At 32.2% G+C, this 140,109-nt stretch overlaps 4 protein-coding genes across 5 annotated transcripts in view; 1 reads left to right on the top strand and 3 right to left on the bottom strand.

The window, feature by feature from the left end:
- Positions 1 to 11,486, bottom strand: part of LOC129220110 (high mobility group protein DSP1-like) — an 11,504-nt gene extending 18 nt beyond the window's left edge. The window contains 6 exon segments of the mRNA XM_054854450.1: positions 1 to 1,021; positions 1,023 to 1,051; positions 3,325 to 3,499; positions 4,758 to 4,924; positions 8,669 to 8,831; positions 11,364 to 11,486. The exon segment at positions 1 to 1,021 is cut by the window's left edge and continues 18 nt beyond it. Of these exon segments, the coding sequence (XP_054710425.1) occupies positions 877 to 1,021; positions 1,023 to 1,051; positions 3,325 to 3,499; positions 4,758 to 4,924; positions 8,669 to 8,815 (663 nt within the window). The 5' untranslated portion in view covers positions 8,816 to 8,831; positions 11,364 to 11,486 and the 3' untranslated portion in view covers positions 1 to 876.
- A 16,203-nt stretch (positions 11,487 to 27,689) lies between these two features.
- On the bottom strand, positions 27,690 to 68,033 carry LOC129220991 (gamma-tubulin complex component 4-like). The gene is made up of 17 exons (XM_054855427.1): positions 67,932 to 68,033; positions 65,638 to 65,713; positions 61,107 to 61,300; positions 58,682 to 58,827; positions 54,715 to 54,771; positions 53,831 to 53,910; positions 52,409 to 52,577; positions 48,716 to 48,836; positions 42,314 to 42,438; positions 40,679 to 40,835; positions 38,351 to 38,449; positions 37,707 to 37,833; positions 35,105 to 35,282; positions 34,870 to 35,004; positions 29,396 to 29,512; positions 28,082 to 28,221; positions 27,690 to 28,000 (listed from the first exon to the last, which is right to left on the bottom strand). The coding sequence occupies exons 2-17, from the start codon at positions 65,709 to 65,711 to the stop codon at positions 27,970 to 27,972; spliced, it is 1,950 nt and encodes a 649-aa protein (XP_054711402.1). The 5' UTR covers positions 65,712 to 65,713; positions 67,932 to 68,033; the 3' UTR covers positions 27,690 to 27,969.
- A 404-nt stretch (positions 68,034 to 68,437) lies between these two features.
- LOC129220990 (snRNA-activating protein complex subunit 3-like) lies at positions 68,438 to 105,008 on the top strand. Its single transcript, XM_054855426.1, has 9 exons — positions 68,438 to 68,611; positions 73,581 to 73,664; positions 81,333 to 81,429; positions 83,492 to 83,635; positions 84,975 to 85,109; positions 86,416 to 86,498; positions 100,064 to 100,225; positions 100,940 to 101,047; positions 104,816 to 105,008. The coding sequence occupies exons 1-9, from the start codon at positions 68,448 to 68,450 to the stop codon at positions 104,967 to 104,969; spliced, it is 1,131 nt and encodes a 376-aa protein (XP_054711401.1). The 5' UTR covers positions 68,438 to 68,447; the 3' UTR covers positions 104,970 to 105,008.
- A 4,777-nt stretch (positions 105,009 to 109,785) lies between these two features.
- Positions 109,786 to 129,984, bottom strand: LOC129219674 (heterogeneous nuclear ribonucleoprotein K-like). Of its 2 annotated transcripts, none has more exons than XM_054853950.1 (14): positions 129,853 to 129,984; positions 128,733 to 128,820; positions 128,519 to 128,637; positions 126,362 to 126,418; positions 122,867 to 122,910; positions 120,318 to 120,390; positions 119,373 to 119,486; positions 117,647 to 117,775; positions 117,439 to 117,563; positions 116,129 to 116,311; positions 114,399 to 114,618; positions 114,230 to 114,313; positions 111,460 to 111,629; positions 109,786 to 110,085 (listed from the first exon to the last, which is right to left on the bottom strand). In XM_054853950.1, the coding sequence occupies exons 2-14, from the start codon at positions 128,743 to 128,745 to the stop codon at positions 110,034 to 110,036; spliced, it is 1,383 nt and encodes a 460-aa protein (XP_054709925.1). In that variant the 5' UTR covers positions 128,746 to 128,820; positions 129,853 to 129,984; the 3' UTR covers positions 109,786 to 110,033. The 2 variants fall into 2 exon arrangements, with proteins under 2 accessions (XP_054709925.1, XP_054709926.1); XM_054853951.1 differs by having other exon boundaries at positions 129,849 to 129,975.
- Positions 129,985 to 140,109: the final 10,125 nt, after the last annotated feature.

Here is a 140,109-nt window from a genome sequence, read left to right as displayed (position 1 = left end):
TGTACTCTTTATTAAATAATAATTAAAACTTTACATTTACTGAAAATGATGCAGGGACTGCAGTTAAGATTCCCAAACAAGTTACATGTCTTAAAAATTGGTATAGATCATGTTATAAAAATCAAATAAGAAAAAATCTTCAATTTTATTTGGTACATCGTTTTCTTGCACATTGAATACACAACTACTGGCAACATTGTGCATAATCAAAAGTTCGAGATTTAATTCTTTTAAAAATAGGATAAGTGAAAATGGGCATAGAAATTACAAAGTGGATGCATCAAAAAAATTTCCTGTCTGCAACAAGTTTGAAAATTTTAACCCTTCCCTGCCGAAAAATACCAGTACAAGTTGATGTTAATCACAGAGGTAGCTTCCTTGTCTTTCTCAAACCAGTAAAAAAATTAGTGGTGTTTCAAACATTATATACTAAAAATCTAACATTTAATGATGCCATAAAGAGTGGAAAATTATTTACAGATGCAGCCACTTTGCAAATTGCTAAGTGGATGGATTACACGTGATGTAACCTGGTAATTTAACCTTTTACATAGCATGAGATTTTAGATAAGTACACCAATGTGAAATGAAAATGCAATAATGAGATGATAACGGGCCTTAGTTAAGAACAACAAATTTTGCACTTTTCACAATAATAAAAAAGGGGACAATGGACAGGTTGCCAGAATGAATAAAACCGGATATAAAATGGATTAAGAATAAAAACATTTTCATCCCACTGTTTTTTGCCATTCTGAACTAAGGCTGATCTGATGCACAAAAACACCTAATCCATAAACCCCTACATGAAATGCTATTAACAAGTTTACTAAGAGTGCAGAATCACATTCTGCCCTACAAATGAGGTACCGCTCTTTACACATCATCCTCTTCCTCTTCTTCTTCCTCCTCCTCTTCTTCTGGTTCAGCTTCTTCTTGTTCTTCCTCCTCCTCTTCTTCACCAGATTCTTCATCAGAGTCATTCTTTTTCTTGCCCTTAGCTGCAGTTTTTGACCTTTTTGACACCACCACTTTTGTACACTTTAACTTCCTGAAAAACAATTTGAGAGTTAATCCTGAACAACAATGATGTTAACAAAACTTTTATCCATCTAAGTCTTAAACGAGCTGATGTGTGCATCACACGACTTCCTTTTACTCCAGTTTAATGTCATTTTCCCATTATCGGCATTTTTAATGTGATTCAATCCGCATTTTACTGTAATATGAACTAAAAAGTTAAAAATAATCTTTGGATGATAGTAGTTGATCAATCACTTAATTTTAATGTAATACAAAAAAAGCGTGGGGTGCTGTCTATTTACATTTTTGCTCGGACCAGGGGTGATTGTGAGTTCATCAAAAAATACCTGAAAGTTTCAAAGCGAGAATGGGGGGGGGGGGGGGGAATCTTTGGCCCCTATTACTTCAGTGCACCTATGCCATAGTATTGAATAGTTCAATAGCCACAGTCCAAATAGTGTGTACCTTTGGTTAAAATTTTAATGGGTTACAAAGTTACTTTTGAGCTGGTGTTATACAAAATTATCTTGACATTTGTCCATCTTAAGGCTCTTGCAGGTATATTTGATGAGTATTATATAATTTTTAAAAAATTGCAGAGGTAGGGAGATAAAAGCTTAACAGAAAAAAAAAACATTATTCCGGTATTTTCGTACATAAAAATACCGGAAATTCGGTAAAATACCGGAACACAATCACCCCTGGCTCGGACAACAAATGGAAGAAATTCAGACAACTGATAAGAAGCCCCCCCCCCCCACTTTTTTGTATTACATTAAAATTAAGTGATTGGTCAACTACTATCATCCAAAGATTATTTTTCACTTTTTAGTTCTTTTTGCTACGAAAGCGTATTTTCGTAGTTTTTTAAACTATTATTTGCGAGGTAATAAGTCACAATGTATGTTTGCGGAAATCATATTTATATTACTTTGAAAATTTGAGATGCATTTGAATAAAAGTTATAAAAGTTTTGTTCAACAATGGCCTGATCAGCAATGAATTTCCAATTGAAGGCTCACCTAAATTTTGGCATGAAATTAGTTAAAAACAATTATATTTCATGTTCTAATTACCTTGGAACATCGGAACAAATTTTGTCTGATGCAGAAAAATTAAAGGTTTTTGTAGATATTTTTAAATAATTTTTGTGAGCATTTTTTTGATGTATTTGGTTTAATTTTCCTTCTTCACATCGTTGGAATTATGCCAAAAAATTGATTAAGATCGGAGGAAACTAACAATTAAAAGAGTTAATTTAATTTGATTATAGAATATTGCATTGTTATCGGGTCTGAGGTCGCATGCCAAATTTCAAAAGAATCCAATCGCAGGAAGTGGACAAAATTTGAGATGCAAGATTCCGTTACAAGATACATACAGGTGAAGCAAATAAAAGCGTAAAAAAAAATCACTGGTGAAGGGAGGCTCACATTGTATGATACTGCAACAAGCGCTTGCAAAACTATTAATTGGATGTTTCAGTTGCCAAATCGATTAACTTGATATTTCAAAAAATCCTCATTTCTGCCTTAATAGTGTAATATCAATGCATAGAATATGAATTAAATGTTTGGTTCAGTACAACTCTGATCCTGCGATGGCAGAAAATTGTAACACGAGGGTCCATTCACTCATATGGATAACACTATCTTCTTCATCACCTTTCTCAACTTTTTGTTTTTTGGAGTTAATCGATATGGCAAGTGAAGCATCCAATTATGTACACGGAAAATTTTACTTTTAATACTAAAATAGAGCCAAATGTTTTAATATTGGGAGAAATAAAAACTGGAAAGCGAGAAACTAGACAGAAAAGTTGGAATGTAATGCGCAAATCGGGAGTTGGTAACTAAGTTTTGCTTTCAAAAAATTTAACAGGCTTGCCTGTGCTTTCCATCAATGAAATTTACAAAAACATTAAATAAAATTTTCACATTGCATATGTAGGTTTTCTGTTAATTGGAACTGCTCGAGGCTCGGAAGTCGGGAATCTCGGTTAATAGAAAGACTGTTGAACACTTGCCATGATCTTAAAATTTTTAAAAGTTGAAAATGAACTGAGCCTGTGACAACTCTGATGCAGGTGCTGCAGCCGAGAAAAATATCAGAGGAAACTTACATTGGGTTTGGTTTAGGAGGACTAGCAAAAAAAAAGGGGGGGGGGCAGGGGGAGGCTGAAACCCATCAACAAATCGAAATGTACAGATAAATCTTAAACTTTAATATTTTTATGCAAAAACTTCACTGCTTACAAAACTACACAAAATTCTAAATTTATTTCTAAAAACAAAAATATACCTTCATGTATCTGGCTTTGTCCTTGGCAGCAAGCGCTTCATACTTTGATCGAGTTTCAGGCGACACTTCATTCCACCTGCGGCCCAATTCTTTAGCTACATCACCAACAGGTGCATCAGGCATAGTTTCCTTCACTTTTGGACGTTCATCATTTGAGAACCAGAAAAATGCAGACCTTGAAAAATAAGGATTGCAATAAGATTTTTGTTAGAGGATAACCCTTTGAAGACACTAAATGTTTGCAAAAAAAGTTCAAAATGGTAATTATAATATTAAATAACAATGCAAAATTAGCGAAAAGCAACCTTTTTCAACTGATTAGGATTTTTTAATATACTTGCTGTTTCAATGGTTACAATTTTTGTTTGGAAAAGTTTGGCAATAAATATTTAAAACTTGATATTTTAAATTGCCAAGTGAAACAAAAAACCAATTTCATTAAGCAACCTAAAATTTGCTACCAAATATCGAAGAATTTTATTTGACCATTTTTATTTAGTTCCAGAACTCCCACAAGTGTGAGAAATATAGCGTAAAACGTGCAATTTAAAATTATCACGGTTCCGGCACCAAAAAATCAGCAGTAATTTCCCAATAAAATTTAACTAAGCCCTGGTAGATGCTGTCACACAGCATGATTGAGAAGAACATTTCAATTAAAGCCTTAAAAGGACCTTATCTTTAAAAGCATTTAATTGACTACTACGCCAGAAAAACTTTCTTCACAGACTGTATTTTTTTTTTTTTTTTGAAAAACCACAAACCCATGCCCACCGACAAAGTTAGGACCCCCCACCCCTCCCAGTTCATTTTCAAGTGTTGAACACTCACCAGCAAAGAACACAACAAACTCTTCTGGAAATTCTTAAGACTTTTTTTGCTGCTTCTTTTGTACGCCAAGCAGGGTTCGTGATAGGCTTTGTAGATATCAATTACTTTACACTTATAAACATAATACATTTCATAATAGATGAATGAATCTACTCAACTTACTTTTAAAATTAAAATAAGTTCTCTAACTATTCAATAATATTTTAAGATTTATAAATACAATATAATGCTTAGATAAGATGTGATTTTGTTTTATGCTTTGCTTAAAGATAAGGGTTTCATTATCATGTACGTTTTTAGTGTAAAATAATATGTTGTACAATTACTTTTCTGAACCATATTAGTCATGGTATATAAGAAAAACTCCAAATTTTTATTTGTTTTTATTTGATTATTAAAATCAACTGAATCTAAGTACTGATTTTGTTAAAAAATCACTTAATTTAAATCATGATTTTAATCACGATTTAAATCAACAAACCCTGATGCCAAGCAATGAATACTTTGATTTAGACTTCTGGTTTTGTTAACTTTGCAACAAATATCTTAGCAGTGAAAGGAATAACATCTTATGAAGTTTTTAACAAAGGAAACAAACTTACAATGCTCTTTTGGGTGCATTAGGATCCTTAGTACGCTTCCTCTTTCCTCGCTTGCCACTCTTTCCTGCACCTTCAGCTGGTGTGTAATTAGCCATTTCAGATTGGTACCTCTTCTTATCCTTTTCTGCCATTTGATGGAACCTTGTCTTTTCCTTGTCAGACATGGTCTACCAAGAACGTTATCATTAATAAAGAATACAGACCTGGTTACACATTAAAGTTTTTCATTTATTAATTAAAGGTTCCCATTCTTCCAGCATGTCAGTATATTTGCACTTTATTTCCCTAATTTTAAACTTAGGCTTTTATCAGAACATAAGGAACAACTATGTATCATAATACAAAGTATCAAGCTTTAAAACAAAAACCCTAATATATTAATATATATAACCTCTTTATAACCCTAATTTAACAATTATCAAGCGTGGGCATAAAATTTTCGTTAAATCAGGGAGCATAGACATTCAATGCATTCATTCTTACTTCAAAATATCAACTAAAGAGTGCATTAGCTATCTTATGAAGATAGATTATTTCCTCTCGGAAAATATAAAACTCTATTTCTTTTGGATTCCAATAATTCATGAAAAAAGTTTCAGTTGCAAAAAGATTTTTCAAAATAAAAGAAGCTTCAAACATGCAGCAATATTGATGTAAAACTACTGGTGAAAAGTGAAACTTTTAAACTTGATTTTTATTTTTTCAAAATTTCGTAAATAAATATTTTATAAATCTAAACTTTTTTTCTTTTAAAGGTAGCAGTTTTTAAAAAAATCTGTAACTAACAATAATTTAGTAAATATTAAAATTTTTTGCAATAAATAAAATAAATAATCAGAAAAAAAAAAAATTAATTGAAGTATTTAATTACCAGACATATTACTGTCAAAGTTTTAGGATAGGCTACAAATATTAAAAAAGTTTCGGAATTTGGAGTTTGTTACGTTTGAAAATTCAATGAGTTCTGTATTTTACATATTTTCTGTTTTAAACATCTTTAACCAGTTCTTTAGATCAATTTTATTTTTTGAAATCTTCATTAAATTAAGACACTGCTGAAAGTTAAAGATAATTTTTATGAGTCTCTTGAATTAAATGGATACAAATGATTTAATAGTTTTGAGTCTAACATCAGCGCAAAATTAGAAGGCTAAAAGTCCTCAACTACACAATTAGACACATAAGAAAAAAATAATGCTAAACACATGAATATAAATTTCCAAATGGTACAATCACATAGTAAAGAAAAACGAGCAAGTGCTATAGAAGCGGATGCAATCTGATTTTGGAATGCGTGAAAAATCGGGACTGGCACGCAAAAGTGTTAAGGGCTAAGATGCTTAAGTTTTGCATATTCTGTACAATTCGATACATATACTGTCTGACCATCATGAGAAAAGCCACCGCCGAAATGTCTGCCTGTCTATTGCTATAGTAACGAGGCGCGCGTCATTTTACCAAGGGCAATGTAATGTTGAAAAAACCCGTACGTCTGCACAAAGGCGATCGGACAAATGGCGAAAAGGTGCCAAAAAGCCTTCCTGCTACCCTTGCATAAAATTAACGAAGTTGGGCTGGCAGTAGATGGGCTTAGACTTGACGGCAGGAGTTTTTCTCCTGAAAGCCAGACAGTACATGTTCTTGAACCGAAAATCCATGTCCAGTCGAAATCCACAACATCCCGTACCTATGAGGGCAATTAAAGGCACATAGGAACCCAGTAGCAGAAACTGCGAGACATGAGACCTAGATTTTTCAGAGGCCTGCAGACAATTTTTCCTAAGAACAAAACGAAAGAAAGAAAAAAATAATAATAAAAAAAAAGAAATTCAACTTTGCAAAGATCGTTTTTTGGCCGGACTTCATTCTGATGGCTCGCCCGCCGCAGGCATGCAATGGATGCTTCAGCTAGAAACAGCCACCATATTTGGTCATTCAAAAGATCGAAGATGCCTAAGTTTTCAAAAACAAAGCAGAATTGGATGTTTTATTTAACTGCAAACTAATAAAAATAGCTTTTTGGCGTAGTCGTCATGTTTGGTCATTCCCAAGACAGGGTGGCGACAGGAACTGTGAAAAAAAGTTCCCCGACTTTTCCCTGATTTCGTTCAAATTTCCCCGATTTAAGTTACCAATGATAATGTTTGTATAAAATGCAGTATTTTACACGTTTTAAGTTGTGTAAAGTTGTTTAAAATAACTAAAGATATTTTAAAAAGATGCTACTTTTTAATAAAATGGTTAAAAAAAACATATCAAGTTAATTTTTGGGAAAAAAAACCTCTACAAAGCAGTATATTAAATTTTTCTACATGGAAAGATTATAGAAAATTAAAATAAAAAAAACTTTACTTCCAGAAACCACTAAGCATGAGAATTAAAAAAAAAAACTATTCAAATTACTCTTAAAAATATATGTGTATTTATGATAGAACAAAAAAGTAATTGAAATTATTTTGAACTAAGTTTTCAAACAGTATAATAATTGTTGCACGAATAACAAGTAATAGTGAAAGAACTGAAGTAATGTAGATGTTCTTATATAACTAATTGACATATTTATGCAAAACAGATGAAACCATTTGACATCCATTCATAGGGAGCTTTTCTCTAATTAAGAACATAGGTTTTAATGAATGAATACAGCATTTTAACAATAAAAAAATAAAGATATTTACTTAAGTACACAAGTCAACTTGATTTTAAATGATTTCAGTATGTAACGAAAAAAAAATCTTGCTTTTGTAACGAACAACTTTAAAATGCAAGAAAAAAAATTATTTCATTTCAAAATATATGAAAGAAGAATGCAACTTGGTTATAAAATTAAAGAATCCCATAAGTCTGAAGAAAAAAAAACCTTTATAATCTGCGGTGACAACAAATAGTATAACGGCAAAAAACAAAGATTTTTTATTGAAAGTTCAATTTTAGCAATTAAATTAAAAATGGGAAGAAGTTATAACTTTTAAGCTTTTAAAGTATTAATTCAAAAACCAAAGATTTCTTCTTGAAATCGTGATTACAGTACACTAATTACTTCGAGACAATGGAATAAAGGCAAAGGAACTAAGGTATTAATGAAAGCTTCCTCTTTGCCTGTATGGTTGTTTATATTACGTAGCACTGAAAGCGTATAAGGAAATTTCAAGCTAGGTAAAATAAACAACCTAACAGACACAATCTTAGGAAGTTCATCCTGTGGTTAATAAGTAAGATTCAATACTTTGACGTTTAGTAAAAAAGATGCACAAATATGCAGCAATGTATAATCGCACCTCATTTATTTTACTTTTTTTTTCAACAGACAATTGGCGGAAAATGCGTAGGGAATTAGTTGACTTAATTTTGTAAAGCAAAAAAAATTTTTTTTTCTTCATAAAATCAATTTTCCCTGATTTTTTCAAAATTCCCTGATATTTCCCTGATTTGTCGCCACCCTGCAAGATGTTGGTTTGCCTTGAAAAATGCAAAATTTTATCTTTAGAATATCATCTTATCTTCACTGCTTTAGAGGCCAATGTGCTAAAAACCGACTACTTCATAGAAATTGTAGTTTTTTTTTTAAAGGATTTTGAATTTGTTACTACTTTCATGTAACAAGTTCAAAAATCTTTTTATAATCATGAATTTTTCGCATGGATGCCATGTCATTTACAAGATGGAAAGAGATGAGACTTTTTTACCTTAGTTTCCAAAAACAGAAATGGATGTTTACCTCAATATAAACTATTGAAGATAATTTCTGAGTCGACCTTTACAAGGGACTCGTGTATTTTATGAAAACTTAAAAATAAAACTACTAATAATGCTGCAGATTATTTTCAATTGCCCAAAATAGTGTTGTAGACTGGCTAGAAAGTTTCTGCTACTGGGCGTACGTAGGAACTCTGAAAAAGTAAATAGCATACCTTCCATCTTTCAGCACACCGGCGTGAAAATTCTGCAAATACAACAGCTTCTGAGGGATGCTTCTTTTTATGTTCTTCACGGCATGTTTGAAGAAAGAACGCATATGCAGACATACGCCCACGAGGCTTATTATCACCTTTACCCATTGCTTAATCAGGTATACTAAGAGAAAGGGGGAAGAAGAATACCATTATATTTGTTTCAATATTCTAAAACTTGCATTTAATTCTTCAAATGACTTTAGAAAAACATGTCATTCATTTCAATGGATTTGGTTGTGGCTTTGGGGAAAAAAGGGACATTTTTTTAAATATGAAACATACACAGAACAGGATATTTTTCTGCTGTTTCTAGGTTTAGAAACAATACATAATATTTGGTTTCATATTATCTCGAAACAATCAAAAGTACATCACCAGAAATCAAATTTACGCGCGTTGTGTACTGGAAGCATAGAAATAAAAGAAAGGTCAATGTAGAGGGCTTTTTTTTTTACAATTTCAAGTCTATATGAGACACCAAAATCTGATCCCTTAACTCCTCCTAAAAGTCGAGTTTACAATTTTATTTCAAATAAAAAATTAAACAATATTTTCATCAAATTTTACAATAAACTGATTGTTTACATATTAAATTTTAGGGAGTCTTACTATTTATATACATGCTCTTCCTAAGAACAGAATCGAGATGTCCCAAGGTGCAACCTTATAGGGGGGGGGGGGGTTATACAACCGAATAGTAAACAAATTTATATTTTAATAACCTTGAAAATAAAATTTAATATCTAATAAAATTTATAAAAAATTTTAAATTAGGGTACTAGAAGTTTGCTGTGCTGTACTATTATATTACAACTAATACTTTTTATCGCCCATTCTGCACTTTTTGAATCTATTTAATTGGAAACCTACTTTTGTTACGGATGTAATATACTGCTTTTTGTTACTCCAGACAAAAAATGTTATTTGTAACACCATTTTATTAAAAACTAAAGAAGTAGAATGTTTTAAACTATGGTATACAATTACTGTGATGAATTGCTAAAAGGATCATAAAGGGTTTTTATTTGTTTTTTAAGAATTAATGACAACTTTAGCTAAATTTGTTACGGACACAACATTAAATATTTTTTTTAATTTAAATTGCGTAATTTTATTTTGCAAAAAAAATTAGAATACTGTAGATTCATGTTATTAGTTTAAACTGTACTGCAATTAATTCTGTTCCATTTGATTTTGATTTTAGAAATAAGCATGTTAAAATACGGTATTTTCCCCCCCTGCTTGTTATGAAAATTTGAACATACCTCTAACTACGAAAAAGAAATAATTTTAAACTTTTATTTAACCATAACTTTTAATATTATGAAAATACACAACTTAATCTTTACAATGATATATAATATTGCAACATAACTGCAATATGAAATTTTGATCAACTGGTATCACTTTAACATGGAATTGCACTGAACTTCAGTAAAAATTCTTTTAAAGAAAGATGCTTGGAACAATTATGCAGAACATAATAAAATAGGATACACAGAGGGAAAAAAACTATTGTGCTTACATTTAGAATTTAAGTAAAACATAACAAGTTGGAGTTAATATAAAAGAAAATTAAACAAAACAAAAAATAACTTTGATTTGAAAATTGAATTCAGTTTTAAGTAAATTCCAAATTAAAAACAGTAAAAAAAAAATTTCGAAGAAAAAAAAAACTGAAATTTAATCAACAATGTAATTTATAAAAATTCAAAAATTTATTTTTTTGTCTTATTTTGACACTTTAGGAAACTTTGAAAAAAAAAAAAAAAAAATAAAACTAAATAAAATTAAAATTAATTAGTTGAAATGAATTCGGAAATTAGCGACGAAATTCATCGCAATGTCCTTAAAAAAAGCAATTTTACAATTATTTCTATTCAAAAATAAGTTTTAAAAACAGAATAATAAATCCTAATACCTTATTATCAATACCAAAAAGCGCGCCAAAATAAACTATCACTTATTCTATTCCATAGCATAGGTACACAATATAAAGCTTTTCCAAATTAAGAGACCATGTTTCCATAAATGAAAACCCCGTTGAATTTAGCTTTCGAGAACAGAAAATGGCTTCCTTTCTCTTAACAACGATGACGAATTAGATATCAAATTTATTAAAGTCAATTCGAAAAACATCCTTTAACATTACATCCCTAGGTCCGACCACTGCCATAGAGTTAACATTGCTATTGAGGTATAACGTTAGCGAATACCCAACACGGCTTTTACTATGGTATATAAGCAATGCTGTATTGAAATCCATTGCGTGGAACCATTTCGAAAATTTTTTTTATCAACACGTACCTGACAAAATTGATCCAAGAAATGATTCTAAAACTTTTACACTAAACTATGATCTATCGTTTTCTATAATAAAACAAAATTTTCATCAAGCAGAGACGCCGAAAAGAATTTTTCAGATTCAAGTAGAAATACGTTCTTTCCAATGCAATCACTATGGCGTCTGAAGCCTTCTTTGTGCCTATGGAGAAGCTACCACCATTCAGTCCACAACATAGGTAAGAAATATCAACGAAAACACATGAAAAAACCGAATCAAAGCAATAGAAAACTTTAAAAACACCATAACTGCAATATATTCTAATTTTTTCAGCCTAAATTAACAGTTTTTACAGTATATTATACTTACATTACGATTTTTATCACTTCTATAAGTCCCAGAATACGGTCCAACTACACTGTACTAAACTGCTTGCTTACTTCCACTCCGATCTTTCGCCGCCGCCGTTAACATAGAGCGCTCCAAGTGTAGATTCAAGGGAAGGAAATAGCTGCCATTGGTCCATTTCGGACGTGCCGCACAAATCCAACCAATGACAGCTCTGCTTACCTTTAACTGACACAATCACTCCGCTCTTCTATCCTATCGTGAAATAACACTGGTCCCATGTTTAGCCGCGGGAAAAAAGCAAAACGAATGAAATAGAAAATGTCAAGTAAAAACTAAATAATAAGTCATCTTTTAAAATGTGCATTAATTTTGTCCGCATTATACCAATGGAAATTTCGTTTAATATTTTGCTTTTTGAAAGAACAGAGAAATTGTATAAGAAAACAAACAACATATTTTGAAGTGGTGACAAATGGGGCATTTAAATGGAGGTTTATCGAAACTAATTTCGAAAATAAAATATGCAGACACAACGTTTCCAAGGGGAGGGTCTTAACATTCTCCCTCTTAAACTTCGGACAATATTATCAACCCATCATTATTGTATGTAATCATAATTTAATGATTGTATACAAGATGAATAGATGTAGAATGTGCAAACATATTATTAAATGGTGTTTAAATACCTCATGAATGAAATGTTTAAGTGTTTGCAATAACCTATTTAATTTATCAAATATTTATTTGAGCAAATGTTTGAAACAAAACTTCCTTCTGTTGCTTTTGATTTATGCACTGTATTCGTGGTTGATTTGATTTTGTGTTTTTTAGCGTCACCCGAACAGTTTCAGAAATTTTCATACCCAAAACCCTATATTTTTCTACGTGACCCTTCCCTAAAATGATAGTTTTAGCTTTTTTTTTTTTGAATTTGTATTAGCTTCACTCATAAAACTTCTTAAGTTTTTTTACGTGTGTTTATAGTTTTTTTCATAATGTTTTAACGCAAACTGAAAAAGGAAGGAATATATGCCTAACTAAAGACTTTTGATACATCAACGGAGTTAGTTGGTTTGCGTAAAGCTAGATTTACTATCATGCACTTGTGAAGTTGAATTTAGCTGGGAACCAAATAGAAGAAAAATGTAAATAACCAAATTTGGCAAACTTTCTGTCTAATGAGCAGAGGCAAACAGATTACATTTTAGGGGGGGGGGGGGGGTCAACCGAAAAACGAACCTATGGTTTTGTCAACATAATATTTCCAAAACGCTTGGGTGTCAAAAAAGGCACAAAATTGGTCCAAAAATACGGCAACTTTTTGAGCATAAGCATCACAAATTAATTTCATACGCAATGGAAAGAAGTAGTATTTAAAATACTTACTTTCAAAAATAATTAATGAACTATATGTACATATACATTTTCGTCATAAAATGTTTGAACGCAGTGCTTCTCACCCAGAGGGTCATGGCTCGAACTGTGCCATCAAAGTTTGGAGGGGGGGGGGGGATGTTTTGAGGGGTATTTTTCTCATTTAGGTGGGTCTTATTTAAGGGGGAGGGGCATCCCTGATGAATGGATACTACTGTCAACAGTTTGGAGGGGAGGTGGGTCATGACTCTCCCCCTGTATCCGCCCCTGCTAATGAGCACCTTGAAAATTTGAATGGATAGTGCAGCAGACTGCCAAAGAAAAGTCTGCTGCTGTGGGCAAGATTAAGAATTCAGAAATAGTCTGCATGATAATCCAACTTTAGATTAATAATAAAATTTAAATCGTCTCCGAGAAACAACTAAGCAATACGAAGTTGCTGATCTTAAAAACTACAAGTACATGCTACCTGTAGATTTATATTCCAGAAAATATGCACAAATATTTGTTCTCTGAAATTCAAGTTTTTTTTCTCTCTCCGACAAAGAACAGCAGATTTTCTCAAGAATCTGAGATGCACGTCACAGTGTCGCGCTGTTTCTGCTACCAGGATCGAGTAGTGTCTCTTCCCTCCCACTCCTCATCTACTTTTGCTATCAAAAGATGGTTTTCAAGTGCATTTTTTCACTCACATGTATGATCAAGAAAATATCAATTCTTTAAGTACCCAAAAAAAGAAAATAAAAGCTGTGCTTTACCTGATTAAAAAAAAAAGACAGAGAGAAGCTGGCCATCAATTAGGGGGGCAATTGCTCCCCCCCCCGGTCTTTGGGAAATTAATTATTTACATGTAAATGGTAGTAGTTTTTGTTGTTCTTTGGTATGATTCTCATTGGGCGGCTGTGCACCGAAAAAGTGGGGGGTCAAAATAGTAGGGGATTAGGGGACATGGCCCTTGAAACTGTTAATTTATTTTTTTGTTGTTTTGTAAAGTTAAGCTACATTAATGGCTTTTAAATTACTGATTCAATTATGCCCAAAAAATATGGCCTCAAAAGTTGGGACGGATGGCCATCTTAGACTTTCCCCTTCCAATTCAGTTTCATTTTTATCAGAGCTGTGGAGTGGAACTGATTTTGGGGGAAAGGAGTCGTTATAAAACATGCTGACTCTGACTCTGGGCAGCTTTTTCTCTATAAGTTGCACCAATTCTCCTTGTATTTTTTTAAACACTGACTACCAATTGGTTCAATTACATGTATAAAGGGCTACTACTAATGAGAAAATAACCCATTGGCAACCAGCTGGCTTGATTGTTTATTGAACTTTCTGTAATCATCCCCTAGTTTGCTTGTTTTTTAATTTTTTTTAACTAATAGCAAGTGTCAGCAAACGGTTTTGTTGCCTAACATTTTCAAGTAATCCCTTTCAAATAAAAATGGTAATATATTGTTTTCTTCAATCTTGGTTATATTATAAAACAGTAAAAGGAATGTATCAATTTAGCAAGCCAAGGCCCATAGCTCAGGTGGAAACTTCTGAGCAGGTTCGGCAAATTCAAGTAAGTTTTGGCGTGAAAGTATGAATCCAAAAGATCTGAAAAAGTACATCTAATTCCTTTTTAAATCTAAAGACTTTCTATAAGCGTGGTTCTCAGTAAAAAGTATGGAGCAAAATAATTAAGGGAATGGGGGATAACTTGAAATGGTGAAATATTTACTCTACTTTTTAGTCCCACTTATGTGGTAATATTTTAACTATGTAGTAACATATGTAGCCTATTCCAGTCAAGAAACAATTATCTCTGAAAATCAAAAAAATATAATAATAAGAAGCAATTTTCAAAAATTGATGCTCATTTTGTAATATTTTGTTGTAAAGCAAAATTATATTGTTATTATTGAATGATGAAGTTCTCTTTATCAACATTTTACATAATAATTGAGACCTACTAAGGATTTATTTATTTATAAGGTTTGTTCAAATGAAACCAGGTCAGTGCGTCAAACTTCACATTAGATGTTAGACGATGCCACATAATTGCATGTATGGAGACATCATGTATTGGTAGAAAGACTGACGCATGCACAATGTTTCATGTTGCACAGTGACTGTGGTTTAACACTGAAGAGAAGGTGGTCACACAAGTTATCGTCCACTATGATACAGGTCCTTTTTTGACCACAAGGGCCCACTCATGGGAGGGGGGGGGGCACTGCTTGTTGAGTTCATGAAACGGGGAACCACCATCAATGCCCAGCATTATCAAGCCACTTTACAGAGCCTTAGATGAGTCATTAAGTCGAAACGGCCTGTCATGTTGTCCAAAGGCGTCCACATACGGCCAATGCCGTGAAGACTACATTGCAGTAGTTTCGGTGGGAAACGCTAGAGATGGAACATCCACCATCCACCCTTTCATTGTGCAACCTTTCACTGTGTGACTTCCATGTTTTTGGACATATAAAACAAGTTATTCGCAGAAGTGTGCGACTGGGTTCACACACAGTCCTAGATCCGATAGCAACCTACTAGCTTCTTCAAAGATGGAATTGACCACCTAATGTTGCAATGGAAAAAATCTGCCAACAGTTTTGGCAACTATTTTTGAGTTAATAAAATCGTAACGGTTACTTTAGGCTAGTGACCCTGTTTCATTTGAACGCCCCTTATAATATTAAGCTTATTTGTATTTTAAATGCTTTGTGGGGCAAAGTTCATTTCATTAACCTATTCAATCCTTTATCAAATCACTTACGTAGTCATTTATTAATTATTTCATTTTGTTTCCTTCCTTTAATAATTCCCTTATTTATTCATTCATTCACTTATTTCCTTATTCATTCCCTATTTCACCGATTTATTTTTCTCATTAATTCTCTTATTTATTTATTGGTTTATTGTTTCATTTCCTTTTCATTATTCTTTTATTTACTCACTAGCTGCGTCACCCGTCTTTGCACGGTCTACATCTATACATATAATAAAATAAGATGTTTGTGTGTGTGTGTGTGGCGCGCATCCCGGGAAAAAAAGTTATTTAATGTTTTATGTGATTTTTAGCACTTTTTAGTACTTTTAACCTCACAGACCCCGAACCAATCGCGCCAGACAAATATTTTTGGTACTATAGTGTCGGAAATTTAATTTTAAATATGATGAACAAAAAAATTTTGAAGATAGAGCAATTTTTGTATTTTTTTATGAATTTTTGAAAAAACCTTTAATTTGCATGTTTTTCTGGGTTTTATTTTTTTCTAATATCATCCTGCGAGAAGTATCAAAGCCTCATTTCTGAAATTTAAGTTGGTAATAGTAAAAACATTTCGCCCTCTTCAGAAGAAAAAGTTCTTAAAAATACGCAATAGTTTTTTTTTACAATTTTTTTAATGCTGAACACATTATGTCCTTTCACGCATCAGTCGAAAAAAGCGTTCTTCAATCTTTTATGCCTGTGACGTCACTACTTGGGTTTCGATTCGATATTTACGATGGACTCTTAATCGCAAGCAATGTTAATTTTTTTTTTTTTTACTATATAGCTTACTTCTACATTTTCTGACGTGATGACCACGTGTTTTTTTTGGCAGCGCTTGCTTTTTTTCTTTCCTTTTTTTTTTTGTTTTATTTAGGGATTGCATTTATTTCTTTTTCCATCCCCCCCCCCCCAAGCTGGACCTTTCGCTGTATCTATATTACGTTACATTTCATAGTTGTGCGCATTAATTCAATAAAAACAGCGAGATTTTTTTATCTTTGTCAAACGCTACTTTTTGCACACTACGGGGAATTTGAGCTTTTTTTTTTTTTTGCTCTACTTAAATAAAAAAAGCGGTTTTTTGAGTGTTCTTTGTTTTTATTAGGAAATGGGTGAGGAGGTCAAAATAAATAGAGATGGATAAGAAAATGTAGAGATAGATTGTAAAGGTAGATAGCCGCCGAAGGCGGCAATCTTGGCGTAAAAATGTGAATGGCACAAAAAAAAAGATAGAGATGGATTGATTAATACTGCTGCCAAATTTATTTAAACAACCGCCGAAGGCGGCAAACTTGAAGTAAAAAGGTAAATGACAAGTTAGCCAAACAGCCGCCGTAGGTGGCTGCTTGCACATTGGATGTCAATGCCCCCCTCCCTCCCCCACATGTGGAAGTGCTTTTTGTTATTTTTCGACAAAATTTGCATGAAGAGTACGTCGTTTGTGTCTCCCCTCCCCCTCCTTTAAAAATATTCCAAACGACGAAACTGGAGACAGATCTAGAAAATATTTTATTCAAATTATTAATGATATAGATTGATTGATACCGCCACGAAATTTATTTAAGCAGCCGCCGAAGGCAGCAACATTGGCGTAAAAAAACGAATGATAATACTGATTTATAGAGAAAAACATTGATTAATGTCTGCGCTAAATTGTTTAAGCAGCCGCCGAAGGCGGCACCCCTGGCGTAAAAAGGCGAATGGCGTAAAAAGGCGGACCAGCTGGTCGCCGCAGGCGGCTAGTTGAAAATAAAAGTTATGTCAGGTGATGAGTGTTCAACAATCAGGTTTGAACAAAAAATAAAATCTGTTAAATTTCCCCAACAGATTGCGGAAAAATAACCAAAGAGGAAAAATTTTTAATTTTCCAATTAGAGGAAAAGCCTCAAAACAAAAGCCAGAAGTTTATGTGTTCATATCCAAGGAAAAAAATGGCAACAGATTTTTCTTCTCAATGATTCTCTTCATGCTACAAATTTGAATAAAAGCATTGTTCAACAATGGATTTCTAATTGAAGGCTTACTACATTTTTGCATGAAATTCGTTACAGTTATAATTCACGTTCTAATTACCTTGGAACAAATTTTATCTGATGCAGAAAAATCAAGGATTTCTATGGATATTTTATTCTAATTTTTTCGCCCTTATATTATGGAAAAACACCATTTTCAGGTGTTAAAATTAAAATTTGAACGGTTTGGTACTTCTTTGGCATTCAAAAACCTCCCTACGTTTCTTCTCGGGTGCCTGAGTACCTCCCTCCCAAATTTGGTTGAGATTCAACATAAATTGTGGATTTGTATAGGAAACACACACACACACACATATATATCCTTTGTTTTATTTGTATAGATTTATTATTATTTGATCAAAAACATCTTTTGTGATCAAACAGAAAATATTTCATCAGAAAAATATTTTATTTTTCACTTTGTCCCATGAAAAAAAGGTGAAAACTTTCCACCCTTTTTTCAAGGTTCCAATTTACTGCTGAAAATAAAAATAATGTCTCAATGGAAGTTTCATCATAAAATATATTCTTCTCTATGTACCATAACTTTCAGAGCAAGTTTCCAACTTGTTTATTTTGAAAAAAGTAAGCTATCTTAACTATTTCACTTTGTGCCACATTCCCCTACATGATTTCTTGGTTACAACACTCAATAATTGCAGTTACTCTTAAAATCTGCATATTAAGGTTAAGTCTAAAGCAGCCAATAAAATTAGAATTTAAAAACTGAGTGAAGAAGAAATATAGGTATATTAAAAGATATTCGTACAAGGATGTATACCGCCGTATTTGGTGTAAAATTTGCTTTATACGTACACAGGGGTCGAAGTAGTCCTATATATCCTATATTTCCCATATTTTCAAAAAAAGCATTAAATCGTCCTATATTTTTCAAAAATGTCTTATATTTCCTATGTTCCCGTTTTATCTATATATATAAAAATGGAGTTTGGTAAATTTGTTCCCTAAGATCTCAGAAACTACTCGGCAGATTTGGCTGAAACTTTCACCGTTTGTTCAGTTTGGTAATGGGAAGGTTTATAGACCAGTTCGAAAAAAATCCGATTGATAGTTCCCTTTTTATTCCAACTTTAGTCCCAATTTTCGCATAAATGCGCCAATATGACGGTGAAAAAAATACATGCACATATTAAAATTATGTGTCCATCGAAAGCGCTTATTTTTCTGCTGAAGATGGCATCTGTTAGAAAGTTCTAAGTTGTATGAAAAACGAGTTATGGGCTTTTTTTGTTCCATGTTCGAAGGCTTTCCTCAACCCAATTCATTATTTAATGTATCATCTCAACTCCCAGTTCATAGTTAGAATTGTTGAATGTTTTTGTGTTTCCTCTGACTGTTTGAGGCTTTTCTCAAGTCAAATCTTAAAGTAACGTGTTTTCCCCAAGATTAGCGAATCATAACTAGATTTGGTTGATTATTTTCCATTTAAACGGAACTTAAATGTAATTAACGGTTTTTTTTATTATTATTTATGCGGATTGGACACTTACTCACTATCCAATCAATCAGCAGAAATATCGCCAAAATTTTTGCAGAAAGATTCAGTAGCTGATGCATTTGGTAGTTTTTTCAACTGTCGCTGTTTTTGAGGCCAAATGCTACGTAATAATACATGAAATACACCGCCAGCTCAGTCATTTCCAGCCGAAGACTGCAGTTTTGTGCTTATTAGCACTCAACAATTATTTTACTGAATATACGTAATAATGTTTCTCAGCTTACACCATATAAACAAAATATCGCCAATCAAAGGATCTTTTTAAAAAACTTTTTTTTACTGTGTAAAATAATCCAGCAACTAAATAAGGCAAATCCATAAAGAGCAAAAAAACTTCCATAAATTTGTATTTTTGCGCAATTTCAAACAATCGCCAAATTTTATTACTTATTTTGGAAACATTTCGGATGAAACCGTTTAGCGCCATTTTATTTTGACCAAAAGTATCTCAGCATCTGGCGACAATATTTCTATAATAAAAATTAGTAAGAGCGGGGAGTATTATCGAAGGTGTCCCAAAATGATTCTCGCAAATTTGGTAACATTTTAAACCGCACTAAATGCCCACAATAATTGAAATTTCCCAAAAAAACTAAAGCAAGTTTAAGGGGAACACGGGCGGCTACATTTTTTAAAACAGTTCGTACATCAATAGCCATACAGAGAAGGTTTTCGATGCAAAAAAAAAAAAAAGTACTAACAGATAAATCTTTTTAAACATGTAAAGTTTAATTTCATATTTCGGAAATTCTTCAAATTTCTATACGCTTAAATGTCGTGCTTTCGTTTCTAAATGAATACTATTTTGTTCTTTATACTTATTGCTATTTTAGTTTTATGAGTAAGGAAGAAGCTCGATTTTTAATCACGTCAAAAAGGTTTGTTTTGAATTCTTTCGCTTAAAACAGAAAACAAGGGCAAGTAACGATTGTTTCTCATAATTATTACTGACCCGGGCAACGCCGGGTATTTTTGCTAGTACCATATATATCTTTTAAAAAGAACTGTGAATAAACTTTCTGACATCGGATTTTTCGCTGAAAGTACGTGCTCAAACGAATTTCAAATTAAAAAACTCAAATGACTAAATTCTGCAGCATCTTCTCTCATTAGCTACAGCAATGTGACGTCTCTCTATAGTGGGTGGAGTTTCGAGAACTAGTGCTGGTTTTAGTATAGTATGGTATAGTTGGTTTTAGAATTTTGCATTTGGGGGGGGGGGGGCAACAGCCGTTTGTTTTGTTTTCCATTATGGTTTTCGTTTTCGTTGGTATATTTTTTGTGTTCGGTACATTTTCTGATCGGAATGTTCTAATTTTCTTTTTGCAATCTTTTCTTTTTGTGGAATTTTGGGATCGTGGAATGGTTAGTTCCTTATGATGTTAAAACATAGTTTGTTGTAATAAGTGGAATTATAATGGCGAAATCGCATCGCTTAAAACCATTTCGTGTGGAGTTGTTGAACCAGGAGGACATTAATTCTTCATAATATAAAATCTAAGAGCAGTGGAATTAGTACTTGGGTCATGAGGGAGGAAGAAAAAATAAAAATTATCTTTGTTCAAATTTTGGTTAGTTATTTAGTCTGTAAAGTACACTTTTTTCAAAAATTATTCTTTCAACTACAGGAAAGTCATTATAGATGTAAGGTATTTTGTTTGAAGTTTTTTTTAAACAAAATCATTGATAAGAATAACTGAATAATATATGATAGGTATTATTTCTTTTTTCATAGCAAAAATATTCATATAATGTGTCCTATATTTGTCCTATATTTTTTGTGGAAAATGTCCTATATGTGACAAGTCCGTCACTTCTACCCCTGCGTACCCAAACTCTCCCCGCAATATAGCAGCCTACTTCCGTTGAAATTTTATAGATGAAATGTAATTTAAGATTTTTTGGGGAAATTTTCAGAATTAAAGTATTTGGGGGAATGGCACCAGTAACTGTCTGTCCAGTAACAGACAGTCGTAAGTTTGGATTTAAGTTAGAGATGTACCGAGTAGCACATTGGCCGAGTACCAAGTACTCAGCCTTTCACTACTCGGCCGAGTACCGAGTTTGAATTATGTTTTAAGAAGAATCGCCGACACACACGTGATGAATTTCGAACTTATTAGAATAGTAGTATAGACCTCCATGTCCATATAATAGTTTTTAAAACAAAATTCCAGCTGAAATTTAATTATGCATTATGTAAAAGATTTTGTTTGCGTCAAAAATTTTATAAAAAGGTAATTTTCAAAATTAAAAATAAACAAATAAATAATAAGTATGATTAATCAAGTTGGAATTAAAACAAATTATATCAATCTGTTTTAGTTCTAGTCGGGGGTGTGCACAGAAATTTTGGGGCCCGTCACAAATGACTTTTCCGGGGCCCCATCCATATTGTTTACCTCTATATTTCATGCCTAGTTAAAAAAATATTGGGCTGCTTACAGGCTTAGGCCAACATTTGTCCCTTCTCAAAACCCCCCCAGTTCACGCCCCTGGTTCTAGTCCACCAAACATAATAGTATAAAAATTTCATATTTTTTACACTGCTCCACTTTTAATAAATAAGTTTTATTAACTTTGCAGACATTGAAAAGATTTACTCCATTGAAGCATAACAAACTTCATTTTTCTCAAAATTTAAATTTGAATTGTAAATGATTGCCGTATATTATATGTTTGCACTCCTTTATTAATTCTAAAATCTGCCTTAACAATATTCCATTTTTTTCAACTACTCCGTATTGGCCGAGTATCTGGTCAAAATTTGGCCGAGTACCGAGTACTCGGCAAATTGGCCGAGTACCGAGTAGTTATCGAGTACTCGGTACGTCTCTAATTTAAATAAAGTGAATTTTAGGCGGGTAAAACTGTGACCATTAAAAAACCTTTAAGTCACTTGATTTGCACTTTCTTTTAAGGCCTGACAAAAGATAATTCAAGACTGCTTAAAAACGAGATTACTTGTATATAATTTTTTTTTTTTGGGGGGGGGGGGGGAATTTCTGTCAACACAAGTCTGTTTGAATTTTGTTATAAGTGTAGAGTAATTTTGAAAATATTTAAAAAGTGTTTTAAGAGAAATTTTCAGTGATCCATATTTAAAAAAAAAAATCAACCTTGGGTTCAAATTTGGAATTTCTTGCAAAAGGTACAGTTTTGCATTATTGTAACACTATACTTTTGGCAGAATTTTAATTGAAAAGTAGGTTGAAAAAAATAGCATCTTCTCATTACAAAGGAACCTTTCAAAGCTATGTCACGATTTAAAATATATCTTGTCTATATTTCGCCCTAAGTACAAACATAAAATTTTCTAGGCACGCTAGCATTTGGATCTTTACATAAGTAATGTTAAAATTTTTGAGGAATGGGGATTTGATGGTACTTGGAAGTCAAATACTTCATTTTGGAAAAATGTATTTGCAGTGATAAATAGTGGTTAGCTTTCTAAATACAAAAACTTAGGATAGTGAAAATCATTTTGACCCTTTCACAGGGTGTAGCATTCTATTGAAAAAGGTTTTTCTCCTACCTCTTTCAACTGATGCTAGATACTGAAGTAAGAAAGATCCTCTTAAAGCATTGACGCTAAGGATTTTTAAGGTAAACTAAGATGCAGCAATTGGGAAAGCAATAGGTGCATGCAGAGAATGACTTGCAAAAATTATTAGCAAATGGGGGGGGGGGGGGCGGTTCCCCTGGCAAAAAAAAAATCAGATTTTTGTACCTTGAAAAAGCTAGTTTAAATATTTTCTGGTGAATGATTTTTTTTAACCAGCAACATTTAACATGGTGTTTTCAAGGTATATAACCTGAAAATTGACCTTTTGAAAATTGAAATTTGTAGCTACCTCTTTCTTGAAGCAAGCTCTTCAATTAGCAACATGATCTCAGACGTAAAGTTCCATCACACAGAAACAGGGGCACGGATATTCTCTCTCAGAAAATTATTAAAAGTGTAGCTTGAAAAACACATAGACAGTCTTTGGTGATGTTGGTGGAGGGGAGGTTCAGATGCCCTCTTCCCGGTAAATTTTTTGAATTTAAAGTCTTAAACGTGGTTGAAGAATATATTTAGTAACATTAGAAGAAATATAGGAATTACAGGAACTCATCTCAGAAATTTTTCAAAATTTAAGTTTCAAAAATGTGATTTAATACCATGTTTGATAATGTTACGAAAAAGTGGGCTCTCTCCTAAGAAAATTTTTGGAAGTGATGTTCTTGAAAACGCAACTGTATTCTATCTGTGTTGATATGGGGGAAGAAATGGGATTCCGAACTCTCCTTAGGAATTTTCGAAACAAAAAGTTTCAAAATACAATTCCAGACAATCATTGGTGATGTTAGGGAGAGGGGAGGTTTAAGGGCCTTCCTATGGAAATATTTCAAATAGTTAGTCTTAAAAATAGCATTTTGAGGCCATCTTTGGCAAAGATGGGGTTCAGAGACTTCTCCCCAGTAATTTTTTGAAACTGAATTTCCAAAACCGCAATTTTAGACGATCTTCAAACATGTTAAGTAAAAGGGGGTTATAAGGTTTTAGCCTGGAAAATTTTAAATCTTACTTCTAAAAACTCAGTTGGCTATCTTTGTTAACGATAGGCGAAAGAGGGGATAGCTTTAAGCTTTATGATCGTTTACTAGGTTATAAAACAAGTCCATATTTTTCTGCAATTAGTCTTCCCTTCTTATAATAAGCCCCCAGCCCGAGCACCATTTCTTTGAACTACTATGGTTTTAGTCATACAGGTGTTAATATTTCCTGTGAAAGTTGACATTCTCCAATTTTGTTCTTTCACGGTAACATATACGGGTCAGTTGCGATAAAAGAAAATAAAATTTCAATTTTAGATCCTTCCTTTTTTTAAAATGAACCGAAAGATAAAACTTTGGGCATTGTGTTTAAGACTAGTCCAGGGTTTGAAAAGATCATGATATTTTCAAAAATATCCGATATTTTGATATGCACTGCTCAAAACAATTGGGAGCAATTACATAAAAGCGAGGAAATCGTTGTGAAGTAGCCTTGCAAAGGCATAAAATGAAGTATACACATGTATTAAGATGTAATAAAGCAAAAACGAAGCAGAAAACATTTGACTAGGAACTTTACTCCTCCAGAACAGTGAAACGAACATGAAATTATGTCTTTCCAACATCCTCAGCTAGTTCTTTGTGATTGCCCGGATTCCAGTCCTCCGATAAAACGTCAAGCCATGGAATCCGTTAAACTTATGTGTCATGGCATTTTAATTAAAAAAATATATAAATGATCGGTTGAATGTTATTGCTCAGACAGAAAAAAGGGCTTCTGTTATATCGCAATTTCTGAACTTGTATCCTTTTTCTGCTTTTCAATGACAGAAACGTTGATTTGCTTCCAAAGTTTATGTTTTATTCTCATGTTTTCTGAAAACATAGAGGCTTTATTGGAAATTAGTTTCCAGAAAAATATTTTTCTCAATTTTGTTAAAACCATGAGCTCCTCTATTTTTTTTGAGCAGTGTACATCGGATATTTTGATACATATCCCATATTTTCAATTAGCACAAACTAAAGTCTTTGAAATAGTAAATGCATCCTCAAATCATTCTTTATTTTTTTATATTCTTTTTTCAATGCGTAGACTTAAAATTAAGGTTTCTTTCATTGTTTATCTAATAATTCATTTGAGATTTTTATCAATTTTAATGAAGTTAATTTGGCATTAGCTGTTTTACTCATTTTTCTTCTGTTAGCTACTTGACACAGTTATATTATTCAGAAATAAAAAATATGCATTAGTAGGTGCACACTCATAAGACATTTTTTTCTGACCAACATTTCATGTTTAACTTGGAACTTTTAATGTGAATTAAAAAATTCCTAATAATTTCATGAATACAATATAAGAAAGGAATATTATATTACTTTGTTTGTATTAATGGTGTATTAATCATAAAAATGTAGTACATAACTTTTTGGTTGTTTTTAATAATAAGTGAACTATGATTAATATAATTTTATATTGGAAAAATAAATATTCAAAACATCATGATACTTTGAAAATAAATATTGTGCAAATTTTACTTCATGATTGTTTGTTAACAAATGAAATTATGTTTCCTTTTACCCTGTGTGTTTACCTCAGAGGCTATGAGGCTACTGGGAACACCCCACACAAATGTAGTTAACTTCAACTACAACTACTTTTTTAAAAAAGTAGCGACTACAAACTACTTTTGAAATGCAGTCGCTAGTTTAAAAAAAATAAATAAATAAAAAGCATACACACACACTGTTCGAGGATCAAACGGAAAAATTTGAAAAGTGGTTTAGATTAATAAATTAGCTCATTTGAACATGTAATGAGTTACATGAGTTACATCTATTTTTTTTCTATCTTTTGTTTTTGAGCCAATGTGTTATTCTAAACCATTTTGTACAATTTTTACGAATATTGTCTGCAAGAATGGATTAAAAAGGTGAAAGAATTCAATCTTCAAATTTTTAATCCTTTCTTGCCAGCAGATATTAAATTCAAGAAGTATAACTCAGCTACTTGAAAAGGTGAATAGAAGAATACTTGAATTATTGATTTCAATTTTACATAGATGAAATCATACATAAAACTGATTAGATGATAAAAACATATTTTAAACAGAAGAGAAAAACTAATTTTCATCATAGGAATCCATTTTATAGGGAACTAATTAATTTTGAGCTTCAAGCTAGGAATCCAAACCTGGACACCATCTCTTTTCTTATGCCGCTGATAAAATGAAATAAAAATTTTCTCTCCATTCTACTAAATAATCTCAAAAATTTGCAAATATTTAATAATAGACTTTTATTATGTTAATATATCAACACTCAATCCCTAAAAAAGCAAAAATAAAAGAAATGAGAAAACTATCGCATTACTAAATATTAATAAAAAAGCAATCTGAAATATAAAACTTAACTAAGAATGCTTTACTACATTCAATGAGCAATTTTAATTTATATGGGGATGACATTAATATTGAAAGCATTTTGCTTCAAGGGCAAAGTTTGCATGAAGGGGGAAAATGTCTGTTTTCAGACTTTTCTATAACACTGTAATATTTATTGTAAACCGGCCAGAGCAGTTCAATATCATTTTCTTTTTTACATTTACAGTAGCTTCCATATTTGGTGAATATTGGAACAATAATCCCATGGAAATATTAAAAGTTCATCCATGGGACATTCTCGGCTGCCAGAAAATCCAAACGTGCCACGAAATTGGCAGTTATTGCTTATTCTTTTCTTTCGAAGCCACGCTCTATTTTTTGCGAATTTTGGCAAAACATGAAAAGTACAATGCCAAATAAACTGATGGCGTTGAACAGATAGAACGTATGCTCTCAAAAGGATATGTCTGAGGTTAGCTCGTATTTTAATGAGTTCTTTCTGTTTGCATCGGCTGATGTAGTAATCACGTAAGGTTTAAGCCAGTCAGGTTTGTTCGAACCTTGTTTCTTATTTTATTTTTTAACTTAATTTAAAATCCCAGACATTGCTACAAACTACTTTTTTTTTGTATTGAACGACTCACTACTCTACATTTTTAAAAAGTATTGCTCTACACTACTAACTACTAAAAAATGTAGCTACTACAGTAGCGTCGCTACTTTCAGCGCACTACTTCCAACCACTGCACCAGCCATAATCAATCTGTGAATGCTAAGTCACATACAATACATTGAATCTTTTAAATGTAATCTGTGATCCTTTCAAAAGAAAAATCACACTAAAAATTCAATTATGTCCTGAATTAATGTAAACTAAAAACAAAAACAAAATTGCTCAGTAATTACTTCTAACTTTAATTGAAAAATTGATTAAAAATGAGCGTTTTCTTGGACTGAATGATTAAAATTCAATAAAAGTTATTTGTTGCTTTTTTTGATTAAAATCATAAAACATAAATAATTTGGTTTTTAAAACTAGGCTTTTTAGAAAGATTTTCTAAAATATTACTGACTTTATGGGGAATAGCCTTCAAAAAGTTTCGAAATCACTGCTCTAGCTAGTATTTTGTTTTGTCTCGAAGCTTTTTCTTTCATACCAACATCTGTTTTTAGCAATGAGCTGTCATGATCACGCTCTGGTAGTAATAATAAGCGCATTTGATATAATTATTGAATAATACACATTATGTCATGTACTAGCTTCCAATAGAGTTGACAGCATGACATGGAAGCGTTTTTGAGTACCTTAGCTGCATACTAGTTGAATTTTTAATGAAATTTGAATTGATGCACAAAAATATGGTTTTCAGAAATGGGTTTTTCTTAATTCCCTTTATACATAATAAAGTTCATAAAACGTACAACTGCTGAATTTTTGACTTCGTAAAAGTAATAATGAAACTATTCTGAGCTGACATTAGCCAGTGCTATGAGCGACCACCCTCATTAATGTCAAATTTTTCAAGACTATGACCTTTTTACTGACCAGAATTCAAGTACAATAATTCTTCAACGTTATGCATTGGGCAAACTGAAAAATGAAGCCCGCAAAACAAATTTGCATAAGCCAGTACCTTATTTTTCATTCAAAAACATATTAATGCAGATACTGAAACCATTTTTTTTTCTTCAAAAATACATATATCTTGATAAAATGTTTATTTAAAATTTAAAAAATATTAAACACAAAAATGCATACACAAAAATATTACATAGAAATGGATGTAATATCAGAAATCGTGTGTGAATAATTCTTGAAAATGCAATCAGACTTATGCCTAGTTAAAGTATCAACCTATAAACAAATATATACAGCAACAGTAACACTTTTAAAATCGTTCTTTGCCAAGTTCATTTCTATATGGAGTTTATAAAACTATATACATATTTTTGTTCTAAGTAATAGAGACTATTTGGAATAGTCATAGTTGTGTATAAAATCAGCAGACAATTTTGTTGAATTCCTATAATCACTGCTATTCTAGCACAAATGACTTCTTGCTTTTTGAATCCTGAAACGAGAATCACTTAATGAATAAAGTAAACTGCACAAAAAATTAATATGTAGAATACACTTCAAAAATATTTCTTACCCTAGAAACTGATTACAAGAGCTTAAGAAGTATCCATTGTAATCTATCCTCAGCAACAACTGCGCCAAATGCGGGCTGACTTGTCGACTTCGAACCCCAGACAATGTTCTGAGTAATAGGTCTGTCTTGCGTTGGAAACTCTATGTAACAAATACGTTAATAATAAACAAAAACACAAGCAAAAAAACACAAAATATTTAATGAGTCAACAAAATTAAAAAAAAACATTCATAAAATCTGTGATGATCCATTATTTGAAGCAAAATTATCCTGTAATTGCAATTCAACTCAGCACTGATAAAGAAATGTGTGATGATTTAAATCTAGATTATTCTAACTTAAAAAAGCTAATTGAAAACGTGCAAAAAACACAAAGATCCTCTATAAAAAATCAAATAGAAGACCCTAAACAAAAATTACTGATCTTTTTTTAGGTGATCAAAGATAGATCTGGAACATTTGCATAAATTTTTGCTTCATTGGAATTAATTGCTTTTTACATGCTGTAAAATTATTGACAGACTGGGTACAAAATACTTGTAGGAGAATGCTTAATACAAAATTTTATAACGGTCAGTTGCATAGTTAAAGAATGAAAACGTAACAAACAAACTCACTTTCGCATTTATAATATTTTTTAGGTAATATTTTTGAAGGATAATGAAATTAAAATAAGAACATGATGCCATTTAGGACATCAATATCTAGATCAGCGGTCGGCAATCTACATTGACTGAAGATCGATTTTCTAAGTTTAGTAAATACAAAGATAGACTGGTTTGGAGGAGGAGGAGGTGATGTAAACAATGCACGGTTAAGTTGACTGTTCTGACTTCAAGTTGTAGGTAAACTCTAATCAAAACAGACTTTGATGCTTATTAAACAGTTGCTTTAAATTTCTAAAATAAGTTATGTGAACACTATTAACACACATAAAAATATTTTTAGATAACTATATTGCTTGCTTTAAATTGATAAATTATGACTAAAAATTTCAGAGTATAAAAAATTTGGAACTTTTTCAAATACCCATCAAACTTGATGTTAAACACACAGATGCAGAGCATTTTAGATGCTTCAACTCATACTCCGAGGCCCTGCCTAAACTTAATTTTATTCCATAAAATAATGTTTTTGAATGGTGCTCTGAAGGAAAGCTAAACCCAAAATATTGTTGTGATCGACTGAAAATGGGTTCGACCGGTAAATCCCAATCGACGGGTGGCTGATCACTGATCTAGATTATCAAAAGATTATATTTTTTAAGTTGCATGTGATGTTAATAAAAGTTTTTATTCTTTTAAGTCATCTTACCTGTTTTAGATTTTCAAATTGGGAAATATCCCTTTGAGTTATTGTTGTATCTAACCTATTCATAAGACTACAGAACGAAGAACATAGGTCAAATATCTCGATAAAGAAATTATAAACCTAAAAAAAAACATATCAAATATTTTATTAATATAAAAATTATTGTAATAAAAAGTGTAAAACAGATTGGTTCAGAAATGAAATGAAGCACCCAAGAACAAAAGGGTGTAAGTGCTAAAAAAAAGAAAAGAAAAATGTTGATATCTGGTACACATGGTAGGAGAAACTCTTGTGTTTTGTGGCACAGATGATATTAGTAGCAGGGTTCCTAATTTTTTTTTTTTTTTTGAAAAAATAAAAAAAATTGGAATTTTTTGATTTAAATCAGGTTTTTTTAATGTTTAAAAATTTGTAGATATAAATTACTTTACATGTATAAACATAATATGTTTCATACAATAGACGAAGCAAGCCACTGAGCTTACTTTTAAAATTAAGATAAGTTCTCTAACTGTTCAATAAATTCTTAATGTTTATAAATACGTTATAATGCTTAGATAAGATGTGATTTTCTTTTATGCTTTACTTAAAGATAAGGTTTGGATCATGATGTACATTTTAGTATAAAATAATGTGTTGAACAACTACTTTTCTTAACCATATTAGTCATGATGTATACGAAAAACTGCAAATATTTATTTTGTTCCAAACTGTAATTTTGGGGTAAAAGCAATATTGCGAGAGTGAAAATCTGTTACACCCGCAGAAAGAGGGATCTATAAGTTTTGCCTGTTGAAGTTAAGATAGTATAATGCAGTGTAGTTAAATGTAGAGCAATACATTCTAAAAATGCAAATTTATTTTATAAAAATAAAATCAAATAATTTTGTTAAAAAATCACTTGATTCAAATCACTTGATTAAAATTTATGTTTTTTTAAAAAAAACCACTTGATTTAATTCATGATTTTAATCGTGATTTAAATCAAGCTGATTTAAATCACGATTAAAATCATGAGAAAGAAAAAACATGGTGTAAGTTACTTTTTTTAAAAATAAATTACGCCCATCGTCTTTTCTTGCAGTCCAATCAGGCATCTGCAGTCCAGTAAAGAACAATGAGTTACTAAAACAAACATTGCAATACAATTTAAAGCATCATTCTCTTGTAATTTTTACATTTTATGCAAAAGAAGACTCCCTGTTTTTTAGCTTTTTTAAACAAAGTAAAACCTTAAAAATATCGGGAAACTTATACAATATTATCACTACACATAGTTTTATACAATTTTGATTCAACTAATTAACTACAAATATTTAAAAACTTTCTTAACAAAAAAAAAAAAAAGGTGCTTTTGAACAAGAATAAACCATGTCTTTCCAACCTATATTTCTCATTTCATCCACTTGTGTTTCCAAAATAAAGTATATTATATAAAAGTAAATCATAAAGCATGAATATGAAATGAACACTTGAAGAAAACATTAATAAAAATAAATTGGGCTGGAGGAGACATTTTTATTTCATTACACAGTTGTAGTAGCAAACACGCATGATTATTTCAAAAAAATAAATAAATAAATGAATGAATAAATAAAATAGTAACAATTTCAAAGAGAAATCAATAAATTTTGATAGATCTAATACCTGATGATTAACTGACCTAAAACATCATTGTAACACACATATTTCGGTCGATTGTGATCCAAAGTCAATGAAGATTAATGACACCTGACTTGCATTATCAAGTTACATATCACTTGGGTTCAATTTTATTTTTATTGTTATTTTTCTTCCCTTCAACAACACTATACTCAGCCTGTGCATCTTCAGCATAATTTTTGAATTTTGCAAAATTTCAATATGCTGGTTTTGTAGTTTTCTACTTTTTTCCCATACTTTTTAGATTCATCCCATGAGTTGCTACAAATTAAGGTGGTTTAATAAAAACTGAATGCATCTGAAAAGAGTTACAACCTATTTGTTTTGAGACAAGGACAACTGAAATAAATTGAGCAACGAGGTACTTAAATTAAGACAGAATTTAGAACTAGCATACTAGAGAACAAAAGCCAAATTTCAGATGCATGTTGCAGGTGTGCGACTGCGGTAGAGCAAGACAATTTCCATTTTGGAGCAGAATTTTTTGGTTTTGGATGCTCTGGAGTAGTAATTAATGATTTCCAGCATTGAAAAAAGATATTTGGGAGTGGGATTTGTTAATTTTATTGCAAACATTTCAAAATTTAAGATAAGAAAAAAGAAAAGAGTTCCAAAAATACCTTAAAAATGAGAGGTTTATGCATTTTCTTTTGCATGATTAAAAAAAAAATTAATGTTTCATATTTCTTTTTATTTGTGCAATTCCTAATCTACCTAGTTGTATTCCTAATATTAAATACAACTAGAGATAACTGGAAACTAGATTAACATGATGTAGTTATGGTTACATAGTTGACAAAAAATATCAACCAAATGTATATAAAAACCAAAAGCTTACAACCAAGAGCGCGGGATTGCGCGAAACGCGCACAAAATCGGTAAATCCTGCTCAATCCAAAGGTCCATGCGGGATTCCCCCCCTTCTAAATTCCTAAACTTGATAACGAACCCCATACCGGAAAAGATTAAAAAAAATTTTCAAAATCCATTTTTATTTTGGAAAGATGGAAAAAATTTAATAAAGCGTCCGTCAATTCAAAGCAAATTCAAGTTACATCGACGAATTCCGATTCGCTGGCATCAACGAATTCCGATCCGCCGACATCAACCGATTCCGATCCGCCGACATCAACCGATTTCGATCCTCCGACATCAACGATTCCGATCCTCCGACATCAGCCGATTCCGATCTGCCGACATCAACTGATTCCGATCCTCCGGTCAAATGCAATCCGAAAGCTGCTGGAAACGACACGACAAGTCCGTTTGAAAGGTATAGGCAATTTTTCACTTTAACTTTTTGATCGTCAGAAAAAAGTCTTTGCGCAGTAGAAATATTATTCTATAGTATGTTCCAATCTAAGTTGGCACTGAAGGGAAAGGTACGAGATGTGCTACTCCGCGATGAGAAGTAGTTCTAGTAAATTTGGAGGTTTAAACAGGTGTAAATTCATAAATGATGTGAAAAAAATAGAGACTGTATGTGGTTGAGGCATATAGTTGAAGTTGTTGTGTGTTAAATATGCTTAATTTGTAAGAATTTGATTACGAAAGGAAAATCAAAGCGCCGTAACTCGATTTCTGTCTTGGCGAAGACTTGAGTTTTCAAGGTTAACCTTGGCGGACTTCCTGTGGACTGGCAAACCCCCCAGAACTCGTTTCTCCCCACTTCGCATCGCCCAAGGAAAAACATCTGATTGTCATTATGACTCTTGAATGAACTCTCCACATTGTGGTCAAAGCGTTTTCGCTATTTCCGCCTGGTCTGTTTTCTCATTTATGCTTTTCATCGTTATTTCCAAGCAATTGAATACATTTTTAAAAACTGTTTTCGTGAGTAAGAAATAAAAAATGAAATGAAAATATTAGTTTTCAATTATTTACATGCTGAAATTACAAATACACCAGGATTTTTTTTTTTCTTTGAATTTGAGATTTATTTACTTGGTAGTTTTAAATAGCTTTCGCTTCTTACATAATGAGCCCAAACTTCAAGAAAATTATTGTGAAAAAATGGAAGAAAGCCGAATTTTGTTTGAATGTAATGAATACTTGTTGTGTACAAATCCTTGCTACGGCAAAAGTCTTTTTTTTTCTTGGATCGTTTGAAAAGTTTATGGAGGAAAAAAAATAAAATGCTCTCACGTACGTACAGATACACTATTACAAATTTACACCGATGAACTGCTGCATGAAGAAGTTTTACTTTTCATTTTAAATTTGAAACATACACATCTCTCTCGAAATACGAAATTAATTCGCCCCACCCCCTCGAGGTTTAGAACCCCTCCTTAAATTAATTTTTTTATAGGAAGTAAATTTACTCACTCCCAAAGTATACTTATAAAGTAGGATGCATTAACTACGCTAAGGTAAGTAAAATAATTTTTAATATATTGAGTTTCGGGGTTAGTCATATACTTTCACAGTCGCGCAAAATTGAGTGCCATAACTTTTCTATTTGCACAAACCTCGATGCATTTTCGTTTATTATTTTTAACTTTTTTCATAAATAAGTTAAGCTTAAAATCGATCTTTTTTTTTTTTGAAAAATTCCAAATTAATATCTTTTCTAAGCTCCGGAATGCAGTAATAGCTAATTGTTTCCATGAAGTTTCTAAGTTTTTTATTTGAATAGAATTTTTTTAAAAGGGCGACTTTTTTTATTTTTTTAAAATCAAAACTGGAGATTTAATCTTTGATCTTTACCGTTTTTACTAGAGTGTATAAAAGGAAAACACTTAGACAGAGTTGAAGTATATTATTTTAGACAATAAAACAACGTTGAATAAAACAACAAATTTGCCGAGAATTGCAGACACGTGTTTCGGGGTTTCAAGGAACACCCAGTTTTAATGCAGAAAAGTGAGCACAATCTTTTTTTTTTTTTCGATGAAAAAGGGGCTCCTTGAAACCTCAAAACAGGTGTTTGTAGTTCTCTTTTTAACGATTTAACGCTGTTACATTTTCTTTTACTTTTCTGCACAAAGGTACTTCTTTGATTCATATACATATGTATAAAAAGACAGAATGGCACCTTTTCCCAATTCCGAAGTAATGGTTGGCATGAATTATTTGTTAATTACTTTGTGACCGATAACTCTCCGCCGCTGTAAAATGAAATCCCATTCACAACCTTGCATTTGTGATAAAAATATGAAATTTTTTGTTGTTTCGTTCTTGGTAGTTTAAATTATTTTTTTTCCCTCGCCAAATTCGGCAAGTCGCGCCGCTGACTGGCACGCGCCCTACGCAGAGTAACCTCGTTTCCTTGACAACGGCTGCAATTCGGCTCGCCTAGCTTTCCCTTCAGTGCCAACTTAATGTGAAACGAAGTATAAACAATGGGTACCGAACCCCATTCGGATAATTAGTTCCAGAAAATGGTCTATTTAAAAAAATAATTGAGTGTATGTGTATGTTACTTAGTTGTAAAATATTTTATTAAAATTTAAATAATAAAATAAAATTCCAAAATTACTGAATAATTATTTGAAAATGGGGTTGATATTACAGTAAAAAAAATTATAATTTAAAAATGAATAAAAAGAAAAATGAAATAAAAAGGAATTATAAAAAAATTCTAAACAAATTTTTAGAACAAAAATTCTAAACAAATTCTCCCCCAAATTCAAAATATCCCCCCTGGAATCTGAAGTAAAGGAAATTCCCCCCTAGAAATTGAACCCTATTTCAAACCCTGAGGTTAAATACATTAAATAATATACATTTTTACACTAAGTATATGCACAATGCTAATTCTGCAACATCAAAAATAAGTTTTCTACAAAATATTAGGTATTTAAACTTCATACTGTATGTAATTCTAGAAAACACTGAGAAGTCAATGAACACAAGAAACGGTCATGATACTGTTGAATTTCTTCAAAATCTTTCACACTTTCCATTTTCTCCATTAAGTTACTAAAACAAGACTCCAAAACGTCTACCTGAATGGAATGAAAGAACACACAAATTGGAAATCTACAAGTACTTAAAAAAAAAAAAAAACAAGAATAGTTACAGAATTTATTATAAAAAGGAACCTACTAAAATGTAATACTGAAAATTATCAATGAGAAATGACATGTGAGATCGTAACTGCCACAGGAGCATAAATGAAGGTTCATGTCTTGCTGTTTTCATTCTCATTTGTAGAGCCCAACACTGATGCAACTCCATTTGCACTTTTCGAACAGATAACAGAAATCGAAAAATTACATTGTACCTGTAAAACAGAGACAATTAATGGATATAAAATGCACACACAACACATAGAAGCTTTTTCTAAGCATTCCTAATGAGTTTTAAAACTGATTTTTAAGAAATGGAAGCTTTTACATTTTATCACAAAATTAAAATTACAAGTTGCAGGTTTCACATTTGATAGGGGGGGGGGCATGCAAATTTGATAAATACAATGGAGGGGAGACAGTAAACAAAATAAAATACAACGTTCTTCCTTCTTTACAAAAATATTTTCTACCTGGTGTGTTCAAAATCCAAATAAAGAACAATTATGTAGACATCATAAACTTCAAAAGTGGTAAAAAGTCAAACATGCAATAATTTTCACCCTTTATGACCCGACGGGACTCAAAAAATGCCATAAAAAATGCATACATTTTCAATAATTAGGACAACATTATCATGTCTTAATAATCTCATCTTAAATTTATTTCCCACCTCTCCCCCGCCTTAAAAAAAAATAATGAAGCATTACTAACATATAATGATCTATAATAAATAAGTTTAAATTTTTTTTCTCAAAATATAAAGGAATTTGGGTCATAAAAAGGGTTGAACAAATTTTTAAAAACTCTAACGGTTCTCAGGGAAATTTCCTGGAAATATTTTTCTCAAATTTTAACAGCAGCCTGTAATTAGGGGTCACAAGTCACAATCATTTACAGTATTAAAACGCATTTCTATGCATACAATTCTAAATTACAAATGAAGCGCCTGGAAAACAAAGGGGGTATAAGTGGCAAAATTAAAAAAAAAGAAAAAGAATACAGCTAGTACTAATGGTGGGAGAAATTTTCATCGGTTTTAAGGCAAGAGATGGTAATAGCCAGGGGTGCCCACCTAGGAGGGGTCATGGTGCAGACTGTGCCAGAAAGGGGGGGGGGGGGCTTTGGGATAATTAGGGGGTGCACCCTTCCTCTTAAGGGTCGTGGGCAACCATGTAATAGCAGCTCTGGTTCTACAGCACAATTTAGAAAAGGTTTTGATGGTGGCCTATTTAGTTTGAATTTTACCGGGTTTTACTCTAAACTTAAAAAAAGTTCACTTACATTACTTTGCCTCTCACTGGCACAAAATAGTGTTGTGACAATTATTGACAAATTAAGATATGCAAGATCGCAATATATATGCAAGATAGCTGAACGCTGGGCATCAACTATTGGATTCAAAATGCTCAATAATTAGAGTTTGAAGATAATAGTATTATAATATTATTATACAACATTGTGGAATTAAAAAAAAAAAAAAACTTTATAGTTCTGTAACAAATAATTTAAAATTTGCTTTAAAAAACGTTATAATTTGAATCCTAACTTAAGTTCTAAACACATTCTATCAGACACAGGAAAAATTACTTTTTATTTTGGTTCCAAATTTTTAACTATGTTTTTACTGCAAAAATTGCAAAAAACTTTTTAGAGGTTTTTAATTAATATCTTTGTTAGTTAATGTCATAAAAAGATGCAACCTAGCTAAAAAAACACTCTCAATCAACTCTCCTTTTGAATATTTTTTTTTCAAAATCGGTCCATCCATTTAGGTGCTAAAGTGCCACAGACAGATGCACAGACACGTCAAACTTATAACTCAAAACCTTTGTGTGTTGGTGGTAAAAAACACTTATACAACTTATACACAACTTATACAAGGAAAGGCTTAATAGATGACAAGATACAAAAACTAAAGCCTGTGTTAGATGATAATGGGCAGCCTATGCCGGATGCCCGTTATCCACAAGCTCCTTTTTGCATGATAGAACAGGTTTCTTGTAACCCTGAAATGAGTTCTTGCAATTCTTATTGCTATTTGTGCAATTTTAATGTGGTTAATTGATTATCATTTATTGCAAAAAGGGAAACAATTCATTTGTATAATAGCTCTGTGTTTAAATAAATGTACCTGTGCTTGACCTCAATTTATAAAATTATATATTATTTTCATACAATAAGATTCCCAGTCGTTGGCCTTTTGAACACTTTCCCTTGATCGGAGCAACTGTGAATTTTATCCCCAACGCTATCTTTTCACATTGTATCTCCCTAATAATCCCCCGAAACATTTTTTCTAAACAACCATTACCACATCATTTCTTTATACTTTGTTTCATTGAATAACTAAACAGCCTTACAATCATCTGAGAACAGGTTGTTACAATCACCACCTACATCATTTTCATGTTTAGCCAGCTAAAAGTCTCTCCTTCATTACATAGCAAAGATATTAGTGCATACAGAATCAGTACCCTAGTTTTTGCATTTATCAGTATTTCATATTTCCTATAAACAAATATAATTTCTGAAACTGCATCTATTTGGCTACCAGTTTGGTGAAAATTTTCCAACTTCCTGGACACAAATCAAAAAACAAAACATGAGCAACTGACAAAAATTTCAAGAATGCTTACCTATCTATTGTAGATGACGTAATTAAAACATGAAGTGGATGTGGAACATCATATAATAATCCAATTGATGACCATCCAGTTTCTAATTTTGTTTTTGATAAACTTTCTTTGTCGACTTCACCACCTTCTAAAATCATGAGTTATAGTCAAGAGGTGCCAACAAAATCACTCTTTTTGCATAAAAATTTCACTCTTTTGTCACTCTCAATAGATTTAGTGCCCAATTTAGTTAGTTCTCAATAAGGATTTTATGAAACAAGATAAAGTTTCTTTAGAAATCTTACTCAGTATTCTTAGTAGCTATTCAAAATGCATTTAAGTTATATTTTGTAAAACTACATACACATTTTTCACTAAAACAAAATTTAAAAAAAAATGTTTGCATTTTATTTCTGATGTTTTCTTTTCTTTTCTTTTAGAGCTAAGCCAAAAATTTATTTTGGCAAAATGCTTGAAAAACAAATTAATTGAAAGTACAGAGAACCTGTCTCCATAACAAATGATGATACTTGAATATAACTTAGTTTTGTTCTAAAATATGTTATAATTTCCCTCAATTGCTTTTAGGAACATGCAGATAAATTTAGCAATTAAATGCTTCAAAACAAAAGATGAAAATTAAGGAGATAATAACACTTGCATACTTTTTACTTTAGCTTGCAAAATAACACGAAATTTATCCGTTGTTGGGTCATCCTCAGGAAACATTTGATGTGTAATCATTTGAAAAATTTTATTCACATCTGGAAAAAAATAATAAAATTAATATAAAACTATCTTAATAAATAAAGAAATAAATAAAAAACATATAAACATAGCCCTAAAACAAGACAATAACTAGACTCGTTTCCTTCCCTCAGCTAAATAGCTGTTGGCTAATTGTCGAATTCGGAGTGGGGAGGGGGCTCTTTATTGTTCAATAACTCCTTTACATGCTTTGCAATACATGGAGCCATGTGGAGCAGGTGAACTTCTCGTGTTTGTGAAGTTGGATTTAACGTTTTAACGTGTTTTATTATTGAGCTATACACAGTTTCTAAGGAAATTTGAATCACATTTATTGAAGGATAAAAAAGTAATTTTTCAAAAATGTTGCCACACATAGTGATTTTTAGAATTTCTCAAAACTATTTCTGAAATCATTTTTGTCTGTCGGGCCTATACAGCCAGAACTTTTGTTCAAGTTTAACATGAAATGAAAGTTAGACAATTACTTAACAAAACAAATTGATTTCAGAATAAATATCCTTTATGTTTATTTAAAGGTTTCTCTTCAGCTAATTTATTTTAATAATATTCCATCACAATGGAATAAATCGACCCCCATCCTCTCTCACATACACCATTTTTTGTATCATTGGATAATTTGATTAACATAACTTTTGTGCTGTGCAACTTTGGTAAAATATAGTTGAAGTTAAGTTATTTTTCCTGTATGTTGAGCCTTCTAGTATTACACTATTAAACTCATTCTAGATTAAGGAATGTGAAAGGGCAAAACGTTATTTTTGTGAGCGAACCTTAAGTACCGATACATTCATCAATCATCCTACATTATTACTCAAACAAATCATCAAACATATGATTTTAGCTTTTACTGCATCTCTAGAAACTTAGAAACTTGTTATACAACAGTCTACTTTTTAAAGATAAAACTATGATCTAGCTTTTGCACATTATATTCTACTTTTGATTTCTTATAATCTAGTTTTCGTGAGTTTTATTGCAGAATATTTAAAACTCCAGACTAACATTATGTTTCAGTAATTTTACTCACATATAAACCCTAAAATATTATGTATAACAGTGAATTCGCGATAACTCGAATCATAAGGGACCGGCGAAAAACTTTGACTTATCGGAAGTTGGACTTACCGCTAGTTTCGGTTTTCAACATTTCAATATTAAAACCATCAGATATTTTAATTAATATGTACATATAACAGACAAAATTACAGAACTTAAAAGTTTTTGGGCTCAATATGCACAGTTTAATCAAAAATGTTGAGAGAAAAAAATTAAAAGCATGGTTTTGATTTCGATAGTGCTAGAACCACTTGAATAGAGCTGATTCTAATTAAGGAAAGGTGCACATCTTCATTCGCACAGACACACAGAATAATTAATTGAAACATGAAACAGAAGGATAAAAGTTAAATTAATCTTTAATACATAGTTAAACTAATTAGAGATGAAACTTTACAAGCATTGATAATGTTGCCAGATTTCAATGCATTGAAGTTTAGCAAGACTCTCAAAAACAAAAGAGTACATTCATTTGTTGAAGCGATAAAATGAGACAAACTTTGCAAAAAAAAGGGGGATTCTACAAGAAATTTTTCCTTAAAAAATTTTCAAAAAGAGATTTTTCCTGAGATAAAACATGGAAATTTTTAATAAAGATCTAGAGAAATGCGAAAAATCCAAGAAGCCAGTCGAATTAGCAGGTATGTATACATTTTTATATCAATACATTTGGATAAATGATTACAAAGATATTATCAACTCTATAAGTACGCAAGTGTGTATATACTCATACATACATAGAACATTTATCTATTGTAATGATGTAAAAATATTTGCTGTTTTGATATTTTGTAGGGTTCGAAGACAAATCTCAGTGGCAGTACTAGCAATCGCTGTTTTTCGTTTTCCAAAGCTAATCTCTGGAAATAAGGGGAACAGTACTTGAATAAGTATGCAAACAATCGGAGTGTTTTATTTTTAACTTTTAAATCATTCTGCTGTTCACAGCTAATCATGAATACTGTACTTAATTCAAAAGTATGGTATAATCTCGATTTAACGACTGTCAAGGACTGGAAAAAGTTATCATTAAATCAAGGATACAATTAAATTGAGGAGCATAGACATTCAATGCAGTTAAATACAGAGCAATAAAATACATCGTTAAATTGAGGTAATCATTAAATTGAAGTTATGCTGTATTTAGTAAATGAAAATCAACTCACCACTTTCTGCAGTTGTTGTAACTGGCATTCTTAAAAGATTACTTGCTTTATCAATGAAACTTAAGAATAATTCTCCACGACCCAGAAGATAAAAGTCTTTCATAATCTTTAGATGATCTATTACATTGGCTTTTTTGACAATCAACTGCCACAGATGCTAAAAACAGAGCACAACTTTTTCAACAAAACTAAACATGTTGAAAGATTTTTTAAAAAATTGCAGAACTATGAAGATTTTAATAATTCTTAGTAAAATATCTTTACTGCTTACTTACAATCAGCTGTGTATTTTTACTGCTTAATTATGATACATCAGTATATCACTATATTGCAAAGTAACAGCCAAAGTTATAGATGCTGTATGTGCTTTTTACACATATTCAAGTTTCCCTACTAAGTGCTTTAACCCTAATATTATTTCTTTCTAGGAGAGGGGAGAGGAGGATATAAATTTCTGTAATCTGGTGCAATAAGATGCTAGAGTAGAATGTATAAAAAAAGCTTGTTTGAGTTTTTTACATAAAACTACTTTATATTTTAATTTTTATGTGCCATAATTCAGGGGGTTTGTCCAGGATTTTTCACAGGATCTAATACAAAGATATTTTTGTGCATTAATATTTGCAGGAAAATTTATAAAAAATTAAAACTCAAAATGGGAAAAAAAATAATAATTTGAATTTTGACACCCGGTATTCAATGTTATTCGCAATCACGTGTGTGTATGTGTATGTAGGCGTGTGTGTTTGTGTCTGTGTGCAGGCATGAGTGTGTGGGTACGTGTGTGTATGTGTGGGTAGGTGTGTGTGTATGCATGCGTTTGTGTGCGTGTGTATAGAATATGGACGCAACCTGCAGACGGTTTTCGCTAGAGGAGCAGCATAGTGAGGCCGGTCGACGGTGGTGCTGCAGAGGGAGGCGGGGGGATAATAAAATCATAGGAACATCAAAACAGTCAAATGAAAACAATAAAATAAAATTAAAAAGTTATTTCACCTTTTAAAGTTTTAAGTTCATATTTTCAAAAATGTGAGGCAAATATTTCACAGATTAGTCTTTTAGAATATTTTTGGTCCTGTTCCAATTTCTATCAGCTACCTTTACAACTTTCCCCAACATAACATAAAACTTTAGTGATGAAAATGGCCTTGTCACTTCAGTGCTGTTTTCAGTTACAGTAAATCATTAATTTCAAAAATGTAATTTATGTCTTTCTGAAATTTGAATTAGCATCCTAGAGCAAATTGTTCCAAGTTAACATCAAAAAGCAATGTGTTTGTTATACAGGTCTTGGAATGTGTACAAAAGGTGGTATAGAAAAATGGTATAAAGAATGAAACATATATTTCTTTTTAGAAATCTCAATTTTTACACAATTTTTTTAAAGAAAAGAAATGGGATTTTATTTTACACATCAGCATTTTTTTATTTTAGAAAAATTTTCAGATTTTCCAACAACAGGTAGTTTAAACCCTCACAAACTATGAATACCACAGATTGTATTTCTTCAAAATGTGTTTCAAACATCATTTTTATTTTAAATGAAAAGTTACAAAATATATTCAAAGTACATAAAATGTAAAAAAAAATAACACACAACATTAATTTGTATAAATTGAATTTTTGTTTTCTTACTTCAGCGGCACATTTCCTAATACCATCAATTGTTGTTTCAAACGAAAGTTGGGAAAATTCTGGCTCTGACAAAAGTTCCTCTATTTTCTTTTCAAAGGAATGTTCCTTTTTTTGAAAAAGGGTATCTGCAAAGAAAAATTCTATTAATTGATAGTTTTTACAATATAAGTAGAAAATGGTAATTCATAGGATACATATGCACAAAACATAAGAAAGAATTTAAGTAAGTATGTTAAAAATATTGAATAAGTTCATAAAATGAGATTAAGGCAGTCAACAATAAATATTTATCAAATAATTGAACATCAAACTGTTACCAGCTAGTTGACGATTCTTTTGTCTAATCTTACCTATCATCCTTTTGCTTTAGTAAGACAGGCAAGATGTTGAAAACCATACAATTCAGTAGGTACACCATTAAGCGTTGTCTCTTTCTAAGTTTTATCTGAAACTCCCTTTTTAAAAAGGGTAGCAGAGTTTTCCCACTTCTACTTATCGATGAAGTCATGGTAGTCTCTCAGCTTTGAAATTGAAATCTGGAATTGTAAATTTTTGTTGTCCAGTCGAATTTTCGAATTTGCTGTTGTAATATGACTCAAACCAAATTCTCTCATGACGTTTTAATCCTCTGTAATCCCCAATCTTGTATTTTTTAGATTCTCAAAGTAACCAGTGTGCAGAATCACAGTATTGACAGATGATCAAAACGTCATCAGAGAACTTGATTTCTGTCGGAACACAATGGCAAGTTCAAAGAATTTGATTGGAATTACAAAAGTTTACAATTCCAGATTTCAATTTCAATGCTGAAAGACTCATTGATAGGCAGGAGTGGGGAGGATTGGATCCTTCACTTACAAAAAGAATTCCAGATAAAACTGAAAGAAATGGTGCTTGATGGCATACTTACTGAATTGTATGATTTGTATGATATACTAAAACAGTGACATGATGCAGAAAATTAGACAAAGAAGCATCAGTCATAGTTTGTTGTCCAACCAAGGGAGATGGATTAATTAGAGTCAGATTAGAAACCAGAAATTTTATCCCACAATGTATGACCAAGGCCAAACGTTGTCAAAAGTCGATAGCAGTTCATCTCGCCAGCCAAACTATGTTTTATTGTATGCAATTTGACTACAGTTTGAGGGCTCAAACATATTAAAATTATGTTTAGCAACTTCTTTTGTTTCTAGGTGCGACTTAGGTGGGTTGTTGCAAGCTACATAATTATTTTCAAACTTTTATACTCAACCTTCATTCTCTATCAGATGTTAATTTTAAAATTTGCACCAAGTGGAAAATCAGCTTTTTATTTTGCTATGTAAGAAATGCTTTTATTACTTATCTTTTTGAAATGTATCTAACGATTAATTAATACTAACTTCTGATACTTTATTTCAAAGTATGGAGCCTTACGAAGTTAGCCAATTTTATCGGTATATTGTTCAAATTCAAAGCATGTGTGGAACTTAAAAAATATAATTCATTATTAAAATGATAGTATGCAGCATTTAATCTATACAAAAAGGCCTACTCTAAAGTGATATTACATCAAATGTATTAAATTTTGATTTTTGATGAAATTATAGTAACTTTTTTCAGTTTTTATACAATAATGGTCAATTTCAAGGCTCGAGCAGAACTTCAAGATATTTTTTGCTGTTGAAATTCTTTTACATGACAAATATCTCTACAAAAGGCAACTTTTCTGCACTATCACTCAGAGTATTTATCAGATTTTGATTTTTCTTTACTTCATCCTAGCGAACAGAATACTTTTAATAATACTTTATCTTGTTTGATTAAAAATTAATTAAGGTTCCCTTAAATTCAGGGGTGCAAGTGGACTCAAGTAAAGACTGAAATTTTCGGAAGCTGGACCCTCCCCCCTCTCCTGCAGAAAAACTTTTCAAATATGTGTACAAAAGTCATTGAAATCATTGAAAAAAAAAAAAAACATTCTAAAAGGTTTTTTTTTTTTTTTTGTCTTTTTAATATAATTTTTCATTTTTAGAATGTTGCCAGAACAGAATTTTCGGAAATGTCAGAAATTTTGGGTCACAAACACCAATGCTTAAATTGCATTCAGAATTCCACATTTCAAAAAATAATTACACAATTTTGTTTTACTGAATCAGCCGCTTTTTAGAATCGAACCCATTTAAAACACACATGATTCAAATAAGTGGCGGTCACCGTATAAACATTATTCAAGACCTGTGGAGTCAGTAATAAAAATGACATTCCCTATAAACCATAGAATTTTTTGGTGATAATTATACTTCAAAATTTAAAATACAGTAAATTCTCTAGTAATGGATATCTTTAAATGATGCACACATCGAAATAACAGAAGTTATTGTTGGTCAAGATCTTAAAAATAGTCACTTTTTATTTAAACTCAAATAGGAGGCACTTAAAATAATGGATGAAAATGTTACGTTACAAGTTCCATTTTTTTTAGTTTCGTTTATTTATTTTTTTAGTATATACTTAGACTTTAGACTCGTGCAAAGGAGAGGACATGATTCAGTTGCTTAAATTTATTGAAATGAAAGATGTAAAAGGTTACATTTTTGCACGGAAGCAGGATGAGGGGGTCATTGTTTTGGGCTGTCCAAATCTCAGGTTAACCAGGAAAATAGGAAAAATTACTATTTTAGTAGGGTTGTGGGCACTTGGAACAGCTTACTGGGAGGTTTTAATGAGCAAGTGGATTGATAGATTCAAGATGGTCATTGATCTTCATTGTGGACTAATAAATTGACTAGGTCCAGCCAAGCGCTGGCCGAGTGCCTGTTGCTGGACCTTAAGATTTGTATTTGTATATATGTACCTTTTGCAGTGTTTTGATTTTTTTGGGGGGGGGGGGGGTGGAGCAGAATTAAGTTATAACAAGTAGGCTGGCTTTGATTATTTGTAGAGTTGGTTTTCCTAAGGGTGCAGACATTGCAATATAATATCAAAGTTTTAAAAAGTAAAGAATCTGGAATCAGTCAATAACCAAGCTGGAGGCAGATGTCATCTCATTGATGCTGAGAGTGCCAATAAACTGGTAGCTAAAGTAAATTTAGCACACCAGCGAGAGTCCCCAGCAGTGATGCGGTTCAACTCGTCAATTGAAGGTCAAGCATTCAGTAAAATTTTTCTATTCTACTAAGATGCACAACACTTATATTTGTGAATTCAACTTTTTTTTTACTGCAATTTAAAATATTTGCTGTGAACTTTTGTTTTGCAGTAGTGTTTTTTAATTAAAGAACTGTTGTTCAAAGCGCCCTCTTGTGAGAGAAACACTTTGCGAGATGAGAAAACGCGAGAGAGGAGAGAGACGTGAGTCGAAGTAAGTGTTCCGGACGGGAACTCTGTGAAAAATCATGTTATAGTTCCAGATGGGAACATATACGGCATCCATACTCCGAAGCTATTTTAAGAACATGTTTCAAGTGGTTTTTTTTCATGACCCTGTTCTAAATTTTCTGATTGAATAATTAAATCATCCATGTAGATAATGACTGTGTTATCATACATTTAATCTCTGAATATATCGAAATGTTTCTGTGGGACACGTTCCGCGATGGATGGAAATGGAGCTTTTAAAAATTCATATTGACCCTTCGGTGTCTTGTAGGCAGTGTATTTGGTACTTTTTTGGTCAATGTCCACATGGAAAACCCATTCCTTAAATCTAACGTAGTAAATACTTGAGCTTTTTCAAGATGATCTAAGACGTCTTTTTGCAACCATTCCTCAATCTGATCATCAACAATTTTTTATTCCTTCTTTATCTTGAATGGTTTATAGCAGTAAATTAATTCTAAGACCTCTGCTCTCAGCTGTATATTAGCAATATAAGTCAATTCTAACTTATGGATATTTATCCGGTTAACAAGTGTAGCTAAAACGTGGATGTAATCATTTTGTAATTTGCTATTGTTTATTGCAATATCATCTACACCCACTGCTAAAGATTCACTTGGGTTTCTTATTTTTCCCTCCTTGGACTCAGTTAGAAAACTTTGACCTTGCGTTTCTGCTTTTGAATTAATTATGTCCGCTTTAACTGAAATGAGCGGATCATTTTTTTCTCCCTGCCAAGGTCATTTCGCTTTGATCCTTTTTTTCTGCAAGCTGATTTGACATGGATGCATTGATGGAAAAAAGATTAACTGAATAATTTTCTCGCAATCCTAGAAACTTTAAAGTAGACCCTGACAGTGAAATATTAAGCTTGCTAACTACATCCATCCCAATTAAAATATCACAACAAAGATTTTTAAGGACAAACAGTTTCACATGAATTTTAAAACTATCAACAACAATATCTGAATAAAAATAACCAATGGACTTGACACTTTCATTTCCAATACCATTCAATACTATATCACAAGGTATTAGTTCAGGCTTTCCAAGATGCTCATAAAAATCGGATTTGGCAATTGACAAGTCTGATCCGGTGTCAAAAATTGCATTTACAAATTTATTCTTAATTTGAATATTTTCGAACAATTTCTCATTGCAATTACTACATGTATTAACTGAAGGTTTATTTACATCATTAAGATTAATATTTTTATTACATTCATATTTCCGATAACCATTTCATTACCTTTTTGGCACTTAATTCTCCGTGCTTTGTTAGGACACTAAGAAATTTTGTGACCCAGAGCGTTGCAACCAAAACATTTGATGTGCTGGTTTGAAGAGCTTGCTTGCATACGAGCTGGCAATGATTTCGTTTTTCTGTCATATTTCAAATTGTTTTGAATTTCATATGATTTTGGATCTTTTGAAGTCGGTTTTTTAAGATGAAATCTTGCCGTCTCATACACATCTAGTTTACTTACTAAATCAGTAACTTTACTTAACTTTAGCAGTTTATCAAGAAAATGATCTCTAGTTTCAAATGGTATTCTTCTCTTAATTTGATCAGCTACAAAAAGATCTTTTAATTCTTCAAAGCTATCTATGTCTAATCCATTTTATCCACTCTTCAAGAAAGTTGTTCAATTTGTAAGCGTAATCACACCAAGATGCATTTGCTTCTTTTTTATTTAATAAAGAAATTCTGCTAAAATTGCTCTGGTGAAAGTTTAAATCGCTTTAATAAGATCTTTTTAACAAATTCATAATTGCTGGCTTTCGGGTCAGGTTCTCGCGTAACTAAATTAACAATGTCTAATGGTAGAAGGTCTAAAAGGTAAATGACCCAATCTTCTTTTGGAATGTTCAATCAACTAATTTGTTTTTCAAATAATGAAAAATAAATGCTCAAGTCACTATTTTTATCAAAGTGCGACATAAGCTTAGAAATGCCAATTTGAGGTGGTGGTGTTAAATTTGTAGGTTGTATAGATTCTAATTCTAATTTTTTCAACTCATATTCCTTATCCTCAAGTTTGGATTTTGCCTTTTCTTCTTTTTCATCCTGCATTTGCTCGAGAATAGCACTAGTAAATTTTTCATCATATTCTGTATCATTTGTAATTACTTTAACTAAATCTGCTACTTTCGGGTTTTGACCGACTGTCAGCTTAAGCTCGTCAACTAGAGTAAGAAGATTGGTTTATTTCTAACTCTGGCTAGGTATGCCATATTAGTAATTTCAGAACTCAGATAAGCACAGTAGAAATAAATCAGTAAAAAGTACTCACGCCCACTTCGTAAGACTATCCGGAACTATATCCGAATTCTATCCTAATTCCATCACGGCCAGGCATCATGTATAGATCTTCCAACATTCCTTATGTACTTAACTTACACAAATGAGACAAGTCCTTCTCTTAGACGAAACTCACATTTAATTTCATAGTAAATACAGATACTACAGCTATGCACACACGTAACACATAAGTTAACACTGAAGTATATGTGTTCCCATCTGGAAATATAACATGATTTTTCCCGTCTGGAACACTTGCTTGTTTCGACTCACGTCTCTCTCCTCGCTCGCGTTTTCTCATCTCGCAAAGTGTTTCTCCCATAAGAGGGCGCTTTAAACAACAGTTCTTCAATTAAAAAATACTACTGCAAAACGAAAGTCCACATTTTTTAACACATGTTTTGATGTAACTAGTATTTTTTACATTCTATTATGTAACATTTACTTTACAAAAAATATTTGGGGAGAATTCACCTTTGTGTTAGGGGGGATGCACCAACAAAAAGTGACTTGAAATCAATTTGCATTATTTTTCTAATAAAAAAATACTTCCGAGTCCTTACGTCACATCTAACTAAAGCACTGCTCTAAAACGAAGTTTATTGCATATTAGGCGTAGCAAAAGGGAATGCTTTGACATATTGGAACAGTCCATGCAAGGCAGTTCATGTCCATTAAGAGCACTATTTCAAAAGAATTACACAGTGAAACAGAAAAACAACTTAAATCATAATTACATGCATTAGAGTCTTCTGCTGCTCCCAACACAGATACATATTCTCCAACAAATAAGATTTTAGCAGCAAGACCGTTTGGTATGTAAGATGGCAGAAGAGAAGGCTTCAGAATATACCTTGGCTAAAAATAAAAGAAAATAAACTAATTAATTACAGGAGGGAAAATATAAAAATTGCAATGGATTACAATTATAGGAATTTTCTACACACACATACACACATCTCAAGGGCGGATCCAGAACTTTTTCAAGGAGGGGGGCGATTGGTTTTTTACTTCCCTCTCAATAAGTATTTGATTTTCACATGCTTGAAGGGGGAAGGGGGGGTTGAAACATTATTTTAATTGAAAAAAACTAATACATAGAGATTTAGCTAAGGAGTGGGAGGCAGGAGATGATCTTGAACTTATTATTCTTTTTTTATTACCTAAGGTATTCTAAAATTATGTTTTAAGAACTTCAAGTTTCGTAATAATTTCCGAAGATTGTTTCACCCCCCCCCTTCCCTGCATCATTGAAAGTTGCCCAAAATTGCGTTTTATTGAAACTTCAGTTTTGAAAAATTACAGGAGGATAGTACCTGAACCCTACCATTTTCTCTAATACAACCTGAGATGGTCTATGACTCAAATTTCGCAAAACATCACGGGGGACCCTCCCCACTTTTGAGTTGCAGGTTGAGCATTGCTGCTTAATAGTATGGTACGCTCCTGCTTATTTGCGGAATTGCGTGGTACATGTACCGCAAATAACGGAAACTAAGGATAACTCAGAAAAGATTTCAAATGGAGGAGTAAAGAAGATAAAAAATTTCCTTTGCTTTGAAATTATTGTATTGTCCATAAAACAAAATACAATGAAAATAGGCACAGTTAAAAAAAAATATTGTTAATGTATGTAATGGCTTTTAAAAGATCAATAACACTCGCTTACATTTAAACTATAGCTTAAACGACATGTACGTAAAAATGCACGCAAAAACTAAAAAAGGAAAGCTCATTATAGCAAACGGATTACACACATACATGAGCAAAAATTGCAAAAGATTAAGCTAGATTACACCAAAAAGACAGGGGAGAGGAGGAGAATTTTTTCAAGACTAGTCTGGTCACTCGTTTCCACGAGTAAGTAGTGCAAATTTCAGTAAGTATGGTAGATCTAAAAATCAGTATGTAGTGTAGATCTAAAAATCAGGTTTCACATATAAGATTTAGGTGACCTTTAAAAGTTTGATGTCATTGGAAGGGAGGAGGGAGAAACAAATAGGGAATGTCTAAAAATTAATTTTGCAAATGTGTGCATTAATCAACTTTCAGTTGATCATCGTCGATTTTTTTTTTTAATTGTGAAAGGTTGCGGATAATTGGGAGTAAACTGTAGATAAGTTATAACCGTTTTATTTCACAACTGGGCCATTCCTATGAAAATGGTCATTTTGTCCTGCACGTGATGCTTCATACATTTCATTAAAAGTAATAATTTAAAAGGGTGATTGTCGCGTAGACCCCTCGAAACGAGAGAAACAATTTCGTGAATAGGCTAAGAGATGATAAGTGTGCTTCCATGAACTGAATACAAATGACATAACTTACAAGTGGTTTTTCCCTCGTCAAAGAGACTTTGAGGGAGTCAGGGTACTCCTTTACAGAATTGGGAAAAGTCAAAGAAATTATGTTTATCCTTAATCTCAAGCCCCGCTCAATGATCAAGATATTTTAGTACATATTGCGTCTGTGTTAGATGAAGAAATTGCATCACAAAATAACCCAAGGCCCCATCTGCCCCTCCCCCCCAACTGCCATTGAAATTAATTTGCATACATGTTTCCAGGTTGCAAGGAACCAATCTTTTCAACAAAAAGGATGTGAGCTTATGAATTGAATAGCATAAATTTTTTTTAAAAAAAGCAAGGAAATATATTGCAAAGAGGCTAAACAGCTAATGAGTGTATTTGAAGTCTAATTGTAGTGAAAAAATCAGTTTACTTGACTTTAAAGAATGTCAATACATTAAACTCCCAATTATCCGCAGAATAGGGTGGCACGGTAACTCTTGGTAATCCAAATAATAGATAAAACAACGGTACTTAGTGTATACAATAAGCTAAAAAAAATAAATAACATACATTTAAATTATAACTAAAAACATTGCATCTACTAACACTGAATATGAAAATATACATAAAATCTATAAACAAACAATAACACAATCATAAGTTAAAAAAAAAAAAGAAAAATCTGAATAATCCGACAGCCGATAATCGGGAGTTTACTGGAAATGAATTGGTGTCTTATCTAATGGGAATAAGCTCAACATAGGACTTTAAGACTAGAGTTCTTAGTTGAACTCTCATGCCTGAAACATGTCAAGCGAAACATTAACCAGAAAATTCGGCATGGATTATGTTCTTCAAACACAGAAAATAGCTATATTATGGATGTTAGCCATTAGTCATTAGTAGGCTTGTCCCACTTTTAAGACAAATTTCCGGTGTCCCTTCCGGTTTACTTCATATCTCGATAAAAGAAAAATTTGACTATAAGTGACTAAAAAAGCCTAAAAATAATTAACTGGGAAGGATTATTAAGGATGATTACTTTGTCATTTGCAACATTGACTTGAAAAATTAATATCGGATTAGATTGTGAGGATTTTTACAACAAAATTAAAAACAAAAAATACTTTTTAAAAAAGTCCTTGCCAATGAAAAATACAGGGTGTATCAGTACAGCGTTTACAGACTTTAAGGGCAGATAGAGTACACCTAGACGATGGAAAATTTTACATAGCAATGCATGGTTGGAAATGATTTCCTGATGCATTAATGATGGTACAAAGCACAAAAAAGGCAGGACAAATAAAAGAGAAAATATGTTTATTCTTTTTAGCACAGCAAAAATGCTGGTAAGTTTTTGTCTGGTGTACACGATAGATATTGTTACGTAAACCCCAAAAAAAAGATGACGGTGCATGTGTACACGCGTTTTTTGTTGCCGCACTTGCTTTGACGTTCGATCTTCAATGTGCCGGAGATGCAAGTCATGTATCACGGCCAGGGGTCGTAATTTAGAACACCTACTTTGATGACGATCGCTGGCTCATTCATGTTCCTTTTTCTTTTTTTTTTGCAGTACTAATGATAATAAACATGTTTTCTTCTCTTATTCGTGTCTTGTCTTTTTGGTGGTTTGTGTCATCACTACCGCGCTGGGAAAGCGTTTCTGACCATGCATTGCTATGTGGTTTCCCATCGTTTAGCTGTACTCTATCTGCTCTGAAAGTCTGTAAATGCTGTACTGATGCACCCTGTGTATGTAAATATTGTAAAGTTTTTTAATCCCATTCAAAGTGTTTCTATTTACTAAAATCACTTGTAAATATTAACATGCAAGAAGTAAAATTTTAAAATTTATCTGCTTGCATCATTTCTTAATACCCTTGTTTTAAGCTCATAATTAATAATCATTTACATAGCATTGAGAACAACTGACCCGTAAAATACTCTAAAAGTCAGCCAGGGATGTGTACTCTTTTGAATATTCACGACGCGGGGGACATTCCGGTGTCCTGGTTTAACATTTCAGAAATCTGGCAACCTAGTCATTAGTAGGCTTAGTTCTTACACTTTTAAGGCATGTTTTGACTTTTTCATTTTTTAAGATCCAAACAATTTTTAAAGACAAAAACAGCTTACTTCTTTTAAATCCATTTCTGCTGTGTTGACAAATGGTGGCACGCCAGAATTTCGCTTTTCTGAACATTCAGGTTGAATGAAAAACTCTAAATACGGATCTTCTATATATCCATTCATCATCCAGCAAAAAACTTGTCTAAACATCACCGAATGACATTTTTGCAGAATTCTATAATTAAATATAGCATAAATATTTATATGCATTCAGAATTAAAATGTTTACTAGAACAAGAATAACTATAAATTAAACTATTCACAAAAATGAAATAAAATAATTATACTGAAAATCGATTTAAAAAAAAAAGTTGTCTTAGTTACACTATTTACAACTCAAGAACGGTTGAAAATTGGTGGGGAGGTAGCTTAGAACCAGGAGACGGACATAGGATACTTTTTATCCTGTTTGACCGCGTTCCCGAAATATTTGTAATTGCAAATTAAATGTTTAATTAATTGTTTAGTTCTATGAATTTCTAATAGATGATGGGGTAAGTTTAGTTCTATGAATGCATAATAGATAGTAAACTCGAGAGGGCGCTGGTCGAAAGTGTTGATAGCTACGCTATTGCGAGACTGTTCTGGTCAGCAAAATGATTTTTGAATGCGTTTTTTTTCGATATTCAGGTACATAATTTGATTTTGTAGGATTTTTCTATTGGGTTTTGTTTTCCTTATTTCTACAACATTTTTTTTTGTTCTTATAGTTGAAGATAGTTACTAATCTAAGTAAATTATTTCATTTGTTGCATTGTTCAATTGCAATTGCTCTTCATAACGTTTTTACTATAGTATTGTTTATTTGGTGAAATATTTTAAATTGCAGAAAAAACTCCACTTCACTCGCTAAAGGGCAGGGTTACGGCAGCGTGGTTATTTGGTGCGTTGAGCGATGAACTGTACAGTTGAAGGATTATTTTGAGTTTTAAAGTGAATGTTAATCTTTTTATTTGTTTTGCCGAATAGTTTTAAATTCCAAAGAGACTCTAATAGGTTTTGAAAATGTGTGTACACATTTTAGTTGAAGAAAAATGATAATTTCACATCAGAAGGAATGGAAGGGATTGTGGATTTTTTTTAATTCAACGGACTTCCTTTAAATTCTTAGCATGGGCATCACCATGTGGGTACGTCTAGTATAAATGATGAAAACAACATTAACAAAGCAAAAAGTATATGTTTTGGATATCACTGCTTCTTTTTTCCTTTGCACTATCAAAAAATATTTTTTCTGGTTTCTGGAAAGTTGAGCAGTTATTGTACATAAAGTTATTTAAAACAAATTGATCAAGTTTCTACGAGTTTCTACTCATAGGAAATATTTAAAAAATATATTTAACATAGCCAAAAGTAAATGTTAGAAAATTGCTGTTTAATGAAATATTTATATGAATTTAAAAATCAAACAAACTTTTGAAGTCATACTTGTTTATTGACATTTCCTGTAAAGAGTCACCAGAACTGGCATGTTTATGCAGAAGATCTAAGATTCCACAACCATGAACCTATAAAATTAAAAACACTTTCAACTACAGTGGAGGATCGAAAATCCGCACATTTTGTGAGAAGAGGCTACATGGATTTTAGGACTTTGCAAATTTCAGGTGAGAAAGAATCAAACTGCAAGACATTCGCATTTGTTTTTTATGTGCTGAATTATTTGAATTTTTGGCTTACTTTATAGTGACTTTGTTTCCTTGTTTCATACATAGCATTTGCCTTTTGCTGTAATTGTGCAGCAATCTTTTAGCATCAGCTTTCGGTACACAATATTGGTCATTATTTCTTCAATAGTACACAGTACAAAGCTTATTGAGCAAAAGACACAGCTGTACTTCTATTTGATTGCATCGATCAGCACAGCAACTACGTTTAGTCTGCAGCATAACACATTATTCAGAGTATAAGCTAAAAAACATTGTTTGGAGCAAATAATTAAGCTACCAACCACAAACCCTAAAAAAATGCCTGAAAAGTAAATTCATAGAGAACAAAAAAAAGTCGGGGAAAAAAGTGTCCGTTTTTTTTAAATATTTTGATCGCCACTTTTTTGTGCACTCGCCACATGACAAGAAAACGTTTCCAGCTCGATTATATGCTTTTTCATTTATACTATGACTTTTATCAAAGACTGTATGTGCTTTCGAATAAATTTTCGCAATAAACTTGTGATCCTACCTACAAGCATGGGTTGTCTAATAAATTCATTTACAACTTACAATCCTTAAAAATGTCAAAAAGATATTTTTAATAAGATTTTCCCCGTTTTGTACATACAGGTTAATTTTAATTGCGTATTGAACACTTACCTTTTCTTTCTTCAGCTCAGAAACTATATCACACAACACCTTGAGTAGAGGCTGATACTGTTAAAGTAATGATTTTAATGTCAGAATGAAGATTAATACTTTTTAGATACAAATAATTTAACAACTAAATAACAAGTTTTGTTTTAATGTTTTTTGCTTGAGGTAAAAAATAAATAAATAAATACAAGATGCTTCAAAAATCAGGGTTGGTAAAAAAAAAGTTTAAAAAAAAAGTTTTTTTTTTTTTTTTTTTTTGTTTGAACCAGGTTTTTTGGTTTAAACAGGGTCTATTTGGTTTAAACACTATTTGTAAGAAAAATAATTTTATTTTAGGAAAATCATGAAGATTTTATAAATTAATTGTTAAGGAATGTTTAATATTCATATTTGTTTCTAATTTCTTCATAATTAATTAAATAATTAAGAGTAAAATCTTGTAATTTCATTTTCTCATGCATAGAGATTTCTATAGGAGAATATTGTTTGAAAATCTTTAACCATTATAAAAATACAATACCTAAATGGGTCTTGGTATAAATAATCAAAGAAATAATTTACTGTGATTACATTATTAATTACAAATAACTGAGCATACATTCTTGCAAATTGATTTCCTCATAATCACAGCTATCTACTATTTAAAAAAAAAGTGAAATTAAAATCATGCATTCTTAAACATGTGTGTGGAAAGTATTTTGCAGTATCTACAAATAAATCACAAGTCTGTGATGTACATTACACAACACAACTTTAAAAACCAAAAGATCAACACACATTTTGTTTAAAGATTTAAAAAAGAAAGCTACAAATCATGTAATTTATTAACCTACATTACATTTGCATCAGTGACAACAATTATAGAAATAGGACAAGTAGGTTTTAAGAAAATCATTGTTTCCCATTGTAGACATTATTTCTCCTTGTTTAATGCATTAAGGAATACAATTTTTTTATCAAAGAAAAAAAGAAAAAAACATTTTAATTAAAAGCTTCAATACCCTTTAAAGCCTCATGTTTATTGATTCTTACACCTTTTATACATGAGACTTTTTTTATTATATTGGGATCAAAAAATTTTGTTGAAAGGTGAAAATTTGGCACTAACACTTTTTAGAAGAGCACAGAGTTACATGGATACTTTCTGTTTTATTTTCAAATGTTTTCTTTTCTTGCTCTGACTGCATCTTCTATTGGAGATGCAAAAAGTGTGGAGGTATAAGTGCAATTTTATGCCTACTCTAATTGTTCTTGGACTTTACTTATATTTTTTCTCTTTTCATTCAAATATTCTAGTGTTAAGATTTATATATACTATGCATTGCTCCAATGGTACATAATCTATCTCAATAAATCTTAAGTAATCAGGTACAGTAGAAGCCTGCTATAATGCACAATTTGGGAGCGGAGCTTTTGAGTTATACAGGTTTTGGCGTTATATAGGTCATTTCACACATTTTGCAAGTAATAGTCAGAATATATATGTATGTATCAGCACCTAAGAATAGGTTTTATCTGCAATGAGTAGTAAAGCACTAATTATAGAATTGTCATTCACAAATAAATACGTTTCACAATCAAAAGAAAGTGAATCAATTATCTTGCACTTCTGGTAGCTTCATGGTTTCGCATGACAGCTGCATTTTCAAGAGCCATCCGGTATTTTCTTTTTACTGTGAATAATAACTTTCATTTAAAAGCTTTTAATTATGATAAAAGATGAGAAACTTTCAAAACTTAATATGTTTGCAAGGCAAAACAGAGGGATTTTTTAAACTGCTAAACCTATTGTTTTTTTCTGAAAAGTTGTGCGTTTTATAGAGAATTGTGTTATATAGGTCAGCGTTATAAAGGTATTCTACTGTAATAAATTTCTTTGTGTTCTGGGTAAATCATACTATTTTCATAGTTTATGTACTATCCTCTCTTTATACATGGTTCTTGAAGATTCCAGTAACAAATAGAAGAAGACAAAATATAAATTTTAATGAAATTTAAAAACCAGGACAACAGAATAAACAAATATTGAGAGCAAAAAAAAAAAAAAAAAAAAAATTAAGGTTAAGGCAGTATTGAAATTGTTAAACAAGGATTTAAGAACCATCTACAGTAGATTTGTAAGCATCTTGTGATTTTGCAGAGCGGTCCAATATTGCATTTAAAAATTATTTTTAAAAAACAGACCTAACGCTTGGGTCTGTATTTTGATAATTTAAAACATTAGCATAAAAATAATTATTAGAATTTAATTAACAAAAAATAAACTAAATTAAACTCTGAGCACAAAGATGATAATACAGGAGAAAGAACTAAAAAAAAAAAAAAAAGATACACAAATCTGCAAAATATTCGGCAGGAAAAATGGGTACATATGAGGCAATGAGAAGCAAAGGGATGCAAGTGGCAAAATTAAAAATTTGAAGAACACCAGTACAAAGGGTAGATGAACCTCTCCTCTATCTTGGAACAAGATATAGTACTAGTAGCCCTAGTAGGTGCTGCTATACAGCATGATTTAGAAAAACTTTTCAATGAAAGCCTACCTATGACCTAATTTTTAAATATGTTTTACTTAAAACTTGAAAATGTCCACTTGTATCCCTTTCCTTCTCACTGCCTCATATGTAATTGCTTGAAAAAGTGAAACAACTTCTTTGCCAAGATTCAGTTTTTGCAAAAGGAAACAGAAAATGGGAGTTTCTTGGAAATAGTCAATATTAATTTTGAAAAGAAAAAAAATCAATTGTAATCATTAACAAAGTAGCCTTAGCACTTCATTGAAACATCAAACTTCAGTAAAAGAAATCAACAACAGGATTTGAAATAATAGAGAAAGAGATGATTAAAAAAAACTTGAGAATTTTTTCTTTTTAAAGACTTGCGCAAAAAAATCAAAAATAAAGCACCTTGTCAAAATGATAAAGAATTTTTGTTTAAAATTAAGCACTTTAAAGGACCCTTTGTAACACACCACTAAAATAAAACACTTTAAAGGATTTTCAAGGACCCGTGGGAATTCTGTATGTATGTTACCGTGTACTGTGTATTTTTTCAGTGTTAAATTCAAATTTTAAATATAAGATGGATAAAAAAGTCAAAGAGGAAATAATTTGCATCTAGATAGACAAAGAAAAAGCCAACAATCAAGATCAACAGTGTAACAAATGCTACGAGATACGAGCTTCAGAAGCTTAAAAAAAGGCAGAACTGCTCTTATGACCAAAAAAATTTGCCAAAAATATTTTTTTTTGAGGTATAGGAAGGAACAATGTATAAGGCAGGGATGGCAGTTCAAAAAATATAAGTATAGCATACCATTAAACCACTCAGACAGCCTAAAATGCGACTGCAAACTTTAAACAGGTTTTTCTTGAAACTACTTTCTTCAATACGGTTGACAAGATATCTTAAGTTCTAATGCATCGATCTATTTGAAAATTGGTACAGAATTTCTTAATACTATCAAAATCGTCTCCACCTAGGGATTTCAGTATTTTTGTTTTTTCCCCCTGTTTTTAAAAAATTACCAAAATTGAAAAAAGGAGCCAAAATTCACTTTTTTTTCTTCAGAAAGACGCCATTTTGTGCCAAAAAAGTTTTTTCCAAATCATCTATGTCCAGATAATTCTATATACTTGTTTAATAAGAATCAACCATAAGTTCATGTTTCAGATCAACAAGAGGATTGGAATCCCGTCAACCAGTAGGCATCTTTTTTTTTTTATGAGTCCCATTTTGGCGGCCGCTACTGATTTCAATTTTGAATATTTTTCCCACTATTGCACATTTTTATACTTTTCAAGTATCAATAAAAAAAACTGATAAAAATTGATAGGAAAATTGGTTACAGTTCTTTTTATTACGCCCGCAAAATCGTCTCTAAATTGAGCCTCTAGACTAGTATACTCCCTTATACCAACGTTGTTTAAACCAACCCTGTCAAAAATTGGATTAATACATGAAAACTTACCTTTTCAAGATTTAAAAAATAAGTTAAAGGTAAAAATGAGTCTTTTAAAATTTCTTCCTCCATTAAAATTAATTCATGGCGATAAACTTCCAGCACATCATCTAATCCACTGCAAAATAAGTCCAGGTACAAACCATACATGTCATCTGAAAATTAATTAAGAAACTAAAGGCTTGTTCTGTAAACATGAAACACTTGTAAGGTATGAGACAGCAACCACCACCATCATAAAGATCAGGGCTGTAGCCAGAAAATAATTTCGGAGAGGGTTTAAAAACTTTCATAAGGAGCTTTGCGCTATTTGTGCTAATGTTCAAGTCATCAGGTTTTCTATTATGAAAGCATTTTATGCAATTAATGTACATATGAAACACATTTGAGTTTGGAACAATATTTTTTGGAATTTTTTAAATATAAGCAAACATAAAAAATTTAAAACCAAGCTTTTTTGGGGGGGGGGGGGCTTATGACCCCCCTCCCCTGTATACGCGCAACCCTGATAAAGATAACTTTTTTTCCTAAAAAAATTTTAAAAAAAATCATTCACCATCCAGCCCCCTCTATTCATTTAAACTTTGATGTCTTGAATTTGTCTTGTCTTCGCAATCACAAATTGCGATAGGAATGAAGAAGAAATTCACACCCGTAACATTATGACTGCTGATTTTCTAGATTAAGTAAATCAAAACATATCCACAGAAAAAAAAAGCTAATTAGAATGCAGTAATAAAGACATGGTTATCATGGGGCTCAATTTGCACCCATACACCTATCATAAAGATTATATTTATAGCATATACAATTATGGTATTTTTATTTCTTATCTATCTTAAATGGCAGGAACTAGTAATCCGGAAGTTTTCTATTTAGATGATGTTCTGCTATTTAAATTCATCTATACAGCTGTCATTATCTTTTATTCAAAATATGTTTGAGTAGGGCCTTGAAAAAAAATAATAAAAAAATACTTAATGCAAACTGCAGATGTTTTGTAACTATGACGACGAAAATTAGTATCTCTAAATAAATATTAAAAACAATGAGCTAGACTTATTCTTATCACCATTGTAATCTAAAAAATCAAAGGAACATCAGCGGTAAGTGAGGATAATAAGCAATTGGTAATTGCATTGAAAAAAAATCTATATAACTGACCATGATATACGCATAACATCATCCCGGTTCTTTGAAACAATGAGATGTTCTTTCAATATAATTATGTTAAAATCACTAGTTATCATAATAGTTAAGAATTTAAATGGTGGATACATTCCAGATCCGGATCTGCATCCCCGCAGACCCCACAGTGGGGAGAGGGGGGGGGGCACATTCTTAAGGTGCCAAATCTCCCAAGAAAAGAAAAAAATAGCACTAAGACTTATTAACGCTGCAACACTGCTATTCTCTAGGGAGGGAACAGATTTTTACAGATTTTTTTTGCGGGGGGGGGGGGAATTTATAGATTCGGGCCTGATACATTCACTTGCAAATACCTTTGTGACATATTGGCAAGGGCATCAAAGCCCTCACATCAATTCATGGGCTCAGTTACTAGACACTATAACAGGAACCCTACTACATGCCCTCCTACATTATTAATGTTTACACTTCATGTACCTTTATGAGAGTGGTTATAGGATTCATCTTACAGCAAGGATTTTAGCTACTTTAGCAGGGTATTTAGGTACTTTATTAGCAACCAGTTGTAATAAAGATTTAGAGTAACTGGAGTAAAAGGGCGGAAAATACGGCTTACTACAGTACAGGTGAATTTCTTATGAATAAAGAATAAACATCAGGAGTGTGAACAGGGAGGGGGGGGGGCGGAGAGGGTACGCCCGTTGGCCCGGGCCCGAGCCTGAAGAGAGCCCAAGATTTTTTAAATGAATGTGAAATATACGTATGGAAGAAAGGGAAAACAATATGGAGGAGGGCCGTAAAAGTCATTTGTGACGAACCTTAAAATTTCTGTGCATGCGACTGCTAATAAACTTTTTTCTCCGAGTACACCATCTCAAAGTGGGGGGAAATCCCTAAACAAAAATATCTTTTTATTCATTAGGATGTTCCTTTCTTGATAAATTAACCTTTTAAACAAAATCACTAATTATATACATTTTTTTTAAATGATATTAAAAAATCTACAACCATTAGTGATGCACTGGCATGAAATTTACAATTATGTACATGCTGTACATTTTGTAGAGTTATTGCAATATATTGTATAAAAATTAATTGTTGCATAATGGCAATGACAAACAAAATCAAGGGCAATAACTAAAAAAAATTATCATCAAAACTGTTTTCATTTTTCATTTGCATTTCTGCGATTAAAAAAAAACAACACTAAATTGAGTTCTGAAGTCTTTATATATATAAAGCCTACTAAACATTAAAGAAAATTACAATGTTTTAATCTACTTACATTTCTCAAAAGCATTTGATGATTGGTGCGTTTTTACAAATTCAGACAAATATTTACATTTTGATCCTAAGGAGCAAAGTCGTTCTAAGATGTTCTGTTCAGCAGGATTCAGGTTTGGAATAGAAGATGAAACCTTGAAATGAAATAAAGCCTTCATAAGCCTCACCAAAAACTTAAAGAATAAATGAAACATACTACAGAAACAATAGACTAAACAAAATAACAACTGAAAAGTATACATATGATAATTTAACTTGATTCGAGTCTATGAGGACACTAAGAATTTATGTTATAGGACCTTTATTTGTAGAAAAAAAAAAACTTTCCCCTTTTTTGGGCACAGGATATGTGTATAAGCAAAGATTAATTTGCATGGGAGCTCAGCTTTGCACTTCTTTTTTGCAAAGAAGTTTTACAATTCAGGTGGTAAGCAGTAGAGCTCATTTGTAATGGGCTCCAGAGCCCACCAGTACATCATTTGTAAAACTGAAGAATAGTCATTATCTATTTATTGTAATTTCTCTTATAGAAATTCTCGCACATGTGACGTAACTATTCATGCCCATATTCATCAGAGGATTCAACATTCGGTCAGATACCTGAATGTTTAGTAACAAAATTACATTTTGTTACAAAACATTCTTTTACATAGCAAAGGAAGCAAGGGCATCCATATAGGGGGGCAAGGGGGACTCGAGCCCCCCTTTGAAATTAGAAATTCCTTGCTTTTAGTACCTTTTTCTTTGCAAAAATGAAAAAACATTTCTTCGCCAGCCATGAATGAATAAGTTATTTAAAATGCCAAATTTTAATGACTATAATCTGTCCTGAAATCAGTTTCCATGGGGAAAATATCCAGCTAAACCACTGAGAAAATATTTGAGCCCCCCCTTGCAACTTTGCATATGGGCACCCATGAAAGGAAGTATTGCAATAATAAAAAAATTTCTCTCAAATATCGGCCTAAATTTCCATTTTGCTTACCCCTGAATAAATGTTGAGTGCTCGGCCCGACTGCACATGCATATATACCTAAGAACGTATGGACATCCCAAATGTCCATTTTGACAACCCGCGAGTTAATTACTAAGAGTTTTCCCATGATGTCTGTATGTGGATAGCTTGTATAAATCCAAACAGTATGACCTATAATGTTGCAATTTCATATGTAGACTCTGAGGGGAGTCTAGTTACGCACTTATCTTTATTGTATTTTTGCTCTTCATACACATTCCATACAGTTTTAATGCAATTTTAGAACTAGATCACAGACAATAATAGAAAGATCACTTTTCTTTACATTTGAAAGTACAATTCTTGGTACCTTTCCATTGCAGGTGCACTTGACATGGTGACTTTTTCACTTTCTCTATGTTACCGAAAACAGAATAATAACGTTTACGTTGTCACTATGATTGCTCCCCTTTTTCTGATTTGACATTGTAATGAGACTTTATGCATATCTTCAGTGGATGAGTTAATATTTTGCTTTTTTTTAAATTTAGTTGTCACATTATTTGAATAAAACTTTTTACGTTTTTTAATACCTTGGAAGTTTAACACAATGCATTTGGAATCAGGTTTTGTAGATGATAATATTTGTGATTGAGTGGATCAAAGAAGCGTTATGTCTGATTCTTAATGCGTATGATCAAAAGACTGTTAACAATGGGGTGGTTTAACTCAGTCAAAAGTACTATTTAGTCATTGAAATGGGTAGAATGAGCAAAAAAAAAAATAATAATATGGACCCAGAAAATACTTTCATTTTCCCAACAGTTTTTTTTAAAATTAATTTTTTAAAATGTTCAATTTTTCAAACAAGGCGTGGTCTTGGTGACGTCACAAATGATGCTCTTTGTTGCATCTTTCTATTGCGTTTCCACGTTATAATAATCAAGAAGTAAATCAAATGTTGCGCTCTATGCTTGCTATCAACCATATCGTTGTCAATACACGTGAGTAAAGATGCGAATTAAACATTTTGCACTGTGAATGGCAACACTGAATAGCATTTTATCATTTGTGATGTAATCGGCAGAAGCCGTAAACAATGAAAGTGCTCCGATTTAGGTTTTTTTTTCAAATATTAAACTTAAACAAATAATTTAAAAAATGGTCAGATCCTATGTTTTTAAGCATGTTCTTTCATAAAAAAATACTTTTAAAATTTTGGAAACGACCCCATTACGATGAAACTAGCTTATTGTTTAGAGGAATGCCAAATGGGAAGCTTGCAGGAAAAAAAAAGAAAGTTTATGGATTTAAAAAAAAAAAAAAAAAAAAAAAAAAAAAAAACAAAGAATGGGTAACTGCTACTGTGTACAAATGCAACAGGAGAGGATAAAATTGAGCCTTTTGTCATTGGGAAAAGTAAAATGTCCAAGCATCTGAAGAATGGTAAAATATATCCTATTGCATAGGCTCATTCAAAAAACTCACAGATGATTCAAATCATTTTTAGTAAGTGCCCTGAAGACAAAATCAAAAGGTTGGTATTGTTTATGGACATGTGTTGAAGAAGAAGACTACAATAAAGTGGATCTTCTATTTTTAAACAAAGTACAAAAATCATTATCTGTTATACAATGATGCATTGAAAGTAAGTAGGGGGAAGGGGGGGACTATTATATGTTTTAAAGCTTGAGCAAATCCACTATTGTAGGTTTTAAAAAAATAATGTAGTAAAAAAAAAGTGATACAGCCAACATTTTGTAACTCGAGATGTAAGTTACTTTTTTTTAATATAAATTTCATGTGTACGAACAATATATCTACTCAATTGTTATTCTATTATGTTGTTCACTTATCTTATTTCTAAACCTTTTTCCCAATAACTTTAATTAATTCCTGTATATAGCTAGTGATGAATTATTATTACGTTTTGAGACAAATGTTGTTCATTCGTAAAAGTAAAGAAAATTTCCTAACTTAATATTTTAATCGAACAGTTCTTGGAACCGACAGTATTTGTTTAAACAGGGCTGCAGTATATAGAAAAAATGTACATTTTTCCAAAAATTACTTAAAATGCGTAATTAAAGAAAAAAGTCACAAAATTGAGCAAAAATTTCGTGTTTTTCTGGATCTGGATAAAAAGTGCTGTTTTGTATATACAGTACAAGACTGTTATAACATACACATTAGGAACAAAGGATTTAAGTTACAAGAGATTTTTAACATCATATAGATCATTTCACAAATTTATAAATGAGTACTCAGAATATATCAGTATATTCGCACATAAAAATAAGTTATAACTGTATTTGAGTACAAAAATTCAAATTATTCAATTTGAATATCAATAGTGCATTATCCAGCACTTAATGATTTGACTGGCAGCTGCATTTTCATTTAAGATTTGGTGTTATTTTTATTGTAAATACTATTTTTCTTTTCAATGCTCTGAACTAAGGTAGAAAAATGAGAAACAGTTCCAAAATTTAATTTGTCAAAAAAAAAAAAAAAAATTGCTAAACAGTCATTTTGGCTCGCACGTGACGCCTCATATATTTCATTAAAAATAATACTTTAAAATAGAATTGATCAAATTTTTTTTGGTTAACATATTACAAACTTAGGTGTGATTTTTTAAACAGAAAATTTCATCATCACACTTTAAAATAATTATTTTTTAATGAAATACATGAACCATCACGTACGGGGCAAAGGGTTGCCTTTTTCGTAGAATGGCGCATGCTTGCAAATGCAGGTTTTTTAACTACATAAATTATTGCTACTTCTGAAAAGTTCTACGGCTTATAGAGAACTCCGTTGCATAGATCGACGTTTTAAGGAAGATATTCTACTTATATATCTTTTTTTATCAAATTATGTTTTAATGGAAGGAAATATATTGTTACGCGTTCGTAGCAACTTCAAACTTTCTTTGAATGACGACACAGTTCTTGAGAAAACACTGAAGATTTATTTACAGCTATGTACAGGAAATGTAGTTACAACTGATAAATCAATCATCAGCAATTAAGCAAACATCAATTAACACCGTAAACTCAACGATCACACACATGCCACGAAAGCTAGTACACACAGAGCTAAATACACGCTCTCCAGCGCACAGCTGATACGATTCACAAGCAAAAACTAACTCTCCCATTCAAATGCCACACTGAATTTATACTACTTTGGACAGTTTGAGAAAGTTCTACAATTTTCTTTTTATTCCATTCACAAATCTTATTGTTCAGAAATGTAAGGACCATATACTTCATTCAAATGTAAGGGGGTTTATATTCATAACAAGAAATTATTTACAAGTTACCTTAGTAAGACAATTTTAGATGAAAGATAATAGAATAAACGCCAAATTTAGCCAGATTACAACAAATTCATTATAAAAATAATTACTGTTTACAGAATTTGTAACAATATGAACAAGAACGTAAATCTGAATATATAGATATGTGTATAAAAAAATAAAGAAATACAATCAATAACTGTAACGAAACCACACTACTGAATTTTTTAATTGATATCTCAGCACAAAAGTAAAAGAAAATATGAAAAATACCTGAATTTTGTCATCTGAATCATAAAAATGCTTCCAGGAAGACCATTTAAAGCTGCTAACAATTCATGAAACATTTCTAGAAACAAACAAACATCATTACTAAATAAACTAAAATTCATATTTTCAAATTTATAACATGTAGATATAGGGGACTGACCAAAAACGATGAATTAGTGAGACAGACATATGTAAGAAATTCAACTTTATTTCGGGCAAAAATAAAGATAAAGGAAAATAAATAGAAGAGAAGGGGGGGGGGGACAAATAAGTCGCTCTGGAAAATCTCAGCACAATGGTAACTGTAATATGATCAGCAGTAATCAGGAGAATAAGTTTTATTTTTTGAGCTTCATGTAAAGCAAAATCTTGAATTTTTAACGAAAGTACTAGCAATGGAATTTGGGAAAAATTTAATGACTTTCAGACAAAAAATACTTTGCAAGAAACATTTTAATGTTTTTTTTTTAAACTAAGGAAACAGTCCTTAATTTATGGTTATTAAGTTCGACTATAATATCATGGTAGAACAATGTTTCCCAAACTGTGCTCCTTGGACCCCCGGGGGTTCGCAAGTCCATGCCAGGGGGTCTGCAGTGCTAATCAGCTAAAACGTTAAATATGATTGAGATTGAAGAACGAGTAAAGATATTTTAATACAAAAAGAAAGCACATTTATGACGAATTAAAAAGTTCTTGCTTTGGTACATGCAGGATGCAGCAGCCCTTGGAACTCTCAGAAGTAAGCACACTACACGTTAAAATTAATTTTGTGTATATGATGAAGTTCTTACTGTTACAAAACTACATTAAATAAAATGCAAACATGAAGGCATTTTTACAGTTGGGATAATACACTTGAAATAAAACTGCTGCTCCAAAATTTTCAAGGCTTAATTTAATTTAGTCAACATTGAAAATTTCAAGCAAAGGCTGAAATAGAACAAAGGCTTTAATGTGCAATCGATTTTAATAATTATGGAGTACCACTGCACAATATGCTTGCATTTATTCAGCAAAATCATTTGAAGTGAAAGTAAACGTTTGACGCTTGATATTTTCATACAGCACCAAATGGGTAATCATCCTTTCATCCCCAATGGCCAAATTGTCAAGGCCTAAAATATTTAGTGCAGATAAATACAAATGAATTTTTTCCAATAAAATTTTTTTTATTTGATTGCATCAATTAAGTTGCATTTAATGCATAAAATATAACAGAACAATATTATCAGCAAATTTTACAATTTTTTTTTGCAAATAATGATGATCTGGATTATTATAGACCAAAATAAAACTAAAATGAAAAATAAATTCGCAGCACAAAAAAAATAAATAAATAAATAAATAAAATTTAAAATGGGAAAAATTTGGCGCAGATTTCAGGTTAGCAAATTTGTGGCTCTCTACTTTATTAGGACTGAATTTTTACCATCAAATTCTACAAGTGTTATCCAGCCTCATGACCAAGGGGTCATCAGAAGTAGATCAAACTTTCGTAAACATTTGATTCTGTTGCTTTTTGAAAGAAGAGAAAAAACTGGAGCAACTTCAAATACTAATTTAAACGTACTCCAAGCAATACGTTTGTTAAACGATGCATGGGAAAATGTTACATGAACATGCATTACACATTGCTTCCATAAGGTAGGATTGGACATTTCTCAAGAGTTACTAATTGAAAAAGATGAAGTATGCAGTTTTAGAAATGTAGAACTGAATAGAGAAGAATTTACAAACTACGTATCTGTTGACGCAAGTGTCATCACGTTTCAATGCACCGAGGATATTGTTGCTGAAGTTCAAGATAAAGCTGATTTAAAAAATAACGAAAGTGATGATCATGATGACGAGTTTGAAGAAATTCAATCTGAAACAACCCCCAACATATGCGGCTCTTGAGTGTGTGGAAAAACTTTAAAAAAATTTTCGAAGCCAGAGGTGCAGAAAAGGATGTTTTTTGGGCCATGAGCCTCCTTCGGAAAACTATAACAAAATAAAGAAGCAGTTCAAACAAGAATTTGCGATTTCTTAGGTGTTATACATGGAAATTAAATCACATAAAGTTTTTTTTATTTTCTTACAATATTTTTTTAATTAACCCGATCTTTTACGAGTACCCGGTTTTAACAACATTACCATGCAACTAAGTATTGAGGGTATTTAGTATAAAAGGGACGTTAGGGTCCCTTCATGTTCGTTGTAAGCGAGTTCGACAGTAGTAAGATTTCCTTAGAAAACAAGTGATAGGGAAGTATAAATTCAAATTTTTAAAAAAAGAACATGAAAAAAATCACCGAAATACAACAGTTCCTAATGTTTTTGAAATATTTTTCTTGATGTTGAAAAACCGGACAATTGACATTTGTAGTAATATTTGGATTTTTACTTTTTGCCCGCCTCTTGCTTTTTGTTTGTAAACAAGGTTTCACCGGGTTTCTGTAAAATGTCGGCGGTCGGTACATAAACTCACCGTCACAACACGGGATAAACATGCCCGCCGGTTAGAGGACGCATATGTCTTCTCCTTAGCCGAAAAGGAAAACTTTAAGAAGGAAATATCTACTGACAAGTTGAAAATGTTTGATTTGATCCTGTATTTTACTATTAAACTAACTATCAAACTTTCTTTCCAGCATGAAAGCAAAAACTATAAGTTGTATTTTGTACAGATCTGAGTAAACTAGAGACAACAGCGCTACCTTGCGGGACAATGCCGCATTTTTTTAAAAATTTGGAAATTTTCGCATTTCATTTTGTTGTCGTAGTCTCGGTTTCGAAAAACAAATGTAGTAGAGTGAAATCACGAAAAGATGGATATTGTACATGAAGCTGACAAGCGTGGTTGGATATCAAAATCTTCAAATGTTAAGCGCTTTGTTGAGGAATGGAATTATAAGTTGAATAGGAATGCCTTGTTCGAACATGGAAGTGTTTTGACCGAAAATATGTTTTCGGAAATAGACTCGACTTTTAGGTAAGTTTTCCTGTCAATTCACTAATTAAAAATCTCATAAATAAGTTCAAAATGTTTTGTCAATTTATTAAAAAACCACTCGTTAGTTGAAACTACTTTGTGTATCTATTGTTTTTGTTTTGTCAGGCTGCAACTATTTTCAGTGGCCCACCTAGAGAAAGGTTCTGGGAATGGGAGTGGTTTTCAAAATCAAAAATTGTTTTCGTTCTCAAACATTTATGATGCGTAAATATTAGTCAATATTTTTTTTATTAAATAGTTTCTGTGACTGTAGCAATTAATTAATTATGTGTATCCCCAAGGTTTCCTTGGAAAGGATTTGCAGCGCTGTGTTACCATGACCCCCCCATTTGCACTGTATAACACTCTTTTTTGCCCTCCTTTACCAATATGTATTCAGTGGCATATCCAAGATTAAAATTCGGTGGGGATCATATATTTAAATTTGTTTTAAAAAATGAGAGCATAAATAGCCCAAAGGTCCTTAAATCTGATTTCACTTTAAATTCCCAGTGAAACTAATAGTTCTGTACCTCAGCGCCAGAATGAGAAAAATGCAATAATTGTGATTTTCGATTTTTTAGTGCATTGTATGTACAAGCCTATTCCTCATCGAGCCATGTGAACGTAATTTTTTAAAAAAAAGATCCTTTTCAATTTTTTTACCAGGATTAAAAGCATGCATCCCATCCTTTGCATGAGACAAAAAAATAAAAAATTAAGTTATCTTACACATTGCTCGACATTAAATTCCTAGAGCAAAGAGTAGTTGTGAGAGGAAATCATTCTAAATGGAGTGATGTTTTAAGCGGGGTTCTTCAGGGTTCAGTTTTAGGACCTCTCTTGTTTATTATTTTTATGACTGACATTAATGAGAATATTTCTGGAAGCATGAATTGTTTTGCTGATGATGTAAAAGTTATGGGGATTGTAGAAAGTGAAGAACAGGTAAAACAGCTTCAAGAGGATTTAGATCATATTACTAAGTGGGGAGATAAATGGGGTATGGCAGTTAATGTAGGGAAATGTCAAGTGCTACACTTAGGTCATGGAAATAAGCGTATGAGATATCGTCTACAGGGTTCAGTCATTAGTCAGGCAGAAAATTTTATGGATATGGGTATCTTAATAAATCAGGACTTCAAGTTTAGTGAACAGTGCAGCATTGCAAGTAACAAAGCCAACAAAATGCTTGGGTTTATCAATAGATCTATTCAAAACAAATCTAAGAAGGTTCTTCTGCCTTTATATAGGCGTTTAGTAAGATCTCATTTGGAGTATGCTGTTTAGTTTTGGTCGCCTTATCTGAAGAAAGATATTTCTGTTTGGAAGGGTCAAAGACTTTTAACTAGACTAGTAAGGGGACTTTCAGATTTAGATTATGATACCAGACTCAATAGGCTTAATATGTATAGCCTGGAGCAAAGGAGAGTCAGAGGGGATATGATTCAGTTGTTTAAATTTATCAAAATGAAAGATGTAAATGGATTAAATTTTTGCACGGAAAGTAGGACGAGGGGTCATTGTTTTAAGCTATTTAAATCTCAGGCTAACTTGGAAATCAAGAAACAATTACTACTACTTTAGTAGGGTTGTTGGAACAGCTTACCGGATGAAGCGGTGATGAGCAAGGGGGGTGGATAGCTTTAAGAGGGCCATTGATCTTCATTGGGGACTAATTATTTGACTAGGACCAGCCTAGCTGGGCCCAAAGCCTGTTGCTGGTCGTCACATTTGTATTTGTATTTCAAGAAGTAGTGGTACGGAAGGTATGAAATTTGGCAAGGAGACGGAGACAGCAAAGAACAATATAAGTGATCTTTATTTCAAACCGATATTCAAATTACAGAACGAAAACAGCACTGACTCAGTAGGATGTAGGATTGCTGCGAATGGCAATGTAGGAAGAAACATATCTAGGTACAGAATCAATAAGAGTTGTGGATGGTGTCCTGAGGCTCTCCATTCTCTGTCAACCAAAATTGTCTTCTGAACAAGGCAGGGATAGAGTTAGAAAGCAGCTTCCAATCACATTCACACTTGACGGAAGCATCTGTACACCCTGTAGAGCATGTTGGGAGATGCAACCATTGTGTGGTCGGATATAGTGCTGAAAAATTGCATTCAGCACCCTTCAGCAGTAAGGAATTGCCACCGTCTGCAGCATATTCTGCCATCGATGGTAGCACAATATGCTGCCTACAATGGCAGCATATTGTTCTGCCATTGTAGTATCTTGGAATTGGAACTAGAGGTAACCATAGTACCATAGCTAGATAATATAGACGCACGCTATGCACGGATACATTTGATACTGTGCAGATACATTTGCTGTAGGGGCAGTTCTCAAAAGGTGGGAACAAAAAAGTTAACTTTGAGCAATTTCAAAAATTTTCAAATTTGACATCAATTTTGCTTTTATCCTATAATATGCATACCTAGAACACAATATATGAACATGAAAAGACAGCAGGTATTTGTAAAAATTGTTAATTAGCAAATTAAATCAGCAGTCTGTAGGTAACAGATTTTGGACATTGTTGTCCTGTAGGTAACAGATTTTGGACATCATCATCATAATGTAAGTTTCACCATTTTTGACAATTGTTAATCTAATTTTTAACTTTTCAAATGAAAACTTTATTTACTACTTTTTGAATTTTGAAATTTAATAATAAAGAGGATATTAATGAAGTACTTGAATGGCTATACATGCTGCTCTTTACATATAATACAGTTTTGGAATGATTTTGAAGAAGTTGATGAAAGGTAAAAAAAAGCTTCAAATTAAAAATAATACAAATGTAAAAAGTGACATCAGTTTTAATAAAGAATACTTTTTCTGATATCATAAGAATTAAAACGATGTCTAAAAAAAATTTATTGAAAAAAGAAATTCGTATTTCTATTTGGAGATCGTTAAATTATGTTTCCAAAAGAAGGAAGAGAGAAAAAAAAAAAAAAACCTGTGACCCTCTTCCTCCAATCAACTCTAATTTGAATTCTGAAACTTTGAATTCAAATTATGTTTTTCGCAATCACGAGTTGCGACAAGACCCTACTCATCAGAGTTATTTTTTCTAGAATTTGCTCCCCCCCCCCCCTAAGCATGTCCCTCCTCCTGGTTATAGTTGTGTGTGTGCAGGCTTAAGTGTGTGCACGTAGGCCTGTGTATGCGTGTAATGGCGCGAGCGTGTAGGCGAGGGTGTATGAGCATGCGTGTGTAGGATATGAACGCCACCACCCAGCAGAAGTTGATTCCGGGGGACAGTGCTCAGGACCAGAGCAGCCATGCCGCCGGTGGGCGATGGTGCTGCTAGTCCAAGCTGAAAAAGGAACCACAACGTCAAGGATTGTCAAATGAGAACAATAAGCAATCGTGATTGCTCAAAAAATTCTAAATTAATGAAAACGGGGGAAAAAAAAATTGCTAGCGTAGGTGATAAAGTCGCCAAAACTGGTGCAGCTGATGATAAACTGCATTTGCCAAACTGGAATTCCCCTCTGGTAACCTTTAGCTTATCATATACTGTGTTGTCGCCAACGGAGGTTTGCTTGGCGATTTTAGCGCAAAATGACTTTCGTTACGATCATAAAAAGCCATGTTTCTACTGTAATTTATGTATTGTTCAATGTGTAACGTATTAATTATGCAAAACAACAATGGATTTAAGAAGATAACATTATAATAACCTTTTTTATTGAGGTTAGAAGACAGTGGATCATCAAAAATTATGAATCAACAGTCAGAATTATCGGCGTCAAGACCGTAACGCCATTTGGACATCTCACATGTATGTTTAAGAAAAAAAAATTTTCTTCTAAGATACTGCATAAAAGCTTATGAAAACACTTTTAAACAATTTAAAATTGATTCTGAGGATCGAAAAATACCTTTAAAACATATAAATCATATATTTAATTCTCAAATAATAGCATTGTCAAGATCGTAACTTTTGGACATACATCAAACTTCCAACTTCCATTTTTTCTAAAATTGTTTACAACATAAATAATCTGTCTTTAAATTTTTAATTTGTTGAAAATATTATGAAAAAATATTCAGTTTGAAATTCATGGCCTTAATATTTTTTTGAAACGTTTGAAAATAATTAAAAAAAATTTTTTTTTAATGGTACATTTGCTCAGTTAACGTTTTGGTATGTCCAAAATTGTGCCTTTTAGCAAAGAAAATATTTTTTTAAGGGCATTTGAAGAGCATTTTTTCCATAATTTATGTCAATTCTTGTCTCTATACAGTATTATAATTTAACTCAAAAATTTTTGAGTTAGTTAAAATGAAAGTTATTTGGTGTTGAAGCTTCAAAGTTGAGGTCTGTGTTTGCTCCCACCTTTTGAGAAACATTTTAATAGTATCCATATTAAACACCGATTGTCTTCTAAATTTGAAGATTCTATAATGAAAAATGTTTATTCTTGCTTTCACGAATACATGATTGAAAGCAAAAGACATTTTATTAACAATTTTACCTACCCAATGCATGTTGATTTTCATTCGCGCTGATAGTTTTGAGCTATGTGCGCAGATGCTTCATACTTTTATTTTACTATGCATGGTACCATACGCAATAGAGCCCAAACCATGCTTCTACGATGTCGAGTGGTTGCTCGCTCACAGTCGCTGCCGGATTAGACCTGTCTCCTCGTTGATGCAACACTCGTATGTAAGGACTGTCACAGGAGAAACATAAGCTTGACTCATCTGAGAACACGACTTTCTGTCATTCAAGTTCCACTTGCATGACACCATTCCAAGCTAACTGTGGAACCAATGGCAGTCTTCGTAACGAAAGTCCAGTGCAAGCCACTTGCAACCAATCGACTGGAAATGGTTTTGGTTGATTTGTGGACAGCCAGGGTGTCTTAAACATGCATTAGTTTTACGAAAATCATGTTTTGAATTTTCATTATTTATTTACTTATAATAATATTGGAAAATACATTACAGCTTGGAAGTTTGTCCTGAAGTAGCAGAATATGAATATTCCAGATTCCTAGAAATTCCAGAAGATGTAGAGTTGGTGACACTGATGTATGTAGAATTTTTTATACTGTACATGTTTTCTTTTTATACATATCTTAATACATATATATCTTCTGTGCATGTTTATAGTCATAAGGCTTTTAAACGGCTGGAGCGATTTTGATCAAATTCTTGTGTGTAATTAAGTCGGTCTGAGAATGGTTCAGAGTCGCGATGGATTGAGTCCAAAATGTTTTTAATTTATTTATTTAAACATTGGATGGTTATAACTCCTTGATGACTAATATTTATTTTAACCTCTTGTTGAGCAAGAATTGAAATAAATAAATTCTCCTGTTGCTAAAGGACAATAAGAAAGCCAGTTCTGCATTTTGTAATAAAAATTTCCCACAGTGATATGTCAATTGAGGATAGATAAAATGTAGAGAGAGAGAGAGCGAAGCCTTCATTTCTTGAAAGCAATGATCTTTTAGGTTATGTGATGTATTTTAAAGTGAAGTACTGGAAGATATCTGGTTTATTTCACTGGGTTTACTTAAAACGTGTCTTCCTGTCATTGTAGTTGAAACATGTGATGGGATCATTGCCTCAGATTTTCCTAATCAAATGATCAGAAAGTATTGCCTTACATGGCAGCATTTGTTTCTCGGCTCAAATCCATCAGAATTTTGGCGATACTGGCAAGAAAAATTTAAGGATTATCAAACAAATCAGTATATTATGGAAGGATAAAATGGTAGAATTTATAGAAGAAACTAATTTTATTTCCATTCTTGTGAATCAAGACAGGGTAGTTCTGTACAGAGTGTAGATCTGTACAGTGGAAAATTTTTATCTTTGGTGGGAGGAATAAATATATGAAAATCAATATGTGAAAATAATTCAAGTATACGAGTTCAGCGCAAGAGTGGTATTAAATTTTTTTTCAAAAGATCAGACCGCTAATCGATCAAAGTTCACTTTGCTCACTAATCGGCTCGATTACAGTAGCGTGGTGGCTTGGCGACTTTGCCGATAAACACTAGAGTTGCGGGATTACGTTGCATCTTAATGCTACAGTTAATACAATTTAATGTACTTTTGTTTATTTGGCAAGATATTTCAAATTGAAAAGAATTATTTTTGGTTTCTAAAGAGTGTTTAGTCATTTAATCTGAAGAATATGTTTGTTTTATATCGGAGAGGGGGTAAGGGGAGAGTGATTTTCTCTTATTCAAGGAATTGTTTTTACCTTTATAATTTTTTTAAACAATAACTTTTCAATAGTTAAATTTTTTTCATATGATATCTGAGGCGTTGCAGCAAGATTTCCATTTGCTCTAGATATACTGGGTTGTTAGTTTTTTACGTTAAATATCTGAGAAATATTTTTATCTCTTGAGTGTGGCTGAAGAAATAACTGTGCATTATATGAAGATCTTTCAATTAGGCGAGAAAATGTAGTTAATAAAACAACTGCTCAGTGGACATTAGATAAATCAAGTTGCAATAAATGTATGCATTGCGACACCAAATATCTTAAAAACATTTTCTTTTTATAAATTTTTCGACAAAGCCGTTCAAACACTTTGAGATTTTTTAACACAAAGTTTGAACAGAACAACATCTGTCTGGTCCTCTAGCATATAATATATATTTTCATATATTTCAGATTTTTTTCATTATGATTGTTGTTATTGGTTGCAATACCAGACCCAAAACACAATGCTAGTATTCAGCAGTATATTTTAAAATGTGATACTGTAATATTGATATAGGGTATTAATACTAGTCATGCCTATCAACAGGGCCGGCTCCAGTTTCTGCCGTCTTAGGCAATATGGACAAATGCCCCCCCCCCCCTCCCACTGAATAATAATATTATAATAAAATTAAAATAATTGTAAAGTGCTTAAAATTAAAGTGAGGTTCTAGTTAAATTTCATACTGGGTTTTGCATATCCAAGCACTGGTACACACATTAAATTATCTTTTTTAACATTAAAGTAGTGTAACTTAGGCACTGAAAAACGTATTAATATTTTCAAAAGACTTTTAAATCACGCAATTTGCCTCCTCTAAAACTAAATTGAATTTCTTGTTGAATTCCAAACTATGTTTTGCATTTCTAAGCACTGGTACACATTCTAAATTATTATTATCTTTTTAGCATCGAAGCAGTGAATTTTATGATGCTGAAACAAATTTCATACTTTTTAAAAAAAAAGGGCAATTTTGAAATTTGCCGCCTCTAAAATCGGCTGCCCTAGGCCGTCGCCTACCCCAGGAGTCAGGCCAGTTTATCAATTAGGTAAGGATTGGTCAAATGCCATCCTAGCTTTGGGAAGTTAATGTATTTACATGGAAGTCAGCATGGTTTTTGCTGGTTTTTAGCATAATTTACATCAAGTAGTACAGCGGTTGCTGCTTTGTAAGAATCAAATTTGTTCTAAACAGTTTTGATTCCATGAGGCGGCTGATTCAATAAAGCGGCTAATTCAATAAAGCTGGATTTTATTCTGTTTTTGACAATTGGATTCATTAAAGAGGCTGATTCAATTAACCGGCGTCCACTGTATCCCTTACTTTGAGTATATACCCATCCCTCTTTGGAAAAATTCGAAATAATTGGCCTGATACTAGTGTTAAAAATTTTTAAAGATAAAACAAAATCATAATTTTCATTGCCAAGGGTGGGTACAAGGGAGGGGAGATGAGGCGATCGCCTCTCCTTTGAGGAACCTTGTCCTAGCAATTTTTCCAAAGTCCTAAAACACAAGTGTAGGCCCTTTTTGTGGACAGTAAGGAATGGAATGCAGTCGAATCTTCCTTTAAGAAACATTTCGGAACATAGGTTTCAAGAGGCAATTTTAGACTACCTTCGGCGATATTATGAGGAGGGGGTTTTGAAACATTCCAACGGAATTATTACAAAATTGAAGCTGTAAAACACAGTTTTAGAATATCTCTTTCAACAGAAAAGGAAAATAATTGGATCAGGGATCTCCTTGGCTAAATCTCCATAGTTTAGTTGTTTTAGCTAAAAATGCTGTTGAAGCCCCTCTCCCCCCTCTAAGCATGTATAAATCAGATACATAGTAAGAGGTAAGTTGAAAAAAATCAACTGCCCCCTCCGTGAAACATTTCTGGATCTGTCCCTGTCAGGGTTTGCCGATATATATCAGTCGATATATATATCATGAGATATATCACGATATATATCCATTTATTTTGAAAATATCATTATATTTTGATGTTTTTGATATTTATTTTTTCAACTGTGGTATTTTCAATATAAAAATTACATTAACCATTGTAAAATTGTTATTTGCTATTAATAATAACCAAAAAGTTATATACTACATTTTTATGACACATTAATACATCATTAATGTAACAAAGTAATATAATATTCCTTTTTTATTTCATATTCATAAAATTATTAGCAATGTAATAACTTTAATTCATATTAAAAGTGCCTAGTTAAATTTTGATTAGAAAAAAAGAAAATGTCTTAGGACTGTGCACTGACTAATGCATATTTTTTATTTCTGAATCATATAACTGTGTAAAAGTAGCTAACAGAAGAAAAATGAGTAAAACAACTAATGCTAAATTAACTCTATTAAAATTGAAAGAAATGTAAAATGAAATATTAGATATAAATAATGAAAGAGGCCTTAATTTTAAGTCCACATATTGTAATAATAATTTTTTAAAATCAAGAGCAATTTGAGAATGCATTAACTCTTTTGAAGACTTTAGTTTGTGCTGATTGAAAATATCAGATATATATTAAAATATCCTATATGTATCACAAAATATCATGATATTTTCGAACCCTGGCAGGGTTTGCCGATATATATCATGATATATATCACAATATATATCTGATATTTATTTTGAAAATATCATGATATTTTTGATATTTATTTTTTCAACCATGGTATTTTCAATATAAAAAGTATATTAATCATAATTAAATTGTTCTTTTTTTATATAAAAAAACCAAAAAGTTATGTACTATATTTTTATGATGCATAATACATCAGTAATATGACAAAGTAATATAATAATCTTTTTTTACTTGTATTTTATACTCCTAAAATTATTAGTAATGTAACAATCTTAATTCATATTAAAAGTGCCTAGTTAAATTTCAAAAATTTCTCAGAAAAAAAGAAAATGTCTTATTACTGTGCACCGAATAATGCATATTATTTATTTTTGAATCATATTACTGTAAAAGTAGCTAGCAGAAGAAAAATGAGTTAAACAGCTAATGCTAAATTAACTCCATTAAAATTGATATAAATGTAAAATGAAATATTAGATATACATTATGAAAGAAGCATTAATTTTTAGTCTACATATACAATTATAATACAAGAAAATAAAGAGTGATTTAAGGATGCATGTACTATTTTGAAGACTTTAGTTTGGGCTGATTGAAAATATCGGATACATATCAAAATATCCGATATATATCAAAATATCGGATATTTTTGATATTTTAAAAAATATTTTTTGATATTTTCAAAAATATCATGATATTTTCAAACGATGGGTTCCGGAGATTACCTCGAACATATAAACACTTTAAAATCCGTTCTCTCTCTTTATGATATTAGTATACATATTGCATGAAAAAACCTGATGGACATGAACCATACATATTTCCATGAGCCAAAAACCTTTTTCCGTTAAAGACCTGAATATCGCTCATGAGAAAGTAAATTTACAGAAACGTGGTTAAGAAATGTGGAAATGTATTTTTACATTTAACTTTAAAGTTGAATATACAAATACATTTCCACATTCCTTAACCTAGTTTCTGCATGTTATTAAAATTATAATAAAAAAATCTCTTTTCTCCTGGCAATAAAATGTATCTTAGATTTGATTGTTTCCCCTTGACTTGTGTAATCATGTCTATTGTATTTGTATATTATCTTAAATATTATTTGTATACTATGTTATTAACTTTATCTTTTCTTCTAGAAATGAAATTTATGTTACATTTGTTTCCTCTTGACGTGTGTGCAGTCCTATCTTTTCCTTTTTTTCCCTACTTTTTTTTCGTGATTTCTTTTCCACTTTTAATGCTTTTTTATTTTTTGATTTCTTATTTCCTATCTTTTTTCCCCAAAAAACAACTTTGGGGACTGCTTACTATTATATGAGTGGATTTATGAAATACGGGATGGACTTGGTTAATATGAAACGGCAAAAATTCATGAGTTTGTATTAGTCATTATCCTTAATAACCGTGAATATGAAAAATGGGGAAGAAAAAAAATGCATATGTTTTACAATGTATACATTAAGGCAACTATAGGTGGCTAGTGCATCAAAAAAGTGGGGGGTGAAAAGAAGTGTAGGGAAAGGGGCATGACTCTTAAAACTTTTTTTTTTTTTTTGCAAAATTAGACTTTATCACCGGCTTTTAATATTACAGATTTACAACCTATTACCTACCTACTCTTTCCTAATCCAAATTTTTTATTTATTCAATGAAAATGCCTGGGGTGTATGTAAGAAAAAGGGAAAAGAAAAATTCAGACTATGATTTATATGCTGCACTAATTTTAAGTTGAAGGTGATTTAGCAATTCCTGCAGCTGCAAGGAAATATAATATGCCAAGAGAAACATCGAGGAAATGGGTCTCCGGCGCACAAAGTCGAAAAGGTTGGTTAAAGGTACAACGCTAAGTGAAGAAGAAAAATGTATTGCTTCAACTCTACAAAGTGCGATTCCCCATTTGATAGAAAGATACAATCATTGTTGCTAAGGTATTTATAAAGACTATTTCTGAAAAATGCAATTGTGGCACTCTTGGCATAGAGTGAGCCAGGAATTTTGAAAAAAGATCGGCATGCCACTTATGTAAGAGAAAGCAAGAATTGCTCACGAAAGCAAGAGCCTGGACATCTTCTAAAAAGCAGCAACCGAATGAAACCCAACTCTTGAATGAAGGAATGTCTGAGTTACTTATGCAAGAACTAACACCTGGGAAATGGGTTCTTGTCTAATACACGGGCAAGAAATCATCAAAAGAATTTTTTGATCACTTGACATAAAGTTAATGACCAAGATTACAACAGTGTAAATTTTCTACAAAAAGCCAACTCGGGCAAATACTACATCTTTCCTACATTGTTTCTAGATGCCAAATTCTGAAGACATTGAATGAGCAGAATTAGATTGTTGCGGACATTATACTTTTCAGTTTTAGTTCAAAATATTTTAGTGTTGAATATGTTAAAATAAATAAATGGTTCTTTGGAAACAATTTCTCTCAGCTATGTTTTGGTCATAATTTCTTAGTTATTGTATGTTTCTATTGCAATGACCCATTTCACCCCATTAAAACCCATTTCACCCCACCGTGGGGTGGAATGGGTCAGATACTTTAATTGCAATTTTCAGATTGTCAATGACAACAAATTTCAATGAGAAGCAGCTTAAATTAAAGGGGAAGAATCAGATGTAAAGAAGAAATTTTGAAAAAAGTACAAAAAAAAGTTTATGGGTTTGCAAATGGCATCATTTTAAAAAATAGACAAAATCTGCCCCATTTCACCCCACCTGACCCTCCTATCTATTCCTTTTTTTTCCTACTTTTTTTCGTGATTTCTTTTCCACTTCTTCTACTTTTTTATTTTTTGATTTCTTATTTCCTATCTTTTTTCCCCAAAAAACAACTTTGGGGTCTGCTTACTATTATATGAGTGGATTTATGAAATACGGGTTCGACTTGTTTAATATGAAACGGCAAAAATTCATGAGTTTGTATTAGTCATTATCCTTAATAACCGTGAATACGAAAAATGGGGAAGAAAAAAAATGCATATGTTTTACAATGTATACATTAAGGCAACTATAGGTGGCTAGTGCACCAAAAAAGTGGGAGGTGAAAAGAAGTGTAGGGAAAGGGGCATGACTCTTAAAACTTTTTTTTTTTTTGCAAAATTAGACTTTATCACCGGCTTTTAATATTACAGATTTAATAACCATTTGAAAATGGCATATGGCATCAAAAATTTTGATGATGGCTCCCGTTGACTTCCCTCTTACATTTTTAAGTTCCATTTTTATGAAATAAGATGAAAAAATTTCCTTTGTTTGGAATGTTTAGTTTTACTTTCAAGGATTAAATATATCCACCCTGTAAAAATCATTTTTCAATGATCCTTAATTTTAACTCTGAAAAGTGAGGTGGCAAGGCCCATATACTTTTGAAAGTAAAGGGGCAGTTCTCCCTTGCCCCCCCCCCCCCCAAAACGAGCCGCCAACGATTGCAACTCATTTTTAATGTCCACCTTTTCGCAAAGTGATAGTACTTTTCTTTTTATGCTCGCCAGCATTTGTTTTTAAAGGATTACCAAAAAAACATTTAATTTATAAGAAACGTGCAATTGGCAGGATAGATATTTTAGATTTTTTTCTTTCATGAACCAGAAAAGTTCAGCTGATCTACAACATGAAACTACGTGTCTTATTGATGTTCTAGGAGGAACTAAATGGAAGAGCCTAAAAAAGTCTTAACCAAAACTTTCGTTTTAATTGATGTATGTGTGACACTTTTATAAAATTAAATAGTAAATGAAAACTTAATTTACGAAATGTTTGTTTTAGTCATGGTTTTTTTTATTAACAGAGTGCAAATTTTTTTTTTAGAGTCATGTGAATTTTATGAAGCAAATTAATTTTGTTCAATATTTGTTTCTTTTTAGCGTGCAAAAAATAGAGTTGAATAAAAGAAATAGTAGTGTGAAGTATGACAAACAGGTTTATCAACATTTCAGGAACTATAATTTTCCTCCTCACCAGGTATTACATTGATGGATTGATTTTAATTATTTATTTATGAGTGTTCATGTTTTTGAGTGTAAAAATTATGCAGAAAATACATTTTATAAATATTTTTAAGAGTAAATTTTTAATAAAATGTTTTGTCATAACTTTATTAAAAATAGAAATGTTACGATCAGCAACAGGTTCTGTGGACCCATCTTTGCTGGTGGGTCATTTCACAGTATTTTTGACATTTATGTAGAGTTCGTAACGGTACCTTTTTTTGCTATAACTTTCTTATTTACTGTTTGATTTGCAAATTATTCTAATTTGAGTTGGTGTGTGTGGGTAGGAAAAGCTCAAAATAAAATAATATGCTAATCAAACAGTAAATTAAAAAGTTATGGCATAAAAAGGTCACATTACGGACTCAACATAAATGTCAAAACTACCATGAAATGACCCTGTCCTTGTCAGTTTATTAGTCCCTAATGAAGGTCAATGGCTCTCTTAAAGCTATTCACCCCCTTGTTTTGATAGCGTGAAACAATGATCCCTCGTCCTGCTTTCCATAGGAGAACTTAACCCCTTTCATTTTGATAAGTTTAAACTACTGAATCATGTCCTCTCAGACTTTCCTTTGCTCCAGGTTATACATACTAAGCCTTTTAACTCCGATATCATAATCTAAATATGAAAGTCTTCTTACTAGTCTAGTAGCCCTTGTTTGAACCTTTTTTCGAGGGCCGGCTTTAGGGGAGGGCAGGCGGAGCTACTGCCCCAGGGCCTCCACAGCAAAGGCCCCCACAATAAAATTTTTACAAAATATCCTAACTTTCATGGGTCAGCAAATTTTACATTTTTTTTTCCTCCCAGATATTTTTTTTTTTTTTTTTTTTTTTGTATTTCTACAAAGAATGTATTTCTAAATATCATATGAAAATAACCTTAAAAGTACATAACTTTTAAAATGAAATGTATTTTTAGACATAAATAAGAAATTAATTTGTTGATAAAACCCTAGCATTCTATTGGCTATTTAGTGAGGCATATTTAATAAATGTATGATTTAAGTTTTATATATTAAATTCTTTTTTATTGTTCAAATTTTCTTTTTGAAATATTGCAAAATTTTATTATTTCCCCTTCATTTTTAATTGTTCTCACTTTGTTTTTATATACCAAAGGGTAAATTTGTAAACAAGACATTTGATTTGATAGAATCAGGGCCCAACTTGCAAGTTTTCACACCAACTTTTTCTGCTTCCTTTGAATAGATGATAAATATATTTAATTATGAAATACCATTATGGTGTGTACTAATTAAAAATTATTTGTAATTTTCAAAAGACATCCCAGAATTTATTTTTCTCTTTATCAAAAAACAGGTTAAATTAAAAAATATTACATAACAAATTGCAGCTTAAACAAAATGATGTGTAAATGTAAAGGGAGTGAATACAAATGCTTTGAAAAAAGAAATTTTTATGATATTGTGAAAAAATTTCTTTTCATTGACCAGGGCGCAAGCATCAGACGCCTGAATGGTATTTAAAGCTTAGGTACAACATATTTCATGGTGAAAATCTGATGATTTGATAAACCAAGAGATGCACCCGATTTATTAGGGATGCACCGGATAGTGATTTTGCTGGATTCCGGATATCCTGCATCTCTTCATTTGCCGGATTCAAATATCCGGCTTTAAAGTTGCTTTTAGTTACATTATTTGTTCACATACTTTTATGTTATGCTGCATCAAAATAATAAATCCAACTTGTTTCCCATATTTTTATTAAAACATATATTTTTTTAAAATAGTTTTATTATTCACATTTAGCTTTACGGTAAGTCACAATTGTAGCTAGACTTGCATGACGTGGGAAAAATAGAAGGAACAAAATAACCCTGTTTTTAAAGTAATAATTTTTCTTGTTTCTAGTTTTGTTATTTCTATAAATGAACTTGTTGACGTATCGCCACCAGATGACAGCCCTTGCAACGCGGAAAGAGACTAAAAATAACGGTTTGTTAGAAATGAATGTGTTCTCTGTTATAATATAACAAGAATAAATATTTGTTTAAAATGTATTTTTAGATGGTGGGAGCTGAAAATGTAGAAGACATTCCATTTGAACCTGTGGATGAACCTGAAGTTGCTTTGACAGTTCAGATATACAGACCCGAAAAAAAGGCTACTCCTTATGATAGAAAATTTCTTTCCAGACTTCCTTGTTTTAAGGTATGAGGTTTTGAGAATTCTTATGCAAATGTAGTATACTTCATTTTGTATTTATTGTTAGTAACATAACAATATATACCTGATTAAATTGAAAATCCCATATTTCTCCTATCCTTGATTTTAAAACTTATACTGGGGTGTATGCTGCGAGTGATTTTTAGGTTTTGTCCCAGAGGGATCCCAGAGTTAGGTTCCGTCTGTTTCCCGGAACCGTTGGCCTTTTGCAGTGTAACCAATCCAAGAAGTTGATAAATATACACAGTCAATTCGCGATAACTCGAAGTCCGATAACTCAAATATTACTATAACTCAAAGTTTTTATCAAGTTCTGACCCCTTTGTCTTTAATTCCATGCTAATTATTCTCAATATCTCGAAGTTAACTTCCTTTAACTCTAAGTTTTTTTCAAAGATAACTCGAAATTTACTTTGGAAAAAGGAATAAAAAAAGAAAGAAAGAAATGGCTATGAGAGAAACCAACTTGGCAACAAATTTGGCGTTTTTTTAAAAATTTTTAATCTGGTTTCAATTAGGCGGTTCAATTCTAATGGCGATATTTAGAGAGTTAACCATTGAATCACACTAAAATTGCCGATATTAGGAAAATTGATCTGTATAAAACATTTTTTTTTTTTGCCTCAGTTCGCAACAAACTTGGGGCGGAAATATTTGAAATGTTTCTTTGCTTACTCGAAGTCCAAGGCACTATTATCATTAAATTAGCATAAAAGGAAGTCATGTGCTGCAGGCATCTGTTTGTTTAACATTACTTTTAAATCAGTGTGTGATTACTGTGTCTTTCCCCTGTGAGCTTTTTATGTATCTTGAAAACAAGAGCTAATAAAAAAATCTTCTACCATATTTGTTTTTCTCGACCCAAAATTAGTAGGAATTGATTATATAAAACCAGGATGCAGACAAAAGGTTCTTTATTGTTGACTAGTGATATAAGAAAAAGGTTTGCTAGGGTAGAACTAAAATAAGTACCCATTACAATACCATTAATTTGTTGAAAGCACAAATTGACATTTTTGAAAAAGTTGTTATATATACAAAAGTTTAAAAGTTTGAGAACAGTCAATGCTTTGCTCAATATTAATGAAGAATTTTTTGCTCAAACTTTTTAAATTTTGGCAGATTTTTTTAAAAATCAGATTTTTATTTTAAAACCATTTGGAAAAACATAAATAAAAATGAAGCTCTATTGCTTTTTTTATTTTTCTAATTTTTCATTATGAAATAGTAACTAATTCTTGTTTTAAAGTTATTTTATTGAATTTTGGTTGCATGATTTTATTTAATGTTAACTGAAATACTAATTTTTTCTTTCAATTCTTAGATTGAATCAAATTTTATGGTTCTTGGTAACCAACATTTGTGTGAATTACGAGATAAAATAGAATGTCTTTCTGATAAAGTAATTCCTTTTGAGCTAAGTGATTTTCCAGACATGGAAATTTCTACAACGTGCAAGGTAAATTTTCTTTCTGTTCATTATCAATATTTAGTAATATAAAACAATTTGATTTGCTATTATATGAATTATAAAAGCAAATTAAGTTTTATTTGCAAGATTTAAATATTATCAATTTATTGAGAATTTGAAAGAAAAAAAAAGGAAAAGTCAAAAATTATTAATTTTGTTTGAAACTTTTAGTGTTGATTTTGAATTTTGTGAGTCACTGAGTGGCATTATAACTTTTATCCTCCATGTATTTTATTGTTGTCCACCTTTACGTACATCTTTATCGTTACTAATAATAAATGTGAAAGTCTCTCTGTATGGATATCTGTCCAGATCTCTCTCTGTCTCTCAGGATCTCTGTGACGCGCATAGCGCCTAGACCGTTCGGCCGATTTTCATGACATTTGGCATAGAATTAGTTTGTGGCATGGGGGGTGTGCACCTCGAAGCGATTTTTCGAAAATTCAATTTTATTCTTTTTCTGTTCCAATTTTAAGAACATTTTCCCGAGCAAAATTAACATAAGGTGGACCAGTAAATTATCATGTTATCATAATGTGAAACTGTAACATGGGCAAGCCAATTGGTGAGAAATTTAGCATACATTATTTGTAAATATACACACAAACAAAAAGACCTTTTATTTTTCTACTATGGGCAAAGCTGTGCGGGTGCCACTAGTTTCGAATAAAGCATTGGTGACTTTCCAATGCCTTCGGATTCTTTCAAACTGAAAAGAGTAGGCCTACTTTTAAACCATTAGAGGACATTGTTGGTATTTTGCATTATCATCTTTTGATGGTTTTGATGGAAACTGCTAGATATTTAGACATTGTAGCAAAAGTTTTAATCAAGTTTCTTTAAGGTTTTCTATCAGTAAATGTACCGAGCAGTTATCCACAAGTAAAAGCGTTTATTTATTTTAATTTTTTTGTGTGTGATCCAACTTGCTTAGCTTATCTTCAAATAATGTTGATATTGCCTATGACTTCTTACTCGCTAGGTAAATTGCGGGCAACTCTCCCTGAAACATCTTTGACTTTTTTATTTTACAATGGCAAGTTTTCACTGCCACGGCCAGTCATGCTAACCGCATGCTAAATCCTTTAATATTTTCCCTGATATTAGAATTCTTATTAAACTGGTTATTTACCAAGAAAAAATGATTCGAGCATGAAGTCTAAGCATATAAAAGTTAACATCTTCTACAAATACTAAAAAAATAAGTAAAATAACTTAATAAGTAAGATCTCCATTACATAAAATCTCCATTATTGAGACCTTTCAAGACGTAACTTTTTTTTTTTTTTTTTAGGATTTATACAAATCTGGTTTTTTTTACATTGAAGGTGTAGTATATAATGACATGAGAGATCCTGATTGTCGAGATTATAGTGAGTATGTATTCAATTTTTTTTTTACATTTGATTTCAAACTTAAAAGCAAAACAAAAGTACATCTATAATTTTTATGAATGCACTTTAGGTTGGAGCGTATAAGCCATGAAAAAAAAGGATTTTGCATGTTGAACTATCTTATTTGGTTCCATTTACTGTAAAAACGATATATATAAAGTTTGAACAATATATTAAAATATTTAGGGGTGTAGCTCAAGGGTCTCAAAGTTTTAAAACGATAGCGAAAAGTTAGATTAGTTGTGATGTAACAAATTTAAAAACAATGCATTAGTTTCAAATACTTTATTGAACTAATTTCGCACATGACTTTAGCTTTTCATTTTAAGTTAAATCTGTATTGCATTTGCAAACACTGAGTCTCTTAACCAAGTTTCCTTTTTCTACTGTCAGGGTATTTTTTCCTAAGATTTTGAATGACTTGCAACAGGAATTGCAGCTGTGTTTTATCATGGGTTAGTAACCCATTGTATTCTTTAATAAGAGCAACTGCACGCTCAGCATGATTATCGTTCATTTACTACTTCTAAGGTTTTAACTAGTGATGGCACAAAGAGCAATTTGAGCGAAGCGCCGAATTCCAAAGCTTGGGCTGCTCTGTATGTTGAGTTTTAGCATTAAATGCACAATAAAGACATATAACATCACATAATTCTCCATACTTTACTACTCTTAGTTTTTTTAATATTTTCAGTTTGCTAGTTTTTTTAAAATTAATATATATCATAAATTAGGATTTTACTTTTGCTTTGCACTGTCATTTAAGTTGCTCATAGCATTAGAACTAATCAGAATTTTTCACTGAAATTTTGGCAACATATTCTTGAATAGTTTTACTATCATTTTATGACCTGCCAAAACTGATTTCCCCTGTTAAATCTTAGTAAAACACCCAATTCCTAAAATGAAATTTTCAGTTCTAGTTCTTTTCTACAAAAAACATGCATTTCATTCTGCAGCTAGTTATATTTTTGCTTGCGCATCGTCTGCTGTCAAAATCATCTAGAAAATAAAATATTATTAAAAAAAAATTTCATATAAAAATTTAACTTATTATATTTATTCACGTTTGCTTTAAAATTTCTTAAAATATCATGTTTGTTAAATATATATGTCTGAATCATTTTAGCAAAAGCATGATTCATGGATGAAAGCTTTCTCTCCACATTATTTATTTATTTATTGTTTTCTAAATCTCGTCTGCTATCAGAATTAACTTGCACTGTTTAATAAACATATAGAACAAAATATTACTCTAATTTACACAGTTGTGAATGTCTGAAATTTAGAAGATGGTATTTTCAGAAGACAAATTCGTTAGATTCATGTCAACAAAATAAAACGACAGCTAAGAAGCTTAGTCCAAATGATAATGCTTTTGGTATTAAGTTAATACATTAAATGCGTTTTACTAAGCTATTTTTGTTGTATCAGTGCAGAATGACTAGTATTAGTCACTATGGTGAAATCAACCTAGTATATGCAAACATTATTGTAGAGAAAAATTTTCATAACTACATTCATTAATTTTAAATAGACTTTTACAAAATTATGCACCGCGTAAGTTAGACCAAGTATTTACAAAGTAACTACCATAAGTTGAACAATAAGTTCACAAATCAAAGAAAACAATTTGTAAAACTAATCATGAATTTCTCATTTTGAGTTTTACTGCAGATATCACATTTGTGCTTATCACTGCAGTACAGCTAAGGAAACTGCTTAGCATTATAGATTATTTAGAAAAAAACCACTTATTGCTTGCTCTCAAATCGGATGGAACAGCAGCCAATATAGGCAACTGCCAATTGTAAAGTTCAAAAAAGTCATTGTTGATCAGCCCATAGTAAATGCAGATGCACTGTAAATTGGCTAAAAACCTTGTCCCCTGCCAAATCACCAGCAAGTCTCTCTCATGACAGAAGGCTTACAATCGCAAATAGAGTGCTTTGTCCACAGGCTGTAGTGTTATTATAGAAAGAAAGGGTTTAAAATGATTTTAATTTTAGAAAATATGTTAAATAAAAATTCTGTCCAAGGGTTAGAATATTGAAATTGTGACAATAAGAATTTCTCTTGTTTAAGGGGCCACGGTACTGAGATCTATTTTGGAACTCGACCGCCGTTTCAAAGGAAATCATTTTACGGAATAACAAAAAGGCATGGGCTAAGCAGACTTGATTGACAGACGAGTATCCAATCAGAGACGAAATTTAGGAGAAAGCACTGAACCACACAAGGGATTTATAGTCGTTATTGAGGCTCTTCGCCTGTGCCTAGGGGTTCGGGGTTGGTGTTGTCTGCGTCTGCTTACTTCAAAAGTATCCCGCATTCCCCCACATGATGACTTCTCGCTTCCCGCTATTTCGTTAGAAGCTGGCACATCAAATCTTGGGACAGTATCATTGGTAGCTGTCCCTAGAGTTTTGTAAGCGGAATTCTAATTATCGAAGACAAAAAAATCGCAACTTTGTGACGTGTTTTTCATAACTTTTTTCCAAAATATTATTGATGTTTTTTTTTTCTTCTCAAAAAAAAAAAAAAAAATGGTCGACCAATAATTTTTCTTTTTAAAAACTTAAGAAATGAATTAATTGATTTAAATCGACAATTTTAATCATGCTAAGTAGCTAAGACACTTCTAAATTTCACTACTTCAGCCTTTTTAAAGTCTGTACAGCCTTCGTCCTTATCTTTGATTCTGTTAATATAGGGTTTGTCTCCAGGCCCGTAATTTCAAATTTTATAGGGCGGGGGGGGGGGGGGGGGGGGCAGAAGGTATGTGCTTAGTGTAAATTATCCCAAAAACAGCAAAAACCACGCCGACTTACAAAAAACTGGGAAGTAAATTTAGTTTTGTATTACTCAACCTGAAAATTCAAATGTTTAGCAGCCAGTGGCCAGCAGACACTTTTTCTATCACTAGAAGCCACATTTTTCAGAACCTAACTTTTTTAACTGAAAAAAATCAGGCAATCTTCAAGTGTTGCGCTTAAAGGTGGGTCTGAAAAAAAAAAAAGATATTGGGAAAGTATCCTTGTCGCTACATTGTATGCATATTTGTAAAAGTGGAGAAAAGGAAACGTAAAAATTAATCTTGCTTCAATCATTATTTCCAGTTGAAAATTTAAAGAGTATATGAATAAATATGCTAGAGTTATTTTGAAAACATTTATTATAGATGAAAAAGAAGTTTTAAAATGTAAACTTCAAGTGCAAGTATAAACAATAAATAAATATTTATATACTTTTGCCAGAAATGGGGGAAAATAAAAACGGACTGACGTCTAAAAGATACCAGCTCTCGACATAAAGAGTACTTATTATTATTATTTTTTTTATTAATACAAATTTTTAATCTGGTTCGAAAAAGTCGAATTAAAATGCAATATACATGGGTCGTTCCATGTCAAGTGACCTAGGGGTTCCCAATCCACCCTCTCCAATTTTTATGAAAATTTTAACGGATGTTCATAGAAGACGAATATGAAGCTATGCCAAATATCCATAAATTGTATATATCTGCCGATATCCATAGTTTGGCCTCTTTTTCCGCGTTGCGATTAAAACGACAAAATCATCAAGTTTGTGCTTTCCTTGCTCTCGGCCTGAGATGGTTACAATACTGGTATTGGTGATCCTGAACAACTTTTGCGGTAGAAGAGCCTAGTTATATAGCAAAAGATCGATGCATGGTAGATTTTTCACAATTTGCTGCGAAAGCAGGATAAAAATCGCATTTTTACAAATTCCAACCATACACATCGTCTTGCACCTGCTGAGTGATTAGTTTTCTGAAGCTAATTATTTCCTCGTTTGTAGCCTGTTTTTATGCAAGTGGCATCTTGATAGCCCAAATAATTGCTGAATTTTTTCCAGTTCAGTCAAAAAAGTTTTCGTCAATATTGTCTCAATTAAAAAGAGCAATCTCAAAATGGTCTTCTTTAATTTGATTTTTCTTCATATCATTAAAAGGAGCACACTTTTAATTATGTAACATTAATTACTTACTTACAACATAAATTACTTTTTCAATTACTTACAAATTCATGTCAAGCAATTCTAATAAAATTTACAGGATCTACTGCACCTGTGTTTTGAAAGGAAAAAAAATCAGATATTTTAGACCGTTTGTTTTTGTGGGAGAGTGCTCCCCAGGAAAACTCGAAAAATGTAAAAAGTTTCGGTGCTTTTTTCTCAACTCCTATGAGGGCGAGAGTGTTCGACTAGATATTTTTTAAAGCTCTCGGGAGGGGGGGGGGGAATATGATTTAAAATTATATGTCACTTCGCAAGATTATGCGACACTAATATTTCAAAGTCATAAAAAGCATTGCTTGATATTTTCAAAAAAAGAGAAAAAAAGAATTTGAATTCTGAAATTTTTAATTCAAATTATGTTTTTCGCAATCACGAGTTGTGACAGGACCCTACTCATTGAAGTTATTGTTTCTAGAAACGGCTCCTGTCCCCCCAAGCCTGTCCCTCCTCCTGGTTGGTTACGTGTGTATAGTTGTGTGTGTGTGCGGAGGCGCGCGTGCGTGCATGTGTAGACTAGTGTGTGTGCGTTGACCTGTGTGTATGCACGTAGGCGTGTGTGTATGTGTGTAAGGGCGTGTGTGTGTATGTATGAGCGTGCGTGTGTGTAGGACATGGACGCCGCCGCCCAGGAGAAGCGGATTCCGGGAAACAGTGCTCAGGACCAGAGGAGCCGTGCCTGCAGAGGACTGTGGTGGGGCACAGGCCCCTGGTCCAAGCTGAAAAATCAAAGGATCTCAACAGCGGTTAAATAAGGACAATAAGGAACTCGGATTGCTCAATAAATGTGGTGCATAAGTGGTAAAAAATTTCAGAATGGTACTGTAAAGGGCTCTTTCCAAAAAGTAATAATGAACTTGTGAGAAAGAGATTTACAGATGTTTTTAGATGTTGCAATTTCTTCGCCAGGTAACTGTTAATTGAAAATGTGATAAGCGGTAACTGAAAATCATGTGCTTTGACTGCCGTAGTTATGAATAAAAATTCTGACTGGGATTGTAATGAGCTCATAATGGGAAAAAAAATGGCTTTTCAACCGTTCCACCATTTAATTTACTGAAGTGAAAGTAGCGAGCCATAGACATTGGTGACTTCTGCAGATATTTACAAAAAAAAAAAATGCCTAGGGCAAAATACTCTTAATATCATATGGCAGTAGCAGATCCGGAGGGAGGGGGGCGCTAAGGGAGCTTCTAATCTCCCCCCTCCTCCTTCCTCAATGAGGTCTGAACTTACACTACATAAAAATGAAGTTTCAGAAATTTTTAGTACTGCAATAATTTTTCGAATTTAAATGGGCCCATAAATATGTAAACTATATATGTAGTAACGCATTAATGGGGATGAGGGGGAGGGGGTAGAAGACTGTAATTCCCTGTTCCAACTTGGGCAAAATTTAATAGCAGATTAAATTGTGATCTGCAGTGGTATGGAAAGGCTTGGAAGAAATAGTTTCGTTCTGCAATCGGGGTTTTTATTCTGAAAATTTATTACTTTCAGATTAAACCAGTTATATGTATTTACTTCATTTTTTGGATGAGAGGGCTGTGGCCATGCTCCCGTCCCCTCATGTGATTTGTAATACCATGGAAAATATTTGAGGAAATGGCTTCGTCCTGTTATCGAGTTTTTTTTTACCTGAAGTTGCTACTTTCAAATTAACACATATATTTTACTTCGTTTCCAGGAACCGGAATATCATGTCACTTTTTACCATTTCTCGGGCTGTTGGAGGGACGCTCACACAAAAACTAACGGTCTAAAATATTTAAAACAGATTTTATTTCCTGTCAAAACTCAGCTACAATAGATCCCCCCCCTTTTTTTTCTTTTCTTTTTCAGTAGATCCAGTAATATATATATATATATATATATATATATATATATATATATATATATATATATTTAGAATTGTTTGACACGAATTCGTAAGATCTAATATTTTTTGTTGATTTCACATGAAATGACGCGCATGTTTTTTAATTACGTACATTATTCTTTTTTATTGGGTGCGTCTCGAAAATGAAACTAACGTTTCTTAGTTAATAAAAGTGTGCTCATTTTAATGATGTGAAGGAAAACTAAAATAAGAGGACCCTTTTGAGATATTGCTTTTTGAAATTGAAACAAAATTGACGAAATTAATTTTTGGCTGGTTTTTCAGCTAAGATAATTCAGCAATTATTTGAGCTATCGAAATGCCACTTGCATACCTTTTGGATAAAGCAACAGGCTACAAACGAGGAAAAATTAGCTTCAGAAAACTATTCTCTCAGCAGATAACAAGCCGGTGATGTACGGTTGGAATTTGTAAAAATGCGATTTGTAACCTACTTTGGCAGCAAATTGTGAAAAACCTACCATGCATAGAGCTTTTGCTATACAAGTAGGTTCTTCTACCCCAAAAGTTGATCAGGATCACCAAATGGATATCTCAATTGCCAAATCGATTCTCTCCTCCTTCTAAAAAAAATCCTCATTTCTGCTTTAATAGTGCTTCATAGTGCTTCATCAATGCTTAGCATGTGAAATTATATTAAAGTTTTGGTTTAGTACTTTCTGATCATGTGATGGCAGAAAATGTACCATGAGGACCTATTTACTCATATGGATATAGCACCATCTTCTTCATAACTAGTCTCTACCTTTTGTTTTATGGAGTTAGTCGATTTGGCAAGTGAGGCATTCAAATATCAGTATTGCAAACATCTCAGGTCGCGAGCAATGAAAATACTAACTTGGTGATTTTGTCATTTTAATCGCGACGCAGAAAAAAAAAACGCGTTTACAAAACTGGATATTGGCAGAACCGTACGGCTTATGGAGCAGAGCTTTATGCAAGAAATCACATGCTCTCCTAGAAATTTTTCTTGGCTTGGACCTCTTGCTGATTCCTAGTGCACTGCAAATAATCAAACTCTTTTTGAACACTTTTTGCGCATGGACACTTGTCCCCTGTTTGAGAACACATTTTTTGAAATAGGTATTTCAACCTTCCTGAGAACACTTTTCAAAATACTTTTTAAGTATGGACACGTGTCCCCCTTTTTAGAACGTTTTTGAATAATTTTGAGAACACTTCGGATAACGCTTTTTGGAACATGTATTTTGTTCAGCATACATTTTAAAGCACTTTTTTAACACTTCGTGGCGCACTTATTGGTACAGTTTTTAGGATATATTTTAAAATAATTACGGAGCACTAAAATATCCCACCGGCATACCTGTTACACAAGTTATACAAAAAGATTTTAGAAAAAGAAAAAGAAGTTACATTCGCCTATGTTGAAACTGCAGGCTTGATGATAGGTTTAGGTTTTGTCTATATCTGATTATTAATCAGATTAAATCGTTCAAATGTAGATTCATTCGTCATTCAGATCATAGGTTCATTCAAAATGAATGAATGTATGAAAGTTTTAAATTTAAAATGCAATAAGGTACCTCAAAAACAATTGAATAGCTTACAGCAAAATTACAAACAAACAATATGTATGAAAAAAATGGAGCAGAGGAAAATTGTACACAATCATTCTTACTATGAAAACTACATTTAAATTAAAAATATTAATTTCCTCAAATGGGGTCGTTTCCAAAATGTTAAAAGTATTTTTTCCCAAAAGAGTATGCTTAAAAACATGGGATCTGACCATTTTTTAAAGGATTTGACTAAGTTTATATTTTTTAAAAGATATTTTAATCGGCGCGCTTTCATTGTTTACGCTTCTGCCGATGATATCATAAATGATGAAATGCCATTTACTGTTGCCATTCACAAAGCGAAATATTTAATTCGCATCTCTACTCACGTGTGCTGGCAACGATATGGTTGAGAGCAAACGTTGAGCGCAATATTTAATTCGCTTCTTGATTATCATAACGTGGAAACGCGGTAGACAGATGCGCCAAAGTACATCATTTGTGACGCCATAAAGACCACGCCTTACTTTTAAAATTGGACACTTACAATAATTAATTAAAAATTAAACGTTGGGTAATGAAAGTTTTTTTTTTCTTGCTCCATGTTTTTTTTTTTTTTTTTGCTTATTCTATCAATTTCAGTAACTAAAAGTAGTACATACTTTTGACTGAAGAAAAAACCCTATTATGTTTTTAAAGCCAATAAATTATGTAAAAAGTTTTTAAAAAAATATTTTAAAAGCAAATTATTTATAAATTTAAAAAAACAAAATAGTTTTTCAAGCACAAACAGTTTTTTGGTTCACTATCAACAAGTCTTGTTTCGAGTTCAAGCTGGTTACTGGTAACAACACTGAAAAGGTATGGCCAATTGCGGTGACCAACGATATAATAATTTCTCGACAATGAAGATTTGATTGTCTTACATTCTATAATTCCCATTTTCTTATCATCTAATGTCTTATTGGATGTTTTTTTTTTTTTTTTTTTCAATTTGTGATGCATCAAATGTTATTTTATAAAAAAAATTATCGTTATAACTAGCTTTTAGTCTTGTAATGTTTTGTGTAACATTTACTATATATTAACCTGTATTCAATATTTATAATATAGTGTCATAATATAACTGATTATGAGCCTTCTCAATCTCTTATTGTACCTCACTTCAAATCGCTCTGTGCTCCCACGCGGGGCACCTCAGTTTCCTAATTGCTGTCTCAGAAAAAAAGTATGACTATAAGCACTTAGTGGTGCATTAATTCCCGAATAGAACTTTTTAAATAGCATAAGGCTCCTTTCGAACCACGAAGTTAGATTTTCAGCACGTGAAAATTAGTTCATTATAGATCAATAGTGATTCTGGATAACGTATTTATGTGATGACTTTGAGTAAAAGCACTTATTTTCGCGAGGCTTTCATTTTCGCAATTTTCCAGAGCTCGTCGTAATCACGAAAATTTAAACCTCACGAAATAATTTTTTATAGAATAATTCTGTTCATATAAAATTCGCAAAATTTGCAACTCAGAAATTCGTAGATTTTTTCAATTTCGCTAAAATTTAGGCTCGTAAGAATAAGTGCTTTCACAGTATTTCATCCTAGTTAATGCAACTGTTTATTTGCACAAAAGATTGTTGATGCTTTTCTTCAAAGTTCATTGTAATCACTTTCAATGGGCACATAATTATGACATCTTTTATTTTATTTGCATATTACACTTCTGATACGTTTTTTCTGAAAGAAAGTTTTTGTTTTGCATTAAAATATAGTTGGTAATATGGCAATTACGCAAAGTTAAAATGCAAGCCTATTGTTAGATAGTGTAATATTTTCGCTAAAAAAAGTTTCAAATTTATTTGAATTACGTGGGGCTGCTAGGATATGTATTTCCAAATCTGTATGTAAGCAAGGAAAAAGTTGCGTAGCGAAGCTCAAAAACTAGTCTACTCCAAGTTTAGATCCGAAGGAAATAAATGCTCTCGCTCATTCAACCCTTAATTGCTGTCATCCCCTCCCCCTAAACACATGTTTTTTATTACCCTGAAGACTGCCTGAAGATGATCTCCTTGCCCCACCCCAACAGGGGATAAAGAATCTGTCCCCTCTTTCTCTATTGTCACCGGCAAGAGGCGTGGTTAACACGGAAATTCGTCAATTTTTGCAAAATTTTCCAGTTTTCCCCTCCCAATTACTCTTATCCTAATTTGAGTATGATTAAAAGAAAGATATCCCTGAAAAGCCCAAACTTTCAAGAATAACGCGTAGTTTTTCAATTTGAGCAAATGTTAGATCTTGAGCATTTATGAAGCGTTTAAACAGAAAGCACCTCTTCTTTTGTCAACTCATAAATTTAACAGCTATTTAATATTAAATTTTAACAGAAAATGAAAAATTAAAAAAGACGCGTTATTTGTACTGCTGTGAAGAATGTTATGCAGAAAAAATTATCTCAAAATATTGAAATGCGAATTAGCAATCGGGAGGAAACTTCCCCGTAGACTTAACATTGACTTCGAAACTTCCGAGGCTCTCTCCAGCGGCCCCTTAACAGAGAGCTCAGATATCATACGATATCAGTATTTTTTTTTTCTTCACGAACCAATAGTCTTACTTTGCAACTATTTACGCTACAGATAACTGAAAAAATTCATATATATATATATACAGGGCCAGATTTAAAAGTGGAGGCCCCGGGGCAACGAAGGAGTGGAGGCCCCTAATCAGGGTTTGAAAAGATCATCATATTTTTGAAAATATCCGATACTAATATTATCGATAATTATATCGATAATATTATTTTTGTGCAAGCAATCTTTGTAGAAATACGAAAAAAAAATGTCTGGGAGAAAAAACGTAAAATTTGCTGACCCGTCAAACTTAATGTATTTTGTAAAAATTTTATTGTGGGGGCCCCTTGGTTGTGGAGGCCCCGGAGCAGTAGCCCCGCCTGCCCTCTCCTAAATCCGGCCCTGTATGTATATATATATATATACAGTGGCTCCCAAAAGTGTTCGTACACCTACGACTTTCAATGAAATAGGCCATTATCCATTGGTTAAAATTAATATTTTGGAATAGGTATTTTATTATAAGATTTATGGTCTATTTTTAACAAAACTACATGAAAATTTTTAATAAAACATTAAAACATAATTTTAAAAAAATCAAAAACCAAAAATTGCCGGAAATTTTATTTTACAAAAGTCTTTGTACACTTTGAAAAAATGTCAAAAAATTGGTAAATAATCTAACTTTTTACAAAGTTATTATTTAGTAGAATATCTTGCAATATCAACAACAGATGTTAAACGTCTGGGGATAGATTTCATTGTTTTTTCTTTCTTTTTTTGTGCAATTTCTGAGTAAGTGTTCAGCCGCACTCCGAGTCTTACTGTTTCCAGTTCGCTTTTCGTTTCAATGGTGTATTTTCGTAATCTAGCTACCAGATATCTCCAAATATGTTCCATTAAGTTTAAATCTGGCGATTGAGGAGATATTTCTAAGCTTAAGGACAATTTTTGAGACACCAAACGCAAACGCGTGCTTCTTGTCGTTATCTTGATAAAAAAACAAAGTTGTTTCCGATTACCAAATTTTGGGCTAATTCTTTAAAATTGTTTTTAAAATATTTAAATGAACAGCATGATTCATTATTTCATCAACAAATTTCAAATTTCCAAGTCCTGATGCTTAAATACACCCCCCACACTAAAACACCTTCACCGTTCCGATTAACTGATTCAACTAAGTTCTTAAGATTAAATTCCTCATTTTTTCTGCTATTTACAATTATACAACAATTTAACCCAAAATGTTGAATTTATTTTCATCTACAAAGTAAGACGTTGTTCCAAAACGTTTTGAGCTTATTTATCATTGATACTACGAAAAGCGTAAGCTTACTGTTTTTCGCACGAACAAGAAAATTTCTGCGGGAAGAGGTCCCATTTAATCCTTGTTGGGGAGAATTTCTAATCTAATAATATCTCCCCAATGTTTCTTTGATACTAGCAGAGTGAGTTCGGAAATAAGACTTGACAAACTATTTCTAACTTTCATGAAGTTTATTTAAACAATAAAGTAAATAGTTAAAAACACGCTGTAAATGATAAAAATAAATACTAACAACATAATCTCTCCACATGCTACTTCTGCATGAGATAACTAACAGTGCAACGTAAACTGCATGACTATTGACTAAAAACTTTGATGAAGTAGACCCATTGGGAAATAAGCTAAGTGCAGCTAATCATTTCTAATAAAGGGCGAACGGCACGAACAAGCAAGTTCGAATGCCGAACGAGCGACCGCCTACAACGAGAGATGATCGAAGAGAGAGAGCGAACTGGAACTGGAAATAATTTTGTACAGGTGCCGGGGCGTACCCACTTAAAGCCGCGAGCAGTTTAAATATCCCCCCCGGGTCATTAGCATATCAGAGTCACGTGAACGGACACATCACTGCTATCGTTAAGCACACGTGCCATCAGATTTCTTCTAGAAGCTTTCTATGACGTTCCCGCCAAAGGTGAACGAAAGTGAAACAAACATTCGGTCGATTCGACCAATGTGAATGAGTGCTGATAAGATTCTTTTACCCCAGTCATGCAGAATGATTGGTAATACATTATAAGTAAGGAAAAACATTCTTTTACTATTGGTGTTGTGAGGTGATGAGATAGGATTATTTACTGTTGTTATTAACAGGCATTTATGCCTAACAATCCAGCTTATCAGAGAACTTATAGAACAATTTTAAGTAAAAATTAAACATAAAATGTTTCATTCAATTCTGCAGAAACTTTTTCAGCACTCAAATGTGTATTTTTCATAATTTTTTTAACTGTAAACCTCTGATCACGCGTTGTTCTTTGCCGGTTGACCTTTTCTTACCTTGTTTTCGATTCGATTCTTGTTTTTATAGCATTTTATCAAGCACTTCACTATAGAATGGTATAAATTACCTAATTTAGAGAGATTTCAAACCAATTTATGGCTACTGTGAGGGGAAAAAAAATCAAATTTCGAATCGTGTTTGTTGTTTTCTACGCATACCTGCCATTTTAAAATAAACAGAATATTGGGGAATAAATAGACAAAATATTAATGGCAAATGACTTTACAGTGTCATTACAATGCAAAAATAATAAACCCACATATGATAATTTTAATCATGAATTTATTCGAAATATTTCAGTGTACGATGACTTTTGTGGCATATTTTTTCTCTTTCTCTTCGTTTTTGGATAAATTTCAAAAATAAAATCTGGCAATATTTTAAAAAAACTACTGGGTTTTATTCAGAATGGCATAGGAATGGTGTGAAAAAAAATTGGACTTCATATTCGAATTCAGTTTTGCGTTCTTTTGGTTTTACTGCAAAATTTCAAGCTGTACGAACACTTTTGGGAGCCACTGTATATATATATATATATATATATGATGAAAGAAATGCTCTAATTTTATTTCTAGAGCATTGTTTATGATTTGTTAACTTATTTGAAGCAATTAAGCAACACAAAAAGAAAAGGTACAGATCAGCAGTACAGCTCAGAATTGTTGGCGCTTGGAAGATTCCAAATCAAAATCAACTGAGAACTAGAGATGCATTTGTAAGGGAACAAGAGAGGTATGAGGATGATGTAACAAAGGATTGGAAAACAAGTTCTTTTTTTTTTTTGTAGCATTGTTGTTTGTTTGCAATAAGAAATAAATCTCAATTGAAAACTGGTGCCTAACTCTTCTGATAAGGTGCACATTGTGAAAGTCTTTGATTCACTCATCCTGTTAATTACTTTCCCCCATTTCCTACTAAATCTATGTTTTCGACTTTACCACTGAGCGCCAACAACGATGAGCCACATTTTGTTACTCAATAAATCATGGCATTATGTGAAGTTAAGAATTTCTGCAAAATCGATTTTTTGACATTCAGACAGAAACAAGCCCAAAGAGAATGGAGATTTGTTTAATGAATTGGTTTTTGAATCATAAAGAGTAACTCGTTTTTAAAAAGTTAATCCTTGTTGACTGAAAATCTGATTTTGCGTCATTTTCTTGTAATAAGTTTATTGAAATTTATTTTTTAGACCAGTCATTCAATGGTCCAAAACTGGCACAGATGTGATGGAGATGCAAAAAGGTAGCATGGAAAACACAAAATTTAAAGATTTGAAGTTACGTCTGGGATACCCATATCTTTATAACCATCAAGGAAATTGTGAACATTTACTAGTATTTAGTGACATGAGGTTTGTTTTAGTTTATTATAGTCTAATTTTGCAATTTTTATTATCTTTTGAAATTGTAAGTGGTATTTGACATACAAACAAAAAGTGTACTTCTAATTTTTCGTTTTGGCAAATTTTTCGATAACAGTATTTTTATTGGTCGTATTTTGAGTAAGTTAAGGTAGTCTTTAGCTGGTTTGTTTGTTTAATGGCTTAAGCACCTCAACATTCTGTATTTTTGTTCCATTAGTTTATTCTGTAGATTTTTTTTTCTTTTGGTGGAAATTTGGGGTAGAGTTACTTTTCTAGAGGTGGCTTGGTTGTGTACTATTATCTTCAATAATTCTGTTATGCTAAAAAAGCTGTCAAAGGATTTGGATAGTGAACTTATTGCTGGGTCCACAGACAGTTCACTATAACAGGTTTCAACTGTATTCCATTTTATTATGAATCCAATCCCTTATCAAAATTTATTTTAGAAATTTTCTAGAGCACTTAACATTAGTGTTGATTGATATCCTACTTGGTGATCGTAATAGTCAGTGTTATAACTTTGTAATTAGGTTTAGTCCCCCCCCCCCCTCGTTCATACTCAGAGGATTTTTGGTCATAAATATTTTTTGAAGTTATACATTACTGGTTTTTGTAGTTTGAATTGCATAATTTAGCTTTATTTATTATTTTACATTTTAAAAAATGATGTCTCTGTTTTTATTTTTTCTATATTCTTTTTAGACTGTTGTCCGATGAGGATGTAAAGAATAAAAATGCATATCCAATGCTCGTTACTGCAAGGCATAACAAAAGAATATTTTGCATGGTTTGTAAAATATTTGATGCGAGGTAAGCTACTAATCTAACATAGATATCTACAGAAGTATTATAAATGCTATTGCTAAATTATTAGTACTTAATTGCACATCAAACTAATATTTGTACATCTAATTTTAATATATCTAATTTACTGCAAGTTTATGCACAGTTCACACGAGCTACAACGCAGTTCATTCCAGATTGAACAATATTTTGGATATGACACTTACACAAGTAAAGCTGATACTCTGGTTTTTACAGCAAAAAAAAAAAAAAAATAAAAATAAAATAAATAAATAAAAGAAAAAAAAGAGAAAATCTTCCCAAGTCTCTTTTTGATAACAGTTTTTGCTATTGAACTTTTCACTTCTCTAAGAAACCACCCTTTAGAAGAAATTTAATAGTTGAAATCAGAGGCAGACTGGCCTGCGGGCCAATGAGCCCTCCCACCTACGCACCTTCAAATCTAAACACCTTTTTTTATTTCAAAAAAATTTTTTTTAATTATTTTTTTAAATATTTTGGTGTTTTTTTTTTTTTTTGCCCTCACAAACCTGTGGGACTTTTCGATTAACTCGTAAACCTGTGTACTATCTTGTAGTAAGTTACCGCCCTAAGCCAGGGCTAAGGCAGAAATACTTAAAATACACCACCAGCTCAGTTATTCCATCCAAGGACTGCAGTTTCCTGCTTTTTAGCACTCATTAGCCCGGAATAGGAATCACATGAGCTGGTGGCGAAAATCCTCTTAAGGGAGCCAAGATAGCCAAACAAACTGGTAGCTAATGTAAAATTAGCACACCAGATGAGTGACCGCAGCAATGGTGTACTATCGTTTTTTATTTCTTTTTCTATCTTTCTTTTGTTTTATTATTTTATTTATTTATTTTTTTTTACGGCCTTTGGTCGTAAAGGTTTTGAGGTCTTCTCTTGTGGGACCCAGTCCGCCCCTGGCTGAAATAATACTCCCCCTCCTTAAATCAAAATCATGCCCATGAAATTATTGAAAACAAAGCATAGAGGAAGGAATGTCTGCAAAGAATAGTGGAGAAAGTGTGGGTTATATCCAGGGTTGCCAAATTTAAATTTTGGGAGTAGGGGACAAGGGTAGGGCGCTCGGAGCGCTCCAAATGACTAATATACAGGGTGTTCCGTTTTAACATGCAAGACTTCTAGTTTTGCAACCGTAAGTCCTGGATGCATACTTCCAGTTGCAAAAATGTTCAGAGAAGAGATGCAGGGTTAAGATATTGAAAATTTGAAGCAAAATAAAAATGTGTCAAAAAAATACAAAATTTAGCTTTTTATACGGGCCTTAGGTCTTCTAATTTATATTTAGGGAAATAATCCACATTGAAAAACAATTCCAACACAAAAGATTTGACACTAGTAGGATCAATATTCACCGAGTTATGAAATGCAGTGTTCTGTGACTTACCCCACTTTACACTCACAGTCAATAACACCTTTTAAGGGAAAACATAGTGAGTAACAAAGGTTTAAAATCATATGTGTGCATACAGTGTGATTTTTCAAATTATTTGAGGTTTTGTGGTGCGTTTTTGCATATAATGGCATAACATTTGCATTTATTTTTAAATAGCAATGAAAGACATAAATACTTTTTACTTAAACAATTTGTCATTCTTCTGAAAGAGCTATAAATTCTATCTCATCTTCTGTATGGTCCTTTAAAACTTTGAACTCGAATATATCCTTGAGTTTTGGTCACACAAGTGTCAAGTTTTTTGTGTTAGTAATATTCTTCAATGGAGATTATTTCTCTAAATTTAAGCGGACCTAAGGCCCATATAAAAAGGTAAATTTTGTATTTTTTGACTCAATTCCTTTTTTTGCTTCAAACTTTCGACATCTTAACTCTGCATCTGCTTTTAAACATTTTTGCAATTGGAAGTATGCATCTAGGACTAGTTGTTGCAAAAATAGAGGTCTTGCAGGTTAAACCCCGGTACTTGACCCATGGAGACGGTGCATAAGAATGAAAAGCAAGAATTTGTAAAAATGTATCTTGATACAAAACTATGCTGCTGGGATTAAGAAAGTTTTTGGTCCCTTATAAAACTCGTAGCTGCGTACCCCATAGCAACAAGCAATTGAGAGTTGATTAAATGAGCATAACTTATTTCTTGCCAATATCTCAGAAAAAGAAGTTTGTTTTGAATTCAGTAATTGATAAGCTTCAAAGCTGACACAACCTAACAGCTAGCAAAAATTTAAAAATTAAAAAGAAAAAAAAAAACCCTGAATAGTTGCTTTTTTCTAATTCTTTAATTTGATTAATGGCCAAATGTAGCAATATTGTTTTCTTTAATGTTCATGTTTGACAAAGCGATAGGAGCACCTTGCAGCCTTCCAGTACAATGATGTATGCTAGTGCCTCCTCACTGTGAAAGATAGCACGATATATAGAACATTTTATTTCTACTATCTTGAATTTTTCCGCAACAGTGAGTTACTCTCAGCAAGAATACAAGACTTTTGCTGGCCCTTATCAAAGTTCTCTAGGACGTAGGACTGTCTCAAACTCCAGGACTGTCCCTTAAAATCCAGGACGTTTGGCAACCCTGGTGATATCAGAATTCATACCATTTTACATTAGAATTAGCAAGAATGGCATCGGGGCTCTAAAACTTTTTTCCCCAGTATACTGCCAACTACTTATGATCTTTTTCTGGAATAATTGAAATATTTTTCTTTAGAAAACAAGAAATAGTTTCTTCCGATTCGAATTGCAACACAGATTTGTTAATAAAATAAGTGTGTCTTATTAAATGACCTATTTTTTGTTCATAAAAACCACATCCTTACATTGAAAAGAGATCCAAAGAGCTTTTTACTTCCTTGCATGAAGTAAGGTATTGTAATCACAAAGAAGTCTTCTCTGAAAGTTTCATTTTACTCGCCCCCAAACAATTGTTGACTAGTTTTTTTGGTTTTGGCCATGCATGCATATATAAATAAAAACGAATGGGCTTGACCAACCCAGAGTTAAATATCATGAGTTTTAAGATATGTCTGCATGTGTTAATGAAGGTACGAATGTGCATGTCTCGTAGAATGTAGACATTTGAAATTTAATTTTTAGGGGTCCAGTTTTGCATTTCCTGTTTTAGTTGCAAATCAAATGCTCCAAAAAGACTAGTTATTCCTTCTTTTCTTGCAAATCTTTTGTTAATTTCAATGCTAACTGAAAATATTTGAAATTTGTGATTACTTGCCAGTCATTTGTCACTTTGCCCCTTAGAGTCTTGGTAGTTATCAGCACTTGGCACTGTAGCCCAATGCCAGGGATAGCCAAAAGACAGGGTCGTAACCATAAAACAATTTCGAGGAGGGTTTAAAAATTTTCATGCGGAGCTTTGCGCTATTTGTGCTAATGTTCAAATCGTCGGGTTATCTATTATGAAAGCATTTTATGCAATTAATATTACATATGAAAGACATTTGAGTTTTGAAACAATATTTTTTGGAATTTTTTAAATATAAACCAACATTTAAATGTCGAACCGAACTTTTCGGGAGGGGGGGGGTTGAACCCTGAGAAGCTCCCCCCTTGTATACGGCCCTGCCTCAAGATGAAGCAACTGGCAACAATGTACAAATTTAGTGATTTTTTGTTTCTAATTTGAATTATGAGGAAAGAAACTCAGTCTCAAGAACATTTTAAAATTTTTTATGTAGCAATACTTATGGTAAAAATGAATCAATGAAATATCATGATTTTTTTAAACGTTACGTACTTCTTATAACTGATTTTATTTACTTATTTATTTTCAGATGGGTAGTCTTTAACAATCCACGCCTTCCTGAAACTCCTTTTATGTTTTGCAAAAAATGCTATGTTGGTTTCAACTATGACAGTAATAAGCAAAAGATTGGACAGTTTAAGGCCTATCGTTTCATTGATCCTCCAGCTGTGATGAATGCGTAAATTATTTTAACACTGTGAGCTTTTGTATATTTTAAATAAAATGTTTTTAAAAATATTTACTTATTATTAAATGCAAAATATTTTTGTACATCTTCAAGAGTACAAAATACATTTTCCAAGCATGTAGCAACTTTTCCAGCACCATAAAAGTACATGCCATATGTCATGCAGTGATTTCAATAGTTTAAGAGCATTTTGGAGCACCTTTCGGAGCAAAAGGAAGTGCTTCTGGGGCAACTTAACATCAATTCACAGGTCAACAAAAAAAAACTTTCTGTGTTAATGGGTGAATTCTAGTACTATTCATCGAAAATAACTAAAATATCCACCCATAGCTTTTAAAGTTTGTTTTTGTCTGTTTTAGAACGATAAGATTGTTTTGAAGATTTTAACCAATTAGCTTAGGAATGATTTAGTACAAGACCTTTATCAGCAAAACAATAAAGCAGATTGTAGGTTCCTGTTTATAACTCTCCAAAGATTGATTTCGTTACTGTAATAACAATACGGGTTTGTTCAAGAGAATTGGAATACCATGTTTTTTTTTTCTGACTGGCCACTCATAAACTTCATATGCTACATGCTCACTTGGACCAATTTAAAGATGCTATATGTGCCTGCTCAGAGGAGTAAGGAGAGCGTTTTGACCAAGATGTGTTGGACTTTGAAAAATGTTACCAAGGGCAGTGTAATGAGAATATGATGGGAGATTATATTTGGGGTTTAATATGAAACAGTCAATAACATAAAAAAAAAATCACCAAAACTATTTTGAGCTTGATTTTTCATTATTTTATGTTTATCTGCTAGTATAGTTTTTTAATTAAAAGCACTAAGGTTCAGCAAAAAAAATTCTACTTGAATCATTAAAAAAAATCCTATATTTCAGTTGAGAATTCAAAAAAATCCTATTTTCTACAAAAACAAACTTTGATCAAAATTAGAAACATGAAAAAAATTAATCCTCAGAAGCCACACAGAAATACTGTTGACCCCCCCCCCCCCCCGACTTCATACATATGGGGAGGGGGTTAAAAAGTACATTGAAATGAAAAAACAATGCTACGCATTATAATATACTCTGGTAATATGCATATACATTGCATTAAAACTATTTACAAAAACAAACAGCTGGGGGGAATTAAAAGTTTCTAAATATGTAGCATTTTCATGCTTCGGCTAATGTTAAATTAAGCATCTTCTGAGCTTGAGGGTCATTGAGCACCCTCTTAAAATTTGAGCAAGAAGAATCGGAAAATTCAAATCTTGTTGCCTTACTACAGCTATATTAATACAGGGTTCGTACTCAATTTCAGAAATAAAATGAGAGGTTTGGAGGAGCTTTGAATTTTTTTACTATATCATAACTGCAATTTATTAAACAATTGATTTTTTAACACAATCACTTAATGTAAAACATCTGCTTATGTATTTTTAAATAATTAGACAACCTGACCAAGGGCGCCTATATGCAAAATTTTAAGGGGGGGAGAGCTCAGATGTTTTTCCCATAGAAACCGATTTCAGTACAGATTAAGAGTTATTGAAATTTGACATTTTTAATAACTTATTCATTTATTGCTGGAGAAGAAATGTTTCTACGTTTTTGCAAAGAAAAAGTACTAAAAGCAAGGAAGTTCTGATTTTAAGGGGGCCCTTGAACCTGACTTATGCTGCTGTGGTGAAGGGGAAAACAATCATGAAAAAATAGCCAAGCACCATTTAAGCATGATTTACTTCTCTTATGAAATGTCTTAGTCGTCTAATAATATTTTCACCTTCAACTTTTACAACTTAACTGTGATCAATTTTTCCTAAATGAAGTATTAGAGGAGTGTATGAAACCTTTAATAGTAATCATAATAAAAATTTTGAATCAAGGCTTCTCTGGAGCAAGCATGAAATTTATTCAATCATTCCTCAAGATTTTTATCTTCATCTATGCTAAAACTCGAAAACGGGGCTAATTAAAGACGCATATTAGGATCTTGTTCACCACATAACTTGTATGTTGTGAAATATGAATTAGTTTTGCAAACCTTTAATACTTAAATGGTTCAATTAAAGTAGCACACATACAAATCTTAGAGGAAAACAAGAATTTCTTTTTAACGCAAAATGCGTAAAGTTTTAGACATGTATATTTTTTTTACTCTTTTACAGGGTGGCGACAGATCAGTGAAAAGTCAGGGAACTTTATTAATCAGGGAAATATCTGAATTTTGAAAAATTGACAAAAAATCAGGGAAAATTGATTTTATGAAGGATTTTTTTTTTGTTTTACAAAGTTAAGTACTCGACTTCCCTACACATTTTCCGCCAATTATCTGTTCAAAAAAAAAAGGAAAATTTATGAGGTGCGATTATATACTGCAGTATATTGGTGCATCTTTTTTCCTCAATGTCAAAGTATTGAATCTTACTTATTAACCACAGGATGAACTTCCTAAGATTGCTTCTGTTAGGCTGTTTATTTTACCTAGCTTGAAATTTTCTTTCACGCTTTCAATGCTACGTAAAATAAACAACCATACAGGCAAAGAGGAAGCCTTCATTAATGCCTTAGCTCCTTTGCCTTTATTCCATTGTCTCGAAGTAATTAGCGTACTGTAATCACGATTTTAAGAAGAAATCTTTGGCTTTTGAACTAATACTGATAAAAGCTTAAAAGTTATTACTCCTTTGCGTTTTTAACTTAATTGCTAAAACTGAACTACTTTCAATCAAAAAAAAACTTGTTTTTTGCCGCTTTATTATTTGTTGCCGCCGCAGATTATAAAGGTTTTCTTTTCTACAGATTTAAATGATTCTTTTACTTTACAACCAAGTTGTATTCTTCTTTTATATATTTTGAAATTAACCAATTGCTTTTTTTTTTCTTGCATTTCAAAGTTGTTTGTTACAAAAGCAATCTAAGCTTTTTTTTCGTTACATACTGAAATCATTTGAAATAGTTAAAATTTGAAATATGGTTTCATTTGTATTGCATAAATATGTCAATTAGTTACATAAGAATAATACATTACTTTTATTCTTTAACTATTACTTGTTATTTTTTCAACAATTATTATACTGTTTGAAAATTTAGTTCAAAACAATTTCAATTACTTTTTAGTTCTATCATAAATACTGTCCAACCGCAGATTGCAAGGAATTTTCAAACGTCCAGATAAGACGAATCTATGTGAATAAGGGGGAAAAGTAAAAATTTGATGCGCATATCATTTGAATGAGACTCTGCTTCTGCAAAAGCTGACATAGCTAAAAATAATAGATTCGTCCATTTCTGGCTGTAAAACGGATGTTTGTCTTTCCATACAATCCATGGTCAGACAGTACACATGTTTTTAAGAGTATTTTAATGGTTTCTTAATATTTGTATGCTAAGTGGTTTCTGGAAGTAAAGTTTTGTTATTTTTTTTTATATTTTCTATAATCTTTAAATTGTAGAAAAATTTGATATACTGTTTTGTAGGGTTTTTTTTTCCCAAAAAAATAGACTTGATATGTTTTTCTTTTTTTTTTTACTTACTCTTTTAAAAATATATCTTTAGTTCACCAACTTTACACAACTTATTCTGAAATACATTTACACTAAAAAGAATAAAATAACATTTAAAAAAACTAAGCACTTTTCACAATGCACTCAAAAGGAAAAAACTTTACTGGGTCAGAAAAGACAATATTTAAGTATTTCCTGTAGTTTAATTATTTCAAGAAAATGACTCCACAAACGAGAAAAAGTGCGGCTCTAGAAAGACGTTGTCAAACACATTTTTAGAATGTTCAGCAAATTTTGTTTGGCAAAAAGGGAAACAAAAATATTTCGTGTCCAAATGAAAAGAAATTTCGGGGAGGAGAACTTGCGAGGTTGAGCAATTGAAAATTAAAACTGCCCCAGAGATTTGGGGAAATTTTAAAAATGCCCCGAGAATTCCTTGATTTCCAGATTGTGTTACCACCGTGTTATTGCCCACACAATAATACAGATTTCAAAATTCCGACTGAAGCGGTTATAGTTTTGCCATTTTACTATTTTTTTAATAACTGCTTAAGTTGAAACTTTTTAATACTCCAGAATTATTCCCTTAGTTCCACTTCTAGCAGTTGTAACACAACTAATTTAACTGACCCCTTAACTTTTACTTCTAATCGTCCATTTCCTTCATCTGAATATTTAGGCTTGGAAATCCAATGATTGAACTAGATGAGGGTGCATGTGAAGGTGGATGATATTTGATGGGTATTAGGAGAAAAACCCTGACCTGCTGAAGTATTGATTAAAAAAAAAATTGTAATTAAAACCATAGAAAGGAATTAACAAGAAAAGTTTACAGTTCTACTTAAAACACATGTTATCTAAAATTGCAACAACCAACTCTCCACATGCATTCGATAAACAAGCTGTAGCAGTGCCATGTATAACACTAGTAACAGTTTTCCTTTTAAAAACAAAAACCGTCATTAATTATGAGAAAAAATTAACAATGAAAGTAAGGGAAAATAGATATTTATACGTAAAAGGGGCAAAACACCGGGCAAGTTTGTAAATGGTGAATCCAAATTCTTTTCTTACTTCTAGAATAGGAAAAAAGAGCATTTCTGATGGGTTCCAGTGCTTAAAATTCAGAATAAATTCAGTTTCATCGACAGCACAAAAAAAAAAAAAGAAATTCGCGTCGACGTATGACAATATTCATTGCTGTGAAAGACCAAAACCTGATAAATGTCGACATTTAAAGCAAAGATGTCGCCAAAAAACTTGCGAGTATTGGCATTTTGATATTTACAGTATCATAAGTATATTAAAGACACATACATTTTTAAAATCTTTATTAATGCATACCATACTTAAAAAACAAATTTATTTCTTATACCTTGAAATATGATGGGAAACATAACCCTTTGTCACTTGGTTGATGCACATCTAACTTAAAACAATTTTGTACAATATACAGAGATGAGTTGCATTTCAAAAAACATTACACTAACATAAATGAGATGATGCAAGTATGCAGAGAAGTCGTCAAAACAGTTCTAATTATGTTGAGTGAAAAGAGAGTTTTAAAACCGACGGCCTCCACCTCCTCCTCCACTACCTTGGTTTTCTCGAACACTGAAATGAAAAAGATAAATTATTGTAAGGGGAAATCAAAGCCATTCCTTGCCTTAACTTATTTTTGGAAATTAATTTGCACGGCTGACGAAAAAAATCTTCACTGTCAGAAGATAGGGACTTTATGTTACTCAATTACAGAACAACAAAATCACTAGTCTTCCAGACAGGGAAGTCGATGCACACATGGTTTTAAATAACTAGATGACCTAACGAAGACTACAAATTCTTCAATTTAATTCAAACCATATTTTTGTAACACCAACATTAAGAGACTGAAAAAAGGTTGCTGCAATAAGACAAAATATCCCCCCCCCCTCCAAAAAAAAAAAAAAGAAACTCATATAAAATTTAAAATCAGTAATACAATTTTGTCTTTAAATTATTGAGATTTATTATAGTGTTCATAAATGTTACTGATTTAAACAATTAAAAATTATTATTTTACTTAATATTTACAATATTGTTATCAGTACATATTTCAAAACCTTTGAATACATACTTCTTTTAAATACGTACAGTTCTTTGTTATTTAGTCAAAATTAAATCTACCACATATCTAGTCTGGAATTACCATGTTCAATGCACTTTTTCAAGAGAAGGAAGAAATATATTGGCTAATGTGGCAGTTGAAGACCTGATCCGTGAAATTCTTATGTCACAGAAAAACTCATTGATACCATGATGTCATCACGCATGTTCTCTTTTTTGCAATGTCCGAATTTTCTTAGATCCATTAAATTTGGGTCGCAGCTTTAATCCATTTAGCTGAGTACTTGTCCCATCATAATATTAATGTCTTCTTTTCCAAACAGCTCTAATTCTTTAGATGTTTTCTTCTCAAACCTGTACAAGTTCTATAATGTGTTTTTTTTCTTCTGATTTGTGATGTCTTTTTTGTTGTGACAAGAGGTGTCATGCTGTAGGCAAATCATTTTAACAATTCCTAGATCCAGAAAAACTAGAGTAGAAAAAACGTTTTACCTGTAGCACACTATCTTTTAAGTGGCATTACTATCAACACTAATTTAACGCAATCTATATTTGCATTGCACCACATAGAAATTTCATATCAATTCAAAGAAGTACTTTAACACAATTATTGGTATGGATCAAATAAGGCACAATACTGTAGTAGTACATTTGGAAGAAAATGCAATAACTTTGAAGTTTGATATGGGAAAAAAGGAGACCTTAAATTTACCGGATTTCGCTGCAAAAACCGACTTGAAGCAGAAGAATCATTTTGGCACTACTTCACACAACTGCAGCAACTACAAAAGCTCCAGCAGTTGGGTGAGGCAAGAGAAAAAATATGAATCTATTTTATAGATATAACATTCGATTACAAAATTGTATGAGAGTTACACATACCTTTGTTGCATCAAGAATTGTGCAAGTTGTGCTTGTTGAAGAGCACCAGTAATAGTTATAATACGAGTGTTTGTGCTTTGAGTTGCTTCTTCAATGTTAATGTTTGCAGCTGAATCACGACGAATTTTGCGTATACGTTGACCTCCCTTGCCAATTATTGCACCAGCAACCTGAATCAATAGGCATATAGCTTAGAAACCAATTATAAATGCATATAAATTTGATTCATTCTATATTTTAATTTATAAAGTATAGTCGGATCCTGACTTATGCAAGAGATGCGTTCCAAGACTCCTCGCGTAAGTCGAAATTTTATGTATAGTTGTTTAATTATATGTTACGGTTTTTAACCCGACATACAAAGGAAAGGGGTTATGAGTTTGACATGTCTGTGTATCTATGCATCTGTCTGTGGCACTGTAGCGCTTAAACGGATATTCAAAGGGAGGGGAAATTGTTCGAAAGGAGTTGATAGAGTGTTCTTAACTAAGTTGAGTCTTTGGACAAAATTAACAAAGATATTAAAACCCTTTAAAAGGTTTTTTGCGATTTTTGCAGTGAAAACATATTCAAAATTTTAAAAGTTTAGTATCAAAATATAGTAATTTTTTTTTTTTTGGTGTCTTATAGAAAGTGTTTGGAACTTCCATGTTGTATAGAATTCGAATTATGACGTTTCTTAAAGCAGATTTTAAGAAAGGCTAAGCCTTTATTCACGCGATTGGTAACAGAATTCATTGTTGGCAGACAAGGAAAGAAAACGCAGTGATTTAAAATTTTTATCTGTTGGCAATTTCTTATTGTTAACAAATAAAATACTTGTATTTTTAATTGTATAAGGCTTTTGAAAGGATTTTCAATTTTTCCTCTTGATTCTACATTTGCTACTTGGTGATTTTTAAAAATCTGCATTATTCAACATAAAATACTGTTACGATGCACAAAATTAATGATCAATGGGAGAGAGAGATAACAGTATGGTACATTACGTACAGTATGTAGTAACAATAAAGCACTCAAAAATCAAAGATGATTTATGCTGCACAATATGAATATATTTTTAATACAGTAGCTTCACATTTACTTTTATAACATTTACATCTGTGGTGACACCCCTCTTTCAGGGTCTCTAATCTACAATGCCAGAGGAGATTCCAATTTCATATTTTCTGCATTTTGCTTAAACACTGCTCTGCAAGCTTCATATTAAAACTAAGGTTTAGACCTCTCTTGAATTTTAATTATATGAATGAAAGATTCATTCATACCTAATTGTTGTGCTACCGTTTTTTCGCTAAGGCTATGTTTATAGTGCGATGTGTGGGAACTTGCGCAAGTCAGTGATGTCAAAAGGATGAAAATACAGTCACAAAGTCTGTTTAGTAGTCAATAACAAAGCCGAAACTTAGCATCACGATTCCTTTCCAAATATTTTTATGCTAAGAGTGAGAAATTTGCTTTAATTCTAAAATTTGTTGCTTCTGACGAAATCCCGTTATAGCCATTTTGCGTAAGTCGGATCGCGTTGTAGTGGAAGTCGACTGTACTAATTATTTTTTAGAAGCAACAGGATTAATAAGCTCTCACAAGATGCTCAAAAAATTCAAGCAGTTATTGCTGCCACTGAATTCTGTTTCTGCAAAACAGTTGCTATATGTAGGAAATAGTTTCTAAAGTAGTCCCCCTTAAAAAGAAAAAAAAAAGGATTTATATCATAATAAAGTAATGACACTTCAGTTAACCGACATCCAGGGTTTCTGCTACAGTCCCACTTTTTGAAAAATGAAAAAATACTATCCAAATTGCGAAAATAGAATAAGGAATTTGTTCCAATAAGAAAAATAGGGAAAAAAGGAGCAAATTCCGAGATAGGAAGTAAGCATGGCAACATTGAACTTAAATCTTATTTATAAATCTTAGCTAACATGCATTAATTGCTGTTGCAATAATATTTCGTCTTAATGGACATTATGCCCCCCCCCCCTCCCTGCAATAAATGCATTAGTTTTTTTTCCTTTCTTTTTTTAAAGTTTGTTCTCACAATACTAAGAACAATTCTGAATTTTTCATTTAAATTTTTTTTTAAATAAAATCTATTGTGCATTTATCTCTTCAAAGATGTGAAGGCTGAATTTTAGCATTCTCTCCAGTTTGCTTTAAACTTTTTTTCAGTTTTAGCTTTTTTGCTGAAGAATTAAGCTCAGCTTAAACCCTGCTCTGTAAGTGAGAACCCAAAAGTGGTTCATTTTTGAGAGATTTTTTTTTTTTTTTTTTTTTTGTGAAATTCAACTTTATCAATTTATCATTAGTAGTGAGTAGCTGATTCCTCTTTAAAATGATCATACGATAATGATACAAGTTATTTAAAAAGTTAATCCATCTGAACTTTTCCTATTATTTAACCATTCATTTATCTAGTACTTTTTAACTTTCCTTCTGTTCCATCTTTTTCTGTTCATCCATTTGAGGTACAATCTGTCAAAAACAATGAGAACTATCACCCCTATATGGATGCATCGTAATTCAGATTCCTGCATTCAATTGCCAGTTTAAAAATGTCTTGAATCCTCTTTTATTTTTTAGAATTAAAATAGAGAGAGAGAGCGCGTAAAAAATGCATAATTTTTATGGTAATCAGTAAAGATGATTAAAAAGTTAGAGAATTATGTGAAAGCAGGACCACAAGAGTGAGAAAGTTGGCATGCCTGTAATCCTATAAATACAACAATCCTAGAAAAAGTTACTTTAACAATAACTGAAGAGAGCTTACATCATTTGGAATCTTCATGACAATAGAATACATGCCATTGCTGGGATTCATTACTGGCTTTGAAGAAAAAAGTTCCCCTGTGTTCTAAAATAAAGTTGCAATTTTAACATACTGAAGATCCACACAAAACAAAAATATGGAGACAAACAAGCAAGAATCCTCTACTTACAGGCACCGGAGTATTATACGGCTTCATTGGTCTTACAGGACCGCCCATGAATCTGGCCGGAGGGCCGTTCATTCCAGGTCCCCCAGCAGCACCTTGGAATCCCATGCCGGAACTCATCATAGGAGGTCGAGGGCCACCCATTCCAGGGCCCATTGGTTTATCCCCTTGAGGCATGAAGTTTCCCGAATTAGCACCATTCATATTTCCCATCATTCTATTCCTAAAGGACAGCTAAATTATTTTCACCGTAGATGCTAAGTTGATAAATACATAACACACACACGGGTAACTCCAGAATGTGCAAGTTTTGAGTAAGAGTGGGGAAAAAAATCGAAAGGTTTTGAAAGTATTACCTACTAGAAGTAACCATAAACAATGGCCCAGCTAAATTCCAATTATTTTACTCATAATAAAATTTTTTTTTAAATATCTCCCTCACGGAAACTAAAAAAACTTTTAGTTTGAAAATAGAGGTCAATTTATTATCAAAGTAATTTTGTTAATTTTGCAAACAATGAGCTATTTTAGTGATTAGTGTGAATCTAATACTAAGCCCTTTTAATTAAAGCTCAAATTTTAGTTATCCTTTTAATTAAAATTTGTTTTAAAAATAGTATAGTATTAATATATTTCCAAAATAGTAAATCTGAGTAAAGTAAACTCCTGATTATAAGCGGAATAGGGTAGCACGGTAACTGCAGATAATCCGAGCAAAAAAACAATACTTAATGTATGCAATAGATAAAAAATACTGATGACACCCAAATATTCATTTAAATTATAACTAAAAACATTGCTATGATGCGTCATCTAACATTGAATAAAAAATGTGTGAAAATCGAAAAGCGAACAACCAACACAATCATAAGTTTCAGAAGAAAAAAAAAAAGTGAAAGGACCCGCGGATAATCGGGAGTTAACTGTATATACTAATAACTTATAATTTTGGTGAACTGTCTAACATTGATATCTTTCCACTCCATTTATTCCCATCTCAGAAATAATTACATTGATGAGGTCTGTTACTGAGGTGAGGAACAGGCCTAATGGATAATTTTTCAGGGTAAGAATTATTTTTTTTTCCGTTGCTACAATCTGCACATGTTAAGCATATGAAAACAAGAGCACTTTCTTTTTAAACATTAATTTACATCCCTGAAATTCACACTTGTTAAAGAAATAATAAACAAATAAGAATACACTTTTAATAAACACAAGTTATTAAGCAACATGAAGCCACACCATTGTGTGGGAGATGCCACGGAGGTGAGAATTCACGTGCTGTGAATCAAAAATATATTTAAATAAAAAATTTTAAAACATTTTTGGCAGGTTTAAGTAGATACATTTTTGGTGAAATTAAAAAACATTGTTAAATGAATTCTTTCTTAAAATTTCTACTCTAAAAGGAGTGTGACAGAAAAGTTACCCATATACATATACATTATATATACATTAATACACAGTAAAACTTCCATACAATATTTGGGACGACACGAACAATAATTGTTACAAAAGGATTATGAATCGTTATATTGAAAAATGATTTTATAAATTTGAAAGACAAGATTTTGCATGGTTTGTCAGATTATAATTATAAGAATTTTAACTAAGAGCAATTTTAAACCTTAAAAATTGAATTGTAGCACATACACGATAAATGAAAGTTGAATTTTGATGCAAATATTTGAAATGAAATAAATATTTGAACTAATCAAGTTTATTTTTACCCAAAATTGGATCCGCTTCCACCCCAGCCTCCAGTATTTCCACCACCGGTATTTCCTGGGCCCATTTGATTCCAACGATTACCCATATTAGGACCTTGTCCCATAATACCACGTCCTCGGCCACCAAAATTTCCTCCAAATCCTCCTCTTCCTCGGCCAGAACCACCATCTGGTCCACCAAACCTGAAATTTCATGCCTTTACTTTAAAGTAATTCAAAATGAGCATCATTTTTTGTTATAAAAATATCAAGAGAGGTATAGAATTGAGCATTATCTATACATTTTACAAAACATGGACAGTACTTCTTTGACTTATTTGGATCACTGTGAACCCTTTTTATTTTAGTCAACCCAGAAATGCACACATTCTACTAACCAAACACTTATAAATGCCTGTTACTTCATAAAAGCTTGACTTTTATCAGAAAGTAAATTATAAAAACTAGTGATGAAACTTTTAATTATCAAAACATTGCAACACTATTATGAAACTAATGTTATAAGTTGAAAGATCATCCAATTTCAAACTAAATCAAAAATGCTACTCTAAATTTCTATACATGGAATAGGATTTGAACTTTGTTTATAATGATGAAAACTATAATGGCCTTTGTAACTGCTAAAAAAAAATATAGGAATAACCAGTACAAATGATAACTGATGACCTTTCCTTTGTTCAGGAGCAAGAGATGCTATTAGTCCTTCCAGATGCTGGTATCATGACTTAGAAAAACTTCTCAATAAAAGCCTATGCAGGGTTTGAACTGGGCTTGGGGGGGGGGGAAACACTACAGACCATGATAGGAGTGGATTAAGACACATAAATGGAGCAGTTAGAAAACCGTTCTCTAATCTCTTCTGGCGGGAAAGGAGGGAGGAAATAACAGTTTTTTTTAGTAATGCCATTCTTGTTCAATCACAGAAGGGTGAGGGTGGGAAGAGGGGATGAACCTAGAGTATGAGTTATTTCCTAATTGTTTGAATCATTTTACTACAGGATTTTCCTTGTGACTCCTATATTTTGTAGTTACATCAATGTCCAAATGAATAAATACTAGTTAAAATAAGTAAGAACTTAATTCTTTAAGTTCTTTATTATGACATGAAGAAATTAACAAATAATGTAAAATAGATCTTTAATCTAGTAAGCTAACACCATGGATATCTGATATAATAAAATCTTCTTGGGAAAGAAGCATTTAGATTACTATGAGGTTCAGCAATACTTTAGACACTTTCACAAATTCATCAATGTTTATGCTTTGAAACAAAACTTGTTACCTCCATAAAATAAAAGAAAATGCCTTACCCTCCTCGGAAGGAACCCCTTCCTCTGCCTTTGGAACCAGAATCTTCAAAGCCACCATAATCAGAAGAAAACATAGGGTTAAAGTGATGAGGATCATACTGCTTATTGGCACCTTTGATAGGAGCCTAAAAATGAATTATTGTAATTAAGATTAAGAAGTTAATTATTAGCATTAATTTTCACTCAGATTATATTAATGAAATTTTACCTGACTAATAATATGACAAATTTCTTTCACACAATCCACAGCAACATTAGGATAGCCAGTAATCTGAACAACTCTTTCAGTTGAGTTTGGACAACAGTTACTAAAGATTTTGATCTGTGCTCCTGTTTTCTAAAAAGTAAAGATGAATTTAGACATATTTGTACGCTACAAACATTCAAGTCAAAATTATAATAATAATAATAAAAAAAGAGTTGACCAGTGAGTGAAGTATAGATTTTAATTCAAGCCATGTGTTTTATTTCTAACCACAATAACTCATTTTTTCTGCTCTTGTTAATTTTTACTTTTTGATACTTTAACTAAAAAGAATTTTAAAAGCTGAATAATTGAACAAGGAATAACAATTTCAAAAATTTCTTTTTGCAGTTCCCTTACAGAATTTTTGCGACTATTCCTTTAAGACAGCGGTTGCCAACCAAAATCAACCAATGATTTACTTTTCAAGATTAGCTTACACCAAGACAGACTTTTTTGGGGGAGGGGGAAGGAGAGGAGGGGGGCTCATGCATACACAATTTACTTTACAAATTACAACTTTAAAAAAATTCTAAAGTTCAACTTTTTAAATTGAGTACCAGATTTACTACTTTCAATTTCTTAACTTTTTTCCCTCTCTCTATTCTTGAAATAATAACTCATTGTCCTTAATTTATAGCGAACCCTTGATGTGGGTCTTTTATAAAAAACCATATCAAGTTTAATCTGTAAAACATAATGTCTGTTACAGAGTACTTTTCAAGAACAAATAGCAAAGATTTTTTTTAATATAAAAAATTGTGGTACTTCCAGCAATTTAAAATTGTTTGAAGAACTTTCGATTCAAAATCTGTGATTTTCTTGATTCTTTCCAAAAAATGATATTTATTTTAAAAAAACATTCAAGACCTGAATTTTCTTTAAAAAAAGAAACAAATTTTGAATGTTACTATGATGGACTGAAAGATGACTATAGATCTACTGGTTGATCGATGATCGTGGTCGACCATTTACCTACCGCTGCTCTAAGGTTTTTGACATGAGCAACACAACTCAAATGCACACACACAAAAAAAAAAAAAAAAAAAAAAAATTAATAATAAATAAATAAAATAAATAAAAAATAATATATAAAATTAACATTTTGCAACCCTACTTAAATGAGTCTAAAGGACTTCTCTTTTGAAAGAGCTGCATTTTCAGAAACTAAAATCTTAAATTTCCCAAGCAATGGGTAGGTGATATAATTATTTCTGTCAAATCATTTTTAAAAAGTCCTTTGTCATTTTTTTTTTGGGGGGGGGGGACTGCTTGCTTAAAGAACCTAATTTAATGTCCAAAATTATGAGTTCAATTTTACAGAAACAGGAATCATCTCAAAAGTCCGCAGACTCCTGCTGTGACTATTATTCAACATATTCTATTTTTTAGTAAGAATAAACAAAGGAAAAAAAACTGGTCTGACACTGCCACACTAGTGATATGTCAAGAAAATTGTTTTGGAATCTATTATTGGGAACTTTGAAAATTATTTTAAAAAAAATACTAATTGGATAACAACATGTCTTGCACAGATGTCACATGATTAAAAAACAAAAAAAGAATTCCCTTACTTAAATTTGCAACACTTCCAACTCTTCTTCCCATAATTTAATAAAAATACATTTTTCAATATTTTAGAATAAAGAAATAATTTATGAGAAATTTAAAATAACAAATGATACACTACCTCTCTTAATTCTTTTATTCTTGATCCACCTTTCCCAATCAAACACCCAGCATGGCTCTGGTGAAGCAGCATACGCAATTCGCAATCAAATTCCATGTTATGATGGTGGGAGTACTGTATACAAAATAATTTCATAGCATGTCACATAAAAAGTTTTTAATGCAAAATCATTCAAATTACTATTCTCCAACTTCAAAGGAAGTATAAGATTGCATGTTATGTAATAAGTTTTTAAATTTTCCCTTAGTTTCCTAAGCCGACAACAGGGTTCCCACCCTTTTTTGAAAATAAAAATTAAGGACTTCTAAAGAAATTTTGGAGAAAGATTATGGATTATCACCTACGTCATAATTCAAGACTAAACAAAACATTTTGATGCAAATGTAAGATATTAACTACATTCTCTGGGTATCAAATAAGCTGTTTTGTATTTATGCTTGAAGACTAGCTAAGGTGCAATTTCTTGTAGTGTTTATACTCTAGATTTTAACCTCAGTTTATCGAAGGTTTAATACCTTGAACTAATACAGCTCCCCCCCCCCCCCCCAAAAAAAACTTTGCTATTAATTACAAACATAACACAGTACCATTAGAAATTCCACAAATTAGTTATAATCAAAGGGCAAAATATAATTGCCAAGACCTGAATGTCTTGGGCCCCATATTACAAGTCTTTTTAATTACAGGAATGAAGGACTTCTAAGGTCTTAAGCTAAAATTAAGTATTTTGAAGTGCCTTTAACTTTAAAAACTAAAACTTGGGAAATTTTAAGGACTTACGGACAACTGCATAAAAGCAAGAAATTGTTTACATCAAATGAGTAATTTCCTAACAATTTAGCACTGCATACAAAATAAACTAATGTAAATTGCAAAAAATAACTTGATAAATTTACGATTATTTTTCTTTTGAAAATTAATACTTAAACAAAGAAAAAAACTCACATCATCTAGCTTCGGAAGAATGTCCAACAAGATGTCTCCTAGGGTTTCAATGTCAGCCACAATAGCTAATATACTATAAAACAACAGATATTATTAATACTAAATTACAAACATTTTCATTTTTAAGAATGCAATTATTTCTATGCTATTAAAGGTGAGGGAAAAGCATAACTTATTATGTTATTCTTTTCCAAAATCTTTTAATCTATAATAAACTGCATGAAATGCAACTCCCAAAATGATACCTAAAATTTTCTTATATCAATTTCTAAAGAGTTTTAATCAAGAACAGAGCGGATACGCTACACATAATTCAAAATCAGTGTCAAGAAGAAACAACCGTTCATACTGTCTTGTTAAGCAGCAATCATACAAGGTATTATCAATATTGGACTAATTCAAAACCAAAACATTTTTGCGACATATACTATAAACAAGACAAGTTAAGATTGGATACTCCTTCATTAGACAAGAATTGAATTAAAGGATAATTATTCTCTTTTCAATTGCTTTGTAAAATTTATAGGCTTTGGAACAACATTAGGTAAAGCACATGAGGCTATGCGGACAAAAAAGGGCAAACTTGCCAATGCCACTAAAGTTTAGTTCGCCCCTGTGCACATATAGCCTCATACTATGACTAAAATTAATTTAAATTAAAACAACCTATATATGCTCTTTTTTAAAGGTTTAAATAAGTAAATACGAAATGCATATTGCTGAATAGTGATCAATATTTTGTCTTAACTGATATAACTTCTCAATGTACAGCCATGTTCAATTAAACTTGTAAACAGATGTTAATTGACTAACATGAATGAAATTGACCAATTTTCTAAAGTATAGGACATTTAAAAAAAAAAGAAATAGGACAAAAAAGTTTAAGGTAAACAGCAAAATTAAATTATTATATAAAAATTCCTTTTTTGTATTACTGCAATGAACATGGAATTATTATATTCCTTATTGAAACTTTCAGTTTTTTGCTATTGAAATAAAATTTGTCACAAAAAAAGAAAACATAAAAATAATTTCTAAAAAAATAGGTAATGTAACTTTTGTAAAGGGGTATTTTTTGAAAGTTTTCGAATGAGATTAAAATTGAACCAATTAAATAATTGTTTTCGGGTAAAAAGAGCCATTTAATGCTTTTTTCGGGCCTTAAAATTTGAACGGTTCGGTACTTCTTTGGCATTTGAAAACCCTCTTACGTTCTTTCTAGAGTGCCCAAGTACCTCTGCCAAATTTAGTCGAAATCTGACAAACTGTGGATTCATATAGGGAATATACATACTAATAAAAATAGACACATATTCTTTAGTTTATTTATATAGATATAATTTTATCCTTTATCCTTGAATTAAAAAAAAAACTTTATAAAACAATCTTTTGTAAGCTTAAGCTCTCCAATGACGAGCCTTAAAAACACAATAGAATAACTCGCTTTCAATTACTTGCTAGTAGTTTTCATATTTTACAACAAACATTTGAATATAAATTTAACAAGTATATTTTTCAAGGAAATTTCATCAAGCAAGCTTCTAGCTCAGAAATTACATCGAATTTTTTTTAAGTCAGCTTTTGGTATTTCTATCTTAACAAAACATTGCTTGAGTTGTGAACAGTTTATCTTCCTTTTTTTAGGTGCAATGATAGACTACATTCTTTCCCGACAGCCTGAATTGCGGCATCATTATTACTTAAATATAGTTGTATTGGTGTAGCAATCAATAGATCATCATTGACTAGAAGGATAAATGATTTAAAGTGGATCTTAAGTTAAGGTAATCTTAATCTCTCCTGTATAAAGTTACTAATTGTGAGTTTCTTACTTATAATTTTATTGACTTCTAAGGAATGGCATAAATTACATGTTCTATTCACTTTGATGCCAGCAGAAAATTACAGACTAATATGGATTGCTTCTAAAAATTATTCGAGTAGTAACATGCTGTTTATACATTACATAGTTGAAATTAGGCAAAAAGTTCAAAAAATGTCTTGAATCAAAAATTTAGCTAAGTTATTTTAGTAACAAGAAAACTTTAATTTCAATGTATTTTTCATAATTATTTATTTTAATTAATATTTTAAGCTCAATTTTGAGCTAATAACAAATTAAGTATTCAAAGATGAATTAAAAATTTATTTTGCTTTGAATTTTGGAAAATGAATACTTCTTCAACTGAACTTTGGAACATAATTCCACACAGCAAGATTTTTCTTTCTTTTATTGACAGTTACTTGCTTAATACTTATATTCATATTTCATAAGTGTTAAGCCTTCTTCCCGGTACAAAAATGCCTTGCAAAATGTAGACGGGCCACTTCATTAGTGACATTCCTAGAAAATAATGTATTGAATTCAAACAGGGGGCTTCTTAAATTATTAAAAATCTGCACGTTTGACGTATACCTTTGCAAGACTTGTACTGGGAAATTCCACACTTAAACATGTCCTTATTGCACATGAATTCAATAAAGATCAATAAACTTAAAATCATAAAACTATAGAAAAATAAAAAAGGGGCAAACTTTCAAGAGCATACCGTTCTGGGCCAGGGCAGTCGGGAACTGTAACACTTGCTGTGAACTTCAGGGGCGAGGGACCCATTTCCGCAAGGGCAATCAATCATTAGGGCAGAGGGTGGAGGACATGAATATACACATGGTAGAAAAGCAGAAATCCAGATTATAGTCACATAATCCAATTTTGAACAGCAAATAAATTTGCCATGTAAAGTCATATGATGAGATATTAGGACATCAGCAGAAGCAGGGCAAAGGGTGAACCATCATGAGGGCAGGGCATAGAGGGAGAGAAAGGTTAATAAAAAATACTCATTAGCCTAAGGTTTAATGTATCTTCACTTTGCAGCTGAAATATAAGGTATGATGTAAATAATGAAATAATAAAGCAATGACTTTAAATCGTACTAGATGACAATGCTTCATTTAAAAAATAATGAATTTATTAAAGCAATGAACAAACTCAAAATAAATAAAAATAAAATAACTTAAATTTTAAAATTAGATTCAATCTTGATAAGTGGGAAATTATTTTCTAGTTGTGTATATGCAATATTTAGTAAAATTTAAATGCAAAAAATACCTTTCTTGATGTACATGAGTTTTAAAGAAAAGAAACAGGTGCTTATGATTAAAATATCAAAAAATTTAGTACTTTTTCAATCTTTAAGCAAAGTATACAGGTATTGAGCTTTTGAGTCATTATCAATAAAATATGTTGCAAAAGTAAACTTGACCGTATTGGTTTAAACAAATTGTTAATTTTTTTTAATGATACTTAAAGTTCTGCATCATTGGATTTCTTTCTTTCGAATCGGAGCGAAATTAAGCAAAAACTTCAATGTGTAATAACATTACACAAATATGATGCCATAATTGCATTTGGTTTTTACATGCAGAATCTTTTCAAGAATGCATTTCAGTATTAGGTTCCAGCCGGTTCACTCAACTATTATTTAAACTCCCATCAAATTAGTTAGAAAAAAGTTTGACATATTGTAAAGCTCATTAACACTTTTTCTTAGATTAATCAGTCTTTAAGTTAAATGAATATGATGAAAAAAAAGGTATTGGAAAAACTAAACACTAAAAATATTTTATCTCCAAATAAAGAGAAAAAATAGGCTGAACCACATTAACAATCTAGTACATAAAGGGGAAAAAATGTGACAAAACCAGTAATTTTCAATTTTAAACCAGTATGACAAGTTTTGGTTAGAAATACTAATTTAGATTTTGAAAGTTTTTGTAGGATTTAGCTTAGTAGCAAATAAAATAGGAAAATTATGGTTTTCTGATATAATTTTCATGATTTTTGGAAGATGCACTGGGAACTATTTAAAAACAACTGCATTTCAAATAGTTGCCTCATCAAAAAAATTATAATAGCTTATCGCAAAAAGTCCCGGTGAGCTTACACTCTGCTTTACGGTATCTTATTTGAATAGTCAAATTATGACACGTATTTATTTCAGGGCACGTAATAGATACTTCTTAGAACTATTTATTAAAATCTTTATGAAAGATAATGCATGACCAAAATGAATCTGAAGCTTTGTGAATGGCTTGAATTAAATCAAATGCAACTGGACAAAGTTTCTAAATATGATGAAATATAAATAAAATTAAAAGTAATAGTGCACACAAGTTGACCCGAGTAAAATTTTAAATGGAACTAAAATTTAGTTTTAATGTAGTGAAATATAAATCACAACAAATAAATTGGAATTAAATGAAGTAGATGCAAGAATTTAGTCTATCTTGAATGAAAAAAAAGCCTCTAAAGGTTTTACTTGGCATTTTTAAATAACTATTCAAATTGTATATAGTTCACTATGAGAAAGAACAAATAGTAACACCTTGACAGAGCATAAAATAAGTGATCTTGTTCAAACTTAGATTGAATAAGTAGTTATTGCTTTTACTAGGCATAATCCTCTCACTTTATTTAAAGGAACATTTGCACACAGTGCACAAAAGGGCATTAAAATACCGATAAAATGCTTGCTGAACTGCTTTCTTATAAATTCTAATCTTTGGCACTAATTTGTTCTGAAATAGAAACTATTGCAATCATTCCAGCAAAAGGTATAGATGAAAAGTTAAAAAGCAGTGCACGCACTCTGTCACTTGATGTGCCCAAAGGCAAACTAGCTATTGGGAACAAAAAAGATTTGATTTTCATATGTAAGAAGGCCAAATAAAGCAAAAACAGCAGTTGTCAAATCAATGTATAGTTAGAACATTATGGGTGTATAGAAATACAGTAAACTCCAGATTATCAGAGGTCAGATTATGCATTGTTTGGATTATCAGAGGGTTTTTCATTTTTTTTTTAAACTTATGATTATGTTATAGTTCACTTTTAGATTTTACATATATTTTTTATATTTAATAATAGAAGATACAACATAGCAATGTTATAAATTTTAGTTATAATTTAAATGTTGTGTGAGTGCTATTAATATAATTAATTATCATTAATAATTAATTATATGCTTAATTATCATTTTTTATATATTATTTGGATTATCTGCGGTTGCCATGCCACCCTATTCTGCAGATAATTGGGAGTTTACTGAAAGTCCTCGACTAAGACTCAGTCTCGAATTTAAAAAAAAATTAAGGAAAAAAAAACTACAGGTGGTTATTCAGTGTTACATAATATTCTACACAACATAGGCTGCTTAGTTACAGGTAGGAATGTCTCGAACAGTGTGTTACAGCTACAGCTTGAGCTAATCAATAGCAAATACAACGATCAAAGATTTCCTGGGGATACCATGACCTTTTGTATCCCAATGGTTGGGCCACGGTATCATCTGTCATGGTCTGAAGAAACAGAAAATATGATCAAGTACTTATCAACAAATAAAAAATTTATTTTTAAAGGAATACATGCATTTCCTACAAAAAAAAATTGCGACTAAAGATAAAGGGCTTTTAAAAATCAAAGGAAAAAATAAACATTTTTTTTATATCTGTTCTGAGATAAAATCAAAGAAATACAGGTGAAAATGTAAATTAAAATACTAAACAAACATTAAATTTAATTACACTGTAAAAGCCATTTCAGCAAAATATGTACCTTATCTAATCTCATTTTGAATAAGATAATTAAAACATTATGTATTAAACTACAAAGTTAATTTTTGAACGATGTAGATTTACTTAGAAATTAATCAGAACTTATAGTTGCAATATCATTTTCTGAATCAAAGCAGAATTATCAACAGAAAGATAAATACTGAAATGACAGAAACATGAACTGTAAATTACAAATAATTCTTGAGGTAATTAAAAAAAAAAGGGGGAGTAAAGCGTTAAAAAGCTATAATGATTTTCTTGAAACCTGTTAGAAATATAACTTAAAAAAAGCAGCCAATTCGGATAATGAATCAAACAATCGTGGCAGCAAAATGTTTTAAATTATTTACTTTTTGAAGTTTTTTTTTTAAACAAAAATCTCATTTTTTTTTTACTATCACAATAGAAGTATAACTTAATTGACATACCTCAGTCCTCAATCTGTTGATATTTGATCCACCTTTCCCAATAATTGCACCGGCATTCTGTGTACATAAAAATAATTCAATTAAAAAGTAGTATGTTTACAAGAAAAGAGTGTACTCAAAACATTTTTTAAATTCTGATTTTTCTTTTTTAAAGAGACTCTAGGGCAGGGGTCTGGCCAGAGGATATTTGGGTCCGTTAACGAACCCTTCACAAAAAACGGATCAACCAAAACAGACCTTTCACAAAATCCTGATCAAACAAAACGGACCTTTCACAAAATCCTGATCAACCAAAACGGACCCTTCACAAAATTCTGATAAACAAGAACGGATCTTTCAAATTGTTTATTGAAAGAGCAAATCTGAAAGCAAAATAGCGCATATTAAACAGATAATATTTAGAACCTTTTCTAAAGTCAAATTAGAGGGCTCAGCTATACAAAATCTGCTAATTTTGCAAAGAAAAAAAAATTGGCACTCTTGTGATGCTCCTGCAGTGATAAATTGCTACTGCCAAATAAATATAATATTTGTTTCTTGGAAAGAAATTAACAGCTGAAAATAAGTTTGGTTTTAAATAATTTTGTTTGTTTTATCATCACAGCTAATTAGCAGCGGTGTTGTTGTAAACCTTTCTGAAAAGGCGTTGGTAAGCGAAATGAACTTAGAACTGCAAAGGGATAGTAAGGGTGGGGAAAAAAATATGATCGCTTCAGATAGGGTTACCAACTTCAAAATTATCGCCATTTAGCATCTGGCATGGCAATCAACCTTTATAATGACTTGATTAGAAAATATTCCCATCATTTTACCAGCTTGTCAATATTTGGATTTATATGGTGCTGTGCAATGTTTAACTGTTATTTTGGGAGAAAATTATATGGGTTTGATTTTTTGATGCTAATAGGGATGATTAACTTTAAATAAACTTTTAATCGCAGTTTTTTTTTCTTTAGATGTCTACATTTGAAAAATACAATTTAACATCCGATATAAGAATCATATTTTGTACTTTTCTCAAGCTAGGACTAGCTAGCTTTTATTAGGATGCAAATAAATGAAAAGTCTATTTTTGTTAGAACATGCATTTTAAGCAAAATTTTGTTTTCTTTAATGAGTCAAAAATTAAAATGCTGAATCGATGGTTTAGTTTTATTTTTGCTTCAACTGTGTCCACAGATTTTTATGATATGTTTACCATAGGACTAAAATGCAACTTAATAATAATTTTATCAAAAATATTTTTTACAAGCCGTTTTTATTCGTTTAATGCCTTCACTTTGATAATTGCAATCTCTTTGCATCCGCTATGGGAATCCGATTTTTTGATGTTTAATACGCTTTGTTAAAAAGTAAACAAATAAAATATCTATTTATTTTTGTTAAAATCACAGAATTTGTAAGTTTTAAACAAAATTCTGTGCTTTTTAAGAGTGTCTTGGGTCAAAAAGTTAAAAGCTGAACCCTTGTCTGAATTTTTTTTTTTTGTTAACAATTATTTTAAATGCTATACAGAAATATTTCTAGAATGGTAGATAAATATTGCTACTTGAGGAAGCGATGCCCCCCCCCCCCCACCAAATACTAGAAAAAAAACCCCAGAATGACATTCTGAACATAGAAGAGGAAAACACTCTACTTTAAGTTTAAATGATGCAGTTTGTGCCCACTCTAAATTCTAAAATTTCGAAATCATTTGATTTTTCACAAAATTCACTTTTCACAAAATTTTATTTTTCACAAAAAACGAACCCTATGAAAAATCCTGGACAGACCCCTGCTCTAGGGACTTACAATTATTAATTTTATTAATAAAAAATGTATTGTACTTCAAAAACAATACTTACACAAAAAAATTTCCAGTAAAAATTTCAAAAAAAAAAAAAAAAATTCAGATTTTTTTTCATTTTTTTTCCAAGTACAATTATATTTTTCAATCAATTAATAACAAAACATTAGACAAAATGTACAATTAGTACATTAAAATTACAAAAATGGACAGAATTAATAATTGAATCTATAATTCAGCTAGAATCTAGGAAATTAAAATCAGTGATTTAAATCATTTAAGTAATAATTCTATCAAGATTTAAAATTTGATTCTTAAATATATTGTTAAATGCATTTGAAATTCATAGGAAATGGAAACTCTCATACTTTGCTTTGTACTAAGAAACGAATATCAACTGCACGACCACCACTCCTAGGACGTTTAGAAGGACCCTCGCAATTATCCATATCGTCTTGTGCTTCACGTTTAAGGGATTTATATGAATCTGCACATAAAATAAAAAATGTATATATTAATACATATATACACACACATTGGAAACTTTTTTTTAAATAAAAATTAGAACAAATGAAAACTTACCAGAATCAGTCATCCTAAAATACTAAAACAAAAATTCTAAACAGAAAAACTGGTCAAACGATTCCAGTGTAGAGAAAATAGGTTCTTTCTGAAAAAGAAAATAATCATTAATATAAGTAAATGATCCATTGAAAAATTTGAGTAACATAGCCAAAACTAAGAAAGGCGAACTACAAATTGAAGCTTACTTCTGCAATTTAATATTACCAGCAGGGATGATAGTGGCTCTACATCCCTAACCCGATAAGTTATGGATTAAAAGGAACATTACCCTGAAATGCTATTAATGTTCTGCATTTCATTTGTAGTAGTGGGCTCAGAGGGGAGAGGGGTCCATGAGATTACACCATAGAAATTTTTAGAAGGGTGTTTTGTGGGTCTAAGAAACAGGAATAAAAATAGTTCTCACTCACCAACACACCTAGATTGTTTAGGAAAACAAGGAGTTCAAATCTTATGAATGTGAAAGGAAACTATATTTGCAAATGTTAAAACCCTAGTCATATAAATGCTCTTCATTTAATGATAGGGAGGCGGGTGGGAAACTTCAAGTTCAGGGATCTGTCCCGGATTTTTCACGGTCTGTTTTTCTTATATTTTTATCAACTGCAAGGTAAGGTCGGCTGAAATATATCTAGTCATAGAAGTGATGCAGCGTAAAATTATGTTGCACACCAGCTTAACAACGTGAGGCCAACTAGAGTCATTATGATTCATATTTTAGAAAATTCAAAATTATATTTTCTTAAACAAAACAGAGAAAGAAAAGAAAAAAAACGAAAATTCGAAACTTTTTCAAAAATGAAAAGAATTTACGATCAGCCAACATGTCATCCTCATCTTCTCATTAACAACCAATGATCTTTTGAATATAGTTTTAATAAATTTTGGGCGACAAATACTTATTAAAACACAATATTAAATTTTATATATTTGACATCGTAAAACATAATGTTAATAAATTCGACACAACTGCATTGCAAAAACAGTTTCAAGGAACACGCCTGTATGCCGCCATTTTCATGAATCAGTTTCGAACGCAATTTTGAAAAGAAAAAATGGTAAAAATAGAGTACAATAATTTGTATAACATCAAGCCTGTTATTCAATACTTACTTACAGTATAAAATACACGTATCTGCAGTTGAAAAATATATTCAACACTTTTCCCGGCGAACAAGTTTGATAAAACAAAAAATGAACGGCGTCGATTAGCAGCTATGAAAATCGATAATGACAAAATGAATGTCAATAGCAACACCGTTGCCAAATTACAGAAGGAAAAGGAAAAAAAAAACTGATATGCGGCAAGGTGTTTTTGTTCTTTTCTTTTATGTTAATTTATTTTTTAATGTTAAGCAAAATATTAGATAAATCTGCAAAAAACAGTTAGAACACACTGCCGGAAAAAACGGCTCATTGGAGGCACATAAGAAAATTCCCCATCTAAGAGGAAAACAGGCAGTGCCGGATTTGGAATTGTGGAGGCCCCTAATCAGGGTCCGAAAAGATCATCATATTTTCGAAAATATCCGATACTTTGATATATATCCGAATATTTTGATATATATGTATATATCCGATATTTTTGACCCGTGAAAGGAAGGATATTTTGTAAAAATTTTATTGTGGAAGCCCCTTTGTTGTGGAGGCCCCGGGGCAGTAGCCCCGCCTGCCCTCCCCTAAATTCGGCCCTGAAAACAGGTGAGCCGAAACGTTGATCGAGAGGAATTGGAAAATCAACACTTCCACTACCCCTTTTATAGAACCAACACCAACTCTACTAATATCGTAGTTTTATATACAGTCAAGTAATTTTAGGCTGCTTCTTCTCCATTCAAGATGGATTCTGTCTAGTAAGTGGAAAAAGCGGCTTTTTTCAAAGGTAGAGTCATATAGGGACTCTATTCAAAGGTAGGAGTGTCTAAAGTGCCTATATAGGGACTCTAGGAATGTCCAAAGATCGCTGGCGCATCTGCCTGCCAATTTTTCAAAACGCCCCAAGAACGAGAACCCCCTAAAAACATTGCGATCCTAAAATGAGAGTACCCCCCCCCCAAAAAAAAAAATCCTGCTCAATTTCATCAGCTTCGTAGCGTAGGTTTCTGCCGCCCGGAGCAGGCACCAAATTTGCCGCCCCTCTTATATTGTCCTGCTATATGCCTCCCCCCCCCATACACACACACAAAAAAAAAAAAAAAAAAAGAAAAAAAAAACGCCATGCTTAATATTATGCAGAACGAAAACAAGATTTTATTATCTGAAAATGCTTTACATTTTAATATAATCTTACTTCAACAGGAAATACTGTTGATCGAAAAATTCCAATAAATATTTTTGAAACATTTTTCATTATTAGAGATAATATTTTCTCTAGATAAAAACATTTAAAACATGATCTAAAACTATATACAGGTACTATTTCTTAAAACCTTTTATTGAAAAGAAGAAGAAAAAAAAATATGATTATGAGTTACCTGATCGATACATTTTTTTATACTTGAAAAGAGTTTTTGATCTTAACCTAAAATTTTAATTTTCTACTTTTCATCAGCGGAAATTCTTTAACAACACTATCAATATCGATTGTATCAGTCGTTTCTGTAAAATGTTGTATAAAATGTCGTTTTTTAAAATGACCCCTTGAATCCAAATATGCAGGCCCGCCCGGATCTGCGTACCTGCAGACCCCACAGTGCGGAGGAGGGGGGGGGGGCACGGCCTTAAGGGACCCGACGGCCCAAGAAACTGAAAAAAAAAAGAAGAAAAATCAGCACTAAGACTTATTAGCGTTGCAAATATACACTGCTTGCCTAACCCAGCCGTAGGTGGGGTCTGGTCTTTGGGGGACCGGGCCCGTCCCTATGCCGGTCCCAAGCCCGGGTAAATGGGGAGGGTTTTACGATGGTGTAGCATCCACGTATGTAAAACGACCACTCTTTACTTGCGTGTGAGCAGATTTGTATCTGCCCAATGGCTATCGAGTGGAACAGTGAGTAGGCAATGGGCACCACCGGAGTCAGGTCCGTACCTGGGTCCACGGTGTCTAGAGTCGTAAGTGGTTTAGATCTCGTTCCCTTATGGGTAAGGGGGCCCCGGCCGAAAGGTCCGTTCTCTGGAAGCTCCAGATGGCATAGCAGAGCGGGGTTCCCTGTTCCGTACACTGCTTGCCTCTGGGGAGAAGCCCGGCAGATTTAATTGCAGGGGGTCCAAAATTTATAGATCCGGACCTGCAAATATGACCACTGTTTCCCCCTTTTACCCGCTGTATTCCCCGTTTTGGAGTTCTGGAGATCAACCTCTTCCCCTCCCAATTTTTTCTAAGCCAATATTTTTATTTGGAGTGGGAGGGAGCATTATATTAATCGTTAACATTCTTCTGGGGGACTAGAGAAAAGAAAAGCTTAAAAAGATGAGCATCTGTAGCAAGGAGGGACCCTCTCTCAGGGTGGTACTCCTTGATAAAATATTTAAAAAAATCATCAAAACGAACTGTATTTTCTTTTTTTCCACTGTTTGTTTTCGATTGTACTTTTTGATGTACAATCATTTACTTTTCGATGTAAAATCCAAGTATCTGCTTCACTTCTATGATTCCCATGTCCGAAAAAAAAGTTCAGGTTGAAAAAAAAATAATACTAAAAATAAATTTAAATAAATAATTGACTAAAATGAAATAAATATAAATTAAAAAAATATATTAATCTTGAAGCACCGTATGTTGCATATAAGTCGCATCACAGATCTTCAGTCACAAACCTTCCCGGATTATGTATATTTATTGAAGTTACGATCACACTGAAGATTACAAATGAAATTAAGTGTACTTTTAATATAGCATTAATATCTTCTTTATATAAATAAATCACAAAATCCAAATATATATGTACGGGGTAAATTCAGAAACTACCGGGCCGATTTCGTTAAAATTTTCAGTATATCTAGGTTAGTGCTGGGAAGGTTTATAGACATTTTTGAAAAAATTTCAATGAATAGTTCTTTTTCTATTTGAAATTTACGTTTTGGCCCCAAAAATGGATCTTTCTACCAGGGCCAGACTAGGTCCCCTAAAAGGGCGCCAACCTTGACTCTCAATGAGCGGGGGGAAAAAAAAAACACAAAAGCGCACAAGTTAAAAGGGCCAAAGAAACATGCGCACAGGTTCGAGAGGAGGGCAAAAGAAAACGAAGGCGCACACGTTCGAGGGCACAAATAAAATAAAATGAAAAATAAGAAGGTTCCAGGGCGAAAAAAAAAAGATAAAAAAAAACCGAAAGGGCACATGTTCAAAGACGCAAAAAAAAAAAAAAAAAAAAAAAAAAAAAAAAAAAAAAAAAAAAAAAAAAAAAAGAAAGAAAGAAAGAAGAAGAAGAAGAAGAAGAAAAGAAAAGAAAAGGCGCTCAGGTTTAAAGGAGGAAAAAAAGAAAAAATCCCGAAGGCTTACATGTTTGAGGGTGCAAAAAGAAATAGGCGCACAAGTTCGAGCGTGGGCGCAAAAAGGAAAAAAAAAAGAAGGTGCACACGTTCAATGGCACAAATAAAATGAAATGAAAAAAAAAATGAAAAAAAAAAAAAAAAAAAAAAACCCACTCAGGTTTGAAAGCAAAAAAAAAAAAGAGTTCAGGATTAAGGGCGCGAAAAAACCAAAGGCGCTCACGTTCGAAGGCACAAAGAAAAAAATATGCAAACAAAAAAGGGTTCGAGGGCGCAAAAATAAAAATAAAAAGGAACTCAGAACAAGGGTGAAAAAAAAAAGAGAGGGCGCATAAGGTTTCTTAATTTTGTCAAGGGTAACACGTGGAGGTGCAATCACGTTAGTTAAAAGGCTGTGACTGCTTGCAGGGGCGAACTGGCCTGCGGGCCGATGCGCCTTCGAACGTGCTCTGTGTGCCTTCGTTTTTTTTTTTTTTGTTTTTTTTTGGCTTTCTCAAGCCTGTGCGACTTTGTTTACTTTATTTATTTATCTTTGGCGCCCTTGAACCTGTGTGCCTTAGTTTATTTTTGCACCTTTAAAACCTTTGCGCCCTTGAACCTCAGTTCTTTCGTGCCCTTTGGTAGTTAAGGTTGGCGCCCTCCTGCGGGGACCCAGTCCGCCCCTGCCTGTTTGTCGATCTTTGTGATTTATAATCCTCTCCAACGAGATTGTCCGCTCTCTTCTCATCTTTCTATGTCAGCGCCAGTGATATAATGGTCCCCATTCATGTCAGTATCCAGTATTTCGTGCTCCTGAGTCAAGTTAGAACTGAAGAGTAAAAAAAAAAAAAACATTTTGATGTTGATTTAGTGATACATCCCTAGCAAAGCGCTGCCTTAATAAAAAAAAAAGACCTTTTCGATGTTAATGTAGTGCTACAGAATTTGCCGCCCCTAGCAAAGTGCCGCACGGGGCGACTGCACCCTTTGCCCCCCCCCCCCCACGCTACGCCACTGAATTTCATGCAACTTAATGGTCGGCCCTCTGTCAAATGTGTCTTATCGGCATGTCTTTCTGCACTGAAGTAAAGTCAGCTCATTGAATTTTCTTCGTAAACGCGTTATTAGAGTTATCACTGAGCCATTAATGAGAATTTTTAAATATTGTCATACAGGGGCGGATACAGAAATAGTTTTTAGAGCGGGCACTGGACAGCAAAAGTAAAAATCGCACACTGACCTCTGACTTCAATATTACTACTCCTACTGACCCAGGCAACACCGGGTACTTTTGCTAGTCCCAAATAATTGATTTAAATAATCTTATTACTAAAGCATCCAACTGAAATGGACAGTATGCTTTCTTGAAAATATTTATCGCAGAACGGAAGGAAAAATCCAGAAAGAACTTTGAGAATTTGAACAACAAAAAATAAAAGCTTGAAATTTTAATTGCTAATATAGTGCGCCAACTTTACTTTATTGCTCTGCAAAAACTGTCATTATCGGTGGAAAAGTTTCGCCAAAAATTTGATTATGGTTTCGTATTGTGTGGAAGAATAATGTATCTTGACGAGATTTCGCTCATCAGTTAAATCATTTCCATGACGAATGAATTAAATGCACCTTGAAGATTTAAAACAAAACTGCCACTACATATCCGTGAGCATTTTGTAGATGATTCAAAAAAGCATAGCCTGACAGAATTAAATCTAAGTTGAGAAACAAACATATGAAACAGCGAGAATTAAAATAAACCGATTCGAACAGTCTAACGGTCTGGTATGTGCGCAATGTGACAAAATTGTGATCACATGCCGGAAATATCGCGAAACTGGGCATAATAGGTTTATAGAAAACAGAATAATGTTTATAGAAAACAGAACAAAATGAAAATGTCGTTCGAAATAAGCATCAAATTTAGGAATATCAAATTAAGCATCTTGACAATGGCTGCTTGAAAGCAACTTACTGTGTGTTTTGCATTAATTTCTTACTTTCGTAATAGTTTTTGATTTCTCACTCTTGCTACATGGATCAGAATAACCAAAAGACTTTGAAATTTTTTTTCAAAAGAATGAAGAACAAAAAAATCATACATCGAACAAAAAATTCTGTCATTTACTAAGCTTAGAAGCAATTTATACGCTACGACGTTTGTTCGTTTTACCTTTTTCATCCGCCATTAGACGGTGGTTGCAGTGCCCCCTATAGTTTGCTGGAGTAGTGAATAATATTCACCTTTTTGCTTTAAGAACATTGACGAGAAAAATCAAGTACGTATGTATTTAAAAGTTAAAAGTTAGTGTTATACGGGGAAAACAAACTTTTGAGCCCAAGACAGACAATTTTTCGTAAAAGTTTCAAAAAAAACGAAGAAAAAATGTATTACAGTTGTTATTATACATTTTTAACAGTATTTGAACAAAAATTAAATTCCTTCTTTTCAAGTTCGAGTTACATCAAAACCGTGTAGTTATAAATTTAAGTTTCGTACCGTGTAATATCGAAACCGTGTTATAATAATCGCAAATTTGGTACCGTGTAATATCGAAAACGTGTTGTAGAAGTACCGTGTTATACGAGGGACGCCTGTGTATCATTTTTTCAAAATGTTAAAAATATTTTCCCAGGTCCAACAAAGCCGCATGCGGCCCGCGCACGGGACGACACGGATATAACGGGTACATTTTTATGGGGCGTTTTTTTTTTTACCTAACCGTGACCATTCATTTATCATAAAAACTTATCAACTTTCCTTTGGAATTAAAAAAAAAAAAAAAAATTAAAAATTAATTTGAAGTTTGACATCTGAAATTCAAATTATGTTTTTCGCAATCACGAGTGTGTGTGTGTGTGTGTATATGTAGGCGTGTGTGTTTGTGCCTGTGTGCAGGCATGAGTGTGTGGGCAGTTGTGTGTATGAGTGTTTGTGGTGGTGGGGGGGGGGGGAATGTGTATGTGGTGTGTAGGCATGAGTGTGTGGGCAGTTGTGCGTAGGTGTGTGTGTATGTGTAGGTGTCTGTATGTATGCGTGTGTGTGTATGGGTTTGTGTATGTGTGTAGGTGTATGTATGTGTTTGTGTATGTGTGTAGGTGTATGTATGTGTTTGTGTATGTGTGTAGGTGTATGTATGCATTTGTGTATGTGTATGTATGCGTGTGTATGTGTTTGTTTGCACGTGCGTGTATGTATGCGTGTAAGTGTAGGATATTGACGCAACCTGGAGACGACTTTCGCTATAGGAGCAGCATCGTGAGGCAGCCGGTCCGCGGTGATGGTGCGGCGGGTGGCGGTGGGAAAATAAAATGATAGGACATCAAAACAGTCAAATGAAAGCAATAAGCAATCGTGATTGCTCAAAAAAAAAACTCCCTTTTTTTAGAATTCTTCAACTGTTTTGCATTTTCATAAACTGTATATTTTTGTCTTTTCGCTTTTCCTTCCTTTGATGTTAATGTTGTCAATACTGTGGCTGGTATATCAGTTTAAGTCAATGTTTAGCCAAAGTCCGGAAGTTCTTCACCAAGGGGGAAAAAAAAACCGAAAATCAGAATAAAAGCTTTACCAAAATACTAAAATGTATTAAGCTTACGAACAGTGAACATGGACTCTCATCTATTCCGGAGACCCTTTTCAAGATCAGGTCACGAAATCTCTTACGTTTTAGTCAAGCGAAGAAATGGGAAAATAAGAATGAGTTATAGCATGGGCGCCCATATGCAAAATTTTAAGGAGGGAGGGCTCAGATATTTCCCTCGTGGTTTAGCAGGAGCAGGATTCCCCATGGAAACCAATTTCAGTACAGATAAAAGTTATTAAAGTTCGACATTTTCAAAGACTTATTCATTAATGGCTGGAGAAGAAATATTTTTACATTTTTGCAAAGAAAAAAGTACTAAAAGCAAGGAAGTTCTAATTTCAAGGGGGGGGGGTGAGCCCCCACTTGCCCCCTCCCATATGGGCGCCTATAAGTTTTAGCATAATTTGTTCTATTTCGGGCCCCGTTGCTGTGGGACTTCATCGCACCCTCGAAGTGAGGACCGTGTTTATGAATAACATGAGTCTGTTTTCCTTTATACCTGCCCAGCGCCGTGTCCAAGGGGAGGGTTTTAGGGGTTAAACCCCTCCCTAGGGAAAAAAAATAAGCAAAATGAAGAAAATGTATATTTGACTTAAATTTACTTTAATGAGAAAGTTTGCGTTCAGCGTTTATATTTTATTTTAATTTTCTCTCTAAAGTTTTTTGCGATTTACAACTGCTAAAGCCTTACAAACTGATGTAATATTTCGGAAAAAGTATGGCGGACGAACCGCTGAATGATCTACCAATGCAAAGAAAGAATACTGCTATATCTATGAAGATGCATTAGTGGTTGTGCTTGGCTATGTAATTTGCATCTGCAAAGAGCTCTTTCTTGTTTAGTTTATTAAGCATTATTTCAGAACATAACAACCTGATATACATTCTACATTATAGAAGAATTTGTGAAGAGTTTTTAATACTCATTGCAATATACTACATAGTAAACAGATTTAATTAAAAAGAAGCAAGCAAAGTTTGATTAAAGCGAATCTGTGAAACGAAGGAATACTTTGGTAATTTGTACAGCTAGAGGTATCCTTCAAGAATACAGCAGTTCTTACATGTGAATAAACGCCATATTGGGATCGGCAATTGGTCGTAAAACTAAAAGCTGTAAGGGGGTTGAATTCTCCCCCCCCCCCGTGCTGGTGAGATTAAAACCCCTCCCCTTATGAAAATCTGGACACGGGCCTGTGTTTACATTACTCTTTCTTTGACCTGTCGCGAATAATTTCTTCAAAGTTTCCTCACCTTATTGCCCCGATAGGAATCGAGGCAGACAAGTGGTCTTCTGGGGTTTCCGAGAAACACAATGTGCAGCGCTAGGAAGAATGAAGTCAGGAAGGCAAATGCTGTATAAGCGGCCCTCGGACACCCGCGCTTCAGAGGCGATTCTTTGTGGATGAGGCCCCAAGTGTGCACTCAGGGACTGATTTACGGCAGGGCATTCGGGGCCCGGGGCACCAAAGGAAAGGGGGCACCAAATTTCTGTCATAATTTTTTTTTTTTTGGGGGGGGGGACCAGTGTTCAGGGCGTCTAACTAAGGGAAACAAAAAAATTTTGTCATTTGACAATTTTTTTAATTAAATGAAAGCCTATTAGCCAATTGTGGAGAACGATCATTTTCGCTATTGAAGAGTCCCTTTAATTAAGTGTCCTTTGCGTACTCTCATTTCTGATGGTAAATTATCTTTATTAGCTCTGTTATCAATAGAAGGAAGTTTGACCTAAAACTTGATTATGAGAACATTATAGATGAATTTACTTCAAGAAAACAAAGGAGAAAATATATAAAGAATCATTGATGCGCAGAAAGCACATTATGATTTACCTTTACCATTTGTATCATAGTTTTTCCATCTGCGACTGTAAAAAATTTTCTAGAACATGAAAACCATAAAATTATTTTAGATTTGTATTAAATGATTTCTTTGCAAAACATCTTAATTATAAATTTTTTTCGTATGAAATCGATATTTTAAAGTTTTCTTTCTATCAAAATAATGTCCAACACTTACCATCATATTTTTTGTGTGGGGGGGGGGGGCAACATATCTGTCAGTGGTGAGTAAATCGGTCCCTGTGTGCACTGCCAAACAGTACGGTGGACAAGGCACCTCTTTCTTTAAGGTCATGCTTTTCTCTACCCATCTGCAAAGAACAAAGAAGGAATAAATGTTTGGAATTCTAATGTTTCCCAAGATACAAGACATAGCTACTACTAAAACTTTGCAAGATGCCAGTGCAAAAATTGAAAAATGTATCGAACACACCAGTTTCGTGGCAGAAACAAATACAAATGTGACGACTGTCTGTTAGTGGACCCTTGTCTGTTACTGGTGACGTTACCCTTCGACCCAACTTTGGTATTCTAATTTCCTAGACCTCTTCTAGCTAAAGTAAGGGGTCTCCGCTTTATTTCTATAACTACTAAACGTTAAATCCCGGTTATCACAAAATTGCCAATTCAACTGCGCTTGCGCACGGACTTTGCTTTTTGGGCTTTCTGTTTTAAGATTTCGTGTTGCTTGTTTATATTTCGGCTGAGCTAGAGTCCCAACAATATAATGAATGCGATTAGAATATTTTCACAGCGATTTCGGGATACATTATATGAAACTACGGAAATGAATAACTGTTAATCTTTATAAAGAAAAGAGAAAAATGACACTTCAATATTTATTGGTTTGAAAATATTTATTTAACGTAAACGTAAAACATCTTATGTACTTCAAAAATGATTGGTATATTACAGATATCCGTCTTTTGCGGATATTTTACGTTATATGTAAACAGCTTAGTATTATACATTTGTATTTAGGTTGAGGGTTCGGCTTTGTATTAGAAGTGATGCTGCAATTCGAGTACGCTCTTCTGAGGTTAAAAATTTGGTCCTGAAAAGGACCTTTGTTTGATAGAAAAATCAGACTCCGAATCCATTAATTAAGACGCAAAACTCAATCTTTACCGAGGCGTAAAAACTAAATCAAAGAAAGCTTTGTAATTTCTAATTTTTATCTGTTGTTTTCTCATATTTATTAATAAATTTAAAATGTTTTTAATTAGTTTGAGCAAGAGTTCTGAAATCAGCAAAGTCCGTGCGCAAGCGCAATTGAAATGGCAAATTTGTGATAACCAGGATTTAACGTCGAGATCTAAAACTGGGAAACTTCTAGCTATTTATAATTAGAATTCAATGTTTATCTGCCACTATGAATTTTATGATAGATTTTCAACGGCATTCTTTCGTAAAAAATACCGGAGCATTGACTTTGAGAGTTTTTTTTTTCACTTTTTTTTTCTGAGCACTCACTAATTGCGCATTGTTCTTACTTGACCGTTTTAGGCGTCCGTCCGTCCGTCCTTTAATTTTGTT

This window comes from Uloborus diversus, chromosome 4 (genome assembly GCF_026930045.1).
Source record: "Uloborus diversus isolate 005 chromosome 4, Udiv.v.3.1, whole genome shotgun sequence".
Lineage (NCBI taxonomy): Eukaryota > Metazoa > Arthropoda > Arachnida > Araneae > Uloboridae > Uloborus > Uloborus diversus.
This window is presented reverse-complemented; position numbering and strand designations above follow the sequence as displayed.

What these genes read in the sequence shown, in the direction of transcription:
- LOC129220991 (XM_054855427.1), bottom strand. Translation starts at nt 65,711, where the DNA reads ATGTTTCATGAATTGTTAGCAGCTTTAAATGGTCTTCCTGGAAGCATT. An exon ending in CTGAGCTGAAGAAAGAAAAG is followed by an intron (nt 53,911 to 54,714) that starts GTAAGTGTTCAA and finishes TTAATTTTATAG; the next exon opens with GTTCATGGTTGTGGAATCTT. An exon ending in CAGAAATGGATTTAAAAGAA is followed by an intron (nt 48,837 to 52,408) that starts GTAAGCTGTTTT and finishes TTTTATTTTTAG; the next exon opens with CCAAGGTATATTCTGAAGCC.
- LOC129220990 (XM_054855426.1), top strand. Translation starts at nt 68,448, where the DNA reads ATGGATATTGTACATGAAGCTGACAAGCGTGGTTGGATATCAAAATCT. An exon ending in GAAATAGACTCGACTTTTAG is followed by an intron (nt 68,612 to 73,580) that starts GTAAGTTTTCCT and finishes AATACATTACAG; the next exon opens with CTTGGAAGTTTGTCCTGAAG. An exon ending in GTAGAGTTGGTGACACTGAT is followed by an intron (nt 73,665 to 81,332) that starts GTATGTAGAATT and finishes GTTTCTTTTTAG; the next exon opens with CGTGCAAAAAATAGAGTTGA.
- LOC129219674 (XM_054853950.1), bottom strand. An exon ending in TCAACAGATTGAGGACTGAG is followed by an intron (nt 122,911 to 126,361) that starts GTATGTCAATTA and finishes TCGCCCCTGAAG; the next exon opens with TTCACAGCAAGTGTTACAGT. An exon ending in CAATTCTTGATGCAACAAAG is followed by an intron (nt 110,086 to 111,459) that starts GTATGTGTAACT and finishes TTTTCATTTCAG; the next exon opens with TGTTCGAGAAAACCAAGGTA.